Raw genomic sequence first — 144,179 nt, 5'->3', positions numbered from 1 at the left:
AACACATTCTAGAAGGATTCAAGTTAAAGATTATAGAACCAGTAAAGATTTTATGTGACAACACCAGTGCAATAAATATTTCAAAGAATTCGGTGTTGCGTGCTAGAACCAAGCATATTGAGCTGAAATATCATTTCTTGAGAGAGAAAGTGCAAAGTAAAGATGTGTTATTGGAGCATGTATCTACTAAGGAGCAGCTAGCAGATATCTTTACTAAACCTCTACCTAAGAGTACTTTTGAGTATCTTAGAGGTCAGCTAGGAGTTGTGCCCCTTAATGAGGTCAATTGAGAAAATGTGGAATACATTAGTCCCAGAGCTAATTGAAGAATGTTGTAGTAGGATTGGTGTAAAGTGGAGCTATTCCACAGGGGGAGCATCAAGTTGCAAATTGTTGATACAAAATAGTGAAGTATGACACTGCATGTTTTACTTTCACTTTAGCATTGTTGTCAAAGGGGGAGAAGAACTATATGATTATGGGGAGAAGAATTGTATGATTGATAGAGAAAATATCTATAGCCAGTTACCAACTAAAGACATAGTGACTCAGTTGAAGGAGAGTACATGGTAAAATGTAAACCAGGATTCCTATACACAATCATCACAATCAAGGGTATTGATACTTGTATTGCCATCAATGCCAAAGGGGGAGATTGTTGGCATTTGCATGAAGATTGCATTGATGAACTATTATGTTGTCATTGATGTCAATTATAACCGGTAATGATGTTGTTATGATATTGTTTTGCAATCGGTAGGTGAGCAAGTGAAGGTAACTGGTATTACTTGAGAAGCAGTGAAATCAACCAGTAACCCTACCTGTTGATGTGTTAAACCCTAACCGATGGAGTTTGGTGAATTGGTTGTATTGGTTTATGATTAAATGATGAACAATAATGATTATGCCACATATGCATGTTGTATGTGAAGGGTTTCAAATAGTTTTGGCACATAGAGATAATGGTTTTATCTTGGGAATGAGCGAGTACATTGCATGAAGTGGAAACTGCATGATGAGTTACATGATCGATGAAGTGGTGGTCAAGGAGCGATCGAGGTTGTCTTGAACAATGTGCAATGATTGCTATGTAATCCAACGGTCATACTTGAACCTATTTTTTTGTAATCTCTATGAGATCTTAGGTTTGTGATGTGTTACCGACCTATTGTTTTGCTTATAAGGTCGATGAGTTGCTTTGTTGTAGTGTTGGCAATTTTGGTTAAGTGTAAGTGTGATTGGTTGCCAAACCAGAAGGTGTATCTACAATATGTGTGAAGGCAGATAGGAGCATGAAAAGTATTTGATCAAGCAGAGTAGTGCTATTCACCAGATCAACAAACCCCTATTGTTCTCTAACAATTACAACAGTCAAATCCCTTAACCGGGTAAGCTTTAGCAAGCTTAGTGTTATCTAAATCCTCTAACCAGGTGATCCATTAGCTTGGATTTCAAATCCTCTACCAAGGTTACTCCTAACAGGGTATTGCTTCTAATAGGGCATTATAGTCAATCCCTTAACCGGATGGTCCCTAACAGGATTTGTTCTTAACAGGACTTTTTGTAAAGCTTTAACAGGCTTGGCTCCTAATAGGGCAAACTTCAGAAGAGTTCAGAACACTAGTGGGTATTCATCCCCACCGTGGTTTTTCCCATTTGGGTTTCCACATCAAAACCATTGTGTCAAGTGGTGAATGTTTTTGTGGTTATGTTTTCTATGGTTAATTTTCTTAACTGCTAAATCCACTCATATATGATAAGATGATCGACAGTAATCTGAAATGTGCTTTTACTGTTGTTAGTAAAGTATTTGAATGTTTTTATTAAAAGGTTTTGAGAGTTTTAGAGTTGTTATACTATTATTCTATTATGATAATCAACCGGTATACTTGACAATGATATTGAAGTTTATAGTTCAGTGTTTGAACCAGTTAGTTCTGAGTTTGTCTTGTGAGATTGGTTTTGAGATTTGTGAAAGCTAAGTCAATTTTCCATCTACTGATCCCCCCCCCCTCTTAGTAGTTTTTTGGATTACCATCACACCCCACACCCCTGTGTGAAGGCCTTTAAAGGCTGCAAGGGAGCCAAGGGAGACGCGGGACCCAATGGTGGTACCTGCATACCTCCTGCAGCTACCGGGAGGAGGGGCTTGATAGGGTTGTGTACCTGTCAGGTACCTTTAAAAAATTTAAATATATTTTTTTGATTTTTTTTCAAAGAAATTTTTTTATTTTTTTCAATTTTTTCAATTGCTTTTTTTTTATTTTTTCACTTTTAAAAAAAAATTCAAATGATTTTGTTTTTTTCAAAAGTTTAGTACAATATAAATAAACGTTTCAAAAACAATTAAAAAACCTGCAAGAAATTTTTTTGATAATAGAACTTTTTTCTAATGTTGGAAAAAAAAAATATAATATATTTTTTTTCAAATTTGTACCGTACTAAGCAAGGAGGTAAAATTTTGCCTCAAATTTCACTTTCACCTAGATATAGAGTATTTTATATCAAAGTTTGTTTGTTCAACCTTTTGGACTCGATGGCGATGTCCTTTTTGGCTGAAAGTGCACCCAAAAAAAGCTCACTGCTAAATTTATCCTAAATTTGAGAAGGGGCTTGCAGATCTAGAAGCTCTGATACTATGTCAAAGTCACTGATGGACTCAATCTTCCAGGATCACCTGCAAAACCAAGATCAACCTTCTACATGAGAGCAACAAATAGGATGAAATGTTGAAATATGGTGCAATAACAAAAAGATGATATTATCACACTCCAAAAGATACAATATGGATCAACACTCCCTTGTACTGACTGAGCTTATATGAACTCATCTGAGTTAGCTCTGAAGTAGCTCATAAGGGAGAGGTGAGTGTTGATTATATAGGAAAATATGAGCATAAAATTCCAAGAGGGATAGTAACTCCCAAATAACCAAATTAGGTGGGAGTTGTGCCTACTATGAAAATACCAAACATGTGGCAAACCAAATCAGGTAGGGACAAAAATGGTTATGGGGAGGTGGCAAATGAGTCCAAAAGAGGGTGTAGATTCAACCACCCAAATGTTGGTATGAATGACACATGTAAACTTATGACTATGCCACGTGTCCTTGTATAAACCATCCTAATATAACCTAAGTATGCTTAATAATGTGTAGGAAAAATAAATATAAAAAACCTACACTAACAAGTGCCATTCCAAATAGCTCAGTTGATCCATCTACCTCTAGCCTAGAAAAGTGTAAAGATTTAATAAACTCGTTAAAGAATTATTCAACTTCTTTGGAAGAAAAATTTCCAAAAGAGAAGGAAGCAAAGAAAGAAAAGCTCCTATATGACTTGAAAGGCAAGTGTGCAAATGCACACAAACATCTCACTCAACTTGTAGGATGAGGACAGGCTTGTCTTGCTGACGACAATGTACTATATCTGTTTAGCTTGCAATGGTTAAAGACCACCAAGGGTATCAGGGATGACATTGACTCCATCGAGTAAAAAATCAAACAAGCCTATCATAGTTTTTAGCTCACTTAGGATCTCACCAGCTTTGGAAGGTAAACAATTGAAGAACCGCACAAAAAGTATTTTGAACTTCAACAACAGAGGGATAATATCATCCTTCCTTTAGGACAATTAAGAGATATGAGCAGTGACAACATCTCATTAATGAACCGTGCCCTATCTAAGGCACAATAGTTTAATCTCTCATAATCAAGCTTAGTAGAAGAAGCAAAGAATATACTTGTATCCCTCCAAGTGTAGACAAAGCTTATAATAGATGCAATTCAACATCAGGAAAACAATAAAGGTGGCTAGACTACGCATATTCAAAAGATCAAACACTCCTCCGGTTAGAACAAGATTTTTCTTAGGGGGGTTGGTATATATCATTTTTTTATACCCTTTGCCATTGATGTCAAAGAGGGAGTGAGTAGCTATGTATATAAGTAGATAGATATGTATAGAAGGACAATTTTATATATATGGATAAATATGTATATGCTATGTGGTTAGTTGTTATATGTCATGTTGCCATAAATGACAAAGGGGGAGATTGTTAGAATGTTATCATTGATGTTTTTGTGATCCAATAACATGAGTCTAGTATACTCTAGTATGAGTCCAACAAGCTCTGATATACATTTGGGTCTGATATATATCTTTTTGGTTCACATTGCTCCGTACTGCAAGATATTTCCATAAGGTTTTGGAAACATGTCTTGATTTTGGTCTAATGTATATATTTGAGATTTCAAAGGATAATGTGTTGTTGCAGCACATTTATGGGTCTGATAATAGTATGCCTTGTTTATTGACATAATGTAGTGTGAAGGTTTTGGGCTGGTCTTCTCCGAAAATGACGATAGTATGTTGGTTTCAGTGATTCCACCTATTCCTTGGATCGTGGAGAAGTTCCTTTTTTTTCCAACTTCTCTGTTATGGTAAGAAAAATTGAGAAAGTAGCATGTAAAGGTTTTTGGGCTAACCTTTTTCTCTAGTTGAGCCGACTTAAAGTAGATTTAGTTTGGTATATATATATAGTTGCTTAGCGAAGGATAGACATGATCAATGATCATATCTTAGTTGTATGCTAACTATAGTGAATGTGAAAGTAATTATGTATAGTGAATGTGAACTATAGTGAATGTGAAAGTAATTATGCACCTTAGTGGAACTATATCTCATGCATGTGATAGATGCAATCTTAACAATTCAATTTTTTTGTAATATTGGTTGTAAGCCATCCTTCAGTAGTGAGTCATTATATTTTTGGCAGTGAGCCCTTTAACAGTGAGCCACCCATGTACTTTGTAACCAATTATATAATATTTGATAGATAATCCTCTCTATGGTTTTTCCCATCTTGGTGTTTTCCACGTATAAATTCTGGTGTTATTTGGTGCATTGTGTCTTTGCTTATTGTTCATTTCAATTCTACAATTAAGTTATGTTATGTAGATGGTTTATTAAAAGTTTTAATATCTTCAAGGGAATACTGATTCACCCCTCCCCTCTTAGTATTCTAGATGTTCAACAGTTATGTGTGGAAGTGTTACGTGGCATTCCCATATTGTTGATACCAATATTATGCCTATCAAAATTTGTGTCGAAGCTCTTTATTATTCTCATCCTTCTAGTCAAGTTGAGCATTTCATTCCTATGATTATATTTTTGCCTAGTGTTCCAACATATACATCTTATATCATGACTACCTCTACACAAAATTTTAATCCTATAGATATTAGTTATGGGGGCAATCATATTAATGCATACTCTTGCATGCGTCCTTCTCTGAGTCTTCCATTTGTTTTCTAACCATCTCCTATGCCAAAATATCACAATTTTCTCCCTCCTTTTTCTCAACCTCCAACTACTTACAATAACATTACTCCCCCTTCACAATCCAATATGTGTAATTCCAATACATCCACTGAAGCCACTATCAATAATCTAGCTTAGAGTTTCATCCTTACAACAACAATTGGCTTCATTAACCCAATCAAAGTTTAATGTTCTCACTTATGATGTAGAAAGCCCACTATTCGATGAGATTGTCCATGTGGTTGCTCCTAATAATGTGGAAATCCCTCAATTAAAGTTATACAATGGAAAAGGCGACCCCTTGACTCATGTGAAGACATCTCAAATCTTGTGCAGTGATATCTCTCGTGATCAGAGACTCATGGAGAAATTATTTACTTGAACCTTTAGAGATAAAAATTTACAATGATATTTTTCTTTGACTCCTTATTGCATCACTTATTTTCAACAATTGGATAATGCTTTCATTTTTTTGTATTAAGCATCATAAAAACAATAGTTACAAAATTCGAGAGTTTAGGCTGGAAACCATACAGCCAGTCTATCGAGTTAAAACATAAGATGTAGGAGCTATATCAGGCAGGAGCTCACTATATGATATATGAATCATTTGGATAGGAGCTGAATTGCAAAATTATACAAAATGATAGATGTGTCCAAGCATCACGAGGGTACAACTAACTGAAAACAAAGGAGAAAGCAGGGTCATTATTATCACCCACCAGGGGGAGCCATGCAGTCCAGCCTAGCTCTCCTTCGCACCAAACCAGTACATTCCCTTCGACAAACTAATCTCTGTATGGGTGGGAGGGAATTCCTTCTAGCTCCAGCTCAATGAAGTCTTCTCTCTACTGTTGTGCCTCCAGCTCTTGCATGAACCTCATCAGCCCTTGTTCAAAATGAGTCTTATTGCTTCCCATGCGGTCCCATGTGAAGCCATGTGAGAGTTCTCTTATGAAGACTAGAGTAGAGCCATTCTTTAGCCACCTGTCAAATTTGTCTTCGTCCAATCTTAGTACCACTGTGACTTGCATAGCAACAAGGTAAAAGATGAGTCTCCTAAGAGACTCAGTGAGGTTCTTGCTCTTTCCATTAAACACATCATCATTCCTATATTTCTAAATGATCCACATGATTTCCAAAGAGAAAGTAGACCAGAAAAGATTAGCATGTTTCTTGCCACCTCTAATATAACCAAATACCATCTCTTCAATAGTAAAACAATTATTATTAAGTGAGATACCAAATAGATTCCAGACTTCTCTAGAAAAATGACAACCAAAAAAGATGTGGTATATAGATTCAGGGATATGACAGAGTTTGCACATTAAGGTGTCTCTATTGTCTTTTAGTGGTAGCTTATGCAGAAGGAGTCCCCAAGCAAAAAATTTCTTCTTTGGTTCAGTCGGGGAAGTCCAGAATCTTGATAGGGTAGAATGCCATTGTTTGGAGTCCCGGGAAAGGTTCCAGGAGTAGTTAAGGTGGCCAAGGATATCCACAGAATCAGTAAGGGTAGAGTAGGTCATTTTAGCTTTGGTTAGCAAAAGGGGAGATCCATCTATCTAGTAGAGAGAGGCTAAAGGGGGGGGAGGCGAGGGAGGGAGTAGGAAGGATGGGAGCAAGTGCAGACTTAAGGATGGAGTAGGTTCTAGCCTGAGAGAGGGGGAGGTTGAATTTAGAGCTAAGAGACTCCCAGGAGATCAGGGTCCCATCTTGCAAAATATGTTCAAATGAGATCAGTCCCTGGTTGTGCTATTTTAGGGCAGAGCATCCTTGAAGATAAGCTAGTTGTTTCCCCTTGTGCAAAACATTCCACCATATAGACCTTTTCAGATTAAGGGATCATTCCTTGTCTATAATGTCTTTATTGCTAATGTATTGCCTAACATGGTTTCAGGCTTTCCATATTGACTTAAAGACTTCTGACCCTGCAGGGTAGACCTCAAAATTCCCAACAATCAGATCACTAATGGGTAGGTTCTTCCATTTTTTTGCTGATTTTGGGGTGGAGCATTGGATATTGTTTCTAACAAGCACTTTCCAGGGTTCATTGCCATCAATGGCTTTACAAATCCATTTGGCAGCCAGGGTTGTTCCTTGAAGTTTGAGGTCTTTGAGATCCATACCTCCCTGAGTCTTAGATCTGATACACCAGTCCCATTTAACTGTGTGCTGCTTCTTTTTACCTTTTCCATCTGACCAAAGGAAGTTCCTAATCTATTTTTGAATGTAATTGAACTGATAATTGTTGAATAACCAGGCTGAGGAACAATATATGTTATAGGAAGATAGAAGTTTCTGACAAACCTGATAGCGACCTATCAGGGAGAGGAAGTTTCGGTTCCACTTGGTAAGTTTCTTATCAACCTTATTTATGAACCATTCCCACATTTCTTTCAAGTTCAGAGAGACAGAGAAAGGGATGCCCAGGTATCTAATGATGGTAGCTGGGCCTCCCCATTTTAGGTCAAACTTAGACAGCCAGATAGGAGGGGCATCAGTCCAACCTAATAGGGTAGATTTGTGAAGGGCAATTCTACTACCTGATGCTTTGTAGAATATCTTGATATTGTGAAGAATATGTGTTAGATTCTCCTCTCCTAGGGAGAAGAGGATAGTTGTGTCATCTGCAAACTGTATATTGATGACCTCTTCTTTGTTAGGGAGTGTTATTCCTTTAACCTTAGGGGATAAGCTAAAGTCTTTTAGTATGTAGTGCATAGCATCCGCAGCCAGGACAAATAGGGTCGGGGCAAGAGGACACCCCTATCTAATTGATCTGGAAAGAGTGATATTATCATATTTTAGTCTGTTTACTTCCACAACTGCATTGGCATCACTAAGAAGAGTCTGGACAATCCTGCAGAAGGAGTCTGGGAAGCCCTGACTGTCTAGCATCTGAATTATGAATCCCCATTCTATCCTATCATATGCCTTCTCAAAATCTATTAGTAACATAGCCCCATTCCGACTAGAAGTCTTGGCCCACTCTAGAGACTCCGAGCAGGTCACCAAGTTCTCAAGGATGAACCTGCCTTTCACAAATCTTGTTTGGGTAGGACTAATAATCTTAGGCAATATTCTAATTAACCTATTTGCTACTACTTTAGCTAATATTTTCTAGGATACATTTAGTAGCGTAATAGGCCTCCAATCTTGACCAAAGTCTTGTCTCCCTCCTTGGGAATGAATTTGATAAGCCCTTGGTTGATCTCTTTGCCAACGATTCCTTTGGATATAGCCTCCATATATAGGGCATGGAGGTCATCTACAAATAGAACTCCACTGGGAATCCATCTGGACCAGGGGATCTATCATTGCCCATAGAGGAGATAGCCATGGTTATTTTCTCTTTTTAAATAGGGTGCCCCAAAACCTCATAGTCCTTCTCATTAATTTTGGGTGGGGTCAGTTGTTTAATAAGCATTCTAGCATGTATGTGTTCTTCATTTAGTGTCTCTGAGGCAAAAAGATTCTGATAATAGAGGGAGAAACATTGCAGGATCTCCTGGGAGTATGTGATGTGAGAGTTATTGTCCCATATAACATTGATGTTCACCTTAGCTTCCTTAACTTTGAGCATGTGGAAAATTAATTTAGAGTCCTTGTCCCCCGAATACAGCCAATTTAGTTTGGACCTAGTTTTAAGCCCTTTAATTTTTTGGTTTTGAAACCTCCTGAGGTGATCTTTGATTATCATCAGAGTGCAGGTGAGGTTTTCATCATTCGAAGAGTTTTGAAGATTCATTTCTGCATTACATAGATCCTCCTAGAGAAGTCTTTCTACCCTCCTGGCATCCTTGGCCTTCTTTTTGCCCACTGTTTGACAAAGGATGGTCTAGGTTTTAATGTTTGCATTCTAGGCATCTGCATTAGAGGGTTGTAACTTATCTCTTTTGTTAAACAGTCTGATAAAGGCTAGGGCAGAGCAGAGGTCTTCATCTTTTAGGAGTCTAGTGTTTAGGATAAATGAAGAAGCTCTTGAGGAGGAGGGGGGGGCCTCTGGGGAGAGGTCAATTCCCATTATTATCAAGTGGTGGTCTGAGAGGGTGTATGGGGAGAGATAATAGTGGTCACCACTAGGGCCTTTGTCTACCATAAAGTGGGATTTATTGAGGTAGAACTTGTCCAGTCTGCAGTAGATCCTTTTATTCAGTTGTTGATAGTTGCACCAGGTGTACCATATAGTGTTCAATTTGTCTTTCTTCCGAGTAATAGGATCAAAAAGATATAGTTTATTGATCATTCTATCCCATTGAAGTCTTTCCATTCCCTTCCATTCAAATTTATTGCCCCCTTTTTTATCACTGGGAGATTCCACCATATTGAAGTCTCCCCCAATAATCCAAGGGATATCCTCTAGCATTGTTAGCCAGTTCCAAAGTTCACCTCTTTCTCTGTAGTCATTCGGGGCATATATAGAGCATACTCCAAACTTCTGGTTCTCCATTTGAATGGAGACCCATATAGCTCTAGCACAGGGGGATTGACCCCAGTTAACTACTTTGTTGGCCTATTTAGGGCTAAGGAGTATGGTTGATCCACCTTTTCCTTTGGTATGGTTAGTGTAAAAAGAGGTGGCCTCCCTCTAGATACATTTGAGACCAATTTGCAGTGTGAAGCCCACTGCCTTTAGCTTCTGTAAGAGGAAGAAGTCCATATTCTTATGTGCATTAAGAAATCTCTTTATGATGTATTTCCGATCAGGGGCCTCCAGGCCTCTGATGTTCCAAGATATAATCTTCAACATAATTCAGTTGGTTGGGGAGGTTCAATTTGGGATTTAAGTCCCTCAAAACACTTGGGTCATTCCTCTTTGTTTGCTATATTTCTAGCATCAAATGCAATAGAAGAGGAGGGTCTACCTCTCTTTTTCCTTGCCTCTGAGATTTGCTCAGGGCCTAGAGATTCCTTCCTGTTAGTACTATCCTTGTTGTTCTTAGGAGATCTCTTCCTCCTAGCTTTCCTATGTTTAACCACTATAAATCCATCTTGAGAGACTGTCAGTCCTTGTTCAAAACTGGCTTCCACTAGAGTGAAGGGGTCTATGGTGGGTTCCACAACTTGAGTGGTATCTATCTCTGCCTTCAAGGCACTAATAGGGGTGCTAGCAGTAAAGGGGGCACCACTAGCAGGGTCTCCCCTAGAGTTCTCTAAAGTACCAAAATCATTTAGAGGGGTTGATGGCACCTCTTCCAAATTAGGTCCTCCCCTATCGCCTTGCAGGGTAAGGGGATCCTCAGTAGTAAGACCATTATGTTCTTTGCTAGTGGATAGTTCAGAGTCTTGGTCCAAGGCCCTACTAATGATGTCTGCCATATCTGGAGCACCTCTATCAATGTCCTCAAGGTCAGGTAGCTGACACCGAGAGGCCTTAATTTCCATTTTCTGCTTGAGGAGGTTTAGTTCAAGAATTTTCCTTGCTTCCACTACTTTTCTCAGTTTCTCCATCACTAGTTGTTGAGCATTAAGGGTCCTCATTTTAGAGATATGGGAAGGAGTATCAACTGATTCAGAGGGGGCAAGGGGGGAGGTTGAGCAGCGGCGAGGGCCTCTTTGATAGCATTGTTGTAATCTAAGATGGAGTTAGCCATCGAGGAGGGTGGAGAGGCAGGGGGAGGGGTGAGGGGGGGCGGTGAGGGGGGGAGAAGAAGTAGGTGGGGGGGGTAGTGAGGAAGGGGAATGAGGGGGGGACGTGGGGGCATGTTCAGAGGGTACGACTTTTATAGGGGGGACTAGAGGCCTTAGTTTTAGACCTTGAAAATTTGCTCGATAATAAGGGACATTTGCTTCTAAAGTGACCACTAACCTTACAAAAGTGACAGCCATCTATTCCACCCATATATTCAAGCACGCAATAGTAGGTTTTATTGTGGAGTTGAATAATAATTTATGTAGGGTAGACCATGTCTGGTTTTAATGCAATGAGTAGTCTAGCATCGAGATGTGGGAGGACCGAGGGAGAAGAGTCGATTTTTACAATTTTCCCCAAGGGTTCCACAATTTTGTCAACACAAGACCAAAGGAAAGCTGGAACATTCTTAATGGTTATCCATTTTGGGCAGGAAAGGGCAAGTATTTCATCATTACAGGATTTAGGGTCCCATCGAATTGCCCTAAAAGACGAATTTCCTACTGACCAAAACTATTTATTTACAATTTTGCTTTGGCTTTCCTTATTATCAAAGAAAATTAAAAATAAACCCTTTTGAATCATTCTACAAAATGAAAATTGAAACCCTAATTTATTGACCCACACATCCTGCAACCATTTATTCATATATTGTCGAGATGGTAAATTATTTACATCAAAGGCATCGAAAAAAATTGTCAAATCCCTAAGTCTAGAAATCTCTAAAGAAATGGCAGAGAGCATGGAGTCGTTAGGTTTAATGGTGATGCATTTGGAAGAGTGGACCTCACCTTGTGCAGGCGCAAGATTGGTTTCATCTTCATGGTGGAGAGTGGCTTCGAACTTTGCATCTTCGGGGAATGAAAACTGCTTGCCCTCCACCGCCTGGCTAAAGGTTTTCCGCAGCTCTCGAGCGTTCACAGATGAAGAAATGGGTTGTTTAGTGTTCTTGGGGCCATCTTTATTTGGCTCCATTTATTGCAAGAGGTAGTAAATGACTTCGAGGGCTTCCCAGCAAGGTCAGGGAGCCCTCGCACACGAATGTGTACTGCAACCAACAACTCGGGTTTCATGCCCTAGTTGCAGAGTGCTCCGAAGCAAAAAAATAAGTTTATAATGCTTTCATTCAAAAATTTCAAAATAATATTGGTCCTAAGATTACTTTGACTAATTTGATTCATTGTAAGCAAGGAGTAAAATAAAAAAGTGTCTGATTTTATTGGTCAATATAAATATTTGCATTTCAAATTTCTTATCCAATGCCCATCATGATGTTCAAAGAATTTTCATTACTAATTTGCAAAAGGATATATTAGAGATAAGCTTCTATTTTATAAATTTACCTCTTCCACACAATTGTGTGCAATGCTTCATAGCTATCAACTTCAAGTGGGCCAATTTGAATAATTTCATTCAATGGCTCCAATTGATAAGAATGGGAGAGCTCAACAATCATTTCCAAAATTCAACAAACACAACAAATGTTTCATTAAGATAAATGATACTCTTCCAACAGCATCAACACTTAAGTGGCAACCACAACATTAGCTATGGCCCCTTTATCCAAATACTTTAGAAAAGAATTAACTTTGCTTTCTAAGTCTTTGCATACTATAATGTTGAGGTTGATTAATTCTAATATGTTGCAACTTCCGCCCATGAATCCCATAGATACCTCTAAGCCTCTAGCACCTTCCTTCAACCATAAAGCCTTTTGCCAATACCATCACCAAGTAGGTCATGATACTAAGGAGTATTATAAGTTGTTGAGTATAAGAGTCACAACCTTATTGATAACAATGTTATATCTATAGCTGGTGTGAATGATAAAGGGAACAAATTTGTAGCACCTCCTAATCAAAACCTCCAAATCTTCACTAACCCTTTTCCTTCCCACTCTACCAATGTTGTCGAGTCTCAGCCACTTGCATTATTTCCTAATGAATTTGGTGTAGAGTCTAATAATGTTATGAACCTTATTGAAAAACATAAATCTAAACTTAAATCATGCATCACCTTTGATCCTATAGAGACTATTGTTGCACATGATGGACCATTATACATTACTATGAAGATTAAAGACAAACTCTTGCGAAGAGTGCTCATTGATCTCCAATATGTATGGTGAATGTTATTACAAAAGAACATATTTTTACTCAACAATTGCATCAAGTTACATACGATAAATCTAATGTTATGATCAAGGTGTATGATGGTTTCTCTTCCCCTACTATTGGTTATATTACTCTTCTCGTTGAGGTTAGTACTAAGTGCTTAGATGTTACTTTTGTTATTATTCCTACGTTGGATCAATTTCATGTGAATTTGGGACATCCTTGACTCTCTCCCATGAAATTTATTCCTTCTACAATCTATAAAAATTTTGAAGTTCCCTCATAAGGGTCATATTATGTTGAATAATCATAGCCTTTACCAACCCACAACAAACTGTGGAAATTTCACCCTTGATTACTTTTGGCCTAAACAACCCGAATCTTCAAAGCCTCAAGATGACATTCTTTTTCTATCCTACCAAAAATGAAAAATTGATAATGATATTTGCCTTAAGTAAACCTAGAGAACCTTCACCCATGGATATTCTTCCTCCTCATCATGGACCTAGACTTCTTCTTACACCTTATATTCCTCCTATTTATGTTGTGGTTCCACCTCCCACACATTATAAAGGAAAATGCCTAGCATTTGGTATCTCTCAACCTAGTGAGGCTCCTTTCATTCCTCCCCCTACAAGGGAAGGAAAGAAGCCTACGCTAATTGATCCTCAACCTTCACAAGTCTTGAATAAAACTAGAAAAAATTGTTATGAAAGAGTGTTGAAAAAGATGTTGTGCCAAGGCTAGTGAACTTGCTTCTCAAATCATTTCATTCTTAAAGATACCAAATGTTGACTTAGTCCCATTTGTCCAACTTTCACCTAACCCTAGGGAGGAAGTTCAACTCAAATCACCAAAGTTAAAGATGCTTAAAAAAATGACGATTCCATTTCTTTTTGTGTTAAAGATCCTATTATAATTAATTTAGATGATAATAATTTTGTTCATGCTAAAAATGTCGATCTTAATTATTTTGATGATATGTATGAACTTGTTGAGATTAATCATGAACTATCTTCATATTTCTCAAAAGAGTTAATCGTAGCTCCTAGTAACAAAAAAAGTGACACATCATTAGAGGATGGTCATTGTTTGGAACTTGCAATAGCTCCATCTATTGTGCTCATTGTTTCTCCTCTTGCATCTTGTCCACCATCCCTAAATGATGTTAAGTAAGATTGGGAGATAAATTATTTGATTGATTAGCTTCATTTGTGTTGTAGATTCTTGTGTGTTTTCTTGTGGGTAATGTGCTTCCTCCATGATAAGTTGATTTATATGTCTCTATGTTATGTTAGGATCTCTTTGGATGACCCTTGTTACTCCATTGGTGCAAGGTAATAAAGAGGTCGAATATGTTGTGACATTCTTCTATTTGTATCTCAATTCTTTTATATGTCGTATCAATGTTATGTTGTATGTATGATATTGTTCATAAATGTGCCTTTGTGTTGTCTACTTGGGGATGATGCAAAGCGTTGAGATCTCTTCATGGTCTCTTCCATGTTGACTCAAAAATACATTTGTTTGTTAATATTATGTGCTCTTCTTCCATTGTGTTTGTAGTTCCACTACCTTTGGGGATGAGGTCAATTCAGTGCAATTATTCTTGATATACATTATTGATCAAAAGTGCATACTGACCCTAGCTAGTGGATCCCTTATGTGCTTTATCCTATATGTTTTGTGACCATTTTCCTTTGATCTATCCTTTCTTGGGGGCATCTCATTGTGGTAACATGCTTGTCTTTTAGATGCATGTATGCTACCTTAAACTAATTGCTCCCAGTAAGGCATATGCAATCACTTTAATGTGGGGGTATACACTCTACTCAATGTTACACTTTGTGCACACACCAAGAGACTTAGTTTTTACACTTTTTTCACACACCATGGCATGTTTGGTACATGTTGCAGTACTCATTTTGTAGTCAATTCAATTCAATGTTCAAGTTACTTTGCAAACTGAGTCTTTTGCTTTGTTTTAAATTTTTTTAACCTAACATGGCTCATAGTAAGCACAAGCCTTACTAGGACAATTAAAGTCATGATTTTTGTATCCTCTTCATCTGTTACTACTTTTATCTTGATTTTCAATTGATAAGATCCTAATTCCTAGGGGGCTTGGTGTGTCTTCTCTCTTTGGTATCTTGGTGAAATTTCTTCAATGCAAGTACAATGAGTATGGGCATACATTCATACTCTAATTAAATTTGGGGCTAAATGTAGTGTCATAAATTGTATCACTATACAATTTAATCCTCACCTTGGTGTTTCAGCCTTCAGTGCATAATGCATGCTTTTATGTTTCTCATACCCTCTTCAAATCTATATTTTCAACTCATGATCCAACTTTTGTCCATTTTTTAGTCTTGATTGACAAGACCATGATGCTTTGGGTGCCCTAGCTCTGGCTTAGGACTAGAGCACCTTGGTTGCCCTGGTCCTCCCAATCAGGACCCAAAATAGGACCTCACAATGATCACTTGATGTAGGTAGGAAATTTAGCTCCGTGTTGGCCTTATTTGAAAATACAAACATCTAATGAACAATTAGGTATAAAAGGGAGCTTACCCCCTCATTTGGTAATTAGAAACTAAAAAGGAAATCATAAGTGAGCTCTCAATTACAATTTGGCAAAATCAATTCAAGTCCATTTGAGCAAGCATTCAAGTATTCATCAAGTGTTGAAGGAGAAAGGTCAAGTCAAGTTCAAGCATCCATTATCAAATTTCTATGAATACATCATTCTACATTGCATCCTAAACCTTTTCATGAGGATTAAAGCAAACTTCATCAAGGAAATTTTCTTAGGAGTTGCAAGAAAGGAATCCAACAGTGTAGACGACAACAATCAGACAAATTTTGAAGGTATCAAAAGTGGGGGATAGGGGCAATTGGATCCCTCAGTCTTGAGAATTCTCGATGACCTTTTGACAGTGGATTTTATGTATCATCTTGATCCAAAAAACATCAACTTTGTTTGCCCCCAATATTTGGAGGATTAGGTAGACCTACTATCCTCGATATCTTCAATTATACTCGAGGTTTCCGTCAGAGGTTCTGATCTATTTCCCATCTTAAGATCTAGGTTTACAGCTTTGCATGATATCTGGAACATTTAGTTACTATTATTTTATGTTAATTTACCATTGTTTGTCTTGAATCTAGCATTGTAATTCAACACTATTTCAAATTTAGTTTTCAACTCTAACAAGGGAGGAATTAATCTGATCCATATTCAATCCTTCAAGGTTTGGACCAATCAAATTCATTTTCCTTCCCTTAATGTAAGGTTCTCCCAAGCAAAAATAGTGGTGTTATCCCTTAAGGTGTTGAAGCCCTAATTTTCAACACTTCACAATAACATTCAATTACACCATAAAAAAATACGCACATAGATAATTTGTACAACCTAAGAGATTAGAACTAAATTTAATGACCAAAAAAATTTACATATGCTACTAAAATGGATGTACTTGCCATCTTCAAAATAGCAAACTTTTATTGTACAATACATCTTAAAAGGACATTAAGTAATAATGTCCCTGGATAAAATAATAAATAGAGAATGATGTAATCTCTCATTATTATTTTTGATTTATCAACATTATGCACAAATAAATAGTAGCAAAAGCACTCCCAAAATTAAACATTCAACATTTGCATCAAGAAGAGATAGGGATCAAGCGCATGAATAAGGAAAAAATGCACCACTCACAAAGAGATTGGCATGTCAATATTCCATGCACTCCCTCTTATAGATAATTTCATGTCATGACCTCATTTCCACACACGAATCCAAATATATATCTACCAAAACATTTATGACAAACTTACATAGGTCAAACATCTTTAACTACAATAAGTAGCATCCATACCTACCACAAATATTTTTGATGAGGTTCCAACCATTAATGAAGCACATCTCATATAAAATCAATATAGAGGTCCCAATATAATGTGTAAAATACACCCAACAACCCCACAATCCACAATAGTCAAGTTTTATTTAATACCACCCAAAGTATATTATATTTGTGGTGTGATCATTCATAACCAAATACCCAAAGATAAGGATGTTGACAACAATGCAACAAACTGAGAGCGGGGGGAATCAGTTTGCTCACAAACTTAGCACAATTCAATCTTAAATTCAAATCTGATAATAAACAATGAAAACACAAATCAACACCACACTAATAACACACATAACACCAATATTTTTGATGTGGAAAAACCGGTTAAGGGAAAAACCACGTTGGGAACCTACCCACAATGAGATAATACTCTATTAGGAGTAAATGTAAATATTACAATGGGGAATGCATGTGCATTCAAGCACACTGCCTAGAGCTCATTGCTCAAACCACAAGAAGGGTTACAACCCTGAGGAAGACTCACTCTTACAAAGATTGGACAACAATCTGGATTACATGAACTGTGAAAATAACATCTCCCAATGCTTGATTACAATTTTGGTTAAGCACAGATACTCAAACTCTATTATTTCCACTTCTTCACACTCTTTATCACTTCTCCTCTGCTATTGAAAGATCAATTCAATGTCCACACACGCAGATACATCTCACAAATGAATATTACATATATTTATACAAATCATCAGCCTATATTTCAAGGTTAGCTAAACCCTCAACACAAATTATAAAAGAATAACCTCAGGCTACAACAATGTTAGGAACTGGAAGGACAACTAAGAGGGGGGGTGAATCAGTTGTCAATGAATTTCAACCCAATCATAACTTAATCCATCATAATACTTAATACCAGTAAACCACACTTAATGTCGGTTAACAGATTAACAGTTAATATCAATACCGGTGAAACTTAATGCATGAAACAGAAAGAGAAACAACATCCACAACACATAACGCAAATATTTTTGACGTGGAAACCCTATAAGGGGAAAAACCACGGTGGGAAACCTTACCCACAATCAGATGATACCAGTGCAGATAGTATGTGTATACAAATGGGGTATGCACATGCAGAAAGGCCAACCGCCTAGAGCACACTGCTCAAATGGGAGTCGCAATGACTACAGTTGGATGGATAAATCCTAGAATAATGTACTGCTTCAAAGTGCATCTGCAATGCTAGATTCAGTAAAGGTTTAAGCTCTGATAAACACATTCAAACCTTCCTTTAACCTTCAAATGATGTCTTCTTGATTCACTCTATGATTTTCTCATATGATCTTCAATATTTCCACATACCATGATCATACCACACTTCCACACTTTATCTTACAAATGAGATCTTACATTTATACAAAACCTAAGACCAAATGTGTAGGTCGGCTCACTAAGAATATTACAATTAAACCAATTACAAATAAGTCTTGATGTGATACAACATGTCATCTCAATATAATTACAACAATATCCAGTCAATAAATCATCTCCATAACGTGTTGTGCTGATCTGGAATAGATAACGTATATCAGTCCATAACCTAGACCTATATGTCAGTAACAACAAATATGTCAACCCAATTAGACCAATAACCAAAACCAAGTATCCAAACCATGTCTTTGACATAATCAAGTGATTTCCAGATGATAACAAGTCATCATTAGTGTCTGTGAACCATATAACCTGTCAGTGAGCATATACCGATGACTGTGCATAAGTCACTGACCTTGCCGGTGAACACAATGTGTCGGTTCAACAGTAAACCAATATAACTATAGTGCCAAATCAACAATGTAGATCTCCAAAAGGATAAGTGTTGACATCAATGATAAAACCAATGCAGCACATCCATAATACCAATAATCTCCCCCTTTGGTATTGATGGCAACACTAGATGGAAAAACATCTAAGTGTCAAAACAGAATGCCAAAAACCAAAAACCAACAATCTCTAGAATAGATCAAAACCAAAATACAAAGGGTATATATCTCTCCCCCAATGAATAATGTTTTTCCATAGATATCTCTCCCCCTTTGACATCAAATGCCCAAGCAGTTAAGACGAAATATCAGAATATACAACCAACTACTCCCCCTGAGAAGTAGCTCTCCTCCATCAAAGCCAGAAAAAAAAAATTATCTGTTAGTTTTTATCGGGTTGATGCCAATCTTCAATCATCTAAGTCTCTGTCGGTGAAGGTATTACCCCAAGTTGCTCTCTAAGATATTCAAAGGTTTCCTTAGGCAAAGGATTTGTAAATATATCTGCAATCTACTCTTTAGTATTCACATAAACCAATCTTACTCCTTTTGCTTCAACATTCTCTTTCAGAAAATTATACTTGATAGAAACATGCTTAGTCTTAGAGTGAAATACCGGGTTCTTTGATATATCAATTGCTGCTGAATTATCACAATAAATCATTATTGGTTCTTTGCATTTTACCTTTATGTCCTTAAACATTTTCTTAATCCATAATACCTAAGTACAATTAGTTGTTGCTACAACATATTCTGATTTTGTTGTTGATAATGATGTACAACTTGGTTTCTTGCTTATCCATGAAATCAATCTGCTACCAAGAAAGAATGCACCACCAGTGGTACTCTTTCTGTCATCTAAATCTCCTACTCAGTTTGCATAGGTGTATGCACATAAATCAAAATTTTCATCTTTAGGATACCATAAACCAAGATTTGTTGTGCCTTGTAGATACCGAAAAATCCTTTTTACTACTGATTCATGATTTTGTTTAGGATTACTTTGAAACCTTGAAACAATGCATACTACATTCATTATATTAGGTCTAGTTTGTGTCAAATACAGTAAACCTCCAATCATAGATTTGTATCTTGTCGGATCAACAGGAGCTAAATGTTCCTTCAATGTCAATTTATCAGTTGTAGTCATAGGAGTACTTACCGGTTTAGAGTTTTCCATACCAAATTTCTTCAGTAGTTCCTTTAAGTATTTTGTTTGACATATGAATATACCTTTATTAGTTTGTGAAATCTGCAATCCTAAAAAGAATTTTATCTCCTCAATCATAGATATTTCAAAATCTTCCTGCATCTTGTTAGCAAAGTCCTTACACAATCCATCTTCTCCTCCAAAAATGATATCATCAACAAAGACTTCAATAACCAAGATTCCATCATTAGTCACTTTGTAATATAAGTTGTTGTTAGCATTACCTTTAGTGTAACCAAGCTTCAAAATATATTTGTCCAATCTAGCATACCAAGCTCTAGGAGCTTGCTTCAATCCATACAGAGCTTTCCTTAATCTGCAAACCATATCTTTAACATTTGTTAATGAAAATCCATCAGGTTGTTCAATGTAAACTTCCTCTTCAAGATCACTATTCAGAAATGCACATTTTACATCCATCTGATATATTTTATAATTCTTATGAGCTACAAATGCAAGAAATAATCTAACTGCCTCAATTCTAGCTACCAGTGCAAAGGTTTCATTATAATCAATTCCCTCTTTCTATGAATATCTTTTACAAACTAATCTTTATTTGTTCTTGATTTCCTTACCATCTTCATTAAGTTTATTTCTAAATACCCATTTAGTTCCAATTACATTTTTGTCTTTAGGTCGGGGAACTAATATCCATGTATTGTTCTTTTCAATTTGTTCTAATTCATCTTCCATTGCTTTTATCCAATGTTCATCTTGACATGCTTCAATAACAGATGCTAGTTCAATTTGAGAAATTAAACATACCTCTTCATTTTTCAGTCTTCCTCTTATCATAACACCTCGATACTTATTCCCAATTATCTGATTTTCTAAGTGATTTAGTCTCACATACCTAGGTTTATTCACATGTTGTTGTTCTTTAGTCATTGTGGAATTCTCTGATGATGCTGATGTGACTGGATCCACATTTTGTATGGTGAAATCTTTATTGGTTCATTTATGATCATCTCAATTGTCAGTTCAGAATCTACATACCTTGAATTTCCTCTAAAGTGTTCATCTATCTTCACATTAGCACTTTCAATGATCTTTTGCAATCTTTTATTAAAACATCTATATGCCTTGCTCTTAGATGAATAACGAAGAAACATTCCTTCATCACTTCTAGGATCAAATTTACCAACATAGTCATCTCTCCTAATATAGCATTTGCTTCCAAATATTTTGAAGTATTTAAGAGTAGGAGTATTACCAAACCATAGTTCATAAGGGGTCTTACCGATTTCACCTTTGATGTGAACTCTGTTAAAAGTGTAAATCATTGTATTTACTACTTCTCTCTAGTACATATGAGGTAGATTTGCTTCCAATATCATGCTTCTAGCTGCTTCCAGAATAGTTATGTTCTTCCTTTCCATAATTCCATTCTACTGAGGTGTCCAAGAGGCTGATAGTTGTCTTTTGATTCCATTCACTTCACAAAATGTATTAAATTCTTTAGATGTAAATTCTCCTCCTTGATCAGATCTCAAACATTTGATTTTCTTACCGGTTTCATTCTCTATCATTGCCTTGTATAACTTGAATTTTCCAAAAGCCTCTGATTTCTCCCTGAGAAAAGTAACCCAACACATTCTAGAATAATCATCAATAATTAGCATAAAATATCTCTCTTTGTAGACTTCTTGTTCTTTCTGAACCACACAAGTCAGTATGAATTAAATCAAGAACATTATTGGATTTCTCAGAAATACTCTTAAAAGTTGTTCTAACTTGCTTTCCCATTTGACATTCCTTACATGCCGGATTATGAGGTTTCACAATCTTAGGTAAATCCCTTACTGCCTTAGTTGAACTGATCTTTACAATGCAATCAAAATTTACATGATAGAGTCTCTTATGTCATAACCAACTTTCATCAATGTGTGCAATCAAACATGTCTTATCAGTGTTATTCAAATAAAAGATATTACCTTTAGTCTGATTACCGGTTGCAATCTCCAATCCAGTTCCGTTTCTAATTTTGCATTTTCCATTCTTGAATTGTAACTGAAATCCCTTTTCAAATAATTGACCAACACTCAAAAGATTATGCTTCAAACCTTCAACATAATAAACATTGTCAGTACTATTCTTACAATCCAAAGATATAGTGCCTTTTCCTTTGATTAAACAAGCTTTATCATCGTCAAATCTTACTAGACCTCCATTATATTCCTAAAAAGATAAGAATTTACTTTTATCACCAGTCATATGATGTGAACATCCACTATCAATGATCCATTCATCTTTTTCTTCAATTTTAGCTGCCAGGGCCTGCTCTACCGGTGGGACAGTAGGTGTCGGTTGATCTTCTTTTATTGCAACAAATTCCCATCCATTGTCTGTCGGTTCTTCATCAAAATCATTTGTAACTCCTTCATTAGCATAGTAACATGATTTATCTCTGATATTCAGGGTTAGGCTTATATGTTCTTTTAGCTTCCTCTCTCAATCTTGCATGTCTATCAAGACATCTAGATGCTATATGACCAACTCTATTACAATTAAAACATTTAAATGGTGCTTTACCTTCATACTTACTTCCAACTGGACCTTTAGGCATCTTCCTTACAAATGGTGCTTCAAGTTCTTCTAGTTCTTCATTTTTCCTCCTGATATCTTCAAGCTCTTTTGCATAAAGTGCTTTCTAATCAGATTTGTCAGATGATGATGATGATGTTGTTGCAGATGATGATGCTTTGAAGGCTAAATTAGTCTTAACTATAGTAGCAGGACCAAATTCCTCAAGCTCAAATGCTGAAACTTTTCCAACCAAGGTATCTTTAGATACTGATGTATTAGGCATTGTTCTCAACTCATTAATAGCAGTTACTTTCATTTTGTAAGCTAGTGACAAAGCTCTTAAAACTCTAGAAACAATTTCATCTTCACTTCAGGATCCTCCACAATATTATATTCCTAAAACAATTTCATTAACTCTTTCCATAAAAGCAGAAATTCTTTCATCTTCTTCCATTTTTAAATTTTCATACCTGACCCGGTAGCATTCTAGTTTTGCAATTTTGACAGTGGTATCTCCTTCATTCAATGTTTCCAATTTATCCCAAATAGCTTTGGCAGTAGATCGGTTTGATAATCCCATGATTTAATGCGATTAGAAGTGCTTCTCTTGCTTTGCAATCATTCTCTAAGTCCTTACCCAATGTATGTGGATTAGGTTGATTCAGAGTAGGACCAACATATCCATTCTTGTAACTTCCCATATGTCTCTTCCAATACAATTTAGATGTGTCTCCATTCTGATCTTTCATATATCATAGTTCCATCAAGTTTCGGACTGTCCTTCCTAAAAATGTTCATTGCCATAGGATCTCCTCAAGCTGTTAGACTTCTGCAAAAAGAGGACTTAGCTCTGATACCAATTGTTAGGAACTGGAAGGACAAATGAGAGGGGAGGTGAATCAGTTGTCAATGAATTTCAACCCAATTATAACTTAATCCATCTTAATACTTAATACCAGTAAACCAAACTTAATGTGGGTCAATAGATTAGCAGTTAATATCAATACTGATGAAACTTAATGCATGAAATAGAAAGAGAAACAACATCCACAACACATAACATAGATATTTTTGATGTGGAAACCCTATAAGGGGAAAAACCAAGGTGGGAAACCTTACCCATAATCAGATTATACTACTGTAGATAGTATGTGTATACAAATGGGGTATGCACATGCAGAAAGGCCAACCGCCTAGAGCACACTGCTCAAATGGGAGTCGCAATGACTACAGTAGGATGGTTAAATCCTAGAATAATGTACTGCTTCAAATTGCATCTGCAATGCTAGATTCAGTACAGGTTTAAGCTCTGATAAACACCTTCAAACCTTCCTTTAACCTTCAAATTATGTCTGCTTGATTCGCTCTACGATATGCTCATATGATCTTCAATATTCGCACATACCATGATCATACCACACTTCCATACTTTATCTCACAAATGAGATCTTACATTTATACAAAACCTAAGACCAAATGTGTAGGTCGGCTCACTAAGAATATTACAATTAAATCAATTACAAATAAGTCTTGATGCAATACAACATGTTGGCTCAATACAATTATAACAATAGCCAATCAATAAATCATCTCCATAATGTGTCGTGTTGATCGGGAATAGATAATGTATGCGGGAAAGGCGGGGCGATGAAACTCAAAATGTGAAAATGTTGTTCAAAGGGCTTGTCCACACACCCATAGGACTTCTTGGTGCAAGTTATGGAGTCATGAGGAATGACTCAACTTCCCAAGGTAGGTTCCATGGTTCTCTATCTCACAAGGTCCCTCAAGCCAATGCCTTTGCTCTCAGATCACTGAGCAAAGTGACTTAGGGATGACGAATGCAAGAACGAGGGATGCTTTAGATTGATTTTAACATGAATGCATCCTATTTATGCATGATTCTACAAATGAGCTAAACTAGATTATAAGATGACAAGGTTAGTAGCAATACTATCCTAACATGATATACTAGTTATATGATTTAAGCTAATGATAATAGAAATGCTCTAAAATGCTTATCAGATTAATTCCTATTACAAAGAGAGGCTAGATGTATTGATAAAATTGAGCATAAATGAGATACTAAAAGCTTGGATCCTTTAAAATGGAGGAATGAGAGATCTATTTATAGAAGAAATAGGGCAATGGATGGTCAGGATTGGAGGAGTTAATCAAGGGTCGGGATTGAAAGTTATCAATCCATGTTCACAATTCTCACCAATGAAATGGTGACAATTGTCAACATAAGACTTCTTGAGAGGAGATATAAGAAGCATTAAATGCTTGAGAAGACCTCATGGTTACCTTATAAGGTAAGGGTTAAGGTTAGGTTAGGGTTATCCAATGGATAAAGCTTTTACCCAAGGGGTAAACTCTTGTGCAAAGGTTAAAGGAATAACCATGGTCAAAGCAATGAATGCTTGATGAGACCCTTGGGTTAGAAGAGGGTTAAGTTAGGCAAAAGTCTCTAACCATACCACTAAGGGTTAGTTAACCATTAATGGTTTGAAGACTTTGGGGACAAATTTGTTAGAGTCCTTCCAAATTTGGGGGTATTCAACAAGTTAGCTTGTTGAAGGCATAAAGGCTTTAATGCCTTTTGAAGACTTTACCCCAAATTTGAGAAGTGACCTCCTCAAATTTAGGGAAAGGGGATAATTGGTGGGTTTAGGTTAATTGATTAGGATTAGATAGGTTCTAGAAGAATTTAGGAAGACAGTTAGGATGGAAGTGGGAGATGTAGGAAAATGCAAGTGGGTGAGGAAAATAGACTTTAATTAAAATAAATTCTTTTATTTCAATTTGGTTGCAACTTGGGGATTTAAATAAATTAGATTTATTTAAGGGTGAACTATTTAATTAAATGTAAATTTAATTAAAAAGTAGAGAGAAGGGATTTAATTAAATAAAATGATTTATTCAATTAAATGATATAAAGGACTTAAGTGAATTTAAATAAATTAATTAAATAATTTATTTAATTAAATAGAAGAATGTGGGTGTTTTAATTAAATTAGATTTAACTAAATAGAGGAATGAGAATAAAAAGAACATTAAATATTCATTTAGGAATATGGTCATTTTTATACGTCTACATTTTGCCCCTCTTTGAAGTGACGCGTGTGCACATGTTGATTCAAAGAAAATGATGTGTCATCATGATTTGGTTCTGATCAGTGTGATGTCATGTCGAGATGCTCATACCGTGCCCCAGAATTTGATAAATGAGGCCCTAGTTTTGATAAATGATGTTGATAATGCCCCCTCAGGAGATGAATCAAAAATTTGAAAATTTGGTTTGAGTTGATAATTTTGATTGCATTTTAAATTTTTGTCTATGTTGAATGCGATAAGTTGATTCATCTCCTGATAATGATGTTTACTAGGGTTAGAAATGAGACCACAAGCAATTTTCATGCTCGGTCACGCAACCCTAATGTTCATTTACCCTATAAAAAGGTAAAAAGTGATTTATTTTGTCTCATTTGTGTGTGTTGACTTTTTAGAAAGTGACACTTGGAGAAAAAGATAAAATGTCGATTCCCTTTGCTTCTCATCGATTCGAGCGTGTTCGGAGGTATCGGAGGCCCGCCACGTATGGACCACCGGTAAGTCATCATTTTTTACCCCTTTTTTATTTTTGTTTTGTCGTTTTTAGGCATGTTTTTTAATTTTTCCACGCGGATGTAACGGTTTAGTGCATCGGGTAAAAATCATAGCGCATACGATAAGTTGCGTAGCGTGTAGTGTTTAAAGAATTAGGGTAGTGTCCAGGTAGATTAGGATAGCGCAATAGTGGGTTAGGGTAGCGCATAGAAATAGGTTAGCGCATCGGGGGCACAGGGAAGTGCATAGGGGAAAAAGGGTAGCGAGTAGGAAATACCTAGCGCATAGGGTTAGCAGGGGCTCACATGGGTAGTGTAGGATAGCGCATAGGTATGACATAGGGCGTAGGGTTAGGGTCACAGCACAAGGCCCAAGTAGGATAGCACATAGCCTAGAAGTGGCGCAGAGGGTAGTTTAGGTGGCGCATCGATAGGACAAGGTAGTGCATAGGTGCAGGCTAGCGCATAGATAAGATTTTTTAGCGCGTGAGCGGAAAAATTTGGGTAAAGTAGGATTTTGGATGAAGAAAAATAGGTAATTTTTTTGCCAGTTTTGTTGGGATGGGTGTGATAGTTAGTCTGTGTGTCTGCTGTCATTGTTTTAATAAGAAGTCCAATATGAGTTCCGATATGGTTTTTGGATAGATAACTTGATTTGTTTTGCAATGTTTCAAGTTGATGTGAATTTGATTTTGATATGAATTGATTTGATATGGATGTTTGATATGGATGTGTGATATGAAATTGATTTGATATGCATTGTTTCAAGTTGATATAAATGTGGAACTTGAGTTGTTTTACAAGTTGATATGATTGTGGAACTTGAGTTGTGTTACAAGTTGATGTGACTATGAAACTTGAGTTGTGTTACAATTTGATATGAATGTGAAACTTGAGTTGTGTTACAAGTTGATGTGATTGTGGAACTTGAGTTGTTTTACAAGTTGATGTGATTGTGGAACTTGAGTTGTTTTACAAGTTGATATGATTTGATATGGAAATAGATTTAATTTGATGAGGAAACTGATATTGGACTTGTTTTGTTTGTGACAGGAGTGCATTGGGGTTGTTCAGTCACGAGAGCGATTTCCGAGACCGTGGTCATTGATACCATGATTGACACAAGCAGACAGGGATATCATTGAGAGGTGTGACCTATCCTCTTTGTTAGAGATGCTCTGGTATATCATTAACTGGGGTTTATTGACAGTGTTGGTCGAGAGGTGGCATAGTGACACCAACACCTTAAATTAGGTTACAGGTGAGATCACAGTGACACCTGAGGATTATTACCAGATTCTACGGATTCCCGTGGTAGGTGCACTTTTACCTTATGAGCAGATAGAGGAGGGAAGGACAGAGGCTCTTCGCCGAATATTACAGGATGATACAGTTTGCGGATACAAGATCCCCTGGCGGGAGTTCATTGATTTAGATTACGCTCCTCTACCATCAGTGCTGGCAGGGTTCATAAGTGGTTTCTTATATCTCGACCGTAGGTCGAAGGGACTGGCAGTAGGATGGGGGTTGGTCTTGGAGGACATGGTGACACAGGGTCACCGATTCGCATGGGGGTCGGCTATGCTAGCCCACTTATACAGGGATCTGCATCGAGTGGTTTACTTGGGGTACAATAGTCTATCTGCTAGAGTTACACTGCTATAGGTATGGGCGTGGGAGCATATTCCCGCAGCCAGGCCACTTGCGGACAGAGATAGGCCTGTTGGGTGTGCTTATACATACGGATATCAAGGGATAGTTGTCCAACGTAAGCTGGGCAAACTAGAGCATTGGAGGAGAGTACTAGATGATATTGATATGGTCGTTTGGAGACCGTACATGGAGTGTGAGGTATGGGCAGAGGATGGGATGGAGATGCCCTATGTCTACATGTCCCAATTTTTGATAGGACGGATGCCCTTTGTGATTAAGAGATTCCTGCACAGCCAAGCATTGTGGCAGTATGGACGATAGCAGGGGGTTCCACAGGAAACATGTTTGTATGCTCGACGGAGACAGGATGTACCTGAGTGAGGACCCACTATTGATAATGCGGTGGCGGTTGAGGAGTTCTTTCACCTAGTCGATTAGATATGGGACTATGCCTATGGAGTAGTGGATGCAGGGATGACAGAGGAGTTCACCACACTATTTGTGGCACATGCAGTGGCTCAGATATCAGATCCAGCAAAGATGATTCCCGCTTTTGACGATGAGGATGAGCAGCCTGAGAGGCTAGGGAGACGGGGAGAGGATGGAGAGGAGCTGGATGAGGGAGGTGGGGATGGTGGAGTTGATGATGGTGGAGATGGTGGAGGAGGTGGTCGAGGTCGGTGAGGGGATAGAGGGAGAGGAGATTGGGGGAGGAGAGGAGATAGGGGTGGGGATGGTGGTGACAGAGGGATTCAGGTGGAGAGAGCAATTCGGCAAGCTGTGGTGGATAGAGGGAGAGGAGGCTTGGCTATTGGAGCTAGGGGTGAGGACAAGGTAGGAGAGGTGATAGCAGCGGTGGGAGAGACAGATGATTTCAGACGGCCAGCCCGGAGGAGGAGGTCATATGTTTTACAGATGATTTCAGACGGTCGGCCTGGAGGAGGAGGTCATATGTTTTACCTCCACCAGCGTCGAGGACAGGGAGAGGGACAAGGGGTACCACTACACAGGTACCCCTCTAGATTCAGATTCCTACTCACCGGGAGGATGCTCAGATCAGGTCCTTATAGTTGTCAGTGCAGCATCTACAGACAGTTGTTGGTGCATCAGCGTCAAATTACTTAGGTTACCACAGAGTGGGATACAAAGAGAGAGCGTTGGGGTTGAGCAAAGGAGCTTGTAGAGAGATTGCAGAGAGCGACAACAGGTGCCTCAATGTGAGACACACTGAGGGAGATATGGCACACTACCATGGCGGTCGAGTACTATAGGTGGTTGTATGAGGACCTAGTCCTTAGAGAGCAGAGGGCCCCTAGCTTTAATGCTAATTGGTCATCTCGGAGTCAGTCAGGGACAAAGAGTAGGGGTGTGACTAGGTCACCTCGATAGGATCCACCTGGAGATCCAAGTGTTGGGATATCTGTTGTGAGACCATCACCCTTAGGACATAGTCATACCTGAGAGATGTTGTCTCTATTGTATTTGGATCATTTTGTTTCATTTTGGGACAAACATGACATATTTTGAACATTTGATCATTTTTGAGATATATATATGACACCATTTTCCTTGATCCTCATGTGATGTGTTATGGATGATTCTGTCTATATGATTTTGATGCTTCTATGATGATGATGCAATGCTTAGATGTATGATATGATATGTGATGAATATGATGTGTTAATGCATGATGTTATGAGATGTATCTTGAAAATGAGATGTATGATATGATATGTTGTGAGATGTATCTTGAAAATGAGATGTATGATGTGATATGATGTGAGATGTATCTTGAAAATGAGATGTATGATATGATATGTTGTGAGATGTATTTTGAAAATGAGATGTATGAAATGATATGTTGTGAGATGTATCTTGAAAATGAGATGTATGATGTGATATGCTGTGAGATGTATTTTGAAAATGAGATGTATGATGTGATATGTTGTGAGATGTATTTTGAAAATGAGATGTATGATGTGATATGCAACTAATTGTAAAATGATATGCAACTAATTGTACAATGATATGCAACTAATTGTAAAATGATATGCAACTAATTTGAGCATCCTCATTCTTCTGTTTGTCATCTCTGTATAGTCACATGTTTTTGCTTTCTTTGTAGTTATCATCATTGAGAATTGATTTGTTGGGATATGTTGAAAATTTATACAAGCATAATGGTATAATTGAACCATAATGACTTGAGAAAAATTTACATGATTTTTGATTTTGCAAGATAGCACAAGCGTCAAGGTATAATTGAACCAGGACGACCTGAGTGCAGATTGTGTATAAATAGACAAGATTAAACCATTTGTATGTGCAAAGTGGAATCATGTATTCAGTGATATGCTTTGAATCATGTCTTGAGACAAGTATTTGCACAGTACAAGTGATCGCCTCACAAACAGAAAACTAAAAAAAAATATTGGAGTCCCCATGGCTTTCTCTAGCTTGATGCTTTGTTGAGAAAATGTAGAGGATCCAATAGTTCAAAAAGTTCAAGAGCAAAAATAGTCAAAAATTCATGCAAGATGCAAACATTTGATACTTCAAAAAATCATCCATCATGCGTTGTGAATCTTTTTAAGTGATCAATGTTTGTTTTTGTGATTTATTGATTTGTTTGTTGGATATGATGTTCTGAGTTTGCTGCAAGTTTTGATTGAAGACGAAATTTTGATCAATGTTGCCCCTAGCTGAGTTTTCCTCTTAATGTGGATATGTATAGTGAGTACCAAACCATGGTGGGATATGATGAAATGATATTTGGATAAACAAGGACAGTGACTATGCTAAGTATGTCCGGAATAATGGTATTTTTGATAAAATGTTGGGCAGTGGCCGCTAGTGCTAGACTATGGATAGAACGGCTTGTTAGTAAAGATAGATAGAGGAGTTGTCTCTTCGCAATAGTGCCTATTGCCAGGTTTTCACCAGTTGCTTTTATTGTACCTTTTTATTTGCTTTTTCTTGATTTTTGATATTTTTTTATTTTTTTGATATTTTTGACTTTTCTGTGCATTAGACTGCTTAAGTGTAGTATTTCTTTAGATGAATGTTGTTAGTTGGTTCGTTGAGCACATCTCCTTCTAAAGTTACTAGCTAATAAGCACCTGATCCATAGGCTAATATGATGACATAGGGACCTAACCAGTTAGGTTCAAATTTCCCTTTCTTTTCCCAATCTTGCTGATTTCTAGGATTTTCCTTGAGTACTAGATCACCAATTTTAAAAATTTTGGGAATGACTTTGTGGTTGTAGCTTCTGCACATGCATTACTAATATGCTTTGAGGTGAGTATAGGCATGTTGGCATTTTTCATCTAGAAGTTCTAACTCTTGCAATCAGTTGCTTCGATACTCTTCATCTGGAATGAGGCCTTTCAAAGAGACTCTAAGAGATGGAATTTCTATCTCCAGGGGTAAAATTGTTTCTGATCCATATACCAATGAATATGGTGTAGCTCCTGTAGGTATGCAGATGCTATTTTTGTATGCCCAAAGTGCTGGATTGAGTTGTACATGCCAATCTTTGCCTGCATCATTCACTATTTTCTTTAGGATTTTCAATATTGTTTTGTTGGATGCTTCCGCCTGACCATTCCCTTGTGGGTAGTAAGGTGTAGAGAAACAATGTTGGATTTTGAATTTTTCACATAGTTCTCGCACATCTTGGTTCTTGAAAGGTCATCCATTATCTATGAAGATGGAACTTGGAATGTCATATCTGCAGATTAGATAATTAAGGATAAAATAGGCAATTTGTTTCCCAGTCACTGTGGTCATGGGGACCGCTTCAATCCATTTGGTGAAATATTCAGTTGTAGTTATAATGAACTTGTGTCCATTTGAAGATGAAGGATGTATTTTGCCGACTAAGTCCAGTCCCCACTCACAAAAGGGCCAGGATGTTGTGAATGGTTGCAGTTCCTGTGCTGGTGCATGTATAAGATTGCCATGGATTTGGCATTTAGGACACTTCTTTGCAAAATGGTAAGAATCTTTTTCCATTGTAGGCCAGTAATATCCCATTCTTAGAAGTTTTTTAGCCAGAGTAGTACCACTTGAATGTGTGCCATAGATACCTTCATGAAGCTCATGTAAAGCGGAGTCAGATTCATTACGATCAAGACAACGAAGAAGAGTACCATCTAGACCTTGACAGTACAAAGTAACAACAGTGAGAGTATAATGGGCGACTTGCCGGATAAAGTTGCATTTTTTGTTTCAAGATAGATCAATGGGTAGGATATTTTTTTTAAGATAATCGTATATCGGTCCGTATAACGGAGAGTCAGAACCAGTCAAGGCATAGATAACATGAGATTCAGAATGGTCATAGGTTGGGGAGAACAGTTGCTCTACCAGAAACTCATAATGACTTTGTTGCTCTGGAATTTGTAGTAGTGAAGCGATAGTAGCCATTGCATCAGCTGCTCTATTGTCCAACCTTGGTATTTTCTCGAAGTTGATGTGTACAAAATATTGTTTGAAATCATACACCATTCGTTTGTATGGTAGCAGCCTGTCGTCCTTCGTCTGATAGTCATTGTTGATTTGATTAATGACTAGTTGTGAATCTCCATAGACTTTTATTCTATGATTCTCCATTCCCCAGCCATTTTGATGCCTATAACCAGTGCCTCATATTCAGCAATGTTGTTTGTGCATGGAAACATGAGCCTATAGGATCTTGGTATGGTGTGCCCATCAGGAGTGATGAACAAAATGCTAGCACCTAAGCCATGCTGAATATAGGATCCATCAAAGTATAGGGTCCATTATTTGGTGGAAATAGCAAGAACATCCCTGTCTGAAAATTTGATCTCCATTGGTTGTTTTCCCAGTAGCGGTGCTTCAACTAGTTGATTTGCAATTGCTTGTCCCTTGATAGCTCATTGCTTTGTGTAGTGGATATCAAATTGATTGAGAATCATGACCCATTTAGCCAATCTGCATGTAAGAGCTACTTTGCTGAGCAAATATTTGAGATGATCAATTTTTGCGACTAGCTTAATTGTGTGAGCTAGCATGTAATGCTGGAACTTTTGAGAAACAAATACCAATGTTAGACAAGCCTTCTCAATGAATGTATAGTTAATTTCATATTCGTTTAATGTCCTACTGATGTAGTAGATAGCTCATTCCTTGCCTTGTTGATCTTCTTGTGCTAATAATGCTCCTAGTGATATATCTGTTGTTGAAATGTAGAGAATGAGTGGCTTCCCTGCTATTGGCAGTACTAGAACTGGTGGGTTCATTAAATATTGCTTGATTTGATAGAATGATTTTGCACATTTGGCTTCCCATCTAAATGGTACATTTTTATGTAGCAAATAATTGAATGGTAGACTTTTATTTGCTAGTTGAGCAATGAATCGCCTGATTGACTCGAGTCGTCCTTGTAGAGATCTGAGTTGGTTGATGTTCTTTGGTGGTGGCATCTCCATTATGGCTTGTACCTTTGTTGGATCCACTTCAATGCCCTTTGTTGAAACTATGTAGCCTAATAATTTGCCTAATGTAACCTCGAAGACACACTTCTTAGGGTTGAGCCTGACTTGGAATTTCTCTAATCTGTCAAAAATCTTTTCTAAGATGCTTAGATGTTTTGCTCAGGTAAATGATTTATCTAGTAAATCATCGACATATTCCTCCATGAAGGTATGCATCATGACATGAAAGATTGTTGTCATTGCTCGTTGATAAGTTGCCCCAGCATTCTTTAAGCCAAATGGCATTACATTCCAACAATATGTTCCCCAAGGACAGGTAAATGTTGTTTTATCTTGATCCTCTGGGGCTATCTTGATTTGATTATAGCCCGAAAAACCATCCATTAGTGATAGCATTGCATGTCCTGTTGTGAGATCCACAATTATGTCGATACTCGGGCAAAGGAAAGTCATCCTTTGGACAGGCTTTGTTGGCATCTCTAAAATTAGTGCAAATCCTGATGTTGCCATCTGGTTTAGATACTAGTACGATGTTGGAAATCCATTCAGCATAGTTGATAGGTCGAATAAATCCAATGTCTAATAGTTTCTTCAGCTCAGCTTTGACCATGAGTGCTACACGTGGATTCATCTTTCTTAATTTTTGCTTGACTGGTTTAGCTCCTGGAGCAATGGATAAGTGATGCATGATTAATTGTGGATCAATCCCAGGCATATCTGCATATGACCAAGCAAAGTTGATCTGCTTGTCTTTGAAAAATTGGATAAACTCTTATTTTTCTTCCTCTGTCAAAGATTCTACAAGGTGTATGTTTTTGGTTGCTTCTATTGTACCAATGTTGATTGATTGAGTGGGCTCAATCAATATGGGTGATCGCTCCTGATAATGTTCAGGAAGAGTGTCAAGTCTCCCATCGTTAGGTGCCTTAAAAAGGTTTTCACCATAAGAGGTGTCCTTTGCTTTTACTTTTTTGTGATCTAGTGCTTCCATTGACTAGTTTTCAGCAATAGATCCTTTATTTTGTTCATTTTTGTGACTAAGAGACTTGGCACTCCCCTGATTGCAGATGTCATTACTTTGTTTACTGGTAGAGTCTATTTTTGGGTTAACAGTACACGAGTAATGGATAATGGATTCATCATTTGGGAAAATTGGTGTGTCATGATTTTTCAGGTTTGTCCCAGTCTATGAGGTCAGGAAAGATAAGTGGTAAAGAGTCATTAGGTGGATCAAGTTCAGCTATTGTAAGTGTCAGAATGGAGGTATCATCGTGGTTGGTCGGGATATTAAATAAGTTAAGGATTTCATCGAGGTCTTCGATGGTATCATCTTCTATGTAGACTTGCTCATAATGTCGCTGCTCGTTTTCCTTGCCGTCATAGATATTTTGTGGACCAAATTCAAGTAGTCTAGGTTTTGTGTCATATTCTTCTTGAGAGATAGGTGTATGACTATCATTTGCAGAATATCTTCAGTAACATTAGAATAGCTGCCCCATTCATAGTCATTTGAATCAATCTCAGAGGTATTATCCCAAATTCTAGTAGTGTTGTGGACGGGTATGTTGTAGGGTGAAAACAAGTCTTTGATGATTGATACAAGTCTGATAGTTTTCTCTGATTTTGTGTCAGATCCTGCTTCCACTTTTTGCATTTGTTCATATACTATCTCGCCTCAAGGAGGAATGATGTTATCAGGAGGTGATTCCTCTTTATCGAACACTGGTTCTTGAACATGATGTACTTCGGCAGTAGATGCTTCCTTCTTTTGATTGATGTGCTTCTCTTGATGTTTCTTTTGTTCTTGATATTCACGTTCTTTGCGTAGTGTCTTTGTTGATTCAAATAGTGCTTCCTACCATGAGTCCTCCTTGTATTTCTTCTTTGCCTTCCACTGAGGTTTTTGGTATTTGTTTGGTGTCTTCCTGGGTGGTAGAGTGTGTTCATAGCCCAATCCTATTTTGTCTTTACTGAATTGTGAAGGAGGATCTAATGGTTCTGTGACGCCTTCCTGACGCTTGTCGATAGGTCCTTTGCCATTGTATCCCATTTGTTGCATGATTAAGTAGCCTTTTCCATACAGGTGTGTTGGTATAGCTACTTCCATAGTAGCTTCTTTGTCTTCTTCTTCATCCTTGTATAGCCAACTAAGGATGTCCTTTTCCTCTGATTCATGTGCTAGAGTGCCTAGTTGGATAAATTTGCCATCAAACTTGGTGATGGGTTGTGTTGCTTGATGTGTTGATGTTGTAAGTAATCCATGATATTTAGGCGATGCTGGTAAGTTGGCTAAACACAAAGGTTCCAAAGAGTATTCTCCCATGCCTTGCTCTTTGATTTTCATTTTCTGCTTGAAGTCCATAGATAGCGATTTAGACTTTTCTTGCTGAATAGTTGGTGCTGAGGAACTTTGTTTTTCTCTATTATGTGGAACCAAGCTATCTTGGGCTGCCCCCATAGCATTACAATGTTGAAATGGCTTATGACCTAGTGATATAGAAATCTCCTATCCATTGTAGGGGAACTTAACACACTGGTGATAAGTAGAAGGTACTGCTTGCATTTCATGTATCCAAGGTCGACCCAATAAGATATTATATGTGAGGTTTATGTCTAAGACTTGGCACATAGTGTTCTTTTGTATTGGTCCTACTTGAATTGGCAACATTACTGTTCCTTTGGATGATCTCTCTTCATCATCATATGCTTTAATAGTGATCTTTTTGCGTGGATCAATAGATTGCTCAGAGAAGCCTAATGCACAGATAAGTTTCAAGGTACAGATATTGAGTCCAGCTCCTCCATCTATTAATACTCTTTTGACTTGATGCTTGTAGACCAAGACTTCAATGCGGGGTGGAGTATTGTGTGGATGGCTCAATGAGATATTATCATGCTCAGAAAAGGTAAGGCTATGAGGCCCTATCATATCAGCCACCATGGCTTGGAATTTGTCAGCATCCAGATCTTGAGGTACATTTGTTTCCAATAGTGCTTGTTCTAAGATGTCTTTGTGTTTTGGGGAAAGTTTTAGCAACTCCAGTATAGATATTTGAGCAGGAGTTTTGTGCAGTTGACTGACTAGATCATATTGAATTTTGGGTATGGAGTTTGTTGTTGACGTTTGCCCCTTCAAGACATATTTTTGAGCTCTGGTGGTTACGTTGACGGATTCATGTTCACGCTTGTCTTTGATTGTAATGATATTTACTTGATTATCCTCGGCTGATATATGATTGATGGTGTTATTGTATATGTGATTAATACGAGCTCCATGTGTATCATTTGAGGTTGAAGCTCCATCCTTGTTGTAGTTTGGAAGAGGATTCTTAAAGGCTCCATGGTCATCGTTTGTCTTGAGATCATCGACTGTTAAATCACCTCTATCAATCATGTCTTGAGCAATGTTTTTCAGTCTCATGCAATCATTTGTTTGATGACCTTTGTTGCGATGAAAATCACAAAAGTGTGAGTCATTCCACCAGGGTGGTTTGATTTGTGGTTCAAAGTTATTGATTGCTGGTAGGGAGATAATTTTGTTTGCCAAGAGTTCTCTGAATGCTGACTCCAACGATTGCCCTAGTGGTGTGTAGATGCATTTTGGAAAGTTGTCGGTGTTACCTTGTGAGTTTGTATTTGGTCCTCGATTAGTGTTATTGCTTTGGGTATTGTTGGTGTTGGTTGTGTTGAGATGATCGTGATTGGTATTTGGTGCATAAGTGTTAGTGCCTTGGTTAGCACCTTTTGGATTCTTTGTAGCTTGAGGATTACCTGATAATGCCAACACTAGTTGCTTGGATTTTACATCATTTGATTCATTTCCTCCTTCATTTCCAGTGTTTTTGTTTCTGGTCCAGAATCTAGATTTGTCTAAGTTGTTGTTGTTTGGGTTGTTGTAGTTGGATGAATTTGTTCCTTCTTTGAAGAATTTCAATGTTCCTTTCTTGACACATGCTTCCTCTACTTGGATACCATTTTCAATCAATTTGGCAAAAGATGGTATGCATTGAAGTTTGAGTATGTAACTCATCTCACTATTCAAGTTGTCGATGAAAATTTCTATCTTTTACTTTTCAGACACATCTCGAGGATATCTCGAAACCATACGTCACCAACATTGAAGGAATACCATGAATGTTTCATTGTTTTTCTGCTTGGTGTTACAAACATCTAGCATAGCGATAGCATGTTGAATGTTGTAGGAATATTGAGTTATGAATTTGCTAACTATTTCATCAAATGATCTGACAGGAGTTGTGATTTTGGATAACCATTCCATTGTTTGTCCTCCCAAGCTTCTTGGGAATAACCTCATCAAATAGGTGTCATCATGGGCAAATTCTAGGCTCATGGTACAAAATTCTCGAACATGATCATGGGGATCACTTTTCCCATCATATTTGTTAACTTGGGAACGTCTGAATTTGGGGGAAAAGATACCATGTTTAACCACCTGTCAAAAGGATAAGGACAAATTTCAGTTAAGGGGTATCGTATTGTTGTCCCTTGTTGCATGTCTTGCATTTGTCTTTGCAACATTTGCATTTATTGAGTGAGAGCAATCAAAGGTGCATTTGTCTGCCGAGGGAAGAGTTCTTCCCTCGCATTGTTTCTAATCTGAAATGGCATGTGTTGGGGTATGTTTTTCTCAGGGATGTTTTGCTCAGGCAAATTTTGTTATGGTAGATTTTTCTCAGGTACGTTTTGTTCAAGGTCACATGCTTCCTCCTCTCTTTGTCGTTCTTGATAATCATAATGTCGAGACCTTGTTCTAAATATGTCAGTATCAAAGTCTTCAAGGAGTTTAACTCCTTTGCTTGTGAGAATAAGTAGGTATTTCTCTTTGTCATTTTCCATGAGTCTCTCCACAAGTTTTTGAAATGAAACACTTTCTTGACACTCTTGGAGGAGTTCCTCAGAAAATTCGGTGTCTTCTAGATTTGGACATTCGAAAGGGTTTGATAATCTTTGATCCATGCTGGACTCTAGTTGCATTTCGCTTTGTTTGTTTCATTGAGAGCGAGTAACAACGGGCATCTAGTAGAAACTTTCTGTGACAAAGGGAATGAACTCCTCTTCGATTTTTTGCTCAAGGGTTGGTGGCTCAAATCGAGGTATATCGTAAGTGATGCACACTTCGGGGAATAAAGCCGGATTGATCTTTCCTCCTCGATTTAGGTGTTGACTGAATGTTGATTTTTGACAGAATGCTCTACTCCTCAATGGTTCTTTGTCAAATTCGTTTGTTTTGTCTTGAAGATACAAGCGCATATGATGAAGGAATGTTCGATGAGATTTGAAGAGTTAGCGATTGTTGTATAAAAGTTTATTCCGTTTGGCAAGTTTCAGAGAACTGGGTTGTTGTTTCTTCAACTTAGTGTTATGATAAATACTCTTTCTTCTCAAAATATGAGGATTAGTCATGCATAAGGGATCAATGGTTTCCTTTGATTTGTTTTGGATTTAGTTATCTTGTTTAGAAACTCAAGCCTTACTTTATCAAATGAAGGTTTAGATGCCCCCTCACGATAAAGCATGTCAAATAATATGGAATATGAGCTTTCCCAATATGGAAACTCGATTTGACAACTTGGAGTTTAAAACAAGTATGTTTTTGGATAGCAATCCATTTGATTGAAGGACCTTTTGATGCATGCGATGATGTTTCCTAATTTTGATAGGAGAGATGTGTATTATCTTGCGACTAGTTTTCAGATCTACAACTTTGTTTTACAGAGAACTTGCTTTGGAAATAGTTTTCGATACTCTGTTTTGATTCTCTGTTTGATGAAATTCAAGCTAAGGAAAGAAAGTTTCCTAAATTGTTTTCAAATTTTTCAAAAATAGCTTCTATTTTGCCACCTGTTTTCTCAGTTTCTATTATGCGCTAAGACATAAACCCAATGCACTATTGAATTTCCTCAACGCGCTAGAGAACAAACTCCACGCACTAAGTTGCCCTTAGTGACGCCCTAACTGGTTGTTTTGAATTTATTTTGGTCTAAAAGGTTATGCACTAATATGGGTTGCCAATGCACTGACTATTGGTCTCTACGCGCTAATTATTGATCCCCACGCGCTAAGTTGTTGCTTCAACGCGCCATAATGTTTTCACAAAGCACTAAGTTTAAATTGCTAGTGTTGGATTTTGATGAAGTGCTAAACTTCAGAATGAATGCGCTAAAGTCAAGTTCGAGTGTGCTAAAGGATGGTTTCTACATGCTAAGAAGTTGCTCTTACACGCTGGACTGCCCTGATAGTTTGACTTGGTGGTTTTTCTGTAATTTTTGGAACTTTATTTTCAATGATGATGAATGATTTTCTGAAGTAATAAATGAAAGCATGACACAAAAGAAGCAACCATTTTGCTTAGTCTAAACAATGAGTGTATGTTTTGCGAGGATGTGTTCAAATCCCCAATGTTTTAACAGGTTTAGATACAACAACATACAATTCAGTCAGACTCTTTATTCAAGGGTCATAAGTAATATCATAGCCCACTAGTCTCGATACTCCGTCAGCTCAAACAGCCTTGTCACCCCCTAGGGGCGCCCATTTTTTTGTCTTTTGCCAGAAATTAACCCAAAGTGAATTGCTTCACAATTGAGTAGTTATCTTGGGAGATATATGGTGAGTGATCTTGGGGGTGGATTCTTCCCCACCCTTGCACTATGATATTACAAATGTTTGGATACTGACTCGGCTCAAAGTTTCTATGCTTAAAGTTCGTAATCAGGCTTCTCGTTCGGTCGTCGGTGATAAACTCCCTCAAGAGGCTTCCCAACCTTTAGAACGAAGGATCTACGTATCTCAAGGATATTGGGGGAAGGCTAATCGCTGCACACAACCGTTGAAAAGGAATTTCATCACTTTCCACTTTTGATTATAGTGGATTGGAACACTTGGCATCAAATTCATTTCCCACTTAGTTCGTTCCCTTCACACTGACCAAAGAATGGCTTTAAGAGTTTTTCAACCCCTCAAGAAGGTAGGCCTGCTAAAGGATTTAATGCAATAAACACTGAAAGCATAAGAGTGGTCTGGCTTTTTGATCACCTAGTTAAGAGGAGAGCATATTCCTTCCACTTTCGAATCAAAGCAAACAAGTGTTCTTTTTACCTTTTTATTACAATGATTTGGTAAAATCTATATGGAGATGTTGCTCCACAAAAACATGGTGTTCTTTGTATCCCTTCAAAGAAATGATTATCTGATCTAGTAAAGGAACCTAGTCAACCAAGCAAAACTCCGATTTGGCATCAACAAAATAAAATCCGCAAAAGGGGAAGAACTTCCCTCTTTAACTTTGAATGAATTTGGACAAATGAAGTTCTTTTACCTTGCAAAAAAAATTAAATTTTATCCTTTTATGCACCAAAGGATGGTGAGGTTCTTTTTAAAGCTCTTTGTTTGCAAAAATAGAAAGATTGTCTTGTTCTTTTTAGAGCTCAAAATGAAAAAATTTCTCCTAAGAAAGCAAGAAAGATGTTTTTGTTGTTCTTTTTATTTGCCCAAAAATATAGATGAGTTCAATTTTATCCAAACAAGAATTAAAAGACTTTAAATTTTTAACTAACTTAGCTAAGTTAGTAAAAAAATTCAAACTATTGTAACTCTTAAAATAAAAATGAGCTCCACCTACAAGAAACTGTCATAAATCTTGCAAAATATCAATCAAAATAGTTAGAAAAACCTTGGCTTTTGAGGACTTCTACAAGTCTAAATTTAATCTCGGTTACAATTTAATTTTTGCCTTCTGTCTGTGATGCACTATAGAAAAGACTGTATGCGCTACAGGATAACCGGGATGCGCTATCGGATAGACCCGATGCGCTGAGATGTTTTTCGAATGCGCTAGTCTATTAAGTTTCCGCGTCGAGACCTACAGGGAAAATCTTAAAAATTATATGCGCTAAGGGATGGTTGCTACGCATTAGGAAATGAGTCCCACGCACCGAACAGTATACCAGATGCGCTATAATGTTAACCCGGTGCGCTAAGGGATGTTCCTCATTCGCTGATTTTTATTTCCCGTGTACCTGCAAAAGGGGTTAGATTTAAAAACCGATTTGATTTATGGGGTCGAGCCCCACAGTAGGTGCCAGAAATGTATGCGAGAAAGGCGGGGCGATGAAACTCAAAATGTGAAAATGTTGTTCAAAAGGTTTGTCCACACACCCACAGGACTTCTTGGTGCAAGTTATGGAGTCATGAGGAATGACTCAACTTCCCAAGGTAGGTTCATTGGTTCTCTATCTCACAAGGTCCCTCAAGCCAATGCCTTTGCTCTTAGATCACTGAGCAAAGTGACTTAGGGATGACGAATGCAAGAACGAGGGATGCTTTAGATTGATTTTAACATGAATGCATCCTATTTATGCATGATTCTACAAATGAGCTAAACTAGATTATAAGATGACAAGGTTAGTAGCAATACTATCCTAACATGATATACTAGTTATATGATTTAAGCTAATGCTAATATAAATGCTCTAAAATGCTTATTAGATTAATTCCTATTACAAAGAGAGGCTAGATGTATTGATAAAATTGAGCATAAATGAGATACTAAAAGCTTGGATCCTTTAAAATGGAGGAATGAGAGATCTATTTATAGAAGAAACAGGGTAGTGGATGGTCAGGATTGGAGGAGTTAGTCAAGGGTCACGATTGAAAGTTATCAATCCATGTTCACAATTCTCACCAATGAAATGGTGACAATTTTCAACATAAGACTGCTTGAGAGGAGATGTAAGAAGCATTAAATGTTTGAGAAGACCTCATGGTTACCTTAGAAGGTAAGGGTTAAGGTTAGGTTAGGGTTATCCAATGGATAAAGCTTTTACCCAAGGGGTAAAATCTTGTGCAAAGGTTCAAGGGATAACCATGGTCAAAGCAATGAATGCTTGATGAGACCCCTAGGTTAGAAGAGGGTTAAGTTAGGCAAAAAGTCTCTAACCATGCCACTAAGGGTTAGTTAACCATTAATGGTTTGAAGACTTTGGTGACAAATTTGTAAGATTCCTTCCAAATTTAGGGGTATTCAACAAGTTAGCTTGTTGAAGGCATAAAGGCTTTAATGCCTTTTGAAGACTTTACTCCAAATTTGAGAAGTGACCTCCTCAAATTTAGGGAAAGGGGATAATTGGTGGGTTTAGGTTAATTGATTAGGATTAGATAGGTTCTAGAAGAATTTAGGAAGAGGGTTAGGATGCAAGTGTGAGATGTAGGAAAATGCAAGTGGGTGAGGAAAATAGACTTTAATTAAAATAAATTCTTTTATTTCAATTTGGTTGCAAGTTGGGGATTTAAATAAATTAGATTTATTTAATTGGGGTGAACTATTTAATTAAATGTAAATTTAATTAAAAAGTAGAGAGAAGGGATTTAATTAAATAAAATGATTTATTCAATTAAATGATATAAAGGACTTAAGTGAATTTAAATAAATAAATTGAATAATTTATTTAATTAAATAGAAGGATGTGGGTGTTTTAATTAAATTAGATTTAACTAAATAGAGGAATGAGAATAAAATGAACATTAAATATTCATTTAGGAATATGGTCATTTTTATACGTCTACAAATAACGTATACTGGTCCATAACCTAGACCTATCTGCCTGTAACAACAAATATGTCAACCCGATTAGACCAATAAACAAAACACCAAAACCAAGTATTCAAACCATGTCTTTGACATAATCAAGTGATTTCCAGATGATAACAAGTCATCATCAGTGTCGGTGAACCATATAAACTGTCGGTGAGCATATATCGGTGACTGTGCATAAGTCACTGACCTTGCCGGTGAACACAATGTGTTGGTTCAACAGTAAACCAATTTAACCATAGTGCCAAATCAACAACGTAGATCTCCAGAAGGACAAGCGTTGACATCAATGACAATCAATGACAAAACCAATGCAACACATCCATAATACCAACAAACAACACATGTGAACCAAACCAATGTCGGCTAAGACATAGTTTGGACCCAAATGAATACCACAACTAAGAAACACCTCCAACAATTATGCCTCAATCATCCGCAACACGCTACAATCACCAAGAATGTTGCATAACACGAAGAGCACCACTGGATCAAGAAAATGATCAATAATATGCACAACAATCAATACGGACCATCAACATGAATAGGACCCGATCTAGAAACATCTACAATCAACGTGAATCACACCAGAAATAACCGCAACATCACTATTTATTAGAAGTTCCATCATCATTATACCAAACCTCAAGAACATGCATTGAAATGACTATCAAACTGAAAGATTCACTTGTGGACTTCCAAATCATGAACCATCTGAATTGAGGACACATTTGAATGTTCCAAACACTTTACAAAATCTGCAAACCAAGATAATGCAATTCTAGAGCAATGTGGAGGACAAATGAGAATACCGAATAACATGAACAAATGAATATCAACCACAATACCGAACCTCATAACTCAATCAAATCAACATGCAGATCACTGAAACTTCTGTTGAATCAACTAAACATGCATATCTCATAACCCATTAAGCCGCAATAGCTCAACTACAACACTTTGGCCAAACCAACTCATTTAATCTAACTACAACACTGGAATACATAGAAGAATATGTTGACATCAATGACAACACATCATTCCAGCAAACTTCTCAATAATATCCAACAATCTCCCCCTTTGGAATTGATGACAACATATGAATGTGAAAAACAGTCAATGCAGAGAAATAAATCAACAACCAACAATAACCAACAATCTCCCCCTACGATTATGCACATAGCTCAACATACCTCTCTCCACCATAGGGTTTTTCACAGGCTTCTCTCCCCCTTTGACATCAATGCAAAAGGCACATACAAGGAATTATTTTCTCCCCCTTTGACACACACTCTAACAATTTTGAACATCTGGAACATACCATTGACTACTCCCCTTAAGCGGCAACCTCACTCATCAATCTGGATCACAAGATATCTCTATGAAGTTCACTGGATTGATGCAACTCCATGCATCTTAGCTCTCATTAGGAGGAGCAATCACCCCTAGCTTCTCTTTGAAATACTCAAATGTATCTCTAGGCAAAGGCTTTGTGGAGATATCTGTAATATGTTCCTTTGTAGATACATACTCTAACCTGACTTCCTTTTCATTCACACTCTCTCTCAAGAAATGAAACTTGATTGATATATGCTTGGTCTTTTATTGCAACACCAGATTCTTAAAAATATTAATAGCACTTGAATTATCACAGTATATAGTAGTAAGCTCATCAAAATTAACTCTAATATCCTTCAACATTTGCTTCATCCAAATCACCTAAGTACAATTGCTAGCAGCAACAATATATTAAGCTTCTACAATAGACAAGGATATATCATTCCACTTCTTACTCATTCATGAAACCAATCTCTTACCCAAGAAAAATGCACCACCACTAGTACTCTTTCTTTTGTCAACATCACCTGCCCAATCAGCATCAATAAAAGCACTCAAAGTAAAATAATCAGATCTCTAGGATAGCACAAACCAACATCAACTGTCCCTTTCAAATATCTAAAAATTCTTTTCACAACACAATATGAGATTCCTTAGGATCAACTTGAAATCTAGCAATAAGACACACAACATCCATAATATCTGGTCTAGTCTGAGTCAAATACAACAAACCACTAATCATAGATCTGTATCTAGTCTGATTTTCTTTCAAAGAATCATCATCCTTTGTCAACTTACATTCGGTCACCATAGGTGTACCAACATGATTTGCATCATCCAAGTCAAACTTCTTCAACAATTCCTTCACAGAATTAGATTGAGATATAAAGATACCTTTATCCAATTGAGTTATTTACAATCCCAAAAAGAATTCCATCTCTCCTATCATAGAAATCTCAAACTCATTATGCATATCATTAGCAAACGTCTTGCACAAACCATCATTTCCACCAAAAATAATGTCATCAACAAAAACATGAACAATTAAAATGTTATCATTATCAATCTTGAAGTATATATTACTGTGAGCGGTACCTTTATTGAATTCAAGCTTCATCAAATACTTATCCAATCTGGAATACCAAGCTCTTGGATCTTGCTTCAATGCGTACAAAGCTTTCTTCAACCTGCAAACCATATCTTTCTGATTTGTCAACTGAAAACCATCTAGTTGTTCAATGTAGACTTCTTCTTCCAACTAACCATTAAGAAAGACTGACTTGATATCTATCTGATACACTTTGAAATATTTGTAAGTAGTATAAGCAAGAAATAATCTAACAACTTCAATTCTAGCTACTGGAGAAAAAGTCTCCTCAAAAGAAATATCTTCTGTGTCAACTTGAATTTCATCCTCAAAATGTTACCTGCAATAAGTAGGTTTCACAAAATACAAATGGGAATACTATAGGAAATCCAAACTCAACCAATGAAACTACATGAAGTACATATAAAACAAAATACTAATATTACCATCATGGCTTATGTCTCATTGTGTCCTAACTTCATTTTCCTAGTTGCAGATGGTGTGCTCTCAGACAATGCACCGATGGCTTCTAAGATGACATATAAAGAATGGACTGATAACTTGTAGTTAACTGATACTATGATATAAAATACTACATGATTATGCTATAATGCTATATGATATTTGCTATTTGCTATTTGCTTCAAGATTAAAACTCACGGATGCATATGATTAATTTGAAGACTAACTCTCTCTCAACTGAAGCTCTTGATTTTATAGACTTTGAGAGGATGAGATGATGTGGCTTAGATCAACGGTCATGATCAGATTTACAGATTTGGATGGTTGTGAGCAAAAGTGAAGGTTGAGAGAAAGGGGGAAGGAGAAGACAAGTGTCACTCATCTCACCTTGACTGAGTTGCTGACTGAGGGAATCTAGGGATGGTTGGAGAAGATTTAGGCATGATAGGACAAGTGGACTCAAGTCCTTCCTAAGATGTAGGGGGTGTTGGAGAGAATATGGAAGATGGTTATGAAATATGTGTAAGTACACAATATTCATTAAGTTTGGAGGTTGAAGATAAATGATGAATTAATATTTAAGAAATATTAATTTCCTTAGCCACATGATGGATGAGTTGGCAAAGGGAAGATGAAGTGGAGATGGAAGGTGAGTTGGATAAGGGATTTAAATAATTTAAGAAATTATTTAATATTTGAAACTATAGGATAGGAGAATAACCATTAAATATTAGATATTCAATTGATTGGAGGAGATAATTAAATATTTAGATATTCAATTAACTTGGTTAGAGGAATAATTAAATATTAGATATTTAATTAATTAGAAGAATATGATAGATGAATTAATTAATAAATTATTTCAATTAAATTAATTAATAGAAAGACATAAAATGAATTAAATAAATTAATCTTTTCAAATTAACTATTTAATAGAATAATAATCATTAAATAAATATAAAATATTTATTTAATTGCTCATAGCCATTTTTATGTGTATACATTTTGCCCCTCTTTGAAATCATGTCGAGACAACATTGTTTCAAAGATTAAATCAAGTCTCGATAATGTGCCTAATGGAGATTGAAAATCCTGATTGTGTGCACCCTAAGGAGATTGATCATGAATTTGTTGAAAACTTTGGTTTGAACGATTGATATCATGATAATTGATAAAAAAATTTAGTCAATTAAATTCATTTGTTAAAAACAAATTAAATTGTCTGATTGAATAACATTAATTACTCTTCAAATAGTAAATATAAAATTAACCAAGGCTAATTTTAATTTCATTGTTATCCTTGTCAACTTGTGAAGAAAATATTCTTGCTGAGGTGGCGAAATGGTGATTCCTGTGGAGAACCATCGTTTTGAGTGTGTTTGGCGATATCAGCGACCTGCCGAGTATGGGTATCCGGTATGTATCTTATCCCAAGCTTTGTTTTCAACTTTTCGTTTCACTTTTCATGTGTTTAGGCACGTTTTTTTATTTTTATAATTTTTTGAATTTTTTCGGCGTTAGGTTAGTGCTTTTGCATTTTGTTTTAGCGCATATGCAATTAGGTTTTGCACATTTGCATAGATTAGCACAAATTATCTTTTTGTTAGTGCATATGCATAGGATGTTAGCACAAATGTTTCGTGTGTTAGTGCTTTTGCATAGGATGTTAGCGCTTTTGCTTTGTTTTGCGCATATGCTTTTAGAGAGCGCAAATGCATTAGTTTAGCGCATTTACATTTAGATTTAGCACAAATGCTCAATAGGAGAGCGCAAATGCTCAAAATTGATGTTTTTGATAAGTGCAAAGGCTAAAAATCACTTTGATGATTAGATTTAACATGTTTAATGCGTATTGATGATGAATTGGTACCTGATTGAGTGATTGCTTGATTGATTTGATTGATTGATTGTTTGATTGTTTATTGATAAATAGAGCAGCTCTAAGAAATCGATTTAGTTTCTGATGCAAGAACTTAGTAGAGTTTTGATTGAACCCAGTGATTGATAGGTTTAAAATATTTTGATAGCATAAGTTGTTTCACTTTGATTTGATAGATAGATAGCATTGATTGCTTTAGTTTGATTTGATAGATAGATAGCGTTGATTTGATTCAGTTTGATTTGATAGATAGATAGCATTGATTTGATTTAGTTTGATTTGATAGATAGATGATGATTTGATTTAGTTTGATTTATTTCTCTTGATAAAATAGGAGAAACATGATGTTCTCCAGTGTCGGGAGAAATTACCGGCAGTACGACATTTAGTGTCAGAGCTGACATAGGCTGAGGTTAGACATATAGATGTTTGTGTTTTACATCATTTGTTGTATATGCCCGAGATTACACATAATAGAGGATTGTTGACAGTGTTAGCCGATAGATGGCACAGTGAGCATAACACTTTCCACTTGCCCACGGGTGAGATTAGTGTGACGCTCGAGGATGTCTATAGGATTTTACACATACCAGTGACTGGTGAGTTAGTACAGTATGATTTTGAGGATCGTATTGGGATAGAGGCTTGCAGAGCCGTGTTTGTTGATGATAACATCGCTAGAGGAGAGATCTGATGGGAGGATATGGTGATGTATTACGTGAGGCTCTTCTCGTTATTCTTGTTGGTTTGATTGGAGGATTTATTTGTCCATATAGGTGATCATAAGGTTTTTCTGTTCGATGGGGTGAGATTCTTCAGAGTATGATGCAGCATCGTACTCAGTATGCTTGGGGCGTTTGTATGTTGGCTCATTTATATCATGATCTTCACCAGGTAGTGTATGATGAGAGTGCGAGTTTGTCTACATGATGCACTTTATTGTAGATCTGGTGTTGGGAGCACATTGCTATTACTCGGCCTATCCATCACAGAGTTCATGCAGAGAGGCAGCCACATGTGAATTTTTATGCAGGTATCCTTACTCAGCATAAGCTGGGTAAGATGGAGTATTGGCGTTGGGTGCTTGATTCATTGGATAGCATTACTTGGAGACCATATGTTGATTGTGAGCCATGGATGGATGATGCACAGACCTTACCATTTATCATGTAGAATAGATATCTCATTGGTCGGACTCCTTACATCGTTGAGTGACAGTTGATTAGTCACATTCTGAAACAGATTGGTATCATCCAGCCTATGCCTACTACTGTGACAATATATGCTCGGCGGTACAAAGATAGACGAGATTGGGGACCTTCTTTGTCATTTGAGATTTCTTGTGTAGAGTTTCTTGCTACTCTGAGAGTGGCTTATGATATGAGATTTCACATTCTTGATCCTGGGGTTATAGCAAATTATGCGCAATATATACTAGCTCATCTAGTTCCTCACATTACTGATCCTACAGATCCTCCTCCCAGCTCAGGAGATGAGGATGATGACTCAGATGATCCATTTTTTAGGAGACGGTAACGGAGATGGAGACAAGGGCTCAGAGCTACTTGGGAGGCCGAGGGAGGTGGAGATGAGGGTGCGAATAGAGGTGGTGGTGGTAGGAGACCTGGATGGAGGGGAGGTCGATTGAGAGTCAATGGAGGACCGTTTGGACCAATTGGCAGGATTGGGAGACCACGTCCTATGGGTGGGAGGGATGTTGGATGGATTGGGAGGGAGCATGGCAGGGTAGGTATGAGATTACCGAGAGGGTTGCCATTGACAGAAGGAGGCAGGGTGACTGGACTGGATGGGGGTTGTGGGAGAGGCATTGATTTTGGACAGATTCAGCCAAACCCCAGGGTTATTGCAGCGCATGGTGGAGATGATGAGGATCCAGAGGATCATGTTCCCTTGATTAGACGACGGGTTTAGAGAGTTACTCGGACTGAGATTCCAGCAGTTGGATAGGTTGGTGGTGAGGAGGGGATTGGGATTCATGCACCACAATAGGATTTGCCAGAGTAGGATGCACCAGAGCATGATATGCCAGAGCATGATGTGCCAGAGCATGATACCATTGATAGTCTGAGAGAACAGATTGATCAGCTTCAAGCACAGGTGCAGACTCTTATGACTAAGAGGGATAGAGCTGTTAGGAGACAACAAGATACTCAAGGCCTTCTTGATCACATTTAGCAGGTTGGATCAAGAACTCTTTCGGCTGACATTGTTAGAGCATTAGTTTAGGACGGGAAGGAGACTTCCCACTGGTGATGACGATATGAGGAGGCAATTGCAGAGAGCCAAAGAGCAGGTAGTTATCATACCACTGTATTGATGGACAGTAGCAGTGGTCGGGTCATGGGACCTCCTCAGAGGAGTGGTAAGCATGGGAGACAGACATCTGGAGGATCTTCTCACCCACAGCCACAGAGATAGACAGATTCAGGTGGTAGTGGTACAGGACAACCGTGAATTGAATTGGAGCATTTGTATTGTTTATTTGATATCATTGTATACTTGGAATTTTATTTTTTTATGATGATCTATATTATGCATGTTACTCTATTTGATGATGATCTATATGCTTTGATTATATGGATGCAGTGATTAGATGGACGATGATGTGATGATGATTGTCTTGCCTTATGATTATGATCTATATGATGCAATGATAAATGTTTTTGTTTTGATTTTCGATTTTGATGATCTTGGATGCAAATGAAAATGATTACTAACTTAAATGATATGAATGTAATGATCTATATGGAAATGCAAATGAATTATTGATTTGGTTTTGATTTATGATGATATAAATGCAAATGATCTATATGAAATGTTTTTTATTTTTATGATGCAATTGAAAATGATGGAAAAAAAGCAAATGCAATGATTGAGTTTTATATGTAATGCTTATAATGATTGTGAATCTAAGTGCAAAGATGCAACTAAATGATCTTTATGAAATGATAATGCAAATAATAATGATGATACTCTACATGGTTAATGAAATGCACTTAATTGAATACAAATTAATGCAATTATTTAAATGCAACTAAATGAAATGGATGATGATTAAAATGATTCTAAAAATGAATGCACCTATAATGATTAAATGCAAATTGTTTTTGTTTTTCCAAGTATACTCAATCTTTATTTATGACCGTTGATCTGTTAATGAAATGAAATACTTATAATGTAACTGACAATGAATGCTTATAATGCAGACAAATAATGAACTAACTTAAAATTGTACTACCATTCTTCACATGCGATCTTTGTAACAGTGCTTGATTTCATCATTGAGCTTTAAAATGTTGTAAGAAAATACAAGCAACTTGACATAATGATTCAAGATGACCTGAGTATTCCTTACATGGATTTTGATATAGCAAGTTAATACAAGCAACTTGATATAATGGACCAAGTTGACCATGAGTATTGCTTGTAGAACAGACAAGGAGTATCTCCTTTCATGCATGACTTGGAACGCCCTCCTTTTGTCGATCATATCCTGAGATAAGTTCATACCGTAGTAAAAGATAAACCACAGACAATAATCAAAGAAAATAATCATGCCCCATCATAGCTTCTCTAGTCATAGACATCCTTGAGTTGCATAGAGTACATGATTAGCAATAAAATCAAGATATAAACACTGAATCTTGTATGTCATTCACATGTTCTTATGGTCATAACTGATATAATCATCTTGATGAATGATCTTTGATAATCCTTTATTACTTGTTGATCGATTCTTCATTTTCTGAGTTTCCCGATTCAGTTGTTGATTAAACGCCTTGATTTATTTGTTGCTTTGTTGCTCGTTATCTATTTCAAAACCCTAGTTTTTTTGGTTTCTCTAAGTTTTTCGGATGTTTTGGGATTTTCAAAGATTTAAGAGATCACCTTAGCAAAAGGAATTAGGATTTTGCCCCCAGTGGAAACAAAAATTTATTATGGATGTATGAATTGATCAAGAACCAAACCATGGAGGAATACAAATGCAGATTGATTGATTCTGATAAAATCTAAGACAGTGACTACGACAAGTATGTCAAAGATTGTTAACTATTGGTAAGCTGCATATTTCTTGCTAAATGGTTTAGAGCAAATGGATGAGAAAGATGGAATGGATAAGCTAAGATATATGGAAACAATAGATGCGATAGGATGGAGTAGATAGGTGCGCAAAGCGATCTCATAGATGGAGGAACTTACTTCTTAGATAGCGCCTGTTTACCAGGTTGTCACCATCTAAATTTATTGCATTTTTCTCTCTCTTTTTTTTCTTTTTTCTTTTTTTAACTGTTTTATGCTTTTTAGGGATTTTCTGATTTTCTGATTTTTACTGATTTCTTCAGGACTTTATATGCTTTTTATTGATTGATTTTTAGGACTTTATATCTCAAGCATAGAATTTCTTGAGATGAATAGAATTGATAGGTTCATCAAACCAATCACCTTCAGGGGTAGATAACTTGTATGCTCCTGATCCATATGTTGCTACTATGACAAAAGGTCCTAGCCAATTTGGTTCAAATTTTCCCTTCTTTTCTCGGTCTTGCTAATTTCTTGGATTTTCCCTTAGAACTATATCTCCAATCTGGAAAATACGTGGCTTGACTTTGTGGTTATAGCTTCTTGCCATTCTTTGTTGGTATACTTTCAAATGTTCTGTTGCATTTTGGCGACGTTCCTTAATTAGTTCTAGTTCCTGGAGTTGAGAGACTCATTGTTCTTCTTCTGGTATAAGACCTTGCAAGGATACTCATAGAGAAGGTATCTCTACTTCTATAGGTAATATAGCTTCTGATCCATAGACCAAACAATATGGAGTTGTCCCTGTTGGAGTGCGGATGCTAGTTCGGTATGCCCAAAGAGCAGGATTTAGCTGAATGTGCCAATCTTTTCCAGATTCATTGACTGTTTTCTTCAACTTTTTCAAGATAGTCTTGTTTGATGCCTCAACTTGACCATTACCTTGTGGATAATATTGAGTAGAAAACCTATGTTGGATATGAAATTGTTCACATAGCTCTTTCACATCTTGATTTTTGAATGGTCTTCCATTATCATTGATAATGGTCATAAGAATTCCATAGCGATAGCTTATATAATTCAAAATGAATGATGATATTTGTTTTCCTGTCACTGTTGTTAAAAGCACTGCTTCAATCCACTTAGTAAAATATTTAGTAGCAATCAGAATAAACTTATGTCCATTAGAAGATGAGGGATTGATCTTTCCTACCAAATCAAGGCCCCATTGTGAAAATGGCCATGATCCCGTCATAGGATATAACTCTTGTGCTGGTGCATGAATGAGATTTCCATGGATTTGACATTGTTTACATTTTCTAGCATATGTGAATGAATCTCTTTCCATAGTAGGCCAAAAGTAACCCATACGAATAAGTTTCTTAGCCAATGTTAAACCACTTGAGTGTGTGCCACAAATACCTGCATGAATGTCATTAAGAACTCTCTCAGATTCATCTTTTTCGAGACATCTCAACAAAGTACCATCTAGACCATGCCTATATAGGATATCAACAATAATAGTATAGCGAGAGGACTGACGGATAAAATTTCTTTTCTGATTACGAGATAAGTCAAGAGGAAGGATATTTTCTTTTAAATACTGATAAATTTGACCGTATAAGGATTGATTGGTTCCTGATATATGGCAGATTTGGTAGGTATGCTGGGATTGAATGGTAGGGGTTAAGATATCTTCCACAAGAAATTTGTAACATTGTTGATTCTCCTTATTTTGCAAGAGAGATGCTAATGTAGCCATTGCATCTGCTGCTTTATTCTCATTTCTTGGAATCTGGGTGAATGATATTTCTTTAAAGTGTCCTTTAAACTCCTCCACTAGCTGTTTGTATGGCATAAGCTATCATCCTTTGTTTGATATTCATCATTTACTTGATTGATGATAAGTTGTGAATCACCATAGACATGTAGTTCTTTAACATTCCATTCAATAGCCATTTTAAGCCCTATAGCTAATGCTTCATACTCTGTAGTATTATTAGTGCATGGAAACCGCAGTCTATATGATTTCAGAATTGTGTGTCCTTGAGGGGTGATGAAAAAGATTCCTACGCCTAATCCATATTGTGTATACGAACCATCAAAGTACAATTCCCAAAAGTTTGTACTTACTGTCAAGATATCTGCATCAGGAAATTCGATATGCAAAGGCATGTTATTTTGTAAAGGTGCATCAGCCAATTGATCAGCGATAACTTGTCCCTTGATAGCTTTCCAGTCAATATACTCTATATCAAATTCACTTAATATCATAACCCATTTGGCTAGTCTCCCTGTCAATGTTGACTTGCTCAACAAATATTTGAGAGGATCTATCTTTGCTATTAGTTTCACAGAATGAATCAACATATAATGTCGCAACTTATGAGTTGCAAATACAACTACTAGACATGTCTTTTCCATTGAGGAATAATTTAATTCATATCCAACAAGCATTCTATTGATATAATAAATCATGTTGGGCTAGGAGGGCTCCTAATGATACATTTGTTGCTGAGATATAGAGCAACAATGGTTTCCCTTCGGTTGGTGATATCAGTACTGGAGGACTCATAAGATATTCTTTTATTTGCAAAAAAGCTTCTTCACATTTTGGATCCCATTTGAATGGAACATTTTTACGTAGAAGATGGGTAAATGGAAAACATCTATCTGCTAACTAAGAAACAAATCTCCCGATTGATTGTAGTCTTCCTTGTAAAGATCGCAATTGACTTATGTTCCTAGGTGACTCCATCTCCATGATAGCTTTGACTTTTTCAGCATCTACTTCAATTCCACGAGCTAATATAATGTAGCCAAGGAGTTTTCCAGAGGTTACCCCAAATGCACATTTCTTTGGATTTAATCTCAATTGATATCTCTCCAGCTTGTCAAAAATTTTGCTTAAAATGTTCAAATGTTCTTGTCTTGTATGAGATTTTGCAAGTATGTCATCGACATAGTCTTCCATAAATGTATGCATCATATCATGGAAAATTGTCGTCATAGCCCTTTGATAAGTCGCTCCTGCATTCTTAAGCCCAAATGGCATAACATTCCAGCAATATGTTCTCCATGCACAGGTGAAAGTTGTCTTCTCTTGATCTCTAGGTGCAATTCTTATTTGATTATATCCTGAGAAGCCATCCATTAATGAAAACATCTCATGTCCTACTGATAAGTCCACTATGATATCAATGTTTGGTAGCGGGAAATCATCTTTTGGACATGCTTTATTTAGATCTCTGAAATTTGTACAAACCCTTATGCTTTTATCTAGTTTTGATACTGGTACAATACTTGAAACCCATTATCGATAAGCAACTGGTCTTATAAAACCCACTTCTAATAGTTCCTTCAGCTCGTTTTTTACAAGAAGAGCAATGTGCAGATGCACCTTTCTTAGTTTTTGCTTAGCGGGTTTTGCTTTTAAATCCACATTAAGATGATGCATGATAAGATCTGGATTAAGTCCTGGCATATCTGCATAAGACCAAGCAAAATTTATTTGTCTTTGCGTAAAGAATTCCATGTATTCTTTCCTCTCTTTTTCTAACAATGAGGCAGCAAAATGAAGTATTTTAGGATCTTTTGATGTATCAATGTTTACTACTTTTGTTGGTTCTATTAGGATAGTAGATCTCTCTTGAAAATATGCAAGAAGAATGTCAAACTTTCCATCTTCTAGTGCCTTAAGGAGGTTTTTACCATCAGATACGTCCTTTGTTTTCTCTTTTGATTGATCTAATGTTGCCATGAAATGGTTTTCAACAATAGGTCTCTTTCCTTAATTTATTTCACTTTTGCAACTGGAAAATTTGGCATTCTCCTGACTATGAGAAACATCACTTGATTCTGCAATGGAAGATATCTTAGGTGGGATGGGTTCAACAACGTTAAGGTACACAACTAAGTCATGATCATTGGAAAAGACATTCAGTTCAGGATTTTCTAAATTATCCCAATCAATTAGTTCAGGATGAAGAAGGGGTAAATCATAATCACTATCATCATTAGGTGTTTCAACGTTCATGACATAATGATCATAACTTGGCATAGAATAGGTATTGTCATAGATTAAATGTTTTTGAGAATTATCTTTCTCAAGCATCTCTGAATTAGTTCTAACAAAATCAATGTTAGCATTTTGTAGTTCACACTCAAGTGGTTCTTCAACTGACGTTTGTCCCTTAAATGAATGGATTATATCAACACACACATCTTTAATACTACAAGTTCTTTCTTGATTGGCCTCATTTGCATTTTGGAGTTGATATACTTGTGTGCATGATAAAGAGGATTCTTTTGCTAGACTTTGTCTCCTTTCAAACTCAACTTCTTCTGGACTAATAGTCAATCCAACTTGACTATCTCTTAATTCTTCTATGGTTCTACCATATCTGGATACATCTTGTTCCTCTTGTGATGAAATTATTGTATTTTTATATGCTTGATCTATCTTTGTTTGTGCTTCTTGTGGCATTACTTCTTTGTATTTGACATTCCCTTTCCTTTTTGCATACGCCTCTCTTCTCTGAATTCTGAGTTTTTCTTGCCTTCTTTCTAATTTCATCTTTTGTTTTGCAATAGACAAGTCTTCTTTTGTGATAGCTTCTTGGTATTAATTGTGTTCTTTACTTGATGTAGTAGATAAGACATCTGGACCCCATTCATACTCATTGGAATCTTGCTCTGAATCCTGATCTAAGATTACTCCACTATACCATACTGGAATGTCGTATGGTGCAAAAAGTTCTCTGATTTCTGCCATCTCTATTTTTACTGCTTTTAGAATATCTTGTTCAGATTTTGCATTTGTTTATATTTTCAGAATTTGTTGACAATATTTTTCTTCACCTTGGATGGTGATCTCCTTTTCCTTCTTTTCATGTTCTTCTTGCTTCTTTTATTTATTGGTTACTGTTTCGGCCGCTTGATGTATCTTCTCTTGCCAATTTTCTTCTTTTGAAACTGATTTCTTTCTCCACTTTTATTGTTGATGATTATGTTGCTTTTGATTGGATTTTAGATATCCCAGCCCGGATTTATCTTCTATGGATTGTGAGTGCAGACAAATAGGTTCTGAAATACCTTGATGTTGCTTACCAATTGGTCCTTTCCCTCCATATCCCATCTTTTGCATGATTTCGTATCCTTTGCCATATTGTTTTATGGGAATATTGACTTTTGTTGTTGTTGCTATAGTTTTATCTTCATCCTTGTACAACCAACCAAGAATGTCTTTGTCTTTATTTTCCTCTACAAGAGTTTCAGCACTAACAAATGTTCCTTTAAACATATGTTTTGATCTTTTTGATGGCTTTGATTGAATATATGTAGGCTTACCATATGACTTAGGGGAAAGTGGAAAATTATGCAAAGAATATTTTCACATTCCTTCATCATTTAACTTGAGCTTTTCTTCAAAAGGTTCCCATAACTTTCCTTGAATTTTTTTAGTAGAATATATTGATTCTTTGTTATGGGGAACTCTTGTATCTTGTGTTGGCTTCAAATTATTGCAACATTGACTAGAATCTGCAATTATAGTGATCTCTTTTCCTTCATGAGGAAATTTTACTCATTGATGATATGTAGAAGGAACTGCTTGCATCTTGTGAATCCATGGTCTTCCTAGAAGAATGTTGTAAGAGAGGTTCAAATCTAAAACCCAACTCAATGTATCCTTTTCCACAGGTCCTATTCTTATTGGTAGCACAACAGTTCCTTTAGAAGAACGTTTTGCTTCATCATAAGCCTTGATGGTTATTTTCTTTTTTGGGTCTACTACATTTTCTGAATATCCCAAAGCTTTTATCAAACTTAATGCACAAATGTTTAAGCTAGCTCCTCCATCTATGAGTATATGTTTAATACGAGTTTTATTAATGGAGACTTCGACATGTAAGGGAGCATTATGAGGATGTTGTAAGGATGCGTCATCATTTTTCAGAAAATGATAAGCTATGAGGAGGTACAAGGTGTCCTACCATGTTTTAGAACTGATCTACATCCAAGTATTTTGAAATTGTTGTTTCCACTAAAGCTTTCTCCAAAATTTCCTTATGCATAGGTGAAACCTTGAGAAGTTCCAGAATTGATATTTGAGCGGGTATTAATTTCTCTACTAAATTGTATTGTTGTGATGTGGATGTTGAGTCTTTTGCTATACCTGGAAAGGTAACCTTTGCTTTGCTTCTCGTGATAACATTGATTGGTTCTGAAGATGGATTTTCATTAAGAATGATCACATTTACCACATCATCGTATGTATAAGTGTAATTCACTTTGGCTTTTCCTTTGTCATCTTTTAATTGGGACGATTCACCTTTGTCATAGTTCGAAAGTGGAGTTTTGAAAGTTAAGTGTGATTCGTTTGTCTTATGGCTATCCACTGTGATGGTTCCATTATCGATTAGATCTTGGACAAGGTGTTTCAATCTCTGACAATCATTTGTTAAGTGTCCTTTATTCGATGTTAGTTGCAAAAATGATTGTCATTCCACCAATTTGGCTTGACTGGTGGTTCATAACTTCTTGCTTCTTGTAAAACAATCAATTTGTTAGCAAGCAGTTTTTTTAGGGCTGATTCTAAAGATTCTCTAATATTTGTAAATTTTCTCCAAGGATTGGAGAAAAAGGACTTGACTTTATTGTTTTTTGGATTGTTATTGCTTGGGATTTGACTTGATAGATTAAAAATTGGTTGCTGTTGTTTTGTAGTACTATTATCGTCATTCCCTTCATTGCTGACATTCCTATTCTTTGACCAGAACTTGGGTTTGTCATTGTTGTTGTTGTGGTTGTTGTTATTGTTGTTGTATGAATTATTGTAAAGTTTTAGTTCTCCTTTCTTTACCATTGCGTTCTCTATTTTCAGACCATTCTCGATCATTTTGGCAAAAGAGGGAGGACATTGCATCCTTAGTCAATAACTCATTTCACTGATAAGATTATCAATGAATATGTCCATTTTTTCTTGATCAGGTACATCTCGAGGATACCTATTAAACATGCATTTCCATCGTTGCAGGAAGATCATAGAGGATTCACCATTCTTTTGTTTAACATTGCAGAGATCTAGCATTGTTATTTCATTTCTTATATTGTAGGAGTATTGTGAAATAAACCTATTCACAAGTTCTTCAAAAGATTTGATTATGGATGGTAATCTTGAAAACCACTCCATTGATTGTCCATTTAAAATCCTAGGAAAAAGACGCATAAGGTAAGTTTCATCATGAGAAAATTCCATGCTCATAGTACAAAACTCCTTAATGTGATCTTGAGGATCAAATTTTCCATCATATTTGTCATATTTAGGAATCTCACAATGTTGCGGAAATGGTATCATATTCGGATTTTTATCAAAAGGATATGAGCATATATCTTTTAATGAATACTTCTTGGAGCTTGTCCCATTTTGCATGTCTTGTATCTGTTGTAGTAGAGTTTGTATTTGTTGAGTAAGCTTTGATAAGGGATTATCCACATAGTTTCTTCTTGTTTCTTCATGAGTTCTCTTGTCACTACGCTCTTTTCTTTTATCATCCCTTTCTTTCCTTGTTTCTTCATTGCTCTCTTTGTTCTCCTCTTTGTTATTTGGCTCATCTGTGTTTTGGGTGTTACTTGCCTCCGCATCTTGTTTCAAGCTTTCTATGTTAAAGTCTTGTGGTAGTTTGGCTCCAGATTTTTCCAACATCAAGAGATATTTTTCTTTTTGCTTTGTCAACAATTTTTCCATTTGCCTATCAAATTTGAAACCTTGCTCAAGGTCTCTAATGGTGCTATTGACTGCTTCTTCGTCAACAACAGTAATTCCAAAAGTTTGGAATACAGGATTATCTTCTTCCTCCATTTGTTGTTGTTTTCTACGTTGTTCGTGTTGGGCTCTAGTCCAAACTGGCATGTGATTATTTCAAGGTTATTGAAATTTCCAAAGGACAAAGTTAATAGGTGATTATTGGTTTAGGAAGATATGTCTTCTTGATTTTACCACTATTGTTTGTTCGTTGGGATAAAGCGTCTCTTTGTTGAAAAGCATGTCTTTGCAAAATTTCACCGTCAAATTTTGTACCGCAGCCACATAAGTAGTGATGAAAATGGTGTAGGAATGTCCTATGTTTCAATAAGATCTTGCGATTGATATACAAGAATCTTATCCTTTTCTGAGTAGTTTTATAACTGGGTTTTCTTTTCTTAAGGTGATACTTAAAAGTCATATAAGCATTTGACAATGTACAAGTTTGTTTGATTCCAATGTTGGTGCAATTCTAGTTTTGATATAACCTAGGTTCAAAATAGGAAAGATATATCCAAGATTAGGAACCTAGTATAGATTGATCAAGCTTCGTGATAGAGGATTTGATTATCCTTATGAGAGACTTGACAAAGATGTTGATTTTTGCACTTAAGATGGTTGAATCAATAGCTTGTTGAATGTTGATGTTTATATAACTTTTTGGGAATAACTTGTAGGATTAGTGACCTAGTTGTTTGAGCTAGTTTTGACAATATGTGATGGTATAGAGACAAACTTACTTCAAGAATAATTTTGATATTGACATTTTGACAGTTTGGTTTTGATATGGTGTTTCAAGTGTTGGAAAGCTTTTTGTATTACCCTTTTTATCAAACTTTTTTAGCAATTTGTTGGATTTTGCTCACTCTTAGATGATATTTTTCTTCAATTTTTGACCATTTGGAACATGTTACAGACATAGAAGACACAATGTCTAATAAACAAAATGCACAAGCAAGCACAATTCCTATGGCAGGCTGCGACAATAGTTGTTGAATCTCACGTGGGGTTTCCCCCGAGGCTACGCTATTCAAAGCGGATATTTACATGCTTGACCCCACTAGCTCCACCCTCGACACTCACTTCTTCGGGGTAGCCAAGCACCATTTTCCATGAAAACTCCCCATGGCAAACTTTATATCTCTATTAGGAATCCTATGTATGTGAGCCGCTTCAGAGGTCTGACCTCCTGCGCCAACAACTAGAAGGATTTTGACAACTAGTACAAGTGGTTTTTAGTAAAGGCTTCCGATCATGTGGCCATACATGCGACACTTTCAGCTTTGTAAATACAGAAGGTTCCCAGCCTATAGAGGTTACGCTCCATAGGGTTTATGGGGAAACATAGTGTCAGTATGAACTTATCAGCACATGTTGTTTGGGACTTTCGTCACAAACACGATTTATTTATAGTGGATTGGAAGGACTCGATATTAGCCCGTTTCCACTTTGGGTCGTTCCCCTCTCACTGGCCCCCTCAAGGCAGCTCAGGAAGGCAGGCCCTCTAAAGGATTTAATTACTTGAAACTAAAGAAAGCATAAAAGAGTGGGTTTGGTTTTTTTGGTCACCCAATTAAGGGGAGAGCATATACCTACCACTTTCGAGACACGAAATATAAGTGTTCTTTTTAACCTTTTCAAAGTAATTGTTGGCTAAGTCCTATTTGGAGATGTTGCTCCAACAAGCATGGTGTTTATTTTAGCCCTTTTAAAAGTCTATGTGCAACTATTTTAGAGAAAATACTAAAATTGCAAGTTGCATGTTGTCAATTTGCCCTCTTAGTTAGACTAAATGAACAAAATATGATATGTTACTTCCCAAAATAAGACTTTTAATTAACTAGATGAGGAAATGCATAAAATTTGCCTTAAAAACCATCCTGCACATGCATGTTAGTAGTCTGAAAAATCTGATTTCTTGGACATTCAGACCTGCAAGGAATTTTTGTTAGTTTGTAAATAGAAGCGCTAATCTAACATATGCGCTATCTTCTTGCTCAAAAGCGCTAACTTGCAGGTCAAAAGCGCTATCCTAGACTGCAAAAGCGCTGCTCTGTGGATACAAAAGCGTTATTTCTTTGACAAATGCGCTAACCTAGGACACAAATGCATGAACCTGCAATGGAAATGCACAGACTTTAAGACAAAAGCGCTAACCTATGGTGCAAATGCGCCAACCTAGAATGCAAATGCGCTAACCTAGGATGCAAATGCGCTAACCTGCAGAACAAAAGCACTATCAGAATTCACACATGCATGAATCTGAATTACAAATGCATTAGTTTTATTTTTTGCGATATTTTTAAAGGTATTTGCGAGGTCCATGAACCCCACGGTGGGTGCCAAAATGTGTCGACTTGAATTTCATCCTTAGAATGTTACCTGCAATAAGTTAGTTTCACAAAATACAAATGAGAATACTACAAGAAATCCAAACTCAACCAATGAAACTACATGAAGTACATATAAAATAAAATACTAATATTACCTTCATGGCTTATGTCTCATTGTGTCCTAACTCCATTGTTCCTGGTTGCAAATGGTGTGCTCTCAGACAAAACACTGATGGCTTCCAAGATGGCATATGAAGAATGGACTGATAACTTGTAGTTAACTGATACTATGATATGCAATACTACATGATTATGCTAAATGATTATGCTAAAATGCTATATGATATTTGCTATTTGCTATTTGCTTCAAGATTAAAATTCACGGATGCATATGATTAATTTGAAGACTAACTCTCTCTCAACTGAAGCTCTTGATTTTATAGACTTTGAGAGGATGAGATTATGTGGTTTAGATCAACGGTCATGATCAGATCTATAGATTTGGATGGCTGTCAAAGGTGAAGGTTGAGAGAAAGGGGGAAGGAGAAGACAAGTGTCACTCATCTCATCTTGACTGAGTTGCTGACTGGGGGAATCTAGGGATGGTTGGAGAAGATTTAGGCATGATAAGATAAGTGGACTCAAGTCCTTCCTAAGATGTAGGGGGTGTTGGAGAGAATATAGAAGATGGTTATGAAATATGTGTACGTACACAATATTCATTAAGTTTGGAGGTTGAAGATAAATAATGAATTAATATTTAAAAAATATTAATTTCCTTAGCCACATGATGGATGAGTTGCCAAAGGGAAGATGAAATGGAGATGGAAGGTGAGTTGGATAAGGGATTTAAATAATTTAAGAAATTATTTAATATTTGAAACTATAGGATAGGAGAATAACCATTAAATATTAGCTATTCAATTGATTGGAGGAGATAATTAAATATTTAGATATTCAATTAACTTGGTTAGAGGAATAATTAAATATTAGATATTTAATTAATTAGAAGAATATGATAGATGAATTAATTAATAAATTATTTCAATTAAATTAATTAATATAAAGACATGAAATGAATTAAATAAATTAATCTTTTCAAATTAACTATTTAATAGAAGAATAATTATTAAATAAATATAAAATATTTATTTAATTGCTCACAACCATTTTTATGTGTATACACCTTCCATCTGAGAGTAACCTTTACAAACAAGTCTTGCTTTATTCCTGACAACTTCACCTTTCTCATTCAACTTATTCTGAAACACCCATTTAGTTCCAATTACATTATTATCCTTAGGTTTGGGAACTAAAGTCCATGTTTTATTTTTCTCAATTTCATTCAACTCATCTTCCATAGCCTTAACCCAATTTTCATCTTTACAATCTTCATCAACATCTTTAGGTTCAATTTTAGAAATCTAGCAATACTCTTCAACAACTCTTCTCCTAGTCATCACACCTCTATTCTTATCACCTATAATCTGATTCTCTAGATGATTTAACCTTACATACCTGGGAGTCTTAGGATTTTCATGATTCCTAGACTCTTGAACTCTTTCTTCTGCACTAGCTTGTCGTTCATTCTTAGGCTTTTCCGGAGCAATGTGAACTTGATTCTGGGTCTGCACTTGCTTTCCTTTATTTGCACTAAGAATCTGAATCATATCTAGAGTATTTGGGCTAATACTCATTTCCTTCATCCACTTTGACATTAGCACCATCAACTATCTTTCTTAATCTCTTATTTTAACACCGGTAGGCTTTTCTCTTAGTAGAATAACCAAGAAAGATTCCTTCAACACATCTAGCATCAAACTTCCCTAGATCTTCATCTCTTCTAATATAGCATTTACTACCAATTTTTTTGAAATATCTAGTTGTAGGGGCATGACCAAACCATAACTCATAAGGAGTCTTACCAGAATCGCCTTCAATATGTACCCAGTTGAGAGTGTACATAACAATACTCACAACTTCTCTCCAATAGATATGCGAACATTTCCTTCAATCATCATGGTTCTAGAAGGTTCCTGAATTGTCCTTTTCTTCCTTTCCACAATGCCATTTTGTTGAGGGGTTCGTGGAGCAGATAACTGTCTCTTCACCCCATTCTATTCACAGAAAGAATTGAACTCACCAGAAATAAATTCACCACCTCTATCAGATCTTAGATACTTCAACTTCTGTCCAATCTCAGTCTCAACCATAGCTTTGAAAATATTGAACTTCTCCAATGCTTCAGACTTATCCCTTAAGAAGGTCACCCACATCATCCTCAAACAGTCATCAATCAACAACATGAAATACCTGTCACCTTGCAAGCTTCTCACTCTAGAGGGACCACACAAATCAGTATGTACAAGATCCAACATCCCATTAGAAGTATATTGTTTGCTTTTGAAATAAACTCTTTTCTACTTCCCTAACTGACATTCCTTACATATCAAATTAGAAGGCTTAACAATCTTAGGCGATCTCTTACAACTGAGTGGAACTTATCTTAACCATGTAGTCAAAATTTACATGACACGTCCTTCTATGCCATAACCAACTTTCATCAACCTGAGAGATCAAACAACTTTTACTACTAGAATTCGAGTGAAAGATATTACTTTTAGTCTTTGTACCTAATGCAATCTCAATTTTGGAGCTACTCAAGATCCTACATCTACCATCCTTGAATTGCAAATTATATCCCTTATCAACCATTTGTCCAACACTCAAAAGGTTATGCTCTAGATCTTCAACATACAAGACATCATCAATGTTATGCTTACCATCAAGAGAAATAGCACCTCTATCATGGATTATACCAGCTTTGTCATCTCCAAATCTAACTACACCACCATCATACTTTTCCATACTCACAAAATTACCCTTATCACCTGTCATATGATGAAAGCAACCACTGTCAATAACCTGTTCATGTTTCTCTTCAACTTTAGAAACCAAAGCTTTCTCTTCAACAATGAAACTAGTAGAATCAACAGTCACCAGATCATCTTCCTTGATAGCAATAAACACCCACTCGTCTCCTGAATATCCCTTCTCAGACTCATCATCTATCACACCTTTGTTAACATCAAAATAACACTTCGGATATTTAGACTTATAAGGCTTAAATGGCTTCTTATAAATTCTTTTCGGACATCTTGAGGCAAAATGTCCTATCTTATTGCATGAAAAACATTTAAGAGGCAACTTTCCTTCATACTTACCGACACCTTTAGGCAATCTTCTGGCAATCAAGGCTTCAAGCTCTTCAAGATCTCTTTCATCTTCTTCAAGCTCTCTCATCTCCTTCTCATATCTAGACACTCTTGTTTCTCCTGGATCATATATATGCTTCCTAGATATAGTAACTTTAAATGCAGATTCAGATTTAGGAGGGGCTTCACCAAACTCGCTCAACTCAAAAGCAACAAATTTACCAATCAACACATCTCTAGTCACATTTGTCACAGTCCAGATCTCTTCAATAGTAGAAGCCTTGTGCTTGTAAGAAGGAGGCAAGGATCTCAACACTTTAGCCACAATATCAAATTCTTCTAATACTCTACCAACACATCTGATGTTCAACACAAGCTCATTTACTTTTTGCATAAAGGAGGTAATGTTCTCATCTTCTCCCATCTTCAACATTCCATACTTTCCCTTCAAGCTCCATAACTTAGCAACTTTTACATGGCTATCACTTTCATACAAACTCTCTAGCTTCTTCCATATCTCACGAGTAGTCTGCAAATCCATCACATTAGTCATCTCAGAATCAGACAAGGCACTCAACAATGCTTCCTTAGCTATAATATTGAATTTAGCTTCCTTTATCTCATCTGGAGTGGTAGAACCATTCCGAGGAGCATTATACACATTCTTAGTAATCTTCCAGTAGTCTTCACCGATGAATCTCAAATGACATTCCATCTGGTTCTTCCACAGAGTGTAATTCATTCCATCAAACCACAGACTATCCTTTTCAAAAGCAATGGTTGCCACCCCAGATCTCCTCAAGTGGTCAAGCTTCTTTCGAAGGATCTAGCTCTGATACCGATTGTTGGCAACAATGCAACAAACTGAGAGGGGGGGGGGGAATTAGTTTTCTCGCAAACTCAACACAATTCAATCTTAAATTCAAATATGATAATAAACAATGAAAACACAAATCAACACCACACCAATAACACACATAACACCAAGTTTTTTGACGTGGAAAACTCGGTTAAGGAAAAAACCGTGGTGGGAACCTACCCACAATGAGATAATACCCCGGTAGGAGTAAATGCAAATATTATAATGGGGAATGCACATGCATTCAAGCACACTGCCTAGAGCTCACTGCTCAAATCACGAGAAGGGATACAACCTTGAGGAAGACTCACTGTCTTACAAATATTGAACAACAATCTAGATTACATGAACTATAAAAATAACATCTCCTAATGCCTGATTATAGTTCTAGTTAGGCACATATACTCAAACCTTGCTCTTTCCACTTCTTCACACTCTTTCACACTTCTCCTCTTCTACTAAAAGATCAATTCAATGTTTGCACATGCAGATACATCTCACAAATGAATATTACATATATTTATACAAATCATCAACCTATATTTCAAGATTGGCTAAACCCTTAACACAAATTACAAAATAATAACTTCACACGCTACAACAACACATGGAGACCAAAACAATTTTGGCTAAGACATAGTCTGGACCCAAATGAAAACTACAACCAAGAAACACCTCCAACAATTACATCTCGATCATCTGCAACACACTACAATCACCAAGAATGTCGCAAAACACAAAGAACACCACCTGATCAAGAAAATGATCAATAACGTGCACAATAATCAATGCAGACCATCAACACGGATAGGACCCGATCTAGAAACATCCACGAGCAATGTGAATCGCATCAGAAATAACCACAACATCACCACTTACTAGAATTTCCATCATCATTATACCAAACCTCAACAACACACACTAAACTGACTGTCAAACTGAAAGATTCACTTGTGGACTTCCAAATCATGAACCATCTAAATTGAGGACACATTTGAATGTCCCAAACACTCTACAAAATCCGCAAACCAAGATAATGCAATTCTGGAGCAACGTGGAGCACAAACCAGAATACCGAATAACATAAACAACTGAATATCAACCACGATACCAGACCTCATAACTCCATCAAATCAATATGCAGATCACTGAAACTTCTGGTGAATCAACTAAACATGCATATATCAAAACCCATTAAGCTGCAATAGCTCAACTGCAACACATTGGCCAAACCAACTCGTTTAATCTGACTGCAACACTGGAATACACAGAAGAATATGTTGACATCAATGACAACACATCATTCCAACAAACTTCTCAGCACTATCCAACAAAGGAAAATCTAAAACCCTAACATAATCAACTAAATTATTGCACTCTTCATTTACAAATCTTCACCAATAAAAATATCTAAAAACATGAAATTATAAAGATCAACGTGCTCAATAATAATCTTATAGGTCTAGTATCTAATTTTTTTATGTGTAAATCCAACAACTCTAAAAATGTACATTGATCTCCATGGCATAAAACTTGATTGGGCCTAGACAACAAAATGGAATTATCTAATTTCCTCCTACACACACTTGAACCTCATTAGCCAACATAATTACAACTTGTGCTCTAACCTACCTACAATGCAAATCCTAAAGGCTTGACTGACTATAAGTGCAGAAGGATTTGGAAATCAATGCTCATCTTATCATGAAGATCACACATGCATACAAAAACATGCAAACATTATATAGAAAAGTAATAAATTAATCAACACCATGAATATCACAACACAAGGAGCTTTGTTTATCACATGAACAATACGTTGCAAGTACATACACAAGGGAGTAACTAAATCTTCTCAATGCTACTAGTCACCTTGTTCTCTCCTTGAACATGATGAATATTGGGAAAAATTACCATGACAAACAAATTTGAGAATGCATACCTAGACACATGCCTATGTAATTGCAAGAACCTCCTACTCACATTAATTACTTTTCATCTCTCCTAATTATTAGCTATTTTTTCATATTATATTGCTCAATGTGAATCTTCAATTTTTATAAATGTTATCTTAGCCTAGCTTGTTGTTGATGCCAACATAAAAGATCTTTGGATATATTGAAATGTGCAAAGGAATGATCGTCTTTATCATTGAGTCAATGCTCTAATTATATGCTATATTTTGTTTAGTCATTTAATTTATGGTGTGACTCTCTTGGTTGAAAAATAGGAAGGCATGCAATGTTTAATCTATTTGAATTGATATACTACATATTTTGGATCATTTTTGGATTTAAGCTTCTTGTTTATATTGATGTCTTTGGATTTATGAATATATATGGACGTGCTACAACAATATTGAATAGTTTGTATATATATTTTATTTGAAGATCTATTGAATTAAATTGAAGATTTGGTAAATAAGGTGGAATTCATTAAGATCTTTCAAACTCTTTGACACCTTTGCATTTTTTTGATTGGCTAGCTTCGATATTTTTACTTAGCTCGAGTCTAGAGGAGGTCACATAGGGTTTGATTTATTTATTATACAAAATTCTAAATCATGAAAGGTATTATCTATAGAACATTATTGATACCTACAAGCCTTATATAACACAAAGCGAAGAGAAGACAACCCTCTCTTGTCAAGAGCTAAAACCCACTTCTTTTCTAACAATAATTTTTACAAATATAGTGAACTCACATCTTCGAGAGTAAACTTTGTTGTAATTATTTAAAATTAAACTTTCAACATGACTTTTAAGCACCTATTAATGATCACTTAAAATTATTCCTCAACTTCAAGAAATTCACATTTAAAAAATGTACTTGAATTAAGATTATAATACTAAGATATAAAGATTTGCTTTTTTGAAAAATTCAATTCACACATATAGATTATCTTTCAAGACTATCAAAATTTAACTTTACAAAACCCACATTTTTATCCAACATAGTAATAATCAACTAAACTTTTAAATCTCAACTCTCATAACAAGAAGCTCAAATATCTGAGATAATAGCCCTACATGGATCCATAGCCGAATATTTAATGACATCTCCAAATTTTAAAATCATGCATGACGCATGATTGTTCTCTACTCATTATCACCGCTCATCTACCTATCTACCTATACCATCAAACTCACATTCACTAGGTACCGGTGTTTCATTCTTTGTGCATGCATTACCTTTCGGTTCAAGGGTTTTGTTTTGTCTGTAGCTATTCTTGCTAAGGATTTACAGTGGTCGTCATGCCTTACGTTCCACCTCACCAAAGAAGCGGAGCAGCTTCACCTTCTCTTTCCAATGCCAATGCCAATGGTAGCTTGCCCAAAACTCTCGACGGACATTATTATGCTTCTGGGAAAAGCTTTGGCCAGAGTAAAGACTACCATGGTAATTCCAACAGACGGGGAGGAAGTTCGGGTTCAAATCTCCGCGAAGTCGGCAATGGCAATGGCAGTGGCTATTCTCATAGGCCGCACACGGATGTTCGAGGCTCTTCCATTCCCGATGCTGTCTTCCCCCATTGGCAGCCTTCCGACCGCATTCGCCGTTTCGAGAATGGTCAGGTATGAATCAGGTTATTGGCACTAGGTCTTTTGAACTAGCCAAAGTAAATTTTTATTCATATGCTGCTAGAATTCAGTCCCTCACTTGCATTTTAGCTGTAAAATAGATTTTTTTCACCACATTTGAAGGTTATGTATGCAGAATGCTTTTGCGGATCAAACTTGAAGTTCTTTTTACCTTCTTTTCTATTTCATTACATCATTGGCTTGATTTTTTGTTGTTTTGAGATAGTTTAGGTCTACTATTTAAGGGGACATTCCTGTGAGGAGAATTATTGGTGTATTAGGTATTATTTGAGACATTACTGTCTTAAGACAATGCCGTGGATAACACAATCTTAATCTTTTCATTCATGCAGTAGAAACCAATGGGGCGTTAGTGGAATTGAGTGCATTCAAGTCTATATAGTTTGGAAATATGACTGACGAGATTGTTGGAAAAGCCATACCTTTTCACTTTTGAGCAAACAAGGCATCGCATACGTAGAACTCTAGAAATGAATAAGTTTCTTGCTTTCCGTGTGAGGGCAACAGTCCTTGGCACTTGACAGTTCATTTTTCTTTGCATTTTTTTCCACCCTCAGATAAATTTTTTCTGCTTATTAAACGAGTCTTGCAATTATACTAAGTCCTCAATGTTACATTTCATTTTTCGAAACTATAAATTTGAATAACTTTATTGGTTTTGAGAAAATCGCTTAGATAAGATGTGGTCCACCTGGTTCCATGAGGCTGTGCTTAGGGCATTATAGTATCTTAGCTGCAATTACAATTATTTTTACGTTGCGTGCTCTGTCATACTAATTGTTAGAAGTCCAACTGTTTCTAGTTATGGCTCCTGTCAACCCTAGGGTCATAACACCAAGCTGAGAACAAGGAAAATGTAGATCAAAAGATGAAAAAAACTAAAACCCTAAAAACTTATATATTTTTTAAACATAAATCCATCTAGTTATGAAACTTAAAACTTAAATTGAGGATTAAAATGAGATTTTTATGAAACCGCAGGCATTTGAAATTTGATGCTACAGAAAAATCCAAAACTGAACATATATATAATTCTGAAAGCTGGAAAACAACAGCATCACATTATTTTGAAAATAGACATGTTAGTGGATAGAAAAGGAGAGAACATTCCAGAGGCTATGGACCCAGCCCAATAGGGTTGTCTAATAATAGTATAGTCACTACCTAGCCAAAGGCACAGTTCAGACGGTGTTGAAAAACTCGGTGAGTGTTTTACAGGTTCACGAGTACTCGCGAGCCATAGTTGGCTGCGAGTCACTTGTGTAAGAACTCGGGAATGAGTATTTCAAAAAATCGCAGTGAGTTTAACCCTTATAAATCGGCCTAAAATTGCCCACTAAAATCAAAAAGAAAATTTAAGTTTCGAAAACCTAAATTGAAAATGCGATTTTGTGTGTTTCCAAGCCGTGACAAGAGGATATATTTTTGACACGAAAAGGGCACGATATCAGGCAAGAAATCCTGACCTGTATAGCACGAAATCAAGGTTTTAATGGATTTCTTGATACCAAAGATCTAGTGGTAATTTGGCTTACAAAAATATTTGTTTGGCTTTGCTTTTATAATATTTCGAATTTCCTGTATGCTTTGATCGATGTCCATACTAAAAGATTAAATTAATTGATCATTGGTTTAATTTTAAAAATAAAAAATAAAAATAATTATAAATATAAAGTATAAATATTAGATTTTAATAATTATTAATTTATTTTAAAAAATATATGAAAAAATATAATTACGATTTAAATAGTATTCTATCAATATATATGCTTATTCCAATATAATTAAAAAAAAATTAAAAGACATTAGTTTTATATAAATTTGTGTTTTTGAAGAATATCTTAAGAAAATTTATTTTCAAATGTTCGATAAAGTTGCTGAGTTATTGCCGAGTTTTCCCTCGAGTTTTCGCAAGTCTCGAGTTTTTTGAATTTTTTTGGCTTGCTGAGTCATTGGCGAGTCTGATTTTTTCAACTATGGTTCAGAGCCATGCTTTAAAAATTGCCTCCCCATAACATACCCTATTTTAGTACCTTCTAGCCTAACTTTTTTCTTAATTGTGCTTCATTTTATTCTGTATTTTGGATAATTATATTTTTCCTAAAAAGTACTCATTGATGACCATAAGAATATTCCCGATGAACCCATAAAACTGGTCCTAAGAGATCTGCAAGGTCAAAGTTTGTTTCCTGTAACTGGCAAACAAAATTGGTTCCAGTAGATCTACAAGGTACTGATAAATTGTGCGAAAGTTCATTATCCCTGGGTAGCATGACAAGTTCTAGTCTATGTGTGATGTGGTATCCATACTATCAATTTAACTGTGACAAACATAGAACTATTAAAGCAAATCATACCCTTGAATCATGCCAATAAGGATAATGGGACAAGATAAATACCCACTCTTGATGGGATGGATTGTGATATTGGAGTCTCTTCTAGAAATTATGTTACCCTTACTTGACAAATTTGAGGCCTTTCCTTGTGTTGATGTTCAACATTGAATTCTCAATCTACAAATGGTTGAATCTGGTGTAAGTACATTGATTTCTGATGTTGTAAGGACAAATTAACTAAGATTCACGTTTTCAATCAGCCTCCAAAAGGTTATTTATTTCTTGTACATCACATTCTCTTAATTCTTCATGTTTATTTGTTTGGTAAAATTTCTGCTTTCTTGTTTTGTTTTATGCCCTTGATACTTCAAGTGATCAATAATTTCTTGGTGAATGCAATCACATACTTTTTTCACCTAGTAACAGTTTTTCCTTGATAGAATTGGAGCTATTATTATGGCAGGGAAAAAGGAGGTGATATCAAGAGGACCTAATTTAATGCTCAAAATATTTGAAAGAAACAACCACCAATACAAAAGGATCTTTTTTATTATCTCATGCTATATTTGTTGATTTTCTCCATTAATATGTTTTTCTTGGATACTTTAAGTTGTGGGGATAGGGCCCATTCTCAGTATAGAAACGAATGAAATTTAGTGTAACAGCTCCAAACCCATGAATTGGGAGCACAAAGACAATGAGCCGACTTAGAGGAAAAGGATAGGCACAAAGAGCCCAAAAGAGATCTCGGATATCAAAGAAGATTCTAGAGAATGAGAATAGAGAGGAACATAAGGGCACAAGAGACCAATCAATTTTGAGCACCTCCCAAAAAACAAGAATGGATCATCATGTCCATTTGGCAAAGCCCTTCCTCCTGTTCCTAGTAAAATTTGGTCTAGTTTCCATGTGAGCTGCCATGAATTTACATTGATTATGCCAAATGAAATTTGCATCCAGAGTGCTAAGCTTCTTGATCCTTTTTAGGTTGATCTTCCTTCTTGTTGTTGACCTAGACAAAGTGCGTTCAATGATCTTATTGCCCATCATGTTGCAATGAAAGCATTTGAATGAAAGGCCTTCATAGTTTAAGGATTGAGTTCATGTGTCGAATGAGGAATTTATTGTGTCGAAATGATGTAGGAGTGTCGATTTATCAATAATGGCACAAACCCTAGTGTATCTACTTAAAGAGTCTCCTACTTCATGAAAGATCCTACCTGATCAATCACATTCTTGATGAGACAGGGATCTTGCATGATCAAAGGAAAATCTGAACCAGATAGGAATGGAAGTGATTTTTGTAGCTATTGGATCAAAAAGGGGATCGGGGGGCATTGAAAAGGCTTGATTGTCCATATAACCAAGGGCCATTTTGTTTCACAAAGTTGCAATCCTCAATAGAATTAAAGTGAAGGAGAAAGAAGCCAAAATCTAGAATTTTGATAAACAAGAGTGGCCAAGCCGCTCCAAGTTGTCTTTGTCCAATCCACAAATAGTTCAAGGGATAGGCATTTTCTCAAAATCTAAGGATAAGGGATTGATTCCAATGTTGACAAAAAATGCAATGATACATGTATTAGAGATATGGAAATCGATATGATCATCCGCCAAACTATCTTTGTATCTCCCAAAGAAAAAGTGTGTTTGCTAAACATATGGGGAAAAAGAGTAGCCAAGTTGGAGCCAGGGACTTGAGTGGAATCATCATCCGAATTTTGTGTTGATGATTTGGATGGCAAAGTTAGGGTTTGATAGAATGATTTGTTCTTTGCAAAAGGCATTGCATTCGTGGAACAAATTGGCTCTATTCTTGCATGCCTCAAAAAGAAGGGGGGGGAATGGAAGGATGGAGATTCTTTTGCATGCTGGTCGATGTTGCCCCAATAGGGTCAAAACCTAGTCTAGTTCCAAATTATCTTCCTTATAGACCTTTAAACTAAAGTTATACTTTGATATGATTCACTTGTCAAACTAATGAAGGTAGGAAGTGAGCTAAATTTAAGTATATAATTTATGCGTCATCAACCATAACAGTCCCATAAGATGTAGTTCGCTAATTGCCATGCAAACACATAAATTAGTTATAAAAGTACATTTTATCATCCATGAATGTAATTCCACTAGTATATTAAATTTAAGAAGATTTATGTCAAATTTTGAGAAAATCAAATCACATAGTATTTGGAATGGTTGGAAATCAAGGTTGTTTGGGCATGCATGGGTATAGTATCCGATGTGTATCCGGGCTGTATTGGATACGTATCCTAAAATGATGGTAATTGCATGATTTTATGACAAGAATGCAAATGTACATATAGGCAATTACACAGACAAAGTTTCCTAAAGAAACATTCAATAACTGGAAACAAAATTAGAAAGAATCTAATCTAACTAAGATTACACCTAAAATACATTATTGACCATTAAACTATAAGATATGCAAATATTAATCTAATATATCCATTTCGGATATAGGGATACGCGCTTCTAGGGAGGGACACAGGAGTTTCTGGCTACTCTGCACACAAACACATTTAGTCTTAACGCACAATTCATTAATCATGAATGTTTTATTGAGTTCACACACGTAAGGAGTAATGCTGGATGTATTGATGAAGAAGTTGAAATCAAATCCTACTGAAATTATAAATGATAAAAAATAACCCAACCGATATTTGGCCAAATACACCTCAAATCTGTCCTCAATTCTCTGTACCAAATCCAATGCCGTTCAAAATGAAGAACGAGTAAAGAAGGAATAATAGAGAAACATTATTATTCAAATTCAATACTAAGACATTCCCACAAAAGGGTAGTACAACGCTTTAAAACTTACAAAGATTCTATCATAGAGACAAACATAACCAGCAAGTAAAGGTTGAGCTCAAGCATCTAGAAAACAACAAATAGATCAATAAGACTTGAGCAAACAAGAACATTTGCCCTTGAAGTCTCCACTAATCAATAAGAAAATGAACAACTGACATGGGTTCTACATAACCACTCTATGTGAATATGGGATATTCAATTGTACAACCACCACAAGCATAGCTAATCCATGTGAAGTATTGCATCCACAAATAGGAAATTTTCAATTGTGCAACCATCACAGGTTCTCCATGGACAATTTAAGAGAAGAATTACTTCTACCAATGGCAAAAATTCCAATTTTAGCCTGATGGCCTCTTCAGTTATGAACCACATTTAGTAAAAGAAATGTTTCAGCCAATGACCCTGTTGCAATCTTATGTAATGGAAGGGATAAATCTTAAAGAAGTTGTGAAACTAGATGGTAACATCTGTTCCAATGTTTTGCATCTGAGAGGATGATTCCAGAAAAGTGAAGAATGAGATGGTGACACTTACTGCAATCTTGCTGGATTGAGAGAATTGTAAAACTTCAAAATTCTTGCATGAGAACTGCTACAGGAAAAAATAGTGAGATCATGACAAGTCTCGAGATCTTTCAATCCTTAAAGCACGTAAGAAATCAAAACAATCAAAATTATGCTTGCACATCTTTGTTCACTCAGGAAGAAACTTTATCAACGAGTTCAAAACTCATGTGATGAAAATGGCCTTGAGGGAACACGAAATAGGAAATATCATAATAACAAGTGTCAAAATGTGGTTGACTTTGAGAGACAAAACAAACAACCATATCTATCACAAAAGCCAGGGAGAGTGGAGAGTGAGAGAAAGCCAATTGGAAAAGTTCTGATTAAACAATTGAAATTTGAATCATTAAGCACAAAATGAGAAACAAATACTTAAACATAGAGATAAGACATAGAGAATCCATTAGCAGAGTAAGGCAAATAACCCAGACCAATAGAATACGAAGAAAGTTGCAGCACTTACACTCAAACCAGTTTTTTATTAAAAAATATAATGAAGATGCAGAAAGACTTCAACATAAAAGATGAATTATTGGCCCAAAATCAATTAAAAGAGATTATTTATCATTCTATGGATCTATAACACTAATTTTGAGAATTAAAAAGATTAGGTTCTGAACATAAAGCTTAGCAAGAGATTTGGCCATTTGGGTATGTTCGTGTTTAGATTTTTGGGTCACTCAGCTGTTGTTCCTGGGTGTAGAAAATTAGCAGAAATATCCTAAATTTAGGATATTATATTTAGCATTTCTAAAATTAGGATACTATATTTAGATTTCCTCAATGTAGGATATTATATTTAGTGTTGGCTTTTCTAAATTTAGGTACAAGTGTCTAGTCAATTTTTTGACAGTTTTAAGCTTTTTTAATGTCTTTTTTTTTTGTATTGTTTTTATTTTGGGCACAGGTGCAGTTACCTTTCCTGCTTTTAGAGAGATTCTAAGTGATAGAAAATGTGATAGGGGTCCAACTTTAATGAAAGTTTTAATTTAATTTTTGTGCACTGATGTCAGCAGTCTATTTAATGATCATATGTGCTCACTTATGTAACTTCAGATGGCAATTGATGTATTCTAATCTACATCAATCTCAATTTTTACTCATTGTTTTTTTCTGTACTTTCAGAAGTTTGTGTGTGCTCACTCAAAGTTGTATATTTGTTTGAAGCTTAACTTAGACAATTGTAGGATATTATATTTAGTGTTGGCTTTTCTCAATTTAGGTACAAGTGTCTAGTCAATTTTTTGACAGTTTTAAGTTTTTTTAATTTCTTGTTTTTGTGTATAGTTTTTATTTTGGGCAGAGGTACAGTTACCTTTCCTGTTTTTAGACAGATTCTAAGTGATAGAAAACGTGATAAGTCTCCAACTTTAATAAAAGCTTTAATTTAATTTTTCTGCACCGATGTCAGCAGTTCTATTTAATGATCATATGTGCTCACTTTTGTAACACAGAAGAATATTTCAGATGGCAATTGATGTATTTTAATCTCAATTTTTACTCATTGGTATTTTCTGTCCTTTCAGAAGTTTGTGTGTGCAGGTTATTGCACTTAAAGTTGTATATTTGATTGAAGTTTAACTTAGACAATTAAATTCAAACCTTAAAGTGCAAAATCTGCATGCCACGCGTTGAGTTTTAATATGGTATCAGAGTTTTGTTACTCAGATCTTCTAGGTTTGTGAATGGACTATGATGCTGCCTGTTATAGGGAGTTGTAGGAAGATTTGAGTGCCTTACTTAAGTGATTGAAGTATCCTAGTTTTGTGAAAGGTTGTAGGCTGTCATGTCCTAGTTGCTCCAATGATTTAAGTGTTGATTTGTGCTTGTGATAGGTTGCTGTTTTGAGTAAACTTCAGCTGATTTGTTCAGTTTCAGTGTGTTCCAACTGCTGCAAACATGACTAGTCTTGGTCTCAAAGAGTGTGACCGCCTAAGGGTGCTTCAAATTCTACTCCTTGAAAGTGTATGCCATAGATGTTGTTGGAAGAAGTTGATCGTGGAGTCTATGGGGAAAGCATGTTGACAGCTCCAGCTGATCTTGTGCAGTTGGTTGAGCATAACAAGATGGTCAAATCAAAGTGTATCATCTTGAATTGTGTGAAAAATTGTTTGATTCCTCACATTGTTGAAAAGAAATCAGTCAAAGAGATGTATGATTCTTTGACTACTCTTTAGTAGTGTGAACATCTTCCATAAGATGTTGCTAAAGAACAGACTCAATGCCACTCTCATGATTGACACAGACTTAGTAGTTCACCTTCCTAATGAAGATCACAAAAAGTTGCGTTCAGTTCGTAGCTTGGAGTTAATCTGGATTGATGAAGAGCTGTCATCCATGGCTTGAGACAGGTTCTCTCCATCTTGGGAACTGTTTATTTGAGGTGGATGTGCTTGTGAGAATATTTCTCACCTCTGAGAAGCTTTGGGGTGATTTTGTATAGGAAGAAACTAGACATGAAGCTAATTGAGATAGATTGGAAGATAGAACAAGGTCTTCATTGATAAAATGAAAAAAAGTGGCAAGAAAGGACTTGGGAAGGTTTGGAAAGGAAAGCCCCAACATACAAATTCTTCTCAAAAGGGGAAGAAAGATTTTTGGCATATCAAATGTTTGAAGTGCGAAAAGTTTGGCCATCATGTTTCTCTTTGTCTTGAGAAGAAGGGGAAGGGCAAAGCAACAACAACAAAAGTAGTTTGTAGGGAGTGGAGAAGCTTCAGTATTGGATGAACTTTCATTTAGACTTGTGACTTCTCCACAGTTTCATGTTTGTCCACTTACACAATTTTTTTGGTGTAGGGTGGTATGTGGATTGTGGGGTATTGTTGTGACCTTTGCACACATCGCCCCATTGCAAACGAAGACCCCCTCTTTCTTGCTTTTTGCGTTATGTTAGTCTAGGGTTTTGGCAGTTAGGCAACAATTTTTGAGTTTTTAGTGCTTGAGTCTCAGTTTTGAGGTGATCATGCCTAGGTGCAATTAGGATTTTTAAATTTTGAATAGGATCAAATGTTTCAAAAAATGTCAAAATTGTCAATGCAATCCTAAGTTTTGCCCAAGTCTAGGGGTTGCAACAGTTTTAAATTGAGCGTATGTCTAAGTGTTGTAATTCAGGGTTATTTTTGTGCTAGGGCATCTAGAGACCTGTTGGTGTACATTTTATCATCTACCAAACATTTAGAATAAGATACCCAAAGGTATTCTATCCTCTCTTGAAAAATCACTGCTAATTCCAAGGTCTATATATGGGAACAAGCGACTTTAGTGGGATAGCTACTTGGGTAGTGCATACTGAAAATCTCAAGGGGGACTTACGTTTATGAATGTCTTTTAAGCTTTTGAACTTAGATGGATTTATCAATTTTAGGTTCTTTCTCTTTTTTTGGATTTTCCGGGATTTAGACTTTCAAAAAGGGGAAAAGGGAATAGGGTTAAGAAAGCTGATCTAAACCTACGAATTCTGGAGACGGTATTAACTGGGTGTTCTCGGGAAACCACACTTTGCTTCGCCACACTGAGGACAACTACACAAAGCGGGTGCAATCTTCAACGGGTTGTGCTTATGATCAAAATGTTGGCATACACAGGGAATAGGCTTAGACTAACTTTGCACAGTGAAATGGAAATCATCCATTCACCAAAAGTATGAGCAGAGATACATCGTTAATTAATACTTATCAAATCCTTCATTCAATTCTAACAACTTTGAAAGCAAATCTAAATTAACTTTTAACTAATGTGTTGAGGAAGTTGAAACCATGATAATCACTCAAATAACAGAGATTACAAAGCCTTAAGAGAAAGTGCACATGCAATGTATTATTTGAAAAAATGACCTTCACGCAACAATATATCAAAAACCTCACCCTCTCCGAATGAGAGGAGGTAGCCTTATATAGTTTTTCAGAAATCAATGAATGACCGAGATCAAACAGTGATCAAGGGCCCAGATTGAAAGTTATAAACCCTAATTAGGGTTTCTCAAAACTCTATCAGTTATAACAGACAAAAGAGTGACATGTGGCATAGCTGCTATTGTCACTGAGGTGAGTGTCCAGTTTCCCTTTTTGCAGATTCAATGTATCTGGACACGATGAGCCAAACCTCTTCCATAGTGACACTTGGCAGGTTACTAATCTGGAAGTCGACGATGTCCACATCATCAGTACACATGACGAGGATGACTTCCCACTCAACTGCCTGGACAAGAAAGTTTTCGTCAATGAGGAGAAAACTCGCGATCTTTGAGAGATCGCCCTTATCAATCATCCTCGAAACTTTGAAAAAGCTCAATTGAACTCTGGCTCTCAGGTTCTCTGCCTGCATGTGTTTTTCTCGTATACCTTGTTTTTGCCAAATTTCTGATGCCACACAAAACACTTTACTTAAAATCTCCTTGACATTTTCCTCAACCTCAAAACACTTAGCTTCAGATTTCTTCAGGACTTCAATCCTGGTGACCAAAGCGTAATACCAAGTGTTAAAATCATACTTATCCCTAGCCTGGACGACACCTGCATCTACCAAGTTTCGCTTTGATAGACCTCGGATAACCCTCAATTGTGGAAGTATTTCATCTTGGATTTCTTCAATATCTTCCCAGTTTGCAGCTAAGTCTTGAATTCTGCTGACCAATGAAGAAGCCGACTCATGTGCTGATACCAAATTTTCCACAAGTATGTCAGCACGTGCCGAAGCATTTGAGATCCATTCCTTAACTTGCGTGAACTTGCCCTTCATGTCCTCATAATCTTTCATCGACTCTTGCGGAAGAGGCTACGGAGGGGTGACTGCATGAAACGCTTTAAACATTTTTGTTGAGAAAGGTTTTGTAAACTTTTTGTAAACGAAATCAGAAATATTAAGAGGGGGGAGGAATTAGTATTTCACAAATTAACAACAGATTTAGTCAAATTAGATGAACAAAACAAACTAACACAGAGAAGACACAAAGTTTATCTTGTGGAATGGGTGAAAAAACCAGGGCATACAAGACTTCCATTAATCAATTTTGGGCAGCAACCCAGTGGGCACCAACCCGATTTACAAAAGTGAGCATCAACTCACTAAGAGCTCCAACTCTTCGTTTTGCTGAAGCACCAACTTCAGATCATAATCAAACGCCAAAGCTTTTTTTTTTCAAACAGATATAAAACAGCTATCACAGGTATAGTAAATAAGCTTTATCACCCAATACAGATTACATTCAGATACAATGCTTTATGAACTAAGTAATGACAATTAACAAGCAACTCAAAAGCGATACAAAACTTCCTGCAGCAAGAACAGTTCTAGCACCTTCTCTGCACAACATAAAATCATGTAGATGCATATGCTTATCACTTCTATCTGAAAAGTCCCCTAAACTCCTCATCGAAAACCTCACTTATACTGTGTATCCAAATACTCTTTTTCAGAAAGGACCAAACTTCTGTAGATATACCATCAAATCACAACCCCAATTTTTTAAGCCAAAATTCATCTAACCTCCTCACATACATTGGCATCGTTTTTTTAATATAAGAAAGACATTCTGTTTTTCATGAACCAGAAATCTCTGCGCATCCAGAAACGACTACTACATATTGAAGATGAATGATTCCAAACATTCTTCATTCTTCTTTTTAAGAAAACAGTCCTACCACACACAATATGATATGTGTATTTTTTATTACACCTAACCACGTTATCTCACCTTTGAAATGGACCAACCCGAAGAGCATACGGTATGACAAAAACAAATCAAAATCTAATTGAAAGTCATTGCCGTAAAGTAAAACGGCTCTTCTGACTACCAATGCACCAACAACCTGTCATTATTGAAGCTTAAATGTTTCATACCGAAATTCATGATACTCAGCTTCAGTATGAAACACGCCAATCAAATTTATAACGACACTTTGTGTGCCTCAACCCGCCTGCAGAGAATCCAGAAAGAAAATGTAACATGCTAAAAATTTAAAGGAAACATTTATTCAAAAAGTAACTAACTGAAATGAATGTAACAGTTGCAAGTATAGCTGTTAATATAATCATTGCAACTTAACATAAAAAGGAAGAGATTTTTTTAATTTTTAAAAGATAACAATAAGATAACAATAACTGAAAGCATTTCCATTGATCTAAACTAAACATAAACGTAAGATAAAGAAATAAATAAAATTGCATTAATTGAAAGAGCAAGGGTTTAGAAGGTACATTTCATCTGATGCTATCATTTGAACTTCATAACTTTATCAAGATACCAGTGAGGAGGGAAAGCATCATCAAGGCGCTTTTCCGCCCAACCACGGACTATCTAGTCCCCCGTGCCATATCCAACTGGATTGGCCCGACCCTTCGCAGGGAGGTAATGGGAAGTGGAACTCAATGCCATATGAACTGAAGGCAATCCTACACAAATTCCTAGTCGGTCATACCTTATAGGTTCCCCCTAAGGTATGACCTCTGACTGAATTGTGTATGTGGATTAACATACTGGTTGACGTTTATAGATGTATCGTCTCCATGCTTGAGGGTTACTAGGTTATTGCAAACATGCTAAAACATGAAGTCAATTGTTTAACATCTTGCTAGGTTGGAATGAATTCCTGTAGGTGACCAAGTCCTCAAATCTGTCTCTATGCTACTGCATTCTGACTCTATGAGGCTCATTGGCTACCATACATGTTTGGACTCAAGCTTTCCCTGCTTGTCAACAAACTCGAGATGACTTATACTCTTAGAATGAAACCTTTCTTGACAAACCTTATGTTAATTTAATACAGAAATTCATACTTGTGCCCTTGAGCTAGCAACCTGCTCTTTCACGGGAACAAGGATGAATCCAAGTTTAATGAATATGTAGAAATCACTGACCTTCTTCTTTTCATGAACCAATTTTCTGTACAAATGTACCAATCAGTTGAATAGTTCGCATTCCACACAGTCTTAATGCTATTTACACAAGGTAACTAGCCCATACTTGGCCTTTATTAATTGGCATCCGCCATTAAGTTACAAATGATTAACAAACGATGCCCTTTTTACACATGAAGGTTACATGAATCACAATCGTCATTAGTTCACCACAGATTGGCATATTTGATTGTATCGGCTGATACTCTACCTCATCCTGATGTTAAAGACCTTATTATACTTGGATTAAATTTGCTCCCTTCTAATTTCATTGAAACATGGTTTAAACTGAATTACTTACCTTAGTGAGGGAAAGATGAGATAGACGACAGATTGCTATCACTCCAATCAACATTAGCTTCTATGTTTTGTGCGAAATGAGAGCATTCGTGCTGCTACTATACTGTTAGAAAAACTATATATTTTGCTTGTAAGTCAACTGCATCATGGGCTGTGAAGCTTTGTATTTCTATACATAAGACTATTAGCTTTAAGAGCGTTATAAGCTCCTTTGCCTATCAACCCCTTTCTCACTGAGGTAATATTTACTAAAAGTCTAAGTGCTCCCATAATGTTTATTATGCCCAATTGCATTAATGAGCTCTGAAGTACTACTCTAGTCAGACGTTCTTACCAAGCTGAAGATAATTATCTTGATTGACGCTCTATTATGGGGACTCCTTTGTCCCATAGGTTTACAAATAGCTATGATTACACTTGCGAATGAATTCATAATTATTCCCTTCATAACAGTAATAAGAGGGCCCTAGGGCATAGGTATAGAACGAGTGAGTTTTAATTTATAGTTGACCATGTTTATGCACACATGGCGACTATTGGTCACACAATTACTTAACATTCATCTGTTATCCGTTCTAGTACTCATAAAAGTTATTGTTAATTTCTTTCTCATTTAAGATTGCAAAGATTTGTGATGGTTCAACTAAATCCCTGGCATGGGAAAATAGGGGGCATAAGAGCTGCCAGTTGTACGTACAATTCCTAAGTATGGAATATAAACTTTGCCTGACACGACTCTGCTGTCCTAGGCATCTTGAGAGTAATCTCTCAATGGTGATGCTAGTTGCATCGAAAGTACAACGGTACCCTTTCTACCCTCTTTCTTTCAAGACTAGGGTATCAGTTAATTTCATTAACTATCGATGGTATTCACAATTAGAGAGATCGCCTGATATTGCTGTTTAATGTATTTCAGTCTTAGATAAATTTGGAAAGCGCACTTAAGAGGTAAGAAATCTTCTTATTCAGGTCAAGGAAGAGCACCCTTCCTTAACTGTGAGGTAAGGTTATAAATCATTACCAGTTCACCCTGTTGTTATCAGTTAATAACCATGTTGATATGTTCGCTTACTAGTACATGTTAATGTACATGTACAAGTATACACCTGTACCCGCACCTTCACATGTATGTTAAGTATTTTCAGATGCCTTAGATTTAAAGCTTAACAAAATTAACAATTGCCCTTATTCAAGGGTTCAAAATAAATTAACTCAAATTCCAAGAAGACTGCTGCTACAGTCTAAGGGCTACATATCAGTGAGAATATATTTCACAGCTAGACATAGCGAATAATGCTTAATCAGAAGTTCCATAAAAGAACTCAGAAATATACATAATATCTCAAATTTCTTGATGGAGCAGATATTCTGTGGATGCGATTTTTATTTCAGTCTATAGTTCAACTGAGGAATACATGTAAATCTAACACATAGACCTGCAGTTTATCTATACACAAATATATCTACATTTAGAGAGATATACACACACTTAAAGGTGTATTAATAAATCTATAAACATAGACCTGCTAATTGCTGTTTGATACCAGTTATACTAGCTATACTGCTGAAGAATTTTAACTCCTTGTCTGGTAAAGTACAACAGCAGTATTTCAATAATAGAGATGTCTTTGCCTTTTTAATAATAGCATCCACAAGGTTATACTTATACATATAAATGGTATATATATACATTTATATGTATGTATATGTATTTATACGTATACATATGTAGTACATAAGCATACAGATAAGAGAACCAATGCATTCACTCATAACCTTCAGAAATAGTAAGCAAATCTGTTTTAATACAGAATACTGCAGAAATAGTAGGTTTTTTTTTTTTTTAAAAACTGCGTAAGGGTTAACCCTTCTCCACTCTAGAATACTTTTCATCATTCATACCACAAAATGAAAATAATTCAGAAATTTTAAGCCATAATGAAGAACACACTGCATTTCGTTCTTTCCTCTATTTTTTCCTTTTTGAAACTTAAAAGAGAAATGGAAGAAAAATTATCAAATTCGCAGGGTATCCAGACCACATGACCTGTGAAATGAAGAATCACTTTAGAAAATGTATTCCAGCACCCTCCTTCCAGCAGATTCCTCTAAACATCGAATTAGCAGAGCTGCAAATGAAAGAATTTGCAGAGCAAAACCCTTGTTTCAGAAAACGCAAGAAGAAAGAACCAGTTTCGCAGAGCAAAACCTTCCTTCTCATGGCTAGTAAAATGAAGAATGAATCACCCCTTTTTCCAAAATTTCTTTTATGCATTGATGAACACGTATTCCTTCCATCTGCTGCCCTAATACCAGGCAGATTTCTTCCAATCCGCCCCCAAGAGTCACACCCTCTTCCTGGCATCTCCTCACGCGTTTTGCATTATGGCTTCCTCAAGAAGCTTCTCCTCTCACGCTGAAAATGCCTGATCTCCAAAATATCCTCCCCATATCGATATAATAAAGAAGTGTTTGATTATACATTAAGTCTATTTTTCCATCAACTGCCCGATGAAGTATTGTAGCTTGCTCATCGAATGATAATATGCAATGAACATAGCGCTTATGAATAAGGGTGAAAATATTTTATTTAAAACTTATCTCCTCACATCACTTTTCACCTCTAGCGATTAGGGGATAGGTTATGTTTTCCCTTTTTTTTTTAATTAATAATAAATAACAAGGTTTTTATTTTATCCTTCTTTCATTTTTAAGGTTAACCTTTCAAAGAGTATTGTATAATATATATTCATATATTTACCTATATGAATATATATGTACACAAATTTTTATATACATAATAAAGCATAAGCTTATGCGAGATTTAAAAATAATAATTAATTAAACAATCAATTAAAATTTCCTTAAAATAATATTAACGAGATACCTCAAAACGCAGACGTAACCTAGGGTTATGAACCCTAAACTTTCTGCACAGACCATCTAGGTTTCCTGACGCAACGGCTACCAAGGTTCGACAAGGTCAAACATAAGTTTACCTGGCTTAGGTTAGGGTTTTCAGACGGCACGAGTTCTTTCTTTCCTTTTTCCTCTCGACCTGATGATACTTTCCCTCCCTTTGCGGAGGGCGACAATCTCCTGCACACTTGGCTCAGTTCAAACAATTAGTCTGAAATCTTGTCATAACTCTGACATTTTGAAAATATCATTAACATAAATAGAACATCTTAAATATCATCATGATAAATATCAAAACATCAATCTAACCGTTGTAAGTCATCATTTCCCTGTATTGAACATAAGTACCATCTAGGGCATCATCACTCAGTTATAACATAAACATCTAGGGCACGATTAGCAACACGTGATTATTGCATAAAACAACTAGGGCACAAACATCTTGGCGTAAAGTTGCATTAAAAACGACTAGGGCATAAATGGGATGTAACAAAAAACGTACATTCACCAAATTTAAGAGAATACGCATTAGATAAAAAAATGTACTTCCTTTGTTATGAGTCCACACGAGTAAAATTTTATACCCAAAGAAAAACTATCATGTTTCAAACGACAGCCTATCTGAAAGGTATCGCATAGTTAGAGATAAATACACATAACACACGACACTTAAAAAAAACTTTAGTTTGTTTGTTTAAATGACTCACTCCTCTTCACAGGTGAATTTCCAGCCACACAATATCCTTGCCATGTTACAAGAGGCGTTATAAAAACATGTATGCTTTCCATATATAAAAAGAAATTGAACGCACAACAAACCCAAACATGGCCCATATCCAATGGCCACGATTACCTTTTTGCCACCGAAGATAAAAGAAAAATCCATTTGTTCCAAATAGGACGCCAAGCTTTGACTTACATAAAACGTGGAGTATAAGCACTGCGTATAAAGTCATTCGATACATTAGCTAACACTGTGCAAGCTGGTCCACATTGGCTTCAGACAAAAATTCAAAGTACACCTGTAGCCTTCAATAAGCGATAAAGTCTTAAATAAAATAAATCAAGGCTATAGTAAGACTAAAATAAATTTCCAATGCACTGATATGAGCTTGATCACAGATATGTGACATCAATGACAACATACTCAACAATCTCCCCCTTTGTCATTGATGGCAACCAATCTGAACCAAATTGAAATACACTGCTCTCCCTGACTGTCTACTCCCCCTTTGGCATCAATGACTAAATCAATCCTGCATACTTGAAACCACTGTACATAACAGAAAATGGGGAATAAAATATGACAAAAAATCCTCCCCCTGAGTCCAATCTGCAAATCAGTGATGGAGTGAAATCACTCCTAGCTTCTGGCTAAAAAATTCAAATGTCTCCTTTGGTAGTGGCTTGGTAAATAAATCTGCAATCTGGTCTTTAGAGCATACATATTCCAACTTAACTTGCTGATTAGTAACTTGCTCTCTCAAAAAATGATTTTTAATTGGAATATGCTTAGTTCTAGAGTGCATAAGTGGATTTAGACTGCCCCTCTTGGAAACAACTCAACCCATCTTCCTAATTACTGACAGTAGTAGCAAGAATGAAATTGTATGTACATATTCTTCTTATTGTCTATAAACTCAAGAATTCTTCCTAATTTACAATCTGAAATTATTATTTTTTACAGATCAAGACTTTATATATATATATATATTTTGTTTAAATTATATTTCAGATATTATAGTTTCAGCAGAATATTTTCAGGTTGAAACATAAATAGTGTAACAGTAATTGTCCAACATACAGTTGGCAGCAAGATGCAATTTGCTGACATTCCTTGACTTAGCTTTTTCTCCTTTTTATCTTTCCTTATCATTCGTTGCTTTTTTTCCTAACTTCCTATTCCTCCCCTTTTCACATATCATGGAGGCTATTTATTTACCTGTGTTGGTGGTGGAAAGCCACCCTTCAGTGGCAACAACCCCTTTGAAAGGTCGCTGCCTTTCCTTTTTCCTTAATCGGTGTTAGTCACACTCATAACAGTCATAATGATTTTGCTGATGCTGGGGTTTTGCCTTTGCTGTCCGTTGGTTTTGGTGAGGCTGAGACAGCAGCTGCTGGCTCTCTCTCTCAGAATTTTGGTGTGCTGGATTGGCATATTAAGGCAGCACAAGTGGAAGAGGGATAGATTTCTGTTAAAGGCAAAAAAACAAAGTCCTTTAAGCCTTCTTTTGATATGACTCCCTGATCCCATAAGAGCAATTTAAATGTAAACCTTGATGGTTCTTGGGTAGGGGATGGTTTTTGGTTGGCTGCAGGTTGTTCTTTCTGTAGCTTTGTTGTTTTTGGTGATGGGTGTCCTTTTTACCCATGGTTGTCTGGTGCTTTCCTGTTCTTTTTATTCGGGCAACTTTCTGGTACAAATTATTACTATTTGACAATATGGGGACATCACATTTTGAGATTTTAATTGCACAAAAGATAGAAATAGGATGATCATACTCTACATAAAGTCTTGCAATGTTTGTTTCATCTAAATTACTTGAGTGCAACAAGATACAACTGCAATGTACTCTGCTTCTGCTATAGACAAGGAGATAGAAGCCTGTTTTTTACTTAGCCATTATACAAGGCAACTACCTAGAAAGAAAGCACCACCACTTGTGCTCTTTCTATCATCTACGGAACCTCCCCAATTGGCATCAGTATAGGCTGTAAGCATAAAATTATTACTTCTAGGATACCATAAACCAAAATGCATTGTACCCTTAAGATATTTGAAAATTCTTTTAACAACTTGGACATGAGTATCCTTGGGTGTTGATTGGAATATGGCTACATAGTCAACTACCTCCATAACGTCAAGTCTAGTAGCTGTAACATATAGCAAACTGCTTACCATAGAGCTGTAATAAGTCTGATTCACATTTGGAGACTCATCATTTTTACTAAGGTTGCATCCTGTTACCATAGGTGTACTTACAGGATTGCAATTACCGTCTTAAACCTCTCCAACATCTCTCTAATGTACTTAGTTTTAGAGATAAAAATACCTCTTTCAGATTGAAGAATCTGTAGCCCAAGAAAGGAGGACAGGTCACCCAACATTGACATTTCAAATTCCCTCTTAATGTGAGCAGCAAATACTTTGCACATATCTACACAATTGCTTCCTAAAATCAGATCATCAACATAAACCACTACAACCAAAATGTGTTTACTTTCTTCTTTCACGTAAAGGTTGTTGTCCACCATTCCTCTTTTAAATCCTTGTTGCTGTAGATATTTATCTAACCTGTCATACCAGGCACGTGGGGCTTGCTTAAAGCCATAAAGCGCCTTTTTTAGCTTACACACATAGTCATGTTTCTCTAATAAAACAAATCCATTAGGCTGTTCTATATACACTTCTTCATTCAGATTTCCATTAAGAAAAGCAGATTTGACATCCAAATCTTAAAACCTTTGAAAGAAGCAAAAGCGAAGAACAATCTAAGTGCTTCAAGACGTGCAACCGGAGCATAGGTTTCGTCAAAATCTATACCTTCCACCTGAGCATATCTTTTGCAAACTAACCTTGCTTTGTTCTTTACCACTTGGTCTTCTTCATTTAATTTGTTTCTAAAGACCCATTTTGTGCCTATCACATTCTTATCCTTGGGTCTAGGTACAAGCTCCCATGTTTCACTTTTCTGTATTTGGTCAAGCTCTTCTTTCATGGCTTCTATCCAATGTTTATCTTCAGCTGCTTCTTCAAAACACTTAGGTACAAACATGGACAACAAAGAAATATCTTCATTTTCAAAATAATTTACATTTTTTCTAGTTGCTCTGGTTCTATTCTCAAGTAGAATTTGATCAATAGGATGAATCTTTTGTACAAACTTACAAGGAGTCTTAAATGTAGTCTTACCATGACCAATGTATGATTCATTTTCAGAAAGAGTACATGTTGTTTCAAGTTTAATACTTGAAGAAGTGTTTTTTTGCCTCCGGACATTTTCTGAAGTAGTTTTTGCATTACCACTTGCTGTCCCAACTTGTACATAAGAGGAGGAAGGTTGAACAACACCTTCTATTTCATCTTTTTGAGCACTATTATTACCATTTTCATGCTTGTCACAAGTGTTAGTAGTCTCATGAATTTTTACATTAACACTTTATACAATCTTGTATAACCTTTTATTGAAGCATTTATAAACCTTAATTTTAGAAGAATAGCCCAAAAATATATCTTCGTCAGCTCTAGAATCAAACTTGCCTAGGTTGTCTTCTTCTCTTTTGATATAACAGGGACTACCAAAACTCTAAAGTATTTTATAGTAGCAGACTTACCTTTCCACAACTCATATGGTGTTTTATTGTGCTTTGCTCTCATCATCCCTCTGTTTTGAATGTAGACAACAATATGAACTACTTATCTCCAAAAAGTGTCACTTACCTTTGACTCATTCATCATACTTCGAGCCATTTCTTGGACTGATATTTTTTTTCTCTCAACAACACCATTTTGTTGAGGTGTCCTAGCTACTGAATGTAAATGATGTTCAATTTACATTCAATATGCAAGTTATATTCTATTAACTAATTTTATTATTTCCTTAATGTATATATCTGACTATCTTCTTGTTTGTGGCAGGTGAGAGGAGCATTTTATATTTTCTATGTCCTATCTCACGAATGCCAATTGGTGGGAGTAGTATTACTTGATCGTGCCTCTTTGTTTATACTAAATAAATTCATGTTCAACGTTAATGCCAATTGGTGGGAGTAGTATTACAACCGATGTCTATCGGTGTTGGCTTAATGCTAACAGCCGATAGCTATCGGTGTGTTAGCCTTAACAACCGATAAATATCGGTGTAGACTAACACACCGATAACTATCGGTGATCTTCGTTATATTGCCACCCGATATATTATATGCAACCCGATAATATATGCAGCCCGATATATTATATGCAACCCGATATATATTAATCGGTGTTTTCATTAATCATTTATTTAACATTATTTATGTTAATCGATATATATCTAAATACAAGATTTAATAGATCTCTGAACATAATCAAAATACATAGTATGATTGTCAATAGGTTGTTTATATGCAAATGTAGAATGGCTATTAAAGAGGAATTAATTGCTTGAAGGTTTTATCATAGTTTTCGATATGATAAATGATTGAATGAGACTTCATTTTATCTCTCATTCAATCATTTATCTTACCGAAGCTATCATGCGTTAACACTGAATACTGCCTTTTAATACCATTTTTCTCACAAAAATTGATAAACTCGTTAGAAGTAAATTCACCTCCATTGTCAGAATGTAAATATTTTATTTTCAGGTCTATTGCATTTTCAACTAGAGCTTTGAAATCTTTAAGCTTCTCTAATGCTTCTGAGTTTTCTTTTAAAAAAGTCACCCAAGTCATGCGTTAATAGTCATCAATCAAAAGCATGAAGTATTTCTCACCTTGCAAACTTGCAGTCCTTGTAGGACCACACAAATCTGTGTGTAGGAGCTGTAGAGGTCCAGTACTTGATAATTCCTTGGACTTGAAACTTGCTCTAATTTGTTTACCCATCTGACAATCTCTGCACACAATATCTTAAGGCCTTGCAAGCTGTGGCATGTCTCTAACAGCTTCCTTTTTTCTGATTTGAATTATATTGTCAAAGTTCATGTGCCCAAATCTTCAGTGCCACAACCGAGCTTCATCTAGTTGACTCAAACAACACTTCTCACCATTAGTATCATCGAGTATATACAAATTGTTTGCAGTTCTGCTTGCATCAACAACATGCTTTCCATTTTTACTAATAACACAACAATCTGAATTGAAAGTCAAGTTATGTCCTTGATCACAAAGCTGGCTAACACTAAATAGATTATGTTTCAACTTTAACATACAAAACATTTTCAACTTTGGTTTCACCATCATTCAATACATGTGTGCCTTTACCTGCAACTCTTGCAAAAGAATTACCACCAAATCTAACCTTACCTCCATTCATCTTTTTAAGAGTTAGAAATTTATTCTTATCTCAAGTCATATGTTTGGAGCAGCCACTATCAACAATACCAGATGTCCTTTTCATTCTGTGCAAGAAAGGCTGTTTGCACAATCAAGGATGTTTCTGTACTTTGCTTCTCCTTTTTCCTCCACACTTTAGTGTTTTCTATTACCTTGCTTTTTGTTGCCTCGAAGACAAGTGCCAGGTGCTTGTATTTAAATCTGATCCATACATTTAAGTACATGTACTCTAGTTACATTCGATGGTAGTGTACATCTAAGGGCAGCAATGGCAACGATTTATCAAGACTTTCACCACTTCCATGGGAATGAACTTATGGACGAAATTTATGGCAATATATTTCATTTTAATTATTGTTTACATTGATAATGAATTAAATATTATTGTTCACGGGAAGATAAAGACCTTATATTAGACCTTTGTAATCCTTTCAAGAATCTGTTACAGAAACTGAAAGGGCTCTGGAGGGAAATACGTCCTAATTCTGATCCTCCTTATGCTTTGACATATGAGTGAGAATCGATCATAAGAAGGAATATTATTGTTTATTTTAGCTTTGTAAAGGTGAAAGAGATAGTGTTTTCTGTTTCAAACATGATTATTGTACAGGGGCAAAATGGTCTTTGAGCCATTTGTTTCGCATCAAAAGAAAGGAAGAAATATATGTTAAATCTTTGTGTTTATGTGTATTTCCTTTGATTGCAGATTTGCCCTTGAGTTTTCGCAGTTGTTATTTGATGCCTTTCTTGTCCAATTTGGTGATGCATATGTTTGTTGCAAAATCTTTGAGTTTTGGTCATTCATATATCTGGAAGGGAAAATGTTAAATCTTCGTCTTGTTTGTCTGTAATGGGGGGTTGAGTGAATGATCTTTGTGCTATTTGTCTTCGTTTCTCTTTATTTCCAATTCCATAATCGCATATCAATATGTGTCATGGCTATGTGTGGATATTAGTTTGCCTTTCCTGCTTTTTGGTTAAAAGCATACCCTTGAAAACCCAATTTATTCATAAGAGCGAGTTGTACCTCTAAAATTCAGAGGAGGATTGGTAACACAATAAGCAATTTCTCCAACTGTTAGTTACTTATTTGTCTTTCATTCTGGGCATAAAGGGTCATTCTCACCGTTATTTCAAAGGAGAAATCTGTTCACTAACAACATGGAAGTACCACTAACCTTGAGCATCCTTCTTGAACTTATTAGGAAGAGCCTCAATACTTCAATAATTGGAGTGTACAAAATCAATGAACTCGCTCATGATGATCTCTTGCAAATTAGGATCAAAGAAGAGCCTACTAAGTGCTGCTTTGTACGCTTTAGCAATTTGATAATCTCAAAATAGAGAAATCTTCATTGGCATAGAAAGAATCTCAACACTATAGTATTTTGGACTCAATGTAGAGGCAAGAAGATGTAGTGGGGTGGTTATTGTGTTCCATCTTTCTTCAATAATTGTGTGCACTTGTTTGAAGAAAGTTTCTTCAAGGTCTTGCTCTAACTCATTTATGGTCTTCATCTTCTCAATTATTGAGTTGATGACATCATATATGTCTCGCAAGCAAGGCTTGTCCATGTTAGTACAATGAATCATACTCAAAATGGGCTCGATGAAACTAAGGAGATACTCTAGATGATCCCACCAAGAGTCATCTAAAATCATCTACTTAATATTTGTTGTTGTCTCAATGTTACTTTGGCTTCATCATACCATGTTTGGCTAATGACCATGCTAGAAAGTGTTTCTCAACCTTCATAAGTTGCCTCAAGATGATTTTGTTAGAGGTGGAATGGGTCTCAACAACCTATTCAAAAACAAAAACAAAATAATTAAAATTAAAAAATAAATTTAAAAGAAGAATTAGAATACACAATTAAATTATGACTTAAGTAACTAAGCTCAAAAATAAATTCAAGTGAAACCAAAATATAAAATTTAATACTAACACTTTAAATAGCTCCAATTTTGAAATGATCAAAATATGCCTTGTAACATGTGGTGGTTGGTGACGAACATTTGGATCTCCTCAGCCTCTACAGATAGGTCTTTGATTTAATCAATATTGTTCCCTATCTTTTCTAACATAAAATTGAGAGAGTGGACCACAAAAGGTGTCCAAAAGATGTGTGAATATTATTCCTCAACTAACAACCTAACAACTAGTGTTCCATGGGGACGCGTCCCCCCCAAAAAAACCTATGTTCCTTGTAGTGGTATGTTTTGGAGACTTGGGGAAACGTTACCCCACAACAATACCACTACTGCCACCTCTACTAGGGATGTCGCCGGGTTGCTTGCTATATGGCACATGCCATTACATATTGATTGTAACCTTTAACTTTGTGAAAATTAGTTGGCCTTTCATGGGGCACTCACAGAGATGTTATGTTGCAGATTTTGCATTCACTGCCCCCAAATTTATGCCCTTGGTCCCTTGTCCCTCAAAACTTGTCACCTCGTCCCCCCATCCCCCCTTCAGGAAACTTCGTGGAACATTGCTAACAACTCAACAATTCTTTGCATTGTTTGTTATGATTTGAACAATGTTATGGGGTCGCACTTCCTTAGTGGCCGTGATGAGGATATTAGTAATAAATTGGGCACCCTGCACTTGCCCCACAATCAATGGCTCTATAAAACATTGCCTTTTTAGGGGACATTGCTATGACATTGATCAAGGACTGATTTTTAGCATCTTTCCTCCCATTGGAAAAAATAGCAACCCTATCATGGTCCATGAATTCCTTATGGGCTTCAATCAATCTTCTACAAGATTGATCTCTTTGTCCAATAAGGTGGCACACACCTTCTCTTAACTTGGGCCTTTGTATTCTTTTGGAGCTCCATTAATTTGTTTCACCAATTTCTGCTAATATGGTGAGTGGACTGATAGCTTTGAAAGTTGATTGCATGAAATTTTCAATTTTCGAGCTCAAATATTGATTTTCGGGTTCTATTTTTATCCTCTAAAAATGATCCAAGGTTTAGGGTTAAAGTTTTATCAAAGTTTCTTACGTTTTGTGAAGAAAACCCTAGTAATGATATATTCCGCTGTTACTTTTTCCCACTTAAAGCCAAGGGTTGTTTACCATGTGTGGGGCCATTTCATTTCCTAAGTGTTAAGTGATGGTCAACCGGTTTAGATAAAATGTTTTTTCTTTAAAGATTGCGAAAATTTTCATTATGACCGGTTTCCTTTTAGATATTCACGCCCATGATTTCCCTAAGCCCGAAAGTCCTAAGTATTTCGACCGTGTGCTAACAGGATGGATCCAACGGTTCACGCTTCCCCGTGATCAAAGATGCGGGGGTTTTAAAGATTGCGGCACCGCGGGATTGTGCCACATGTTATCAACGAAAACTGGCAGATTTGGTAGTATAACTGGTCGAAGCATTGTGTTACCGGATCTCAGGTGGTTAAGGTCGGTCTACTAACAGTCCTATCAATTTGCATGTGTTCAAAATGAACGAAGATGTTTTATCCTAAGGTAAAAGGTGCTCGATTTTTAATTTTGGAGGAGTTAACGAGCATTGTGCAAAGCGGTAAAGTTTGAACAAATCTGACAGCCCCCGTGATCCCTCGATGGAAGTTGCAGGGAGGTTACGGACCGTGGCATCGCGAGATGATGTCACGTGTCCCAGGGTGATCAGGAAGACCTACAGTGGGACCACTGACGAAGTTTGATCGAAGGATGATACGCCACTATTTAGTCGATTTGGTGGGTTTGTCGATATAGATAGAAAGTCAAGTGCTGAGTCGGCAAACAACGGCCGTTAGACTTGCCAAGCTGGGTGAGATCTGTGGTTGAGTTTCAAATGAGAAATTAGGAGGGATTTTGGAGGCACCGGTTGTAGCCCGCGGGAAAAAAGGTAGAATAAATTGGATACAGACTTGTCGACTCATGATTGATTAGACAGTCAAAGATGATAGCTCAGAGATGTGAAAGGATTTGGATAAGCTTTTGGTTCAAGTGTGATGGATCACAAGTTCTTTGATGAATCCAAAGATTTCCCTGATGACAGGAATCTTGAAGCAGGAGAATGTACACCCATGGAAGAATAAAATTAGGATAAAATCACTCGCATTAGATGAACCTTGACAGAAGAATACAGTAGATGTGATATGCATGAATTCTAGTGTCAATAGCTGGCAGAGTAAATTAAGAACACCAGAGTGATGATGTTTCACGAACAGGCACTACTTGGTGAGGTATTGTTCAACTATAAATACAGCAAGTTGGTGATCAAATTGGTAGGAGAGTATGAAGCCTTTTCATTTTCTGAATGCAGCTTTTCCTTCTGCAAAGGGAATGATGTTTGAGCAAGCTTGTAGATGGAGTTGCAATATACTCTGTGATATTGGATGGATTGTTTCTCTCATGTGTGAGTATGTCTATTGCCATAGGGGATGTGAAAGTGGGGAGGATTGCCAGAGGGGGCGTGAAAGCCTTTTCTTATGAAGAAAGGCCACACATGGCACAACCTCTGTGTCTACTTTGTCATTGGATGGCAGGGGGTTCTGAGAGAGATCTTGCAGAGGAATGAAAAAGAAACATGTCTGGGTAGGGAGTGGCAGCAATCCATCCATGTAGCTGCATGGAAGCTGCAACCCCTCCCCAACATATTATGTTTACCCTCTAACTCCCCCTCCCACTGCCTCTGATCCTGGGCATGAAGGTTGAAGCTCCTCCTCTAGTTTAGAGGTGAGTTTTCTTCTTGCCAGGACCTCTTTTCCTTTCCTTTCCTAGAAAGGAAACGCTCAATAGGACAAAAGCGCAACATCTCACACTCCATCCGAAGGTGTCAGGGCGATAATGGCATGGCTCAAACGGTTTTTGCCCCTACCAATTTTCAGTTAAGAACGATAATTCACAGGTGCCAGCGCATGGACATGTAAACATTTTATGTAACAGAATTACATACGGCCTTTTAGGGCAAATTGTTAAGAATGAATCTGCTATTGACATGTGTCTTCTGGCTGGAAGCTTGTCGCTCCCTTTAATTCTATAAAAAGGGAAATCATGGCCAGAAGAAGGGTTCAGATTTTGTTGGAAATATCTCGTAGGTTCAGTTTTCCTGTTCCTTGGGTTTTCCTAGTTTGTTTCCAGTAGTGAGTCAAAGTGAAGCAAACAAGCTGTAAAATCTTTTACAGAGCAAATAAAGAAGTGTTTTAGTGTCAAATTTTGTACAGGTTCTTGAAGGAGTTATGCATAAATTTTATCTTGTAATAGAGAGAGCATTTTACTTATAGAAAAATAGAATTCCGACCTTTTTCTCTCCATTGCATGATTTTGTCAGTTTTTAAGTGAAACGAATCAAGGGTTTATTTCATTTAGTGCATTGTTATGATGTATGTAGCTTTCTGTTTATGCTTGGGCCCAAGGGGTCAATTAAATTGCTTAAATGGAGTTGCAGAATGATAGGACTTATGCAAGGATTTTAGATAAGTAGTTTCGGGTTAGGATTACAAATGGGATATATTGTAAGGCAGTATCATCTCAGATCTTATCCTATCAGATCAAGTTCTGTTGCACTTTGAGGTTTATGTTTCACATCTTTTAGGTGCCCAATGGAGTAAGGCACTAATCAGTGCTTGTAACAGGTTTTGTTTATCAGTCTTGTTTTGCTTTTAACTGATGAATCTCTACAAATATCAGAATATCATTTGTTAAGTTTCATGTATTTTTCTAAAAGTTGTCCCGCCCCATCTCATACTCCAGTATAAGGTTGAGGATCATTAAAGGATTCGCCATCTTTGAGCATTCTCCCTTTCTGTTGAGTCTCTTCATGAGATAATCTGCTTTGTTTTCAGCAAACTCCTGAGCATTGTTGCAAAGAGCAGGAAATTTACTGAAGGGATCATCCTCCCTAGTTTTGCAGAGCCTAAAGTGCAGAAGGACTTTGTGTCCTTGTTATTGTTGGTCCAAACCTGACAGCTATTGATAGTTGGAGGTGGCTTTCTTCAGATATTTGGAGGAATCAGCCTGGTCTCAGCCCTGTAGCAGTGTAAACCCGTTTTTCATTTTTGGGAACCAACATGGACAACATTGAAAGCCAATCCATTTGCCTAAATACTTCTTGCTATGTGTTGATTAACATTGTTTCAAGTCTCATTCTGAAATGCCATTTCCAAAGGCCCCATTGGTTTCTTATTTGTAGTGGGTTTTTCACTCTCAAGAGTGATAAAAAATGGGTCGTTGTCTACCGCAACATTGGGATTAGATGGGGGCATTGGGGGCATTCCTTTGATCTTCTTTTTCTTAAAGGATAATTTGTTCTATGTCTTGCTAATTCATTTACTTGCTCTTGCTGCATAATTCACTTGTTTCGATGGCACATGTACACCATTCTTTCTAGGGCAAGCTATGATGCCTTGTTGAAGAATTTCACACAAATGGGCCTTCACCTGACTATATGAACTAGAATAATTAATATCACACTCGCAAATTTAAATATAACCCTCACTACTTGGAATTGATTGTCTTGTATTAACATACCTTTTATAGAGAACTTGGATTTGTTTTAAATTTAGGTCAGCTTGTGGAGCTAGAACTGGCTGCTTTTGTAATTCCTATGGCAAGAAATCTTATAAACAACACAATTGAAACAAATAAAATTTTAAAAATAAAAAATCGATAAATAAAACGTAATGTTTTTAAAATTTTAAGCATAGTGATACATTTGTAGAAAAATGAAAGATAAATTTAGCAAAGAGTTTGTTTAATGTATGTAAAACAAAAATGGAGGAAAGAAAACTCATCTCTTTGCAAACTTATTCTTCTATGATCGTCTTGGCAGCCAATGGATACTAGCAAATGCATAGGAATGGCAATTCAACTGTTGGGGAACCTTCAAAGGCCAATCTTCAGCTCCCTTAGGTGAATGACAAGCAAAAACGAAAGTTCAGCCTTTTGGAATGGTGTTTGTTCTTTTCAATTAAAATGGACTAAAATGAGCTGGTTTTGGTGTTTGAAATGATTTAGAAGAGACTTTTAGGGTTAGAAATCCATTCTAGGATGCCTAGGCCAAAGTCAAAGGAGGAAAAAGATTAAAAAAAGAAAAAGAAAAACAAAGAGAGATGCAGGAGAATCCACAGGTTTGTTTTGGATTCAGTTGGGTCCGCTCAAGATCGTCCCAGACAAACCCACCTCCCCAACTCCGCATCTTGAGGTGATCCATAGGTCAAATGAGCTGGTTTTGGTGCTTGAAATGCTTTAGAAGAGACTTTTAGGGTTAGAAATCCATTTTAGTCAAAGGAGGAAAAAATTAAAACAAGAAAAAGAAAAAAGAGAAGAGAAAAGTGCAGGAATCCACAGGTTTTCCTTGGGTTCAGTTGGGTCTGCCCAATTTTGTCCCAGATGAACCCACCTCCCCAACCTCGCGTCCTGAGTCTGATCTATAGTCAGACTGATCTAGATTGCAGATCTGGTAACACGAGGCTTCAACTAGTTCCTTTGACTTGTATTTTGTGGCAGATGGTGTAGATAAGGGTGGTGCTTAGAAGTTCACTGCTTAACTGTATTATTAATAAAGTAAAATGCAAGGGTAAGCCTCCAAATGCAGGTCTATGATGAACAGCTGTAGATAACCTCCAAATGCAGGTCTATGATGAACAGCTGTAGATAACCTCTAAATTCTTCAATAATGATGACTGAAAATTCAAAATGGTGTCAATAAATATTTACTAAGAACTGGGAACATCAAATAACAGCCAATAAGTGAATAATCAGCACGTGTATTGTCGTGGCTCCATAGTGACTTTGTAGTAGTAATATGTAAACTTGGAAACTCAGCCAAATATGCTGATTTGATGTTGTGGAATAATTTGCTTGAAAATATGAATCAAACAATTGCAATCAATAAGCTCAATTGCAGTTCTTGTGTAGAATCAATTCTAATAAAATGAGGGGTTTTTTCCCCTACAAAGAGGGTTTTTGGTTCTTTGGATCTCCAACACCAAGGGTTTTCATCCTTGAACTTCAAACTCAAAATAACATGCTACAAATATCTAGCAGGTGGGGCATGTCCCTTACGTGCTTCTACTAATATGGTAGATGTCTCTTCAATTAGGAGCTCCACAACCACCTCGTGGTAGTTTGCAGTAGGAGTTGCATTGCTGTCTTGGCCTTGCCTTTTCCATGCCAATAGAAATCAAGACCTTGAGCACCCTACAAAATTATTCTGGTTCAAAAGTTGGATCCCCCCTTCAAAATTGTGTTCACAATCCTTCTTGGTCTTTGTTGTGTCCATTTCACACATCGTCCCATGTCCATTCCACATTTTTCGCTGTCTAGGTTAGTTGTCTTAGCTTAGTCGTTGGTAGTTTTAATCTTTTGCTATTAGCCTTTGCTTGGAAGAGGTGTAGTATCTTAAGTGGCTAAGAGGTAATCAAGTCATGGCTCTCTCTTTAGATGAGGTGAGGTCGGTCAGTTTTCAAGGCTTAGGAAGTGAATTATTCACGATAATCATCATCTTTTGCTTGCAAAATCAGAGTTGAAATGCAAATTTGGCTAAGGCAGATTTGTTTTGGAGAGTCAATATTCTAAGGAAGAAGGGGCTGGAAGTCCGAATCATCATGAAATGGCTCAAGGAAATGATTAAGTTATCAAAGTTCACATTTTGAAATCACTTCCTTTGACCCCCCAAAAGTGCGACTTAAGGATTGAGCGATTTCCTTTGACCCCCCAAAAGTGCGACTTAAGGATTGAGTGATTTCCTTTGACCCTCCAAAAGTGCGACTTAAGGTTTGAGCGATTTCCTTTGACCCCCCAAAAGTGCGACTTAAGGATTGACCGATTTCCATTGACCCCCTGAAAGTGCGACTTAAGAGATTGATCACTTCCTTTGCTATGCTAAAAGTGCAACTTAAGGTTTGAGTGATTGCCATTGACACCTCCAAGCAGCAAATTAAGGTTTTTGCATTGTATTGTTTGAAATGAGATCAGGATCATATTAAGTGCATTGCTAAGAAGATGATTGCAAGCTTAAGTGACAGCAACATAGGAAAGAAATCGATCAGTTCCAATGGAAGGTCAAATCCACGAACTAAGCATTTCCTTTGATTGCCTAGATCAGCGAATTAAGTACTTCCTTTGCTCAACCAAGGCATTGTCAATAACTATCTAAGAGCCCACATTTCCTTTGCTTAGTGAAAAGCCCGATCAGTGTCAATGCCCCCACTCAAATGATGAAAGGATGCAAAGGAGAAAGGAAGGAAGAAGTCACTTCCTTTGCCCTATGAGATCCACAAAATTCCTTTGCTACCTGAAACCAATGCAAATCAGGGTTCTCTCAGACCTGAAACCTACCAAATCAAGCACATAAAAGTGAGAAATCTGACATAAATCAGGCCTGAGACACAAAATCAGACTAAAGTTGATGAAAAATTAAGTCAAAAGGACAAAATCAGACTCAAAATCATATGCTTCCATGATCAGAAATTCATTTCCAGATTTCGAGAAGGTAGTGGAAAAGCTTGGTTAAGTAGTTTTTACAATGATTTGATTCAAGTTATGTTTGTTTCCAGGTTTGATGCAAGTGGAATGAACATGAAAAGTAACATCAGCTTCAAGGTGTTGAAGGAACATCAGCTCACATACAACCCGAAGATTTCACCACATAAGCAAAGACAAGGGCCCAAGGAAGACATTGCAACACTTCAAGTCTCAGGCTCATATAAGGCAGCTGATGGGATCATCATCACAACTGCAAAGTAACAAGAAAGACCTCAAGGTCAACATTAGGATGGCAGCGAATGCAAAAGAACATGATCAGCATGATGATACACTAGCACACTTCAATTGCAATATGTGACAGAACATACAGAGAAGGATTTAACAACAGGTAGAAGGATACAAGGAAGCTGCTTGAAGGAAAGGATTTCACAAGATCACACAAGGAGTAAGATCAAGCTAGCTAAGGTGGCGCATTGTCATCACTTAGGCCAATCACATTATTTCAGGTGAAGGAGTCCAAATTCAATGAACCTGACTTATCCAACAAAGAGATAATTACCACTTGTGGGTACAAACCTCGATGTACCTACTGTCTTCATCTATCGGTCGAAAATTCAAGGAAGGACATGTGTCCTACATTATGTAATTATGTCATTGGTCAAGCATTAAATGCTTTGCAATGGGTGTAACAAACTCTAATTAGGGTTTTCATCTTGTAATCTTGGCCATTGATTGTGAATCAATTTGAGCCACTCAATTGTAATAAGAGCACTATATGAGGCTCCACTTCTTCATTTGTAAAGGTTAATAGATAGTAGTTTATAGTTGATAGTTAGTAGAGAAGCAACAAATAGTTAGAGTAGAGTAGGAAGAGAAGGCAAAGATTGTTGCCAAGACTTTGTTGTAAGAAGCATGTAAACTTCATTGAAGATATGGTGAAACTCATGTGCTGATTCAGCAATTTGCATGCTCTCTACTTCTTGTTTAATTTTCATGTTGTTTAGATGAACAGAAGAACTTTGTGCATAATCAATGGTGAAATTCGTACATCCATACTACTAACACCTTGCCAATGGTAAAGCGTCTTGCGTAGTCAACTGAATTTGTCTTAGCCAAGCTTAACTTCAATTATTGTTCCTTCATTGATATGCATCAACTTGATGGTGTCTATGCTTGTAGTGGTGATGTGAAAATCATAAAGCTATCCTTAGAAGATTGCACTAGCCTTGTGGAGATGTTCGTCGCATGTCAAAGCAAAGCTTAGTTGAGTTTCATTAAATATTGTCCATTGCTCTTACATTCTTAGGAGTTAGATTAGCCTTACTAAACCCTCATCCTTTTTTCTTTTTTTTTTCAAATTAAGTGAAATTCCCACGTTCCAGCATTTCAAGCATTCAAGATTCAATGTAAGTCCACCTTGTGATTCCAGCAATATCACATCATATACAACTAAGTCTATCCAAGAGCACGTCAAGACCTGACATCGAGAACCTTGGAGTCGTCCCATTTGATCACGCAACTTAGCATTTGGGGAGTCCTTGTTCAAGAGAGGATAGAATACTTAGTATTTTATTCTGTGTTGCATAGTGCATAAAAACACCATCAACAGTGTTCACCTCCCCAATCTCCATCAAAAACCCTAAAAAACCATCTTTGAGGTCATCCAGAAATTGGCTTGAAAATTGGTTGAATTGTGTAGGAGCTTGCCTAACAAATGTGAAATCTGAACTGCTTAAACATTGCTGAGGGTGATGTGTATTGCATCATTGTTGTACTTGTATATAAGGTCAATAGGAAGACATCAACGGTTATTTGGAAGTTACAAAAGCAGAGTCATTTCCTGCCAATTGGGACATATTTATTCAAATTTCTTAGTGCAATTAATACCCTTTGGCATAAGCTACATACTACTATAAATTTAGTCCTAGATGATGTTATTTGCAAAGTGGAGTTTTATTGATGCCACCTTACGAGTATAGCATAAGTGAAGGGAATAACGTATCTTGAATGGAATGTTATTAACACATGAGGCTACAAGGAGAAAAGTTAAAATCAAATACCAGGGAAGATCAGTGAATATTATCATGCTGGAGTTTCTTGCACTGATGTCTGATGTTATAGAACTCTTTCATAGATGGTATGTTTGTTCTTCTAAGAGGGAATTTGAATGGAGGAATTAATTGTAAACATATTTCTGGATGCCTCTTAATTTCGCTTTTAGTATGCTTTTACTCTGGTTAGTTTGTTTCGAAATCTCTCTAAATTTGTTTTCGGTTGTTAAAATACAATCTCTTGCAAGATTGTTGCTAAAGTACTTCAATAACTGGGGATATAAATTTCACCACCAACACCAAAATGTAAGGTTATATGCACTTTCATTTTCATACCATGCAACTTTATATCACTCCCTTATACACTTGTATGGAGTTATTCTTTGTAGTTAATGGATTCTTGTAGCCCTTTTAATTGTAATTTGGTATTTAATCGAAGAGTTTTAGATAACATATTGATACCTTTATTTTTATTGTAAGAAGGCATAGATGATTGGGGATTCCTGCAGTAATAACATGTTGCACAACATTTAATTGCCTTTGACAGAAGGAAATATAATTGTTTGCCAGGGAAGATTAGTTGTACGTAGTCAATGTTTTTGACAGAAAGATTAAAAGTTTCTTGGAGCACTGGGGCACTTATAATTTTTAACTTAAGCTTGTGTTGGATTTCATCTCTTGACGTTTTGTTTAAGAGCATTGAATTGTGTTATTATTGACATTGACACCAGATTGAAGAGGTCAGAGCGCGATTAAATGTTGATGTGGCTTCAGGCACACCTCCTGCCCCTGCACCTGTAGAGTCATTTGAAGATATGGTGTGTGTGACATGCTATTTGAAAATTTTGCGTTCAATGTTTTTATGACCAGCTTGTGTTTGATAGCATTTTGTTCTTTATTGTGATAATGCTTCACTTTGTTCCAGTGTTTACATCCAAGCATCATGAAAGATATTGTTTTTCATGAGTACACTAGGCCAACTCCTATTCAGGCTCAAGCCATGCCAGTTGGTCTCAGTGGAAGAGATCTACTTGGATGTGCAGAGACAGGGAGTGGGAAAACGGCAGCTTTTGCTATTCCCATGATTCAGGTTGAAAGCTTCATCTTTTATCATGGTCAATCTACTTAAATGGGTTTTTTGATGTTTTTCATTTTACCTTTTTTCAGTGCCTTAAAGAAGAAACTGTTATTACATACAAGGGAATGCTGTTTGTGTATGTATCTAATGCATCTGTTTCAACATGGATGGTGCTAATATTTGAATCCTTGTTCAGCACTGCCTGGCACAACAACCTATTCGGCATGGGGACGGACCACTAGCTTTAGTTCTGGCACCTACAAGAGAGCTTGCCCAACAAATTGAGAAAGAGGTATTGCAAAGCTAGGAAAATTTGCCAGTCATCATTAAAATAGTTGAAAATAAAAAAAGCTTGGTTAAGACTCTTCAATTTCTTCTCGATGTTCTTACCTTGGTCTTTAATTTTATAAACCAAAATCAAGTACTCCCTATGAAAAAGGAAAACATGTTTATTAATGCCAGTGAATTTCCAGTGTGTTTGATGGAGGTATTTGATTTGTTGTTGTCAATGGCTTATGCAGCAAGAGCTAAAAGAACTGTTAGTGAATTCTTCATTTGTGGAAGGGATATATTTGTAAAATCTATATAATTAGGGAAACCTGTCCATTCTGAATTTGTACGCACAAATCAAGTACACAATTGTAGTTATGTCATGGCATCTGTGAGTCTGTCTGGGTATGGAAATGCATAGATTACCATCTTACTAAGAAATATTACTGTAGTCGAGTCACCTACAATGATACATTTGCTCAGGTATAATCAAGTACCTAGTAGTCTTAATTTAGGCTGTTAGGTGAAAAGACAAACCATAAGTATGAATAATTATGATGCAAGTTCTTGTTGATAATACATTGCAAGTAGGCTCTCAGACATGGAAGGAACTCTTGCCATTAACACCATTCATGGCTCTCTTGTAACTATATTTAGTATGTTTTCAATGGAAATGCTGAGGATAGATAAGTGCTTTTTCAATCAAAGAGGCAGCTATGCCATCAATGTTGATTAGATTGAATGGAGGAACTTGTTGAATGTATTTGTGTGGAATCCATTTATTCCATACCACTAGCCTCTTGCTGATTGTAGGTGTGCCTTGCGTGGTCAACTGAAATTCTATAAGCTTAACTTCAATTGTTATACATCCATTGTTTATGCGTTAACTTGAATGGTAATCAATGTTTGATGAGAATGATTTGAACATCTTTAAATTGCACCTTAGAAGTTTGCATTGAGCTTGTGTCAAACTGTTCGGTTTGATGGTGAGACCTTGCCCAGTAGGATTCCATTGAATCATTCACTCTTCTCTTACATTCCTAGGAGTAGCGTAGTCTTCCTAAACCATTCTCTTTTGCTCTTTTTTCTTCACGTGAGTAGACAGAATCAAAGTTCCAGCAATTCAAGCATTCATGTATAATCTAAGGCCCCTTGAAGAAACAACAATCACAACAACCAGCTGTGCTTATCCACACGTCGTGACCCAACATCGAAGAACCTTGGATTTATCTTAAGTGATCCTTGTGCGAATCTTCAACATTTGAGAGACTTTGCTCAAGAGAGGATAAGATACATTGGTATTTTATTCTGGGTTCGCATGTGCCTAAAAAACACATAAACACTATCGAAAACAGAATCTATGTTTCCATTGCATTTAGCATCCACCTTTGTAATGGCATACACCAATTAATCTTCACCGATCTTGAGCCCTAGCTTTTCCATTAATTCCACCATTTCTTGATGGCTTATCAGGTAGTTACCATTTTTATCAAAGTTCAACAAAACCCTTCTTAGCTTGTCTCTCTCTACTGCTAAATTAGTGGTGTTGCCAGATTCCTCTGTTAAAGCCCGCTGTTTTCAGCTGCATTGTTAATGGCTTCACTACTGAAGAAACTCATAAATCTCTGGGGAAAAAATAGCATAGAGTAAGTGTAGCTGTTTAATCCATCTTTATCTGTAGAGACATTTTACAAGCAAATTTTAGCGTTTTTGGGTTTAGGTAATAATGTTTGGCAAATTTCAAACTGTGGTTCAATCACCAAGTTTTGTGTCATAGGTTGTCACTACCATGGTTGCTGCATGCTATACCTTCTTTGAGAGCTCCGGAAGGCTTAGACCTAAACTGCTTCCAAGCTACTGCTTCAACATCAAAGTTGGGGAGGCTGTTGAGATTTGTTAACATCCTGTCAATCTCAACAGGGATGCGATTTTGGTGCTCAATGCTTCATGGAGATGCAACATTCACATGCTCATACATGCAAAAGATTATTTGAATAATTACTAATTTAATTATTTAATCAATTATAATACACTTTTAATTAATGTCCACATAATAATTATTTAATATTGTAATAAGGAGGATATAACTATATGTTTGAAGGATATTATTAGATGTTGGTTTTGTACTTCTCATTGTAATCTTGGTGTCTATATAAGGAATCCACATCGGCTTTTGTATATGATGAAACACCATGTGCTGTTGAAAATGTCAAGTTTTTCAATCATGTAGTATGCAATTTGTCTCTTAATTCTATAGATTGTAGAATCGTAAGTCTTTAATGCCAAATTGTTCTTCTTTACTTGAGGATGAAAACCCGTGTAGGCAATCTTGTTAAAAATACTTTTAGTCTGTACCTCTGTTCTAGCGCTTTTTAAAATTTTAGAAATAAAAGGATTTCATGGAATGATTTAGGATCTGTAAAGAGGAAGAATTTGTCTGGTGGATCTTACAATTATTTGTGAAGCTGTGGTTTCTGGATTTGAGTGCTGTCAAAAGTCCTTTGTTTTCAGCAGCAGTGTTCATGGCCTTTCCACTGAAGAAACCCTTAAATCTCATGGGAAAGAGATGGTACAGAAGTGAGCTTAGCAGTTTGAATAGAGTTTTATCTGTAGACAGTTTTTTAAACCAAATTCTAGCATTTTTGGGGTTCAGTATTAATGTTCAGTAAATTTCAAATTTCGTAGTTCTAAATCACCAAATGTTGTAACATAGGCTGGCACTACCAACTTTGCTTAATAGTATAACTTCTTTGAGAGCTGTTCAAAGCTTAGCCCAAAACTGCTTCCAACTACTGTTGAGATTTGTTAACATCCTGACAATCTCAACAGGGATGTGATTTTGGCATTCAATGCTTCATGGAGATCCATCATTCACATGCTCAAAACATGCAGAGGTTAATTGAATATCTAACTATTTAATAAACCATAATATTCTTTGAATTAATTTATACATAATAATTATTTAATATTGTACTAAGGCATTAACTAGTGGAGGATATAATTAAATGTTGGTATCTATATAGGGAATCTGTATCTGCTTTTGCATTTGACGAATTATTTAATATTGTACTAAGGCATTAACTAGTGGATGATATAATTAAATGCTGGTATCTATATAGGGAATCTGTATCTGCTTTTGTATATGACGAATCAAAATGTGTGGTTTAAAACGTTGAGTTTTCAATCATGCTGTATGCAATTTATCTTGTGATGCTATCAAATGTGGAAGCTTAAAGTCTTTAATGCCAAATTTTTCTTCACTAGAGGATGAAGACCCATATAGGCAACCTTGTTAAAAAGTACTTTAAGTCTGCACTTCTGTTGCAGAGCTTTTTAAAATTTTAGAATTGAAGAATTTCAAGCAGGATGAATTACTCTGATGTTATAATTATTTTTAAAGCTGTGGTTTCCAGAATTGAATCTTGCAGTTACAGAATTGCAACTCACTCTTAATGGATTGGACTGCTTAATCTTTTGCTTTACTTTTGGGAATTGAGGTCTTTGAGCTCATTTACTCCAGTGAAATAACTTCCTAGGAAAATTTTAAATTTTGTATTGAAATTGAAGTATGTTTCAAGAAGTGTTCGTTTGAACTGGAAGTGATTATTCTTGAGCTGGGGCATGTTGCAGCTGATTGCTGGACTATGCATTTAGCCTTTAGGTCTAGAAGATATCACGAATGTTTCAGATATTTTTTTCTTGTGAATAAAGTATATATCCAAAAGTTAGGAAAATAATAGGACTTATCTAAGGGAATTGATTTTGATGATTTTAAAACAAAGAAAAGGAAAATTGGAAAAGAAAGATTCCATGGAAGAATTCCTGTGATGACACAGAAGGGAACTTAGTGATGCTCCAAGAATTGAAATAAAGGTTAATTTTACAATTAGAAAGCCAATATTTATTGGAAGTTAGTGACATAGCTCCATATCAACATGTGGGAGGTTGGTATAGATATGTAATTCAAATTGCATGTGGGTTTGCAGAGTCAAATTTCAAGGCCAGCAATGTAAATTGTGTGCAAAATCTTTTTTGTCTTGGTTTCAATTCTTTTTTGTTGGACATGAAAGCTTGAGAGTTGTCTAAGCAGGTCTGTCGTTCTTCCAGTCTTCAAAATTTTGTGGGTTAAACCTGATCTGATAGATTTTCTGTGTTATTCCTATAACATTTCAGAATTGGAAGGCATATAAGATGCTTCCTAGATCAAGAATTTGAGTTTCATTATGTCTGCACCCTTCCATTGGAAATTTATGAAGAAATTTTGGATAAAGAGTTCTATTGAGTGGATAAAATTTCTTAATGCATGTGATTTCGTACTGTATAGGAAAATCACATGTATATGTTTGATGTAGCCTGGTTTAAAGTTTAAACTAAGCTTTAAATATGAAGGCTTACAATATATATTTGTCTTTTCATTTCACTTGTGATTTTTTCTGCATTTCAGGTAAAGGCTTTCAGTAGATCATTGGAGTCATTCAGGACTGCTGTTGTTGTTGGGGGAACAAATATCGCTGAGCAGGTTCAAAGAACTTATTATCTTCAAATGTCTTGCTCTATAACCTTTGCATATGAAATCGTATTACAGTTGGAAGAAAATAGCACATGAATCTGCTGAAAATTGCATGGAAAAAATATGCTAGAAAGATTTGGAAGAGCAGTTTCTGGATAAGATTGTGTAGTAGTTTTTGATGCTACAACTACCACACAATCTAATCCAGAAACTGCTCTTCCAAGTCTAATGGATTGTGGAAATTTAATGTCTTCAATGCTAAAATGATTTTTTTTCTAGTTTTTCAACTTTCTATTCCTTATTTTCTCTGATGTTATCATTCCTTGCTTTATGTTTCTGTGTGCTTCTTTTCGTCAGAGGTCTGAGCTGAGAGCAGGAGTTCAAATTGTGGTTGCCACCCCTGGAAGATTTATTGATCATCTGCAACAGGGCAACAGTTCTCTTTCTAGGATTTCTTTTGTTGTACTGGACGAGGCTGATAGAATGTTAGACATGGGGTTTGAGCCCCAAATTAGAGAGGTGAGTAACTGTTCAAAATTATGTATTGGGCCTGGTCTCATGTTGCTATTGTAAATATAAATAATTCATTTCATTTTGCAAATATAAATAATTCTATGAACTAAACTGCTCTGATATTTTGTAGTCTAGTTTTCTGCTTGAAAACCAATCTCCTTTGCAGTGTCATCTATGCCATATGGCAATCCAGTTTTGAAGAATGCAATACTGTGGTCATCATCAGTTCATTTCAATATTTAGGATTAGTTTTAGTGTTTTTTTAACCATCCATCCTTTGAACAATATAAGCTATCGTAGGCCATAAACTAAGAGTCAACTTCTATACTTGGCTACTGCTCTTAACACATAGGCTGTTAATTTCTAATTGCTGATGAGCTTGTGTCTCCTTGTCTTACAGGTAGGAGTTGACTTTCAGTTAAACAATATTTTTGATTTTCTTTTTAATTATCGAAGTATTACTTACTGCTGTAGGTCATGCGGAACCTTCCTAAATGTCATCAGACTCTATTATTTAGTGCCACAATGCCTGAAGAGATTGAAGGACTTGCTCAGGTATTTATATATTTATTATTATCTGTTCGTGTTACACAATTAAACTCATTCTTCTTACATTTTATGATTTATCCAATTTTCAACTAGGGCAGAATTTTTTGGCTTGCAAGAATTGTCTTTGATGAAGGGATGACATAGACGATTTTAAGGGAAAGGTTAAATTCATTTTTTTTGTGGCATAGTTAGGTCTTGCTATATGTTGTAATGCGTCCAAGATTTTAGATACCTGTTATAAATAGAAAGATGACAGAATATACGCCAGATAATTTCAGGTCAAGTCTGTGAGACCTCTAGAGTCTATGCTAATAGACAACTTGCAGTTTCTTTCAGAAAAGTATGATTAGGTTGTGTTTCCAGGAATAAGTTCGTATAATTTTATTCATTTATTGTTTTTGAAGTTTTGCAAAGTTGAAGAACACCTTGTTATATGAATATTGTTTTTTGTTTTAATAAGGCTTTGAATATCTTCCTTTTTTTCAATAGTTAAATTTTTAGAATATTACTGCACATATCCACATAAAATTGCCCATCTTATAATGACTTGAATAATTTATCTTCACCACATACATATTATTTTCCAACTCACAGCTTTCCAAATGAATGTGTTGTTATGCAAACCATTTTCTAACAATGAATGTAATAATATATAGGAGAGTAAGAAACTGTGGTTGGGAGGTGTTGGTGTCTGTTTTATCATCTACCAAACATTAGAATAGGATACCCGAAGGTATTCCATCCTCTCTTGAAAAATCACTACTGATTCCAAGGTCTATATATGCGAACAAGCGACTTTAGTGAAATAGCTTCTTGGGTAGTGTATGCTGAAAATCTCAGGGGGGACTTACGTTAACAAGTATCTTTGAACTGTTGGACTTAGACGGATTTAGCAATTTTAGGCTCTTCTTTTTTTGGGATTTAGACTTTCAAAAAAAAGGGGAAAAGAGATAGGGTTTGAGAAGGCTAATCTAATCCTACGAACTTTGGAGACGGTATCAATTGGATGCTCTCGAGAAACCAAACTTTGCTTCGCGACACTAGGGACAACTACACAAAGACGGTGCACTCTTCAATGGATTGTGCTTATGATTAAGATGTTGGGATGCACAGAGGCTGGGCTCAGACTAACTTTGCACGGTAAAATGGAAATCATCCATTCACCAAAAGTATGAGCGGAGATACACCATTGATTGACACTTATCAAATCCTTCATTCAAATTAACAACAATGAAAGCAAATCTAAATTAACTTTAACTAAGTGTTGAGGAAATTGAAACCATGCAAATCATTCAAACAATAGGGATTACAAAGCGTTAAGAGAAAGCGCACATGCAATATATTATTTGGAAATGACCTTACGCAACAATACATCAAAAACCTCACACTCTCCAAATGAGATGAGGTAGCCTTATATAGTTTTAAAAAAATAAATGAACAGCCGAGATCAAACAGTGATCAAGGGCCCAGATTGAAAGCTATAGACCCTAATTAGGGTTTCCCAAGACACTATCAGCTTGAATGAATAAGAAAGTGACATGTGGCATAGCTGCTAATCTCACTGAGGTGAGCGTCCACTTTCCTCTTTCGCAAATTCGATGTACTTGGACACAATAAGCTTGACCTCCTCCATAGTGACACTTGGCAAACTGCTAATCTGGAAGTCGATAATGTCCACATCATCGGTACATGTGGCGAGGGTGCTTTCCCACTCAACCGCTCGGGCAAGAAAGTTTTCATCGATGAAGAGAAAGTTTGCAATCTTTGAAAGATCGCCCTTGTCAATCATCCCTGAATCCTTGAAGAAGCTTGATCGAATCCTGGCTCTCAGGTTCTCTGCCTGCAAATGCTTCTCCCTTATACTCTCTTTCTTCCAGACATCAGATGCTACATGAAACACCTTGCTCAAGATCTCCTTGACACTTTCCTCTGTCTCGAAGCACTTGGTCTCGGATTTCTTCAAAACTTCAATCTGGGTGACCAAGGCATAATACCAGGTGTTGAAGTCATACCTATCTCCAACCTGTATGACACTTGCATCCACTAGACTTCTGGACAAGCCTCAGATAACTTTCAGATGTGGAAGTATTTCATCTTGAATTTCCTCCACGTCCTCCCAATTGGTAGCTAGATCCTGGATACGGCTGACCAGTGAAGAGGTCGACTCATGTGCTGACACTAAATTTTCTACCAGTATATCAGCACGTGCTGAAGCATCTGAAATCCACTCCTTGGCCTGTGTGAACGTGCCCTTCATATCCTCACAATCCTTCATCGATTCCTGCTGAAGAGGCTGTGGAGGGGTAATCGGGATCTCATGGTTAAGTGGCCTGGTAAGATGGAGAACATACTTTCTCCGTTGTTGGTTTTCTTCTCCAACCTTCTTTCTTTTCTCCTCCTTCTGAGCTAGACTTGCCTTCAGAGCGTTACAAGAGTCATCGAAATACTGGACCTCTTGGTCTTGGGTGGGCTTACCCAGCTCTATGGTGGTGATCATGTAATCATCTGCGGTGACGTTGTCCCTAGTTTTTCCTTCTTTAGGCACCGCTATCTGGACTGTCCTAAATCCTGCACTGTCTCTCTCAATTAAAGAAAAATTTCTGGCGGGCTTAGATGGTTTAGCTATAACTGGCCCATTTACCTTCTCCAAAAATGCTGCTGTGATTTCTTCAGAACAAGCCTCCTTGGGGACCTTAGCCTTTATTCTTTCCCTTGGCCAATCTGGGATAGTTGATTGCTCTACGGTATTTTGGTCAAACCCATTATTTGTCTTTCTTGGATCAGTAGCTATACCATCCAAGAAGACTATGGGAGATGTAGGCATTTCAATTTTCTCTCTGTCTGAACTTTGGACAGCTTCCTTCATTACTTCCTCAATCGAAGGAGAAGGCACTCTTACTTCATCATTAACCATGCATATGTCCATCTCTTGCTCCTCAACTGCATTCTGATCAGGTACGATAGAAGTGGCACTCAGGATGGACTGGCCTTCGTTGGACTCCCTTCTTTCCCCTACAATCTTCTTTCCCGTGACCTTTACGGAGCTTCCAATTAACTCTTTCCTCTTCCGAGACCCAACACTTTCTGGATTCTGGGCATTACCTGCAGAGGTACAGGGATTGGAGGACAAAGAGTCATCCATTCCCATCAATTCATAGGTCAAGGCCACACCTTTGGACTTTAATTGCCTTGTCCTTTTAGATGTCCACCACCTAGAATACTCAACCACCGTCCTCATGAGGTCTGCTAGATCGGATTTCTCTCCCTCTGCCCAATCTATCAAAACTTGTGGTTCATTCTTCATTTTTTCAAAGCTCGACTGCTGAAGCTCAAGGCTATCCTCTACTTGGTCAGCAACTCTGAATATCTCTGTTGCTCTTACCATACTCAAAGGAATTCTCGACCAAAATCTCTTCCTGATCTCGAAACTATCGGTTGCGTTAGCCCAATAATCTTCTAGATCGGCCCTGTGTTCAAATGTCATTCCTTCAACCTTCTTTATTTTGTGGAATGGATCGAAATTCCTTCTTGCCTTGTACTGATAGAGGGGATACCAGGCCAGCTCCTTCTCAGTAGTCGCATCAGCTTGTGACGATGGACATGTTTCCAGTCCATTACCAATTGTAAGAGAGGAAGTTCCCGCCTTCTTTTGTTTATCCCTTTGAATTGCCATATACCCCTCCAATTGCCTCACAACCTCGAGGAACACCACTCAGTTGGTAGGGTAAGCTGGAAGCTTGTAGGGAGACTCAGAGAATCCCTGAATTCTTAGGTAAGTGAATTTTGGGTATTGTATATACCAATACCCGAATCGAATGATGAAATCCATAGACTCTTGAGAGAGTCTTTGGTGCAATCCAACCTGTAATGTCCGCGTGATGTGCATGAGGAAGGTATCATTCACTCTTATAAAGTGAAATTTTTCCTCCATGTGGAGTTGGGGATAGCAATCATAAACTGGAAACTGGTTCTCTTTGTTCCCTACTTCTCCTCTGCAAGTGAGACCTCTGTATCTGTAAGTTTTGGCCAAGGAATAAAATAGGTACGAACTCATGAAGAAGGTCCTATTTGCTTCTAGGTTCCTCAGCTGGCTGTCTAGGTTGTCGCTAATCATCCGGGCCCAGTCGATCACCTTTACTCCATTCATTATTTCATTAATGAAATAATACATCCAAGGCTCGAATGGAGCACCTTGAGGATTTCTCATTATTCTGTTCAGCAGAACGATCATGTCTCCAATGTCTTCCTTGAAGTATGCCCTCGCTAAGCTCTTCCTTTGAAGTTTGGAGGCGCCTTTCCTTGGCTTGTCCAGCCAGGAATGGTTGACGATGGCGTCATACTCCTCCAAGTGGTCCTTATACATGCTATCAACTTCGTCCTTTGTCTCATACACCGTGTTGTGATACTCTGGGATCCTGAAGACCTCTCTGATGGCCTCATCATTGATGTTCGCCAACACTCTTCCATCAGGTGCAACAATGTCCTTACAGGTGGGGTTGTAATGTTTAGCGCATTCAACTACTAATTTAGTGCATTGCATAGTGGGGAGAAAACCAGCGGCATGCATGATGCCACTCTTCATCATCTTTCGTGCGGTTGTGGTAGGCACAAGGTTGTCTAGACCAAACATCTGCTTCTTAAATTCCCTCAGATTGATGTGTCCGAGGTTGGTGTCGCTAACATTTTTCCACTTCGAAGTCATCCTTGACTCAGGAGGAGCGTCTTTATCCACTTGAAATTTCATAGTGCCTAAAATGTGCAATTAGACAATGAAACCTAAGTTAGGAATTGATTCGCAAATTGAAGAAAATAAAGGGGGCTGCGAATGGCTAAGTGTTCGAAAATTTCATTTTATTCTCATACTTAGCCAAAAAAAAAACTGAATTTTCATCTGTAAACCCTTCAATCTCAAGGATGGTTGTGATCATAAATCAACACCAAGTGCTATAACTCCAAAACTCTCTTATACTTAGTAAAAAAAAATGATTTTCCTCCACTAGAAATTCGAATAAATCCACATAACTCTGAAAAAAACTCAGAAAATACACAAATCTGCATCATTAATTCAACTTCACCTTCGAATAGATTGAAGTAAGGCTGGAAAATTCTTTAGAACACTTAGCAAGGATTAGCTATTCTTTCTTATACCAGCTGGGTTTATTAAAAAATCTGTGAATCCTTCGTCACGAAGTTTGTCCAACTACCAGCAATATCAAAACTTTCTCCAGTTGAACTCCAAACTGCCAATACTTCACTATGCTCTCTCTAAAAACTTCGAATTTCTTGGTGTGTAAAAATGAAGTTACAAATGAAGTATTTGTAAATAAAGTTGAATTCCCAATTAGAAACACGCAAAATCCACCAACTCATATTTCTAAATCTAACTCGCATTTTGGGAAAGTATTGTCATCTTCTTTAGTTCGAAAATCCTTCAATTATGCAAGTTTCTAATTTGTTTTCAGTTGGTTAATTCGAACTAGGCTTGTAAAAGAATATCTTCCAAAGTTTCTAATTTAGAACTCAGTTCGAAAATCCTCTTGATTTTGCAAAATATCTTCTTTCCAATTTTAATTTTGAGTTTCCATTTTGAGTTTCCAATTTAATAATCTTTGAAATCTCTTTTTGTTCCACTTTCTAATTCGATTAAGAGTTTGATTTTCTTGGAAGATTTGATGACATCACTCAAAATTCTATTGTTTGACCTTCATGTTTGGGCGGACTTTTGGAGGCTCACCTTCATGTTTGGGCAGACTTTTTATAACTCTCTTCATGGGGGGCCTTTCTAGTAAGGTATAGGGCGGAGTTTTGCTTGGGTTTCAACTTCTCATGAGGGCGGACTTGCTTGACCCCACCATTTTCTCTTTCAAGGCAGACTTTTTAACTCCCTCTCCAAGGCAGACTTTAGGAGGTCAGAGTTTAATGTTACCTTAAGCAAGGCCTAGGGCGGAGTTTTATGCTCTCTTTTCTTGGGGTCTTTAACACATATGGCGGACTTTTGATCACCCCCATCATAGAGCGGAGTTTGTGTTAGGATTCCCAGAGATACTGAGGGGGGGGGGGGGGTGAATCAGTATCTGACCGGTATATGAGTTTTGTTAACTTATAACATGAAAAGCATATTAAAACTGTGTACCGGTAAACCAGAAATAATGCAGCAAATAAGAATAACAACAACAACATGAAAAGCACACCATAACACAATATTTTAACGAGGAAACCCGGTGTGGGAAAAACCTCGGTGGGATTTGTGACCCACAATATTCACTTATTGGCCAATAAGAGAATATTACTGCTTACAATAGGGGCTTGCACATGCAGGAAGGCCAAGTGCCTAGAGCTTACTGCTCAATTACTAAAGAAGTCACACTGACTTACAAAAATGGATTATACTAATCCAATGTCTTGTACTGCTTTAGATCAGCATCTGCTATGCCAGATTCAGTACCGGTTTAAGTTCTGCAATATACATAAACTCTTAACCTAATAATTCGCACATTAGGTCTGCTATGTTCCTTCCATCAATCGCTTATCAAATGATCTACAATGATCTCATATATATATGAGTCATATTACAATCCACCATGTCGACTTACAAAAGATTTTACAATTAATTACAAAATACATTTATACAAAATTGCTGTCGGCCAAGGTGTCGGTAATCTTCCTTTTCGGTGCCGGTGATCTGTATGCCGGTGTAGAGTCTGCCGGTGTCGATGCCAGTGCCGGTGCCTGTGTCTGCCTGTCGGTATCACATGATTGTAAGGTTGCCATCAATGACAATACCTTCAATCACCTACAATGTCTCATTGGAGTGTGCATTTGCCAATAGTTTGAAGGCTTCTCCTAGTCATAGGGCAGAGTTTTAAGAGCGTCTCTAACATCATGCTTAGCACCTTGGGTAGACTTTTGGTGCATCTCCTAAGACGGACTTTGGAGTGATCTCAACATATGGCGGACTTTGGACACCTCTCTAGCTTGGTCATGGTTGAGCGGACCTTTTGAACACCTCCTACACTCAACGTGGGTGGAGTTATGGCTACCAAGGCGGACTTTCAAGGCATCATGGAGGGCGGACTTTGTTCTATCACCAAGGGCGGAGTTTTGGATTAGCTCCTCAAGGCATGGGGCGGACTTTGATGGTCCTTCCATTTTGGGCGGAGTTTTATGAAGGCTCCAACATGGCGGACTTTTCCCACTCCACAAGGCATGGCGGAGTTTTAGGAAGGCTCCCACATGGCGGAGTTTTCCCACTCCACAAGGCATGGCAGATTTTTAGGAAGGCTCCTGCATGGCGGACTTTTGGAGGTCTTCAACGTTGCATCTATTTCCTTGAGCGGAGTTTAGGAAGGACATCAAGGAGGGCAGAGTTTTAAGCTCCCTCTTCTTGGCCTCTCTGATGCATGGCGGACTTTTGGTTTCCCTTCATCATGGCGGTCTTTTGATGGCTTCCAGTCATGGCGAACCTTGATCATCTCCCCAACATAGCGGACCTTTGCTTGGGCGGACTTTCTGAACACCTGTCATGACACTTAAGTCTCAACCTTATCCATTAGCCATACTTAGAAAAAATTTGGAAAATTTCAAAATTTTACATTTTAACCAAATTTAACCAGATTAACTTGAAATTTGAAATCCATACTTAGGCAAACCCTCTGAAGCAATATGACCCCTAAAATGTAGGGAACTGGCGTTTTTAGGTCAAAACTTAGAAATTTTGGGTCCCGGTCGAAGCAGGTCAGTGGTGTTAGTGCAAACCCTAGATTCCCATCCCGAAAAAGCAAATATCCCTAAAAAACAGGAAATTTTTTCTAAAAATAGCCATATTGGGGATCGGGCTAAAAATACCAAAAACGAAACTTCCTAAAAAATAGGAAAAGCAAAAAGCAAACTTTCTAAAAATAGAAAGTTGTCCAAATTTGTCCAAATCAATTGCGATCTTCGTCCTTTGGCCTTTCTAAGCACTTTGGCGGTGTTCATACTCTGGAATCACATGGTTTGCAAAAACTAACTTTCAATCCTTAGGACTCAAACCGTTCAAAACTGAGTGAGGCTTGACAAAACTGAAGCGGAAGGCCACGAGCTACTAACAAAAACCCTAGAAAGCAGGAAAAGAGAGGGTCCCCATTTGCAAATGGGGCGATGTGTGGAAAAGGTCACAACAGGAGGGAGAAACATGAAAGTGGTCCTTGCGATGTCATGTAGAAAGATGTAAACAAAATGAGTGGAAGATATACTTAAAACGGTGCTAAGGTTGAGGGAAAAAGAGAAAAGCAATGAAATTGTTGCCTAGTCTGAGGCGCCTGTGATTGTCAGAAAAGAGCAGGGATGCAATTAGGAGGTACTGTAGGTTTGTCTCCCAAAATCTAGTCAAAAATAGTCTGACATGGGGGTTGGGCACCCTAGTCCAAGGGTTTTCGTCTGTTCGAAATTTGGGAATGTCTACCACTGTTTCCTCTGCACTCCTATGCCACTTTCGTTGTCAGATCTAAACCTACCCACACAGAAAATGGGGAAGAATGGTTGTGCTGTAGGCTAGCCTAAGTCAAACCCATTGTTGGCATTCCTACCTCCACAATAGCTTATGGTGATGAAAAGAGAGCTTGTCCTAGGGATGATAGAGGCTAAATAATAATGCAAATGCCGAAATGAAATATTAAACCTTGGGTACGAAACCCTCTCATGGAGTTTCACATAAAGGTGGTGATGCGATGCTTTTTAGACAAGTCCTGCAAGTGTTAATGCAATAAAATGATAAACATGAAAACACACTTGAATGTTGAGTGTCATAGTTTGCTGCTGTTTGAATGCTCTTGATTGAATTGGAGTAAAACTGTAGATTGATTGCTTTTAGCCTTATGAATTATAGAAGAGGTGCTTTATATAGGGATCACAAGGTTATTTTTAATTTTAGGCCGACATAAAACGGTCAAGTGCCTAGATCGTGACTGAATTTGAGAATGTGAAGGCCGACACTAGCAACACAAGATTTTTGGGAGATTTTGGGCAGGACTAAGGTGTTGGGCACCCTAGTCCTCCCAAAATCGCCTCTTCGAAAGGGGGATGTAGTATCGGGGTTTGTGATATGGTGTCTGGTCCTAATTTTAGCATTTGACGACGATTAAATTGTGGGATTAGCAATGAAGATTTAAAGTAGAGTAGGGCCCAAATAGGCTTAGAATGATGTAGGAAAAAGCACACTAAAGTAGGTGCAAATAGAGTGTGAAATCGTATAGGGATACAATTTACAACACTATAGTTCTCTTTGGTACCCTTTGGAGCAATCCATTCTCTAGGAGTGGCATTGTGAACCCATTGGTCAACTACCTCCATGTGCCTCATGGCCATACACAAATCTCAACAGAATTATTCTAATATTTTGTTGTCCTCCCATAGCTTATGTACCTCCTCTTGAAATTGCATTATAGAAGCCTCCAACATGAAACTTGTGTGGGATGATACCTCTACATTCCTAATACATCGTGGCTCACCTGAAAAAATCTCATGTTCCTTGTCAACATTGTTTCCCTCAACTTGAACCAGCAACTCCATTCTACTATCTGTAATTTGCCTCATTCTTAATTACCTATTTCAATTTTTGCGTAAAATCCTCTAGAATATTGTTGTCAATCTAAAATGGTCATTATCATCAAACCTTCCTCGCTTAAAATTTCCTTCACCATCCTTAAATTGGTCCCTTTATTGTAGTTAAAAATTTGTTTTAAATGGTGGTTTGTGACAAGGCCTTGCCTTATCGGGTCCCTAGATAGGTCAACCCTTGCCATTAAGAGAAAAAAAACCACATAGATCAGCTAGAACAGCCCTATACCAATAACTACAGCCAATCCAATATAGGTAGCCTTACATTCTAGAATAGCACTGCTACGAACACAATTACCATGGCACAACAAATCATTACCACAAAAGCCCTTTGGAAGCTTTTATCAAGTATAGGCGTGTTGGAGCTGCATACATTCTTATTATCTGCCTTCCTCTCATATTTCATGTTGAGAAAGAAGATGAAACTACTGCAATAAAATTTCCTACAAGTTTATGCAACTTTGAAATATAATTGTTTATCAAAGGATTACCATATGATGATTATGTGATTGCATAAAATTGGCAATAAGAATAGAATTGGTAAATAACATGAACACAAAATTTATGTGGGGAAACCCTTTTGGAAAGAACAACGCCAAATGAGAAAGAGGACAAGTAAGTATTAATCTTCAACAAAGAGATACATCCAACACACTAAGTTACTAACAGTCTTTTTCACTTTGAGAGCACGTCGGTAACACTTGTGTGCCTATAAAATAAATTTATGAAACTACTATCTCATGCTTCCAATTTATAGAGAAATGGGAGAGGAGTTCCACAATTGGTTTCACAAAATAATGTACCATCAAACTGTGGTAAATTGCAAAAACCCCCATGTCCGAAATGAAGAGGCTTTTTTGAGAGTAGTAAATGTAACTCCCAATGAGCCATGAATAATAGAAATAACCTTCATACCAATAGTAAGCGACATCTTTGACTTGTAACTCTTCCGTAATGTAATGTCCCTTACTAGGCTGAGACATGTTTTAACCATCATCAATCTATTTTATTATACTTATGACTCAAACTAGATATATATTAGGAGACATTTCCTCCTTAACCTGAATCCACATCAGTGATATTCCACTGCCCCACCAATTAACTATTAATAAATAAATTGTTCATCTACCATACATCCATAATTCTTAAGGCAAGGGTCAAGCCAATTGTGTTGTCCCCAACATGAAAACATCTCCTTTCCCAAGTTCTTAAACACTGACAGTAATAACAAAGATTATACAGATAAACATATCTTCCTAACCGTCTTTTATCTTATAGGCTCTTTCTGATTACAATCTAATATTGTTATTTGTTGGATTGATATATATAACCTTATTGATATTTCATCATTACTCTATAAATATATAATACTTATTCTGATTTGAATATATACACAAAAATAAATAAATTAAATAAATAATATAACCAATTACTGTTGTATCTGCTATTTACCTATTATATACCTTATTAATACTACCACTGCTTAAAACATTGGTTTAATATATATTGTGGCTGGAGAAAGGCAGACAGATCTGACACATAACAGATCTGGTCTGCCATTGTTATGAATTTAAATATTAGTATTATACTTATTGCAATTTATGTTAGGATTATTATTATATTCTGCATAAAGACATTATCGGGCTGCATATATTAAGCCTACTTTTAAACTCATTCCCTATGCATACCACTCAGGACAAGTATGTTACTGCCTGTAACTTAATAACAATTCTGGTCTGATCTAATTGATGGTGATCAACAGGGATGCAATCTAACCTCCCTTTATGAGCACGTACTATATATGATAATTCCCAATCTATTCCATCGTTGTCCCTATTCCTTCCCTTCTCCTTTGATAAAGTTCTACTACTGCCCTCTTATATCGTATGATTGGAAGGATAAGTCACTTAGGAGGGTCACGTCTCTTCAATTCGTTATTCTTCATAATAGCTCATTAATCGTTTCCTTCTATATTATTATTCTGTTAGAATTTCTATTCTTTTACTATGATAATCGTTGATGCCTCCTCGTAACTTAATTTGATTACAATCAATCTATTAATACCGTAATTCCTTTCATCGACTATTAGCAGCTTGATGCTTGTGTTGACTAAATGTTTGTCGGCTTTGATAATATTAATCTGTGATACTTGCGATAAGCTCTATTCATAGTCCTCACGTGGGTTATGCATGCTGAGGTCGCCTTTATCATTGTTTCCTACATTCTCATGTTTGGACCAGATCTTGTATGAATGCTTGCTTACTTCCTTTGAGTGGCACATCTAGGGGAATAGATGCCGATGACTTTAAGCCATATAAGTTAATTGCACTTCTCCCTAATAATCCATAATTTGTATATTCAAATCATATTTGAATAATGCCAATTCTCTTTCCCTAAATCAATAGTCTTTATGACTAATCGTTGTTGTAACCTAACATAAATTATGTTTTTAATTTATAATATATTAATTTATTTTTATTTGAATATTTGAAGAATATTATTATTAATAAATATTAATTAAATAATAATATTAATAAATAAATAAATTTCAAATAATCATTCGTTGGTAATTATTATATTAGTTAATATCAATAATTACTTCATTTAGGATATATATGTAACGATCAGGGAGGGGACATGACACGTAATGGCCTAGATCCCAATGTAGACATCCAAAATCATCACCCAATTCATATGGGACCTGCCAACAACATGCAAGATGCTCCACTCCTTAATTCTCCCACCCAAATTGAGAAAATTGCTAAAAATAGCTTTGTAACTGCCATCGCCAATTCTACCTTCTTCATGAATGCATTTAACATCTAGTGCCAAGATTCTTGGGGTCTATTAATTACAAATTATTTTACAATTACACCCTAGGCATCCAAGGACATTTTCCGAGAGTGTTGGAGATACATAAAATATACACAGGATTGCAAGGTAAATGACATCATAATCCTAACGTTCAAGACTGAACATTGTTATAATGGCATATCAACACATTAAAAAACTTCTAAGGTGGCCAATTCATTTCTATGATTGAGGCCAATTTATCCCAATCTTTAATCTTCCTACTTGCTGTCAAGGAGAATTCTTCTAGTATTCCCTCTGGATTAGCCATAAAGTCCACCACTTTGTTTTGCAACTGCTAGCAATGTGAGACATGAAAAGCAAGAAATTTTGATTGTCACAGTAATACTTTTTATAAGATCACTTTCAGTTTCCAATTGGGATTGACCTTTAGAGAGTGCCCTTCTACTTCTGCCTCTCTATAACCTACCCCACAAGTAGCTTTCAATCCAACCAACTATGTTTTCTATTCCACAAAGTTGTTGATTTGCTCCCTTAGGAAAATAGAACCTCCTACTACAAAATCACCTTTGTTATTGTGTAAAACATAACCAACTCATGCCCAGCTAGGGTTGCCTTTAGCACTCTCATCAAAACTCAATTTTACCTCCTCTCTTGGCACTTGCCATTTCAACTCTTCCCTACACTTTAATGGGTAACTTGATCTACCATAGTTTCTCAACACTCACTTCATAAGAAGACATTCTTCCTGCAACTTTAATAATTTCTGAGGCTACATCCTCTTTTATTACAGACTCAAATAGAACCTCCGAGCACAAAATCACCTTTGTTATTGTTTAAAACATAACCACCAGCTCGGGTTGCCTTTAGAGGTCTCATCAAAACTCAATTTTACCTCCCCTCTTAGTGCTTTCAACTCTTCCCTACACGTAATTTTTAAAATCCGCTTTTTAATGGGTAACTTGATCTACAATAGTTCAGCAACACTCACTTCATAAGAAGACATTCTCCCTGCAACTTCAAGAATTTCTGAGGCTACATCCTCTTTTATTACAGACTCGATCAAGTTCCAGCACCTATTATCTGAAAGATACTTCCCTCTAAAATATGCCTAATCTTCTCCAACCATAAGCCCTAAAGCACAACACAAGCTATTTGTTGATTGAGCATATCTAGAAGGACCCATAGCATTTTCAGATTTGAGGCAATGCATATTCACAATGCAGAAGGATATGATGCACCAACCTCACTTCTTTGCAGAGGGCATCTAGATGGCCCAAAAATACTCCTTTTCATTGTAGTGTCATAAGTTAAAATCCTATTCCTAGCAGCCAACCATACATAAACACAACATTTTGGAGTGGCCTTTGCATTAAATGTCAACTTTGTAGGCCATTCTTTACCTATCATTGCTTGAAACTCTTCACAGCATAACCACCTTTGCAACAATTTTCTTTATTCCCTTTTCAACATAACTCATCCTCCCTTTGTAAAGCTGGATGTCTGATAGCAGAAAAAAATTCCTTAAAAACCTTCTACTCTGCTGGGATCTGAAAACTGTCAAAATCCTTCCAATTGCTCTGAAGGGCTCCGTTTATATAGGACTTGGGCCAACAATACTTCAATTTTATACCTTCAAAATTAATTTATCAAAAACATGGCATTCCCAACTATGGATTCTTGCCAGAAATCTGCCCATCATCCATCACCTATATTCAACATTTGGCAAGCCGCAATAAGATCTTTGGATTCCACCATAAATTTCTATATCGGCAAACCACCTTTAAGCTCATCATTGGTGAAACAGACACAAGGCATTACGTCACCCATATATTTTATGTGTAGAACACCAGCATGACAACACTCATTTAAAAAGGACCAAGGTGTTCTCTATGTGTAGAACACCAGAACAACACTTATTTAATGGTTTTCCGAATCCTTTTCAACTCCTTGGCATAAAAAAATTCTACAAATAGAAACAATAGAGTGATTGATTGCTTGTGAAGATAACTTAGCACATTCTTTCAAAATAACTAAAAAAGTCTTTGCTTCCTTTGTTGAGGATAAACCAAAGAGAGATGTGTCATCCACACATTGCAGGTGCAACACTTGGTTTGTCCCATTTTCACATGTGAAGACCTAAATTTTTCAACTTTCACATTCCTTATTTATACAAATTTCCAAAGCATCTGCCGTAAGGAGAAACAAGCATGGAGCAAGAGAATCACCTTACCTTATGCCTCTTGAACAACAGAAAGAGTCCACCTGAGCACCATTGACCGATAATGAAAACCATGGTTATTCACATAATTAAATAGCCATGTTGTCAATTCCCCACTTAAACCAAAGGCTTCAACAATTATCTGTAAAATAGATGTAAAGTTCCCTTCGTTGGATCTAGAGTTTTCAGGTTAGCCAATCAATTATAAACTGAACACAGAGAAATTCTGATCATACAATCTGCTGTTAGAGTAAGACATGGTGCTCAAATCACCCAAGGGTTTATAATTTTATTCTTTGACCAACCATTTTAGATCAGTTTTCCAAGTATTCATCATATCTCAGTTAACTAACTTAAGTAGCATATCAGACTGTGCAGAGGCTAAAACATGTTTCCACAATAGCTTGCTTATGAAATAAAATATAACAGGAATTACAACAGAATTTCGCTCATTTTATTCATTGAAATATTCATGAATCTCTGAAACAGTTGTGAGCTTTCAGCAGAAACATTGTAGGAGGGGCAGTTTATGTTGCTAGGTGTGTGGTGCTGTGCTACAGATCTGAGGTAACCCCTATTTGAAATGAACTGCAGACCTGAGGTGTGAAACCTTCAGGTAGCCAATTGCCCAGTCTCGTGTAGGATGCAACCTGCATGGGATTTGTCACCTGCTTGTTAGGTGATATCCTGGCAGAACCTGGGCTGTCTGCCCCCACAAACCCTTAGTCATGGGGTTGTTGCAGAATGCTTAGGAGTCTGTTGAGGGTTGGGGTTGGCCTTGCCCCTCTTTGCAATCTGCAGGACAGCCTCAAAACATGATATGTATGCTCCAGGTGAGTGCTGTAGCTTCCAGATCTGAATGCTATCCATAATGTTTATTTGTTGCTCCTTGTGGGTTTCCTGTGTGGTGAAAATTCTGTGAATCCTCTTGATGGGGAGGACTCTCATGCAAATCACCCTTAGGGATTCAGTATGCTGATCTATAAGTGTTATGCAATCCTCCAAAATGTTCAGCACCTGCAAATCAAGCCTTATCATGAAATCATGACATTGGGGTAGGAAAGGAAGCAGTCTGTATTGAAAAGTTGATCAGAGCAGGCCAGGGGTTTTATCCCAACCTGATAGGGCAGCTGAGGGTTTCGTCCCAGCAATCAAACTTAGGAAACTCTCCTAAATTTTCCAATCGAAATTTCCAACTGTTGGCGTCCAGCAGCTGCAAGCAATTAAATACTAGTTTGGGCAAGGGTGCTAGGGCCAGAAGAGGCTTCAAAATATAAAATTTAAATTTCACTTTATTTAAATTTCATTTATCATTATGATTTTATTTGCTTATTTAATATTTATTTTCATTTAAATATATATTAATTAACGTGGTGTTTAAAATCACCTTTTTATCACTTGCTGGCCAACTCAGCTAGGGAAGAGACAATACAAAAGACCGCTTATCTCTGTCATAAGCCTTGGCTATGTCTAATTTAATCACCGTAGTTGGAAATTGCAATTTCTTTATTGAATGCAGAATTTTATTGGTACAAGAATACACTCCAAGACCTGCTTTGCTTCAACAAAGCCCACTTGCTCCTTGGAGGTTAACTTTTGCATCAGCATCTTCATATTGGTTGCCATTGTCTTAGAGAAAATCTTATTTATAGTTGTGCACAAGGCTATAGGTCTAAAATCACTAAAGCTAAGACTTAACATCCTTGAGCATGCAACCTAATAGATTCATTAATGGCTGTCAAAACATCTTGCCCCAAAAATTCCAATAATTTTTGGAAGAAGGCAGCCAATAGCACTTTTGAGCAGCACACATTGTTGCTTTAAGCCTAAAAGTACAAACTCCACCTCTTCCAATGAAAAGAGCTCGTTTAACATGACATTTTCAACTTTTGAGATAAGCCTAGGATACAACACTAAGGAGTTGTACTCCCAAAGTTCAGCTCCTTTTGATGCAAACAACTTTCAAAAAAATCTGCCTCATTTCTAGTCTCACTTTGTGCTGTTATATATTCCCCATCAATATCTTCTATTAGGGATATATTATTAGGTTGCTTTCTAGCCTGGGACACAACATGAAAGTATTTAGTGTTTCTGCCCCCTGATAAAACCCAATTGTTCCATGCCTTTTGATGCCAATATACTTCTTCTTTCCTTTGTGCCTTCTCATGTTGAAGCAACAACTCCCTGTCCAACTCTAAGAGCACATCTGTTATACCTACATATTGAATTTTTAACAGTATTTTATTCCAAGCCTTCGCTAATTGCATTGTTCTCCTCAAAAGATATTTCCAAATATTTTTATATTCCAGTTCCTCAACTTTTGTTTCAGCATTGTCAACTTCTGGTGTATGCAAAACATAGCTGAACTATGAGGAACACTATTTTCACTCCATTCTTCGACCATCTGATGAAAATTAGGATGCCCTAACCACATGAATTGAATAAAGGTGCCCTCAAGTGTGCTACCTACAATCTCCACCTCTAGCCAGGTAGGATAATGGTCCAACCTTGCCATTGAAAGACTATCAGAAAATGAGGTCCATTCTTTCAATAACCAAGAAGATGACACCAAGAATCTGTACAGCCTTTCAGCTATATATATTTAAGCTTATAAAAGGAGCAATACATCAAACTCTTCCTCCATTGAAATAAGTTTAACCAACACTTTACTCCGGTTCTATAAAATCTTCAATCTACTAGATGCTTCTTGGGAGCTTGTGGCCTCTCCTTGCCATTTATTCTAATCCTTTACTGACATCCTTAAAAAAGTGTCTCATGGGCAATTAGTTTCTTTTAGAATAATTATATCTTGTAAAAGAGTGTTTAGGATTAATTTCCTGAACAATCTTGTCTTGTTAGGGGCATTAATGTCCTTAACATTCCATGATAGACTCCGAAAGAGGTTCCCTCGACCTCCTTTGTGAAATTGATAGAAAATCTACTATCATTGTTTGAGATCCAGCTGTTATTTCCTTATCCATTTCCTCTCTTTAAGCTTTTTAGCTATTTGAGAGTGACCTTCTATACCCTTTTGTATCAATGTAATCCCTCCCATTTCCCCAACTAGATCACACTCTTGCTTCCTCTCCTTTGAAGGATATCCTTACTTTCTTCTTGATTTAAGATGAACTCTTAATCGTGATTCCTTACGAGCACCTACCTTCCCTTTTGTATCAATGTAATCCCTCCTATTTCCCCAACTAGATCACTCTCTTGCTTCCTCTCCTTTGAAGGATACCCTCACTTTCTTCTTGATTTAAGATAAACTCTTAATCATGATTCCATACCAGCACCTACCTTTTCTTTTACTTGCCATTTTGAGTTAACTTTTAACTAAAGTTTAAACATATTTAGTTTTCAGTCTATCACAATAAGAAGCTAAATGCTCAACTTTATGACATATGTAACATCTGAAAGGCACTCTGTAGTCCAACTCCTGTTAAAAAGATCTATTTCCTATCTTTATGTACATGCTTATAGATAAAGGTCAATCCCTGTCCCTACATATTTCAATCCTTGCAAATGTAGTTTTAGATCTATGTAATGTGATTGGTTCTATTTCCTTAAAATTCCAGAAGCTACCAGCTATCATTTTTAAACAGGGTTCGTTGCAAAATTCCAGCAGTAGTTCATAGTGACCTACAATTTTATTCAAACATTTTGAAAGTAAAATATATAGGCTCACTAGAAAAACCTACCTTCCATGCTGAAACCTGAATCTCCAACTGCTGATAAAGCCATTAGGAGAGAAGCACAAAATGTCATTCTAGAAGAGGGAAAATCTTTGCTGCCGTATTCCATTCCAGCATAATTCAATCCTGAATCACCTCCGTTGTTAGCCATTTGTCTTTGTACCTACCTACCACTGCCTGTGACAAAAAAGGTTATGCTTGTCTGTCAACCACAGCTGAATCCAATTTAGTGACACTTTGAAGCGTCATCATCAACTCTTGCTAACTTCTTGAAGCCATTATACTGATCCAGGACCTTACTACCAAAGAGTTTTTCCTCCTGAGAAGGTCCTTTTTCCTTGTGCTGATACAAAGATTCTCCTTTCTCTTGAACAACAATGCCTTCAAAATCATTAGCAATTTTGTTTACCCATTATTAACCATTACTTTGACCTTGTTTCCTCCATTGTGATGCTAAGGGATTCACATATAGTGTCTTTCGGGGAGGTTCCTGCCAACAGTCCTGCCTCTTGAATCCATAATTCTTTCAAAACGACATGTATAATGCTGCCCCTGCATCCTTGATTGATCTATGCTTGCTAGGTGAAGCTATTAATTATTTGTGATGGATGCATTTTAGGTTTTGGGTGGTCTTTGTATTCTTTGGAACCCTTCTTTCCCATTGGTTTCACTAATAGGCGAGACAATTATAATGTTATATTTTGTTTGGAAAAATATCTCCTGACCATGTGATTGATTGTCATTTACTACCTTTCTTTTGCATTTCTTTTAGCCAGATTTTGATCTCCTGAACTGTCTGTGTGCAAAATAGTGAAAAGATCAATGCATGTCTGTTCCAAGAATTTTGTGATTAGAAATCATTTATTCTCACATTGCTTTTTATGTTCTGATAGCTTCGTTTTTTAGCATTTATTGCCACATTTGTTTGGTTATGAAAACTGACAAACTTGATCATATTTTTGAGCCTTTTTCTATTATTGGTCGATACTTGCACTTCACTCCATTCATACACTGTTACTTCAGATGTGTGGTGTGCTTTGTTTGCATTCTTTGAAAAATCCCCTAAATTGTGTTTGTGACACATATAGTATCTTTTTTGTTTTACACATTTGCTGCATAGGTAGTCATTTTTAAAGGTCCTTTGTTTTATGCCATTACAATAGCACTTGTGTTACATTGTGTTAAATCATAGGTATTTCTGGTGCATGGTTTGGTGGAGGGAATTTGTTTCTATATTTTGTAACTCTTTAACGATGTACATTACACTCCAGATGAACATGTTAAGATTGAATATGCAACCATTACAGAGATGATAAACATCAAAAGAGAAAATACCTAATTGACTCTACAGGCTGCTAACCAATCTTCTTTTGTTTCCTATGTAATCTATGATTACATGTTTACACCCAAGTATTGTTTGTACATGTAAAGTTCTGTAATGCCGTCTACGATATTGCTGACATCCAATGCGTATTGTATTAGTTTGCAAATTTTCTAAATGCTGCCTTTTGCAGCTTTTGTTTTCGTGTTATGTGCTTATGGTGCTTTGTAAACTCAGTTGCAAGTAGCTTTTGGCTTCATTATTTTCCTTAACAAAAACACTGTTCTTTTCTTGTGTAATTCATTATTTATCATTTTCAATCGGGGAGGGAATGCATCTTTTCATCTGCAAGAGGAGAGAGGAACTATGGAAATGACATTAGAGCCACCCCATATGTTGGGATAAGTATCTGCAAACTTTAACAAACAACAAGAATAAGGGAAATATTGGAATCATCGAGGCAATTTAAATGAAAGGAGGAGGCCTTTTTGTAAACTGAACTACAAGCTAGAAAACTCTAAATTGTCCCTTGTTAACCCTTAAAGTAGAATGATGCCTGTGGTGCAATGGATAAGTGAATGGATGGTGTAGACACTTAAAATTGTCCTGTCTAATTAAATAAATATTTTATTTATTTAATTATTTTATCCAAAGTCTTCTATTAATTAAATAAATTCTTATTTATTTAATTAATTCATTAATCGTCTTTTAAGCCTTTCTTCATTTAAATAAATACTTTTATTTATTTAAATTGTCCTTTTCCTAAATTAAATAAATATTTATTTATTTAATTGATCACACTTCTTCTATTAATTAAATAAATATTTATTTATTTAATTGATCCCACTTCGTCAATTAATTAAATAAATATTTATTTAATTAATAGAAAAAGTGTGATCAATTAAATAAATAAATGTTTATTTAATTTAGGAAAAAGACAATTTAAATAAATACTTTGAATCTTTGTTTATTTAATTAATTTATTAGCCTTTTCTACCCACCCATGACACATGTCATTCATCTCTTAATTCTTCTCTTACCTACCCCCTTTATCATTTAGTTATTTCCTCTACCTACCCTTTAATCCTAGCCAACCATTTATCCTCCTCACCTTTTAATCTTATCCCTCCATTTTCTAAAGTGTCTTCTATATAAGAGGATACTCTCCCTCATTGTCAACCCTAATAATTGCGTCTAATCAATCCAACTAGCTAATCAATGCGTCTAATCAATCCAACTGCAATCAAGCCATCTTGCGATCAAACTATCAACCACAATCTGTTCTTTGTTGAGCTCTTGTGCACACATAAAATCTGAGAGCAAATATAACAAACAAGATCAATGGAGATAGGACACATTGGAGATTGAAATCCTACTTGACATGTGAATGGTAATATTGTTTTATTTTGTTGATTTACATGATCTTAGGTATCTCTATTGGTATTTGTGAATGTTTCATTGTAGGACTTAGATTGTTTGTGGTTGGATCTTTATGGTTTTACAGTAGTTTATCGTCATCACTTTTCACCATATTGTTAGCAGCAAAGAGGAGGAAGACTGAGAATGGGGGGAGGGGGGTGAATCAATCTTCATTGGATCTACAAACTTAATCACAAAAAAAGATCTGATAAACTGCAACAGTAATAAAGATAAACAAATTAACAACACAACACACAACACCAAGATTTTGATGTGAAAAATTTGGTTAAGGGAAAAACCACGGTGGGAACCTACCCACAGTAAGATGATACTCTGCAGTAGTATGTGAAAATATTACAATGGGGAATGCACATGCATTCAGGCACACTACCTAGAGCTCATTGCTCAAAAGATAATGGCCGAAAAGGCTTACAACCCTCGGGGAAGTCTCACTGACTTACAACAAGATTCAGACTACAATCCGAAAGAAATGAACTGAAGGAATAGCATCTCCAAATGCATGATTACAGTTCCGGTTAAGCATAGTTGTCTTCTCAACAACACCAATCTCCACACAATCACAATACCGAAGGATAAATCACTTGTTCACACATACACCACTCTCTAATAATGCAGACACAACAACGACGACTAAATTATATGAGTATATCACCTATATATACAATTCATCAACCTTGATAATAAGGTCGGCTAAACCTTCAACCCTCAATTACAAAATTACATCACACGATACAAAGATCGACCACCGGACCAATATAATGATATACATGACATAACATGGACCTAATTCAAATTCCCAAACGCTCAACCCCACTAGAAATCTCGCCAAGATCAATCGCAACACGCTACACCACCAGGAAAACTGCATAAGACGAAAATCATCACCGGTTCATAGAAACCATCAAAAACTCGCACAACGATCAATGCAGATCACCAAAACAAATAGGATACGACTAGGAAACACCAAAGCACGTTATAATCAACAGGAACAGCTGCACCAACACCACTTATCAAATCTTCATCGATTAGCAAATGAAGATCAGGAATACAACTAATCAACAACTGTCACGAAGAAAGATAACTTGCGAAGCACCAAATCACGATCCATCTCAAATGAAGATACACAAGACCATTCCAAACAATATCCCAAAATTTTAGCACAATATTTGATCACACCGGAATATACCGGAGGAAAGACTGAACTCTGCAATACATTGATCAGTAAAACAACACTGCAAACCAGATCATAAGATCTTCCCAATCAGCACACACCGGAGCAAATCACAGGAATATGTTGATATCAATGACAACAACATATCCTAGCAGCAATGACCAACAATATCCAACACATATACAGATGGTAGTAATGCAAATTGCAAAATAATGGATTTTGTAATTAGTGTACAAGAAATCACTTTTCTAAAGAGGAAGTAGCCATCACAATAACTTTCACGAGGGATGATGTGCTGATGATATGAGTCCCAGTGAAGAACTTTGCATGAAATGTGTAGAAACTAAATAGAAAGCACAAGAAACGAAACCTTGGTGGCACAAAGGGAATTGTATGATCTAAAAAATTGAAGACCCAGCCACAGCTATCAACGAGATGCAAAATACCTACTGATAAATGCAGCAAAACATGTAAGAGAAACAATGAAACAAGGACTCACTACTGTTTCTTTTGAGAAACTAACCTGCATTGAACGCGGCATTTTAATACCAAATTGATTATGAAGTCTGACCAGAGTCAACTAGACTGTTTTACATGGGACAAGGATGTTAACCTATCTGAGCTGTTTAATCTGAAGCGCTGACTGTGCATGATTTAGTTTTATTACATGTTAGAAATTGCTAATGTTCGAATACAATCTGTGAAACATAGTTGTTTTGCATTTGTTGTTTTCTTATTTAGGTTTCATTGTTCCGTACTTACAGAAATACTGAATATGTACTTATTGTGGGTGGTAAAGAAAATGCACTAGTATTTGGCATTTGCTGATGTGCCTGTCATTGACCAAGACATTGTGTTTTTTGTTTTAGGAATACTTGAATAATCCAGTACAAGTAAAGGTGGGAAAGGTAAGCAGTCCCACAGCAAATGTTTGCCAGACCTTAGAGAAGGTTACTGACGGAGAAAAGGTATGAAGAACTTGTTTTTGAGAAAAATTACATTACATTTCTGCTGTTATACAATGTACCAATCTGCTGGCTTTTGGGAAAGTTATGTTTATATTTTGTGATTGAAGTTCCTGAATAAGCGAATACTGATAAATCTATACAGAGAGATGTTATGCTCATAGAAACTTAAATGCAGCAGAAAGAAAAAAGACATGCTTATGGTATACCAAGATGTTTTATGTCAGGAAACCCTTTTGAGACCAAAATGCAGCCAAAAACAACCATTCACACTACGATAAGATATTTCTCACACTTGTGCTTAACCCATAGTTCCACAAAGTTTCTTGAGGAGGTGACACGAGGATGAGTTTTGGGGATGGGAGGACCACGGGCCTAAGTTTGGGAATGGCAGTGAGGGGTGATGTTGAAACACATATAGTACTTGAAAAAATGGTTATAAAAAGATGTATAGGTATAAGAATTACAAATGAAACTTTGGCAAATTAGTAAAACACAGTGTTACCTGGAAACACATTTCCACCCTTAAGGCACACGTTTTGGAAACATAAACGGGTTTGGGGACGGTGGGATGGCCGGAAATGTTTCCAAGCCGTCCTCAATCCTCAAAAATTTTCGGAAACCGTCCCGGAAACTCGGAAACGGTCAACATTTTTTTTTAGGGACTGTTGACCATCCCCGGGACGGCTGGGGATGCCCAAGCCGTCCCTTGACCGTCCCGGGGACGGATGGCCATTCCCGGCGGTAGACACAATTAAAAACAATTTTTTTTATAAAATTTAGTTTTCATTCCAGTCACTGCGATTTAAAATTTAAGGAAAGCAATTAATTTCTTTTTTAATGAAAATTGCTTATATTAAAAATTGAAGGAATTTCGAATTAAGAAATCAATTAAATTTTTTTTAATGAAAATCGCTGATATTAGGAAAGGGATTAATGTTTATTTTAATTTTTAATAATTAATATCGAAAGAATTTAAGAAAGCAATTAATTTTAAATTTTTTTTTTTACTATCAATATCGTATGAAATATGATATCGATATAATAATATTGATCAGATCTACCTTACAATTCATCAGACAATTTTCTATCAGATTTTTCAACAAAAAGTACATTCTCAGAAATTCATACTATTGCTTACTCCAGCCAGCTTGTAGATTCAATGAAACTCAGATTTGAGCAATCAGCAATGTATCAATTTAATATTTTCACCATACTGACACTTCACCAGTTTGCATACCCCAAAATGCATAACTGTGTAATATTCAGAAAATATATATCTGAGCAATTTTCAGGAACTCAAGGGTAACAGAGATCTGGGCATGATCTACTTAGATTATCATGCTGTGTCACAATGTTATATAAATATATAATTCATGAATATATATATATATATATATATATATATATATATATATATATATATATATATATATATATATATATATATATATATATATATATATATATATATATATATATATATATATATATATATATATATATATATATATATAGCCATCCCCTGCTTTGGAAAAAAAAAAGTCCCGGAAACCCGTTTCCCCATCCCCTCATCCTGGAAACTCGGGGTAACATAGGTAAAACATGAAAACTACTAAATTTTGAAGTGAACATTAGCATTTTAACATTGAACAATGAAAATGTTGAATTTAAAACTTATAATATTTTCAAGATTTCATAATGATGATTACAATGAGTACAATGATGGTTACAAATGTTCAAAATTACAAAATGGAGTGAAGTGAGGTCTCCAATCATTTCTAAACTCCTCATCACTAGAATTGCTGGACTCCTCATGGTCAAGCTCCTCTAAACTAATACCAACCAACCCTATTTGTGTAGCATCCTCATCAATTTGTGCTAGATCTTTTGGCTCTACATCCGACTTTTATATTGGGCCTTCCGTGTCCAAAAGTGTGTTGCGGACAATGAGATGGAAGTTACTATGTATAACCACAAGCTTCTATGCTTGTAGAGGTAAGTCTGTTCCTCTCAAAGGAGTGATGAAGCTATAAGTAGATCAGTTCCTCTTGGCGGCAAAAGAACTAGAAACCTGAGATAACAAATGAATGACTAGAGGGGTAGCTGAAGAAGTCAGTCCATGCATAGTCCACCACAAAATTGGGTCCTTCTTTGCCATAGTTACCCTATCCATCTTGATCTCCTCAGAATAACCCCTAAGAGGCAAATTTTGTCCACTTAGTACAAATGATGCTGGACTTAATAGGATCATACATCTTTTGGATGGCCCTCATGAACCGTGCCTTCATCTCAGCATCTTGTATGGGTGTAGTTATACCAGGCCTTTGCACATACAACATGGGGTCTAATGCATAGGTAGCCATGTGCAAGAGAGTGTTGAGCTTCTCCCATCTCTGATGAATGATTGGCTGATTGTGCTTATTGTAGAATGTTATTGCGGGGTCCTCTCGCATGATAGCTTTCATTTGGTTTAGCATAGAATCATTGCACTCATACACATCTCTAAGGCTAGGTGCATTGGTATCCCCATATCTGATCACTTGGAAGGTTGGAGTAATGATTGAGACAATATATTTTGCATCACCCCAAAAAACGTCACTCTTCACTACATACTAAACCCTTTTCCCTTGCTTTGTCTTAGACTCAGGTCATTGATTCCATCCTGCTGTCATAACTATTAGTTATAATGCCTCTTGCAATTCAAGAATTCACTCCGAGAGAATGAAATATGATGCATATCTAGTCTCAATAGGTGTCAAGAATTCCTTTTTAGAGAAGGTCCTGAAGAGTGCATGTGAAGTGTGGTGGTTGTAGATAAACATCTGCACATCTCTAGCATCATTGATCATTGCTTTGATCCAATCAATCTTTCCCATGTCCTTGAGTGCATTGTTGATGGCATGCACACAACAAGGAGTCCATCAAATATATCTATAAACCACCTCAATTAACTTCCTTACAACTTTGCACACATGGACCGCATCTGTCACTATTTGGACCACATTTTGTGGCCCAACCTCCTCAATAGAAACCTTGAGGATTTGAAACTAAAAATCGACATCCTTGTGATGGCCTAAACAATCAACTGTCTTAGGAAAATATGGCCCCTTTGAACATGCAACCATGATATTGATAAGTGGACAATGCCTAATGTCTATCGACTCATCCATGACTGTACTGCATCCAGTTGTCAGCCAATATTCCTTATTTTCTTCATTATCACATTTATCTTGGAATAGTTGTTATCCAATTGTGGTCCTTAGTTTTATCTCCCCTGGGGGCACATGTGATGGTTTTGCTCTTGCAACCTTCGTCATCACCCCCTTATAATAAGGAGATTAAGCCAAGTTCTGAATCTTATTCTGCTCTGAATTTGCTCCTGTATGGATACATGTTTTCCTTATCATTTTATTCCATCTTTATATCCCCATCTCCAAACGAATGGATACATCCCTTTGAATAGAGATCTCCTTTCATAGAGACATGTCCCTTGTTATGAAATGATTACTGTCTTCATTAATGCTGCCTTCATTAATCTTTATTAGTTGCTACTTTAATGCTAATCATAATTGTTGCTTCTATTGAGTTCTTTCAATCGCACCTTTGATGAATAAATGCGACTTTCAAAAGGGACTACCTTATAGAGGGAGGCGTCCTATTTTATATTTGATACCTTTTTAAAACAATTACTTAATGTAGGCCTCAACTAATGAAGTTGGCCTGTTCACTTAATTCAGTGCTGCCTTTTTTCGTTTGTCTTCTAATATATTTTGCCTTCTAGTATATTTTGTTTGCTAGTGTCTTTTGTCTCCTAGTGTGGCTGAGCGATTTGTCTTATTTGGCAAAAATGTTTTTTTTTTGTTTCCTTTAGGATTCTACGGGAGATGTATGAGAGGTGTTGGCTAAGGGATGTTGATTAATTTCCTTCAAATTGCAGGGACATTACAACATGCTGGTAATGCATAAAATTCAAAGGAGAACTATCAAGGAATCCTTTGTATCTATTCAAGTCTTTTTTGAATAGATCTTGATTTTGACAATGAGAAATGTTCATTGATTGTTAAAATTAACTTAATGTTCGAGAGATCACACAAGGTGACTCTAACTAAGGTGATAGAATTTTCATGGCCCAGCTAGGAGTCGAACCTAGGATCTCCCATTTGCTGCTGGTGTGCTTTATCATTGAGCTACTGGCTTTCTGAGTGACCGGTCCATCTTTGGTTCAGGTGTGGCTCATTGTCCAACAACCCCCCTTGAGCCACACTATAGGTGCTTAGAGATCCTAGCTTGCCCTGGCTCTGTTGACTTGGGCTTTTATACCATATTATTAGAAAGAATAGAACACTATATCATCCTATTAGATATGAAGGTAATGATTACAAAGACATTCATCTCTCTATAGAGTCCAGAGATGAAATGGATAGACATGACACAACAAAGATTCTAAAAAGAAATAAGATTAGACCCCTCAAGTCATTACGATTACTGTAATACATAGATAAGCTTTCCCTTCCAATATAAGGAATTTATTTGGCTGGGAAACAATGAATCATGAAACATTTGGACAAGGTATATCTCCATAGGATTACATCAAAATTCCCTACAATGATGTTATTCGTAATAGCTGGTGAATGAGATGGCTGTTAGTTTTTGTTAGTTAGAGTGGAATATATTATTAAATCCCTCATCTGTGTATATATTTTGATTGACAAATCCCTCTTATGTGGTATCCTCTGGCTTGGATACAATGATCAAGGGGGCTCTCTTCCATCAAATTCACCTAAGACTTGGGGGTACACCATATCCAGACTTGGATTTGGTAGTTTATCCATTTCAAACACTGAAGACATTCATGAATATTAACATGCAACATATTGCTTGGTGTCTTGGGCTTACCTTTTCACTATGAAAACCCTGACGATAAACTGCTTAAGTTCATTCTATTTGATGCAAATCCCTTATTTATTAATAATAGTTGGTTGCTTCGCTTCAGTGCCTATTGACTCTCTGAGCAATGTTTTGTTTATTTTTGTTATTCAGATTGACCGTCTATTAGCTTTACTTGTGGAGGAGTCATCCCAAGCAGAAAAGTCTGGACAACCTCAACCGTTGACCATTGTTTTTGTTGAACGGAAGGTAAACATCATTTTATTATGCCCTTTTGATACATAACATTACTATCTGAATCTATTATTGCTTGTTTTGAAAATATTTTAATGTCATTCTTCCCATTTTAGACTAGGTGTGATGAAGTTACAGATGCCTTAGTAGCACAAGACCTACATGCGGTTTCTTTGCATGGTGGTCGTAGCCAAGGGGATAGAGAAGCTGCTCTGCGTGAATTTCGCAATGGCACTACAAATATTCTAGTAAGTTTTGACTTGTGGTTTATTATTAATCTGTATGCTTGAATACTCATTTCTTATGTTTGAAGAACCAAAAATGACAATTCATATGCTTTACTTTCATACATGTTTATGGAGGTTCTAATGGTTGTATTTGCTTTGTTAATAAAATTTCCAGGTTGCTACAGATGTGGCCTCACGAGGCCTGGATGTGACTGGTGTTGCACACGTAGTTAATCTGGATCTTCCAAAGGTTTGTTTTAGTATTATTTAATTGTTTCATTAATATTAAACGGTCTAGGAGTTTGGAGATTACTGATGTGCTGTCAGTTTTGTATTGAGCTTTGTATGCAATTTGATTTTCTATTTTCTCAGGCTATGGAGGATTATGTACATCGCATTGGTAGAACAGGCCGTGCTGGGACTACAGGACGGGCAACTTCTTTATACACAGATCGTGATATGGTATGACACATGGGTGGGGGAAAGAGAGGGTGTGATCTGGCTAGTTATAGGATTTACCACTTTCTGTTTTCAGATTTATTCCGTAACTACACATCTGATATTTTTAGATGAAATATTGCAGTTTCTGGTTGCTCAGATTCGAAAAGCAATATCAGATGCAGAAGCAGGGAACTCCATGGCATTTGCCACTGGAAAGGTTTGATTTCCTTGTACTGTGGATGCTGAATACTTCTAAGGAGAAGAGATTTCTGTATACTGTGGATGTTTTCTCTTTATCTGATCCATCTTGTGTTCTTTTATCCCTTTATCTGCATTCATTGAGCTTTATCTTCTCTGGTTGCTCATTTGTGACTTTTCTTCATATATGATTTTTATTGAGTGCTGGCTAGTTAATTAGAACGAACTTCAATGGTTCATGATAAATTTTCTACTTGGCAAAACTCTTGAAGGCTGCAAGGAGAAAGGAAAGAGAACAGGCAGCAGCATTCCGCGATGGAAGAGTTGGTCCTGCAGGTATGGGTTTAGTTGGAGCAACCACCATTCGTGTGGAAGACAAATACAAGTACATGTTGGCACAAGCAAATCTTAAGCAAGAAGGTGCTGCAGATAATGCCTGGGATGACTAATTGTGTCATCTTATATTGTTTGCATTACCCTGAAGCATGGAGAATTTGAAGGTTCAAATCCATCCTGCCTAGTTAACTCCTATTTAGGAGCTTTACAAAGTTATTTTGAGCGCTTCCTGTCAGTTCTCAGTTTGGGGTGCCCTGGGTTGCCCTTGTTCTTGCTCCAATTTCGAGTGCTAAATTGGTCTTACAGTATTTGGATGGTAATGTGCTGAAATAGCATTGTAAAATTTGTTTAGGTTACAATATTTCTTATATGTCATTCAATAACCAGGGAAGCTTTCTGCAATTAAGCATTTCAAGTACTGATCATGAAATTTCTTTCAGCCCTTAACTAATGTTTATAGCTATTTTCTAGACTTAAAGCTCTGGCTGATAGAGAGTTCTATACCCTTGATACAATAATTGTTTACCATTGTTAAGTCATGGTCCGTTAGTTTACTAATCTAGGCCTGGTGCTGGTTGCAGTTTTATGGTGTAGGTGGCCTAATTTGGGATTAGGTTGAACGTGTTAGTAACTTGATTATTGTATCATACACATGGCTCTCACCTTACCTTAACTGGTTATGGTTGGAAATTTATTATTTTCAGCTTTTTGACTAAGTTATATAGTGAAAAATGAGATTTTGGAACGAAGGCTTAACCAAGTAAGCTTCTTTTGGGGTGAATCTTAAATATTTATCATTTATCTTTTAGGCTGTGTATATGCAAACTGTAATGTTTCAGGCGTCCTTTTTCTCTTTCTTTATCTATTTTAAAATGATGAATTATATCTTTGGATGCTAATGCCAGGAACTCTAATATCTTATTGTGGGTGAAATCTGTCATCGGAAGAATATCATTTAAGATTCTACTTTTAAATATGGATTTAACATAACATTAGGACCTGTTTTTAGTTTTAGCTTTTTATCGTTGGCATGATAGATGGGTTGGCCCTACTAGTGGATCAGACTTTGCTTTTCATACAAAATCAGGATGTAGATGTATTTTTCGTGCAATTATAAACATGGTACATAAGTGTTCTATAAACAAGGATTCTGGAATTCATCGTTTTTTATTATTCATTTACAGGAAACAAATGGCATATACAGTCAGTTCGTGTATGTTGATGTTCTAGTAAAAACCCTGTTGCTAAAATAGTTCAGCTAACACATTAAAATTGTGTCTAATTTCAATTTTTTTTTGCCACAGATGATGTGAGACTGTACGAAGAGAATAAAATCAAAATGAAAATGCCCCCTAAAAATGGTCAATAACCTCTGAAAAGAAAATAAGAATGCAGCTAGTGTTCAACCAAAATAATTCAAAAGAAACAAGGGTGGGTGTCATGGTGCAATGGTGAAATTTGCGTGCCCATGCCATTTCCCAATTTTGTGCTAATTTTGAGGAGCGTGTTTTGATACATAGCCGTGTACACAAATGACATAATTTTGTTTAATGTCGGGTACTTCGCACAATGCTATCCACCAACCTATTTATAAATGATCCTCTGTACATACAATTCATCAACATGCACATGTGTAGACACCCTTAAATGATCACCTTATCCACTTGAATATCACATCATTGCTTGCACCCATTTCTATGTACATGCTATTCAACAAGATTTAATCCTTTATTTTTTTTTCAGGATTAGCTTGCAGTCACAAATTGCCCTTTGTATTGAACTTCTTAATTTAAAATTCAGATTTGATATGCATCCCACCTTTATCATACATGCCTAGGCTTGATTGAACACATTTTTGTAGGTAATGAGGAAGGCAAAATACTTCTTAAGGGAGCTCAGCGGTTGCAAAATGGGACGAATAATGAAGCATAAGTGCAAGTAGCTTTGCTTGCGGTAGAAATGACTAATAACTTGAAGGTTTCGAAGGTACATTTGGAAGGGGATTCACAAGCAATTGTAGATGCAATTGTGAAGGTATTGCCCCCATGTTGGCGAATCAACAAATTCATTTTTATCATCTGCTCAAAGCTGCGCACTTTCTATGATTTTTGAATATCACATATCAAAAGAGCAGGGAATGGAGTGCAGATGAAGAAGTGCAGTGGGGTGCTTAGGTGTTTTAAAACGATTGGTTAAGACTACTCAAACATAAAAGGAGAAGTATGAGAAGTGTAATTAACTGTTTGTGTGGACAAGTTTCTAGAGGAGTACATGCCTTAAATGCAAGTTTACACTAATTCTTGGGGAAGCATGCGAACTTTACTCTCGAGAGAGAAAGGCGATGCTTTGAGCAAATGACATTAATGGGTTTAAATGCACATTTTGCACCGTTTATGATGTTTTTTTTTTCCTTTTGTCGATGTATTTGAATGTGATTTTACCTTGTGGCGAGTTGGTGAAGTAATCCAGGTAGCAATGGAAGCTAAATTTACTCTCAAAATGAAAAAAAACCAGATTTGCCTTATCATCGGGCCGTTTTCAGAGCAAAGATTAAATGGTATGTTCTTGTACCAAGATGAGAGATTGGTCAAGTGCATTCAGAGGCTGTTGTGTGAGAATTATGGAGTGGTGGAGCATCGGTACCAAACGAACATGGATGTGTACTCTCTTATAGTGGCATGGGGTTTGGAATTCAAACAGTTGTTGGGGCCAATTAAGAAGTTGGTGGAAGCCATTATTCTCGAAGACTACATCTTGGGATTGGAAACAGTGTATGAGTGGGCGGTTTCGGGTAAGGGTTTTGACTTGTGAAGGGATTGTTAATTTTCATAGAATTGCAGGCCACAAATACATTTTGTTTTTAAGGTGTTTGGATTATCAGTCGAGAGAGAGTTTCAAAGAGGAGGCATGGGTGGGTTGGGAGGCTTTGAAAACTTTTGTTGATGTGATGGAGGTGGAGGAAGGGTTGCAACAAGCAATTGAAAAGGCCCAAGCGTTTGGAAGAAGCAGAGAAGGAAGAGGTAGAGAGTAGACTGACGAATAGGTGGCACTCGAACCTTGGTTCTTCTTCCGGGTAGCTCGTTGCAAAGTTGTTTCACTTTTTTTTTTTTTTTTGAGTCAAGGGTTAATCCTTGTTTATCAATATTAGAACTGTTAAAAGATTTGTATAGTCTGTATAAGTTGGATTTTGTAGGTGGCTACTATAATGAGCCATTTTTGTGCATTCAAGTGGTATTTGCAGGGTGGTTTTCTTAGATGGTTAGTAGGCTGGAAAACAAGATGTTTTTTGGAAGGGTGGTTTGGAGTTTTTTGGGTTGTTTTTGAAATTTGGACAGCTAGCATGTAATTTTCCTTAAATACATAATAATAAAAAAAAATTACCGATAAAAAAAAACTCAATCTTAATTTAAAATTTAAATTTGATATGCATCCCACCTTTACCATACATGCCTAGGCTTGATTGAACACATTCTTGTTGGTGCTACATACTTATTTCTTAAGGCAATTTAAAATTTAAATTTGATATGCATCCCACCTTTACCATACATGCTTAGGCTTGATTGAACACATTCTTGTTGGTGCTACGTACTTATTTCTTAAGGCACTAATTACACTCATTTTGAAACGAGAATCAATCGAGCTCTGCACAAACATCTCAAGAGGATGTGCATGATTGTAGATTGTTCTTTTTATTATTTGTATACAAATTTCAAGGTTTGATCTAGAAAGTCTCCTTGAATGTTAGTCTTTATTATCCATATTATTTAAAGAAAAGGGACAAGAAGTAACAATGTAATATAAACAAATTTTCCTCATTCATCATCGAAATTAAATTCTGAGAACAAAGAGGAAAATGATACACATTCAAGTAATTTGGTAAAAGCCATATATATATTTTTAATATATTCTTCTTAAGGTGGTAATTACATAAGATATACATATCATTTTCAAAATAAGGAAAAATTACAAAATGTTACATTGACATTTCTAGTTGTGTTCTAAGCAGTATCCAACAAGAGAAGAAAGACTAGGCCCTGTGTTAGTCGGATGTATTTTGACTATCATCATCATCATCCTCATCTTCATCCATAAAGTCATCCGACCACTCGTCTCCCTCAGAATCCAAGTTTTGGTCAAAGATCAGGGCTCTGAACTCGTTTACCCATCCCATATCTAGAGTTGGGTCCTCTCCGAAAGCTTCTTGAGAATTTCGTGTTGTGAAATATGGATTGAAGAATAATGACAGCGATTCTGGAAGACTGATTGTCGTAAGTTATTGATCGTCTCCATCATTGAATCCGGTTTAAATACAAGAGGAAAGGTTGCCTACGTAGGGACATGTCCATACATGGCAGTTGCCACGTATGGACATGCCCCTACGGAGGCAAACGTTCATAACAATTAGTTTGTTTATGTTTAATTTCCGAACTGCATGCTCTGTTAATATAATGTGATCGAGAATCACATGGGCACGATAACTATCGTGCCCACTGTGATTTCATCGCAGTGTATACAAGGTTTATGTCCATCTGCATATCGGGACTGTGTGTTAATAGCACTCTCCATAATGACTTTTAGGCATCGATCATATATATATATATAATAACCGATTTACCATCAGTTAGATTCACGAGGGCTATATCTTAACACTCCCTCTTAGCAGGAGTGGATCTAAGTAATTTTCTTGGGAGCATATTCTGTCATGACTTCCGACACAATTCGGGACAACATTTAATATAGTCTTGTCATGACAATAGACTCACTATCATGATATCTGGCTCACTCCGAGACAATCACTTAAGAAGTCAATCATGAGATGATCACATACTTTAGGATCAAGATATCCGGCACAGTCTAGGACAACAAC

The 144,179-nt window shown here is 36.5% G+C and overlaps 1 protein-coding gene across 1 annotated transcript; it reads left to right on the top strand.

Moving 5' to 3' along the window:
* The first annotated feature begins 68,935 nt into the window (after nt 1–68,935).
* Nucleotides 68,936–140,057, top strand: LOC131031167 (ATP-dependent RNA helicase DBP2). Its single transcript, XM_057962211.2, has 14 exons — nt 68,936–69,426; nt 103,580–103,666; nt 103,774–103,938; nt 104,123–104,218; nt 108,641–108,715; nt 109,064–109,225; nt 109,694–109,774; nt 132,891–132,989; nt 138,030–138,125; nt 138,227–138,358; nt 138,513–138,587; nt 138,710–138,799; nt 138,921–138,995; nt 139,249–140,057. The coding sequence occupies exons 1-14, from the start codon at nt 69,106–69,108 to the stop codon at nt 139,423–139,425; spliced, it is 1,731 nt and encodes a 576-aa protein (XP_057818194.2). The 5' UTR covers nt 68,936–69,105; the 3' UTR covers nt 139,426–140,057.
* Nucleotides 140,058–144,179: the final 4,122 nt, after the last annotated feature.

Source organism: Cryptomeria japonica, chromosome 7, assembly GCF_030272615.1.
Source record: "Cryptomeria japonica chromosome 7, Sugi_1.0, whole genome shotgun sequence".
Lineage (NCBI taxonomy): Eukaryota > Viridiplantae > Streptophyta > Pinopsida > Cupressales > Cupressaceae > Cryptomeria > Cryptomeria japonica.
Note: the sequence above shows the minus strand (reverse complement) of the source record. Positions and strands in the feature narration are given on the sequence as shown.

What these genes read in the sequence shown, in the direction of transcription:
- LOC131031167 (XM_057962211.2), top strand. Translation starts at nt 69,106, where the DNA reads ATGCCTTACGTTCCACCTCACCAAAGAAGCGGAGCAGCTTCACCTTCT. An exon ending in TTGCTATTCCCATGATTCAG is followed by an intron (nt 103,939 to 104,122) that starts GTTGAAAGCTTC and finishes ATCCTTGTTCAG; the next exon opens with CACTGCCTGGCACAACAACC. An exon ending in CCCAACAAATTGAGAAAGAG is followed by an intron (nt 104,219 to 108,640) that starts GTATTGCAAAGC and finishes TCTGCATTTCAG; the next exon opens with GTAAAGGCTTTCAGTAGATC.